Source organism: Bos taurus, chromosome 16, assembly GCF_002263795.3.
Source record: "Bos taurus isolate L1 Dominette 01449 registration number 42190680 breed Hereford chromosome 16, ARS-UCD2.0, whole genome shotgun sequence".
NCBI lineage: Eukaryota > Metazoa > Chordata > Mammalia > Artiodactyla > Bovidae > Bos > Bos taurus.
The window spans coordinates 5,004,544-5,123,908 of record NC_037343.1 but is presented as its reverse complement, the minus strand read 5'-3'; the positions used below and the strand labels follow the sequence as shown (position 1 = coordinate 5,123,908).

The 119,365-nt window shown below is 39.5% G+C and overlaps 2 protein-coding genes across 2 annotated transcripts; both read right to left on the bottom strand.

The window, feature by feature from the left end:
• Positions 1-25,197: 25,197 nt before the first annotated feature.
• On the bottom strand, positions 25,198-36,402 carry LOC510860 (C4b-binding protein alpha-like). The gene is made up of 4 exons (NM_001075473.2): positions 36,207-36,402; positions 27,580-27,750; positions 26,131-26,306; positions 25,198-25,612 (listed from the first exon to the last, which is right to left on the bottom strand). Exons 1-4 carry the CDS (start codon positions 36,289-36,291, stop codon positions 25,454-25,456), a joined length of 591 nt encoding a protein of 196 aa, NP_001068941.1. The 5' UTR covers positions 36,292-36,402; the 3' UTR covers positions 25,198-25,453.
• A 20,061-nt stretch (positions 36,403-56,463) lies between these two features.
• Positions 56,464-118,942, bottom strand: LOC506707 (zona pellucida sperm-binding protein 3 receptor). The gene is made up of 12 exons (XM_002693872.7): positions 118,756-118,942; positions 104,257-104,423; positions 102,966-103,145; positions 101,797-101,896; positions 92,505-92,590; positions 92,143-92,337; positions 89,075-89,257; positions 87,509-87,706; positions 77,845-78,027; positions 73,939-74,136; positions 70,725-70,907; positions 56,464-58,204 (listed from the first exon to the last, which is right to left on the bottom strand). Exons 2-12 carry the CDS (start codon positions 104,396-104,398, stop codon positions 57,930-57,932), a joined length of 1,923 nt encoding a protein of 640 aa, XP_002693918.1. The 5' UTR covers positions 104,399-104,423; positions 118,756-118,942; the 3' UTR covers positions 56,464-57,929.
• Between the last annotated feature and the right edge of the window lie 423 nt (positions 118,943-119,365).

Below are 119,365 nucleotides of genomic sequence, written 5' to 3'. Positions count from 1 at the left end.
GGCTGGGAAGAAAGTCTCCAGGAGTAACAGTGGAGAAATGCATGGAATTAAAACAACATCTGACATGTATGAGCATTAAGAAATAGATTGCTAGACCATGACAGAGCTTTTGGCGCATGTAGCAAGAAGCAACAATAGAAATGTAGAAAACTAAACAAACAAACAAATCAAGATAAATTATTAATGCCATAAAAATTAAATCATTGTAAACAAATATTTAAGCTCATTAAATAATTATTTACAACTGAGCTTGCCTTGGCTTAGCAAAGATCAAGATTTGCTTAATCAAAATAGTGTTCATACTGAATACTAATTTAACCAAAGGAGTAAGATTCCTGCACTGTGAGGAAAGATACTACTACAAATAATGTAAAGGATAACACTCTAAACTCTATTCTCTCTTAATAGTAAGTCAATACATGATGTTTAAAAATAATAAATGTAAGTATAATAAGAATATTTTTGGAAACATGTAGTGAAATATCATAAGACAGAGCTAAAGGAGTTGAAAGTGATTATTTTGGGTGAATGAGACCAAAGGGTGGGATTGAGTGGATCAAAATTTTAGGGTTTTTATTGAAATGTTTTCTGGATTACTTATTATTTGCTTGTACTAGTTTGATTAAAGAGTAAATTATCAAAACTAAAAGTTACATAAATAATAGAGGTTTAAATATGTTATTTAGAGTCTTAAAGAAAATTAATCACTAAAAATACATAAAATTAAATGAGACTTACCAATGGAGAAAGAGAGGAGAGGGAAAATGGGAGCTAGATTGATAAATTTTATAGCAGGAAATCAAAATATATGCTTAGAGATAAAAATTCATATGATATAATGAGTGTATTCTTTCTTCAGAGTGACTAAGTTAATCAGAAAAGCTCACAACAGAGTAACACTGAGATAGAAAAGGAAATAACCTGACTTTTTATAAATCTTTTTGCAAGGTTGAATTCTTATTTTCCTTCTGTTGCTTCTATAGTTATAATTATGTGTAATTAATTTAGAACTAACAAATGAAAAGATTGTGGCATAATTCACATAAGTGAAAAGGTCCTCACAGTGCCCTGAGTAGAGACAGCAGGGGAGACAGAGGAGCCTCAGGCTTCAGAGATGCCTCTGAGTCTTCTCAATAGCTTGGCTCCCAGACTTGGAATGGATAGACCTTTGATTATTTGAGTACATTCATGGATTTTTGGATATGAACTCCCTGAAACTAGGGAAAGACAGATTGCTAAAATGCTTTTCTTAATAAAGTAAAGAGAAGTGGGGTTCTGGAGCAGTGAGAACAAGAACGCATGAAATGCGAGAAGGAGTGATTTGAAGAGGAAAGCATTAGACCAGAAAAGCCTGGGGGCTGGCAGAGTCATGCAGAGTCAACCAGAAGAGGTTCCTGGTGGCAGGGGAAGGCAACAGTTTTTTAAGATCACAGTTATGTAATATTCAATATGAAAGTCCAGTCTATGTAGCCATACAGACATCCCTCTGTTAATTCTAAAATGTTAGTAAAAGTCTGCTATGCAACTTTCTTATGTGACTGGTATTTTGAAGAAATCAAAAAAAGAGACATGTTCTCTATAATTGATCAAGATGCAGTAGCGAACCAGAGGCTAGTCATAGTAGCTAAGTATGAGTGAGAATGACATTTGGGGAGGCAAAAATTGGAAGAAGAGGTGACCATCAGATATTATACGGCTTCCAAGAATAGCCAAAGCTGTAAGAGAGACATGTGTGGGATAAGCATTGAAAGTTCCACCCAGGCCCTCAGACCCTTTGCCCATTTCTGTATTCTCCTCTGCAGGCCTCTGTGTGCTCTGATTTCTTAGGGTCTTGCCTCCTACTCTTTGGGGAGGACTTGCCCCAGGATGCTGGCCAGTTCTGAAGTCACACAGAGAGACCTGGATGCCCTGGAGGCTTGTGTGTCCACTGAGTGTCCCTCCACCAATAACTGACTGGTACAGCAGAATGAAAGCCCAGTTCCTTTACCTGGAATTGGGACAGAATATACACAAACTTATAGTGCCAGGATTCCCTTTTGGGTTAAGGCTAAGCCATCCTCCATATGACTTTGCCTAGTCGCCCTACTAGGTGCCTTCTCTGTTCCATCCTACTTATGCTTAGTCTCTCAGTCCTGTCTGACTCGTTGCAACCCCATAGACTGTAGCCCGCCAGGCTCCTCTGTCCATGGGATTCTCCAGGCAAGAATACTGGAGTGAGTTGCAGTGCCCTCCTCCTGGGGATCTTCCCAACCCAGGGATCAGACCCAGGTCTCCTGCATCATAGGCAGATTCTTTACTGTCTGAGCCACCAAGGAAGCCCATGAATGCTGGAGTGGGTACCCTACCCCTTCTCCAAGTGATCTGCCCGACTCAAGAATCATACCCAGGCCTCCTGCATTGCAGGCAGATTCTTTACCAGCTGAGCCACAAGGGAAGCCCCTTCCATCCTGCTTACTCTACTCCTTTTCCTATTTCTCCTTGGAGAACTCGGAGAAGTTCCTTAATAAATCACTTGCACATAAATTCTTTTCTTGGGATCTGCTTCTGGAGAACCTGTCTTAAAAGAAACATTAAAGCTATTTTAACTGAAATATTAAAGAGTGATTACACTAGATTGGAAGATTTGGGCATGCCCAAGAGGAATACTTAGGTTGCATACAGACTTTCAAAAGTGTTCCAGTTAGTTATTATTGAATGCCAAGCAGAACCAAGTGTACATTAAATATAAAGAGGAACTGAGAAAAACACTGGGGATCAACAGAGAGAGAGAAAGCAGAAGACAGAGGAAGATGTGCTTTTGATCTGGGCACTGAAGAATGAGTAGGAAGTGAAAGTGTAGTATAAGTACATCTCTCATACGAGGTGCTAGTATGTAAAATAGAAAAGAATGTTAACCAGAGAAACATTAGGAAGTGATTGATGTACATCCTTAATTTCTCATTACAAGAGAATAAAAGTAAAAACGAAGACACTGGACTCTTGATAGGTGATTATTTATTTCTGCCATATGACCAAAGCCAGGGAAAACAGAAGTTTAAGATGAGAGAAAATATCAACCACCAATAGTTCCACACTATCAGTGGCATCAAAAAATATCAAAGATCTTTCAAATACAGGTATTTTTTCAGTAAATAATAGCACTGAAGGAACGGTAGAGTTGCTAATGAGAAAAATGTACCCAATTCTCTATTTTTTAAGGGAAGGGAAGGGAAAGAGAGGTACTGATTTTTAACAGGTGCTCAACTTCAACTCTGTACATCCAGTCCTTCAATCTCCAGAGACAGTTTATATACCTCCAGGGTCATTTTTACATCCTCAGGACTTGGGAGACACTGCATGAGTTTCCTGCCTGTGAGCACTTGCTCACAGCCCATGCAAACTTCCTGAAAGAGATAAAGGATGGTTTGAGAGGTTTCTTTCCAAACTGAAAGTATGTTTCTTTCAGGATGCCTACCAATAACAGTAAAGTTGGAATATCAAGACCTTCCATAGCACTGATGCAAAAAATCAAAAGATACTTTGTACATCTCAGCAAAGTATTCATCTTAAGATCTGACCAGCACTGCTCTTAAAACAGCAGTGAAATGATCTAAACAGAGAAGAAACAGCACTGCCAAAGATACCTAGGGAACTTCTTCAGGATCAGCTGAAGGGATGGATCTGATGTCTATGCAAAATCATAACATTTGTGGTAGAAATACCTGTATCTATGGAACCCTCCTATCTAGGGGCTTGGTCCATCTTGCTATAAAATAAGGGAATTAGAATTTGCCTTAAGAGCTCAACATGTACTTTGAGAGTAAAAGTGCTGATGCTGAAATTGATTTAAACAGCTCAGAAATGAGTCCTAATACAAGTCAAACCTCATCAGTGTCAGCTGGGACAGTGCTCTGGAGCAGGTTACCATTTATAGAATGTGATAGAACACCTGAGGTGTGCCACTTACCCACTCACACTTGGGCACTTCTGGGTACCACGTTCCATTCTCTGAGCAGATGATATTTGGAGAGCCGACCGTACAAAAGCCAGAGTCACATGGACAGTGACGTTTTCAGGCTCAACATACTGATCCTTGTCCACAGAAAAAGTTCCATCTTCTACCTCTGGATTCAGACAGAAAGCTGTAATAGAAAGACAAATATGATCATTTTGTGATTCTCAGAATAAGATCATACAGTAGTAAAGAATATTGGCGGAGTGAGAAACACTAATAATAAATTATGCCTGCATGCTGAGAGTTGTCCTTTAACTGCGGGTATTGTATTATTATAATAATAAAATTAATAATGATAATATTAATGTTATTGTATACATATCATTGCTGGAGAGAAAAATTAAGTAAGTGCTGGCTCTGGCTGAGTGGAAACCATACTGTCAGAATATACATGATGGTCCTACTGTCTTAGCAAGGGCCATCAGTAAAGTGGAGTTACCTTTACACTGAGGCCCTGGAGATGACCAATGTGAATTTCTTCAGGTGATTTTTTTCTTCTGCAACCAAAATATATCCTTCATCACGTTTATCCTGCATCACAGTAGTAAAGGATAAAAATGAACTCACATCTTCATAGGATCCATGTGCGATACTAAGAAACATTCTGCAGTCTTGAATGGGGAAAGAGAAGGGTAGATAAGAATGAGCTAGTTTAACCAGCTATTCAGAGGGAGGGACTCTTCCCATTTTAGAGAACAAGGTCATTAAATTATATTACTGAGGTATGTTTCACGTCCTTAAGAAAATCACTATGTCCGTGCTAAGTCACTTCAGTTGTGTCTGACTCTTTGTGACACTGTGGAAAGTAGCCTACCAGGCTCCTCTGTCCATGGAATTCTCCAGGCAAGAACACTAGAGTGGGTTTCCATGCCCTCCTCCAGGGGATCTTCTCAATCCAGGTATTAAACTATGTCTCTGGCGGCTTCTGCATGGCAGGTGGATTCTTTACTGCTGAGCTGCTGGGGAAGCCCCCCAAAAAATCACTAGAAATGATTGAAACCAACATTAGAGCAAAGGAAACACAACCTTCAGTTCAGTTCAGTCATTCAGTCGTGTCCAGCTCTTTGAGATCCCATGGACTGCAGAACACAAGGCTTCCTTGTCCATCACCACCTCTCAGAGTTTACTCCAATTCACATCCATTGAGTCAGTGATGCCATCCAACCATCTCATCCTCTGTCGTCCCCTTCTCCTCCCACCTTCAATCTTTCCCAACATCAGGGTCTTTTCCAATGAGTCAGTTCTTCGCATCAAGTGGTCAAAGTATTGGAGTTTCAGCTTCAGCATCAGTCCTTAGACTGATTTCCTTTAGGATGGACTGGTTGGATCTTCTTGCTGTCCAAGAGACTCTAAAGAGTCATCTCCAATGCCACAGTTCAAAAGCATCAATTCTTCGGAGTTCAGCTTTCTTTATAGTCCAACTCTCACATCCATACATGACTACTGGAAAAACCATAGCTCTGACTAGACTGAACTTTATTGGCAAAGTAATGTCTCTGCTTTTTAACATGCTGCCTGGGTTGGTCATAACTTTTCCTCCAAGGAGCAAGTGTCTTAATTTCATGGCTGCAGTCACCACCTGCAGTGATTTTGGAGCTCCCCAAAATAAAGTCTCTCACTGTTTCCATTGTTTCCCGACCTATTTGTCATGAACTGATGGGATCAGATGCCATGATCTTAGTTTTCCGAATCTTGAGTTTTCAGCCAACTTTTTCACTCTCCTCTTTCACTTTCATCAAGAGGCTCTTTAGTTCTTTTTTGCTTTCTGCCATAAGAGTGGTGTCATCTGCGTATCTGAGGTTATTGATATTTCTCCTGGCAATCTTAATTCCAGCTTGTGCTTCTTCCAGCCCAGCGTTTCTCATGATGTACTCTGCATAGAAGTTAAATAAGCAGGGTGACAATATACAGCCTTGACGTACTCCTTTTCCTATTTGGAACCAGTCTGTTGTTCCATGTCCAGTTCTAACAGTTGCTCCCTGGCCTGCATATAGGTTTCTCAAGAAGCAGGTCAGATGGTCTTGTATTCCCATTTCTTTCAGAATTTTCCACAGTTTATTGTGATCCACACAGTCAAAGGCTTTGGCACAGTCAATAAAGCAGAAATAGATGTTTTTCTGGAACTCTCTTGCTTTTTCTATGATACAGTGGATGTTGTCAATTTGATCTCTGGTTCCTCTGCCTTTCCTAAAACCAGCTTGAACATCTGGAAGTTCATGGTTCACATATTGCTGAAGCCTGGCTTGGAGAATTTTGAGCATTACTTTATGGGTGTTGGCATGTAAAGCAGTGCCAGGGTCCAGCCCCAGTGGATCCAGGGAATTCGAAGGGAAGACGGCTTCGGCAATCAGGATACGATAGAATTTAAGATATAAAGAGTGGTTAAATAGGGGTAGCTCAGTGAAGAAATTTAGTGAAGAAAAGAGGCTGAATAACTTGGTTTACGTGGAAAGCCAATAAAACGCCAAGACAAGGAGTTTGCGTCACCTACATAGGCCGCAGGCATCCTCCCATTCTCCAGAAGGAGAGGAGACACTAAGGCCTCCCTGGTCAGATCTTAGAAGCTCAGGCAAAATTAGTAGACTTGACGAGCCTCCACACTCCAGATGGGAATTCAGCCATAAGGTGAGAGAAAGAACGACATGGGGAGACCAAGCTTCGGTGAACAAGGCCTGCACTTTATGTTCCAAAGTAGTTTTTATACCTTAAGTTGTACATAGAGGATAATGGGGGAAGGGGTAGAGTCAGCAGTAAGCCAGGCTTTCTTCCTGCAAACTTATCATATGCAAAAGTTTAGGTGATTTACATCATCTTCTGGCCAGGAGGCCTGTTAACATTTTATGACCCTTTTCTTCAGAAAACTTATTTTTCTCTAAAGGTGATTATTCTAAAGTCAGGTGCCACCCTCCAAAAGCATTAGATAAAGTTGCATTTCTATAGGGCAAAAGTGTGCCTATTCAGGCAGGCTAGAAAACTTCCAAAGGAGTTTCTGAACTAAAACACTCTTGTCATGCCCAGGAACTTTATTAACTAGAGCTCTAAGTTAATTCCTTCTCCGAGAGAGGTGGTGGGGGACAGCCCCCCATAAAGTCAGAGGTGTAGGTGAGAGCACAAAGCAGTAAAGTAGACAGACTCTGGTTTTGGGGGTAGATGCTCAAGAATTTCCAGGGGGACTCCTGAGGCTCGATCCCGCCTTTGCATATGCTCAGCCTCCTTCCTCATGACCTTTGCCACGGGCGGAGTTCCTCACGCTGACTCCCAGGCAAAGCAGAACAACATAAATTGTGTCCTTTGACCAGAGTAACCAAATCCTCATCTAGACCTTCTAAAAAGGTGCAGTTAAGCAAGAATCATTTTGGTGATTAGAGAATGATTCAGGTGTCAAGCCTGAATATTGCAAAAAGTCCCCCTGCCCCCCACAATCTCCCATAATAGCCTGGATCTATTCATTCAATCCTTGCTTGCATTGTTGAATCATTGTCCACTTTATGGTTTTTGAAGAAAGTGCTGGGAGAGGTTTGAGCAATTTTCAAGCTATTTCCTTCAGTACAAATCTCTGGACTATGTGATTCAAAGTCCATTAAGGGGCATTTCCACACTGCTTTCTATATTCATTCCCTTGCTTTGCTTTCAGAAACTAACAGCTGTATTAGTTTATATCTATCTGAAACCCCAGACTTGTAGGCCTGGATGGTTAATTCAAATTCTTTAGTAAATCCCAAAGGATCCTGACTTGGACTGGGAAATTCCTTGGCTAAGGCCTTAAATTCTGTTCGAGTCCAAGGTGTATAGATTAGAACCGAGGATGATACATTTCTCCCTTCAATAGTTTCCCTGCAAGGAAGCTATAATCAGTTCTGCCTTTTTGTATTTAATCCTCCTTTGCTGGGGAAAAGGGAGCAGCAGGAGGCAGAAGAGTTGGAAGAGAAAAAGGCATCTGGGCCAGGCAGTTCAGATAGGAGAGGATTCACAGAAGGAGCAGAGGGAGAGGCAGTGTCAGGGCTAGCCACCTGTTTTAGTTCTGACACAGTTTCAAGCAATTTCTAGTTGGAATCCTGCAAAGAAGTTACATTATTGTTTCCTCTTTTAGAAGCTTCTAGATGCCAAAGTAAACATTCCATTCAGTCTGCTTGATTTTACAACCGGCTTTTTCTAACTGGCACCGTCAAAATAACAATTTTGGAATATCAAAAGTCCTCCAGTTTGGGCATTTTAGATAAAGATCTCCTTTAGTGTAATTTCCCCAATTTGGTATGTAGTTTCAAGTACAAGTCTTGTAGCACTAGATGGAGTGTTAGAGTCTGCTTTCTCACGTTCCTTGTTTCTGTTTGACAGGCTCTATTTCCCATTTTTAGTTGAATTTGTCATAGATGAAATTCACTAGTGAGATTGTGTGGTAGGCCAGTGTGCTCTTTGTGAGCTTAACTCCTCTTGGAGTCACCCCAGAGCCGCTTCAGCCCTCTTACGTGTCTCAGTACCTCCATTCAGCAGTTCAAGACCACCACAGGTTCTCAGGTCACCAAATGACCAATTCTTTTTTTTTTTTTTTTTACTTAATTTCTATTTATTTATTTATTTTAATTGGAGGCTAATTACTTTACAATATTGTGGTTGTTTCTGCCATACATCAACATTAATCAGCATTAGGTATACATATGTCCCCTCCCTCTTGAACCACCCCACTCCCCCACCACCACCACCTCCTTCCCGATCCTACTCTTCTAGGTTGTCCCAGAACTTTGGTTTCCTGTGTCACACATCAAACTCCCACTGGCTATCTATTTTACACATGGTAATGTATATGTTTCAATGCTATTTTCCCAAATCATCCCACCCTCTCCTTCCCACACTGTGTTCAAAATGTCTGTGTCTCCTTTGCTGCCCTGCAGCCATGAAATTAGAAGACGTTTACTCCTTGGAAGGAAAGTTATGACCAACTTAGATAGCATATTCAAAAGCAGAGACATTACTTTGCCAACAAAGGTCCATCTAGTCAAGGCTATGGTTTTTCCTGTGGTCATGTATGGATATGAGAGTTGGACTGTGAAGACAGCTGAGCACTGAAGAATTGATGCTTTTGAACTGTGGTGTTGGAGAAGACTCTTGAGAGTCCCTTGGACTGCAAGGAGATCCAACCAGTCCATTCTGAAGGACATAAGCCCTGGAATTTCTTTGGAAGGAATGATACTAAAGCTGAAACTCCAGTACTTTGGTGACCTCATGCGAAGAGTTGACTCATTGGAAAAGACTGTGATGCTGGGAGGGATTGGGGGCAGGAGGAGAAGGGGACGACAGAGGATGAGATGGCTGGATGGCATCACTGACTCGATGGACGTGAGTCTCAGTGAACTCCGGGAGTTGGTGATGGACAGGGAGGCCTGGCGTGCTGCGATTCATGGGGTTGCAAAGAGTCAGACATGACTGAGCAACTGAACTGAACTGAATGAAGTAGGATCATCAGTACTATCTTTCTAGATTCCATATATATGTATTAATATACAACATTTGTCTTTTTCTTTCTAACTTGCTTCACTCTGTATAATAGGCTGTAGGTCATTTGAACTGACTCAGATGTGTTCCCTTTTTATAGCTGAGTAATATTCCATTGCCTGGAGAAGGCATGGCAACCCACTCCAGTATTCTGGCCTGGAGAATCCTATGGACAGAAGAGCCTGGTGTGTTATGGTCCATAATGTCACAAAGAGCTGGACATGACTGAAGTGAGTTGGTGGCAACAGCAATATTCCACTGTGTATGTGTACAACAACTTCATTATCTGAATGGCCAATTCTTATCTGTGACCCTGGATAGCAAGTGTTTTCATTAATGAGTGGGTTTCCCTGTAGGAGCACTGCATGATATGATGACTTGGCCTCCACCACTCCCGTAAATTTCTCAGTCACCTGAGAAAACCATAACTGGCTAGGAAGAGTCTTGTTCCTTTTCTTCAGAGCAAAGCTCTCATTAATATCTTCACCTTTATCCCATAAAACTTTATTAAGGCAGCTGGATTGAGAAAAATCATCAGATCAGGTATGTACTACTCAGCACATACCACTCAGTCTTCTATGACTGAGCAACCTTGATATCTTTCAACTGAACCCTGGATATTCCTCATTATCTTTCAACCAGACCTCCCTGGTATCTTTCAGCCAGCTCCCCATCCAAGTATCTTTCAATTGGGTGGTAATTCCTCTGTATTTTCAACTGAGCCCCATTCAATGTCTAGGCCATAAGTGGGTATGCCCTAGTATATTTCAACTGCCACCCTCCAGTATCTTTCAACTGGGAGGGGGCAGGCAACCTTCTCCACTGCCAAATAAAACTCAGGATCATCAACAAATATGCTATATCTGAGAACCAGGAGAGACTTACCAAATTCATCTGGACTCTCTGAGGAGATGGATGGGTACCAGGGGCTGCTTCTGGAACCAAAGCTCCAGATACTCATAGAGTTCAGGTCACTTCATCAGTCATTATAACTGTTGACTTTGAAAATATGCACAATATGAGAGTAGTGAATTAAGCTTTCTTTGGGGCAATATGAGGACTGCAGCCTGGGAGACAGAACCTCCAACAGCTCTGAGAAACTGTTGCACAGAGGTAGGAGGGAAGGACAGTATATATGTGATTTTGGTAAAGGGGGAGTACATGAAATCAAGCATGTTTTTTAAGAAAGTTTCTGCTTGTCTTGTGAAGCTTCTTCTAATCATGAGAAGCAGTAGTCACTATGAAGGATTTTAGTGTTATTCTAGATATGAGGAAATATAAGAATTGGACTCATAAAATTTCATGCAAAGATGGACACAATAAAGGACAGAATAAAGGTCCATACCATGGACCTGACAGAAGCAGAAGATATTAAGAAGAGGTGGCAAGAATACACAGAATAACTGTACAAAATAGATCTTCATGACCCAGATAACCACGATGGTGTAATCATTCACCTAAAGCCAGACATCCTGGAATGTGAAGTCAAGTGGGCTTAAGGGAGCATCACTACAAACAAAGCTAGTGGAGGTTATGGAATTCCAGCTGAGCTATTTCAGGTCCTAAAAGATGATGCTATAAAAGGGCTGCACTCTATATGCCAGCAAATTTGGAAAAGTCAGCAGTGGCCCCAGGACCGAAAAAGGTCAGTTTTCATTCCAATCCCAAAGAAAGGCAATGCCAAAGAATGTTCAAACTACCACACCATTGCACTCATCTCCTATCCTAGCCAAGTAATGCTCAAAATTCTCTAAGCCAGGCTACAACAGTACACAAACCATGAACTTCCAGATGTTCAAGCTGGATTTAGAAAAGGCAGAGGAACCAGAAATCAAACTGCCAACATTTGTTGGGTCATCAAAAAAAGCAAGAGAACTCCAGAAAAACATCTACTTCTGCTTTATTGACTATGCCAAAGCCTTTGACTGTGTGAATCACACACAACAAACTATGGAAAATTCTTCAAAAGATGGGAATACCAGACCACCTGACCTGCCTCCTTAGAAATCTGTATGCAGGTCAAGAGACAACAGTTAGAAATGGACATGGAACAACAAACTGGTTCCAAATCAGGAAAGGAGTACATCAAGGCTGTATATTGTCACCCTGCTTATTTAGCTTATATGCAAAGTATATCATGCAAAATGCCAGGCTGGATGAAGCAAAAGCTGGAATAAAGATTGCCCGGAGAAATATCAATAACCTCAGATGTGCAGATGACACCACCCTTATGGCAGAAAGCAAAGAAGAACTAAAGAGCCTCTTGATGAAAGTGAAAGAGGAGAGTGAAACAGTTGGCTTAAAACTCAACATTCAGAAAACTAAGATCATGGCATCTGGTCCCATCACTTCATGGCAAATAGATGGGGAAATAAGGAAAACAGTAAGACACTTTATTTGGGAGGCTCCAAAATCACTGCAGATAGTGACTGCAGCCATGAAATTAAAAGACTCTTGCTCCCTGGAAGAAAAGCCATGTCCAACCTAGGCAGCATATTAAAAAGCAGATACATTACTTTGCCAATAAAGGTCAGTCTAGTCAAAGCTATGGTTTTCCCAGGGCTGCTGCCAAGTCACTTCAGTCGTGTCTGACTCTCTGCAACCCCATAGATGGCAGCCCACCAGGCTCCCCTGTCCCTGGGATTCTCCAGGCAAGAACACTGGAGTGGGTTGCCATTTCCTTCTCCAATGCATGAAAGTGAAAAGTGAAAGTGAAGTCACTCAGTCGTATCCAACTCGTAGTGACCCCTGAACTGCAGCCTACCAGGCTCCTCTTTGCATGGCCTTTTCCAGGCAAGAGTACTAGAGTGGGATGCCATCACCTTCTCTGAGTTTTCCCAGTAGTCACGTACGGATGTGAGAGTTGGACTATAAAGAAAGCTGAGCACTGAAAATTGATGCTTTTGAACTGTGGTGTTGGAGAAGACTCTTAAGAGTCCCTTGGACAGCAAGGCAATCCAACCAATCAATCCTAAAAGAAAGCCGTCCTGAATATTCATTGAAAGGACTGATGTTGAAGCTGAAACTCCAATACTTTGGCCACCTAATGTGAAGAACTGACTCATTTGAAAAGATCCTGATGCTGAGAAAGACTGAAGGTGGGAAGAGAAGGGAACGACAGAGGATGAGATGGTGGATGGCATCACCAACTCGATGGACATGAGCTTGAGTAAGTTCTGGGATTGGTGATGGACAGGGAAGCCTGGCGTGCTGCATTCCATGGGGTCACAAGGGCTCGGACATGACTGAGCGACTGAACTGAACTGAACAAGGACTGGACTCATAAAATCAGCTCCTGAGAATATCTAACTATCTGAAGACCTGCCCTGCCAGTTTTCTGGGAGCACAGAGTGCCTCATTTCATTTCTGTTCACCACTCTGTTCTCCTTTAGAGGGGTGTTGGAAGTCAGCAACTATAGCAGCACACGATTTAATCCTGGTAGAGGTAGATGGCAAGTGCCTATGGCAAGTGCCAGCTTGTGGTTGACAAGATCGATGGAAAAGATAAAGTCAGGAATTCACTAATACAGGTATAGTTGATTGATTGTAAGGAAAAGTACCAAGGTACAGCAAGAAGAGTAGACTTCAACAAATGGTACCAGAGCAATTGGCCATTCATATGCAAAAAAAAAAAAGTTTGACTCGTAACTTTTACCATATGCAAATATTATTTCAAAATGGGTCATAGACATAAATATAAAACTAAGTTGAGAACTACTAGCTAGTATAATATGCATTCATTCCTCTCTTTACATACCAGGGTCTAATCTTTGTTATAGAATTCTATCTCTAACACATACCTGCCTGAACCACAGTCACTTAACTCCTTGCAATGAGTTAATGCTAACTCAGATTTTAATATATCATCTCAGTTTTATAAAGCAGTGGTCCCCAGCTTCCTTCCCCACACACCCCACCCACAGGTCACACAGCAGGAGGTGAGCAACCGATGACCGGCAGGCAAGCAAGGGAAGCTTCATCTGCTCCCCACTGGTCACATTACCTGAACTGTCCCTGCCTCTCATCCACCCCCCACCATAGAAAAATTGCTTTCCACAAAACTGGCCCCTGGTGCCAAAAAGGTTGGGGACTGCTGTTATAAAGGGGTGATATATTCAGCTTTTTTAAAAACTCATGAGCTGAGGTTCAAGGCATAATCTATTATGTTATTCACTGTTCTTATAAAATAACCCCAGCAATAAACTGCTTTTCTATTTTTATATCAGACCAAAAAAAGTTCTCCTATACAATAATTTTTTAACAATGATTTAAACATTTGATCCATTATATTTCCCACTTTTGCTTGATGTTGACTTTCAAAAATTCACAATATGAGAGTTGCAAATTAAGTTTTATTTGAGGGGAATGAGGACTACAGTCCAGGAAACAGCACCTTAGGTAGCTCTGAGAATCTGCTCCTAAGAGGCAGGGGAAAGGTCAGTATTTGTGTGATTTTGGTGAAGGGGGAATGCATGCAATCAAACACATATTTTCCCAGGTTTCTACTGGTCTCGTGAAGCTTTTGCTAGTCACAAGGAATAGTCATCACCATGAAGGAGTTTAATCCTTTTCTAGATATGGGGTGATACAAGAATTGGGCTCATAAAATCAGCTCCTGAAAATATCTATCTGAAGACCTGTCCTGCCAATTTTCCCAAGCACAGAGTGCCTCATTTTTGCTCTCCACCCTGAACTCCTTTCAGCGGTGTTGAAGGTCAGCAACTGTAGCAGCACATAATTTAATCCTTGGAGTACCTCTACAAGTACCCATGGCAAGTGGAAATTTGTAGCTGACACTGAAAATCAGCTCAATCAAAATTACTAAGTAAATTAAATTTTGGTAAATTTACTTCTATCTCTAATGACTTTAATTTTTCATTTTTACTGTAGCAAGCTTAAACTATGTATAGCTACTATTAATATAAACTGATATATTCCTTTTTAATTTTGAAATTATTGTTTTTACTGCATAATGTGCTTAACCTTTAAAAGAAGAAAACTACTTAAGAAAACTCCTTAGCAAGAAAAAATTTCAGTTATATAAATACACATCATTTGTTATATATGTGTTATAATGAATGATAGTTCATTTTATCTTTAAACCTAAAACTATCAGTATCAGAATGTTTATGATTTGCTTAAAATGATGGGAATACATGATTAGGAGCTATTCACATTCACTATTAGATCAGAGGAATTTTAAGGAAATCTTGCTCCTTTCGTGACCCTTTGCTTCCCTAAGGAGGCAGCAAAATGGCAGCTCAATTCAGTTTCCATTCATATAAAATGTTACATATGAAAGACTCTGATTTGTCAGCTTTCTTCTCCCAGGTTCTCTTATTAAACCTGAAGAAAGAATGGCATATACTTACAGTTTGTTTCCCTATAGTCAGAGAACAATATTCAGTGGTAGAAAATTTTTCATTGATCTTTTGTTCGGCTGTGTTAGTACCAAACTAGCATGTCATGTAACTTCATAGACTCTTTCTTCGTGACATCCATTATTCAGCACATACTATCAGCAAACCTCTAATGGAAATATAAAGATGAACTTAAGATGAACAATTCCATTTAAAACAAGGAGATGAATGCAACTGCTCTACTTTCTAGGGATGGGAGCAATCATTTCAAGGAAGAAAGAAAACAATCTTAGTGCTAAATATGGGAAAGTAATGTTGCAGTGGAAATGAGTTGAGGGGCTTAGGGAGAAGCAATAGTCTCATCTTGCTTGGTAGAAGTTCAAGTTAATAAAGAAGCCAGCAAGAGACTGGAGGATCCTTCTTGGAAGAAACTGAATGGTATCAGAGAGGATACCAATAAACACTGATGCTTGGAGAGTCTCCTGAATTATGCTATTATTATTATGGTAAAACTAAGCAGTTGAAACAAGGGTAGTAGTTCAGGCAGAACTGTATTCAGATTGGTCAGCAGCTTGTCCAAAGAGGTTATCAGGGATCAGGCCCCTTCCTCTGTTGCTCCAACATCTCCAAGCATGTTGTCCCCATGAGCATGGTGGAAGTTCATTCACCAGCACCCTGTCAGCATTTCAGCCCTCAGAGTGTGAAAGAGGAAGTGGAAAGTAAGCAGCTTCCTTCTCAGGAAAGTGAGTAGGAAGCCGCACCCAGTGGGAGATTGTTCCAAGGGAAGTTTAGCTGAGGAGCCATTTGCCCTGCTAATATTTAAAGGGGTAAGAGTAGTTCTGTTATTTACAGGAGGCAGGAAATACTACGAAACAACACCTCCATTATAGCCCCCACCAAGAAAAAAATAGCTCACTGCCTAATTTCCCCATGTACCTAGAACCTAAATCAGTTTTTGTGGGCCTCACCCTTGAAAATGAACATACAATCCAAAATTATCATCAACAGATATTTGTGATGAATAGAAATTCCAAAGAAACTGTTATTAGTATTCTCTGAACCATGTGAGTAACCCACACATATCTAAAGAACAGAATACTTTTTAAAATGCTGTGAACATTTTATAAAATCAATAAAATTATCAAAACATAACATCAAGGAAATATCCCCAAAGACTGTGGGGGAGGGATGAGTCAGAAATGATGGTATAGGAGACAGAAAGAAAATTATAGGATTGATAAAGAGGTTTGTTATCTTACTAATAGAATACCCATAAATTAAAAAAAATGGATAAGAGAAATATGAAGAAAATATACCAAATATATAGAAGCTATACAAAATGTCACTGAAAGAAAATAATACAAGTGTCCTTACAGAAGATTAGATATGAAAAAGTCCTATACAAGTAATAGTTAAAATGACTTCTGACTTTTTCATCACAGTGTTGGAAACTATCACACTTAAGAAGATCCTATCTTTAAAAGTTCTAAAATAAAATTATTTTAAATCTAGTTTTTTACATTCAGCAGAGTTATCAATCACATGTTCAAATGAAAAGACTTTAAACATGCAGGAACTCAATGCCTTACTTTATATCATTTTCCTAAGCAGCTCCTTGAGGATGGCAATAGTGGTAAAGAACCCGCCTGACAATGCAGGAGACAGAGGAGACATGAGTTCTATCCCTGGATAGGGAAGATCCCCTGGAGGAGGACATGGCAACTCATTCCAGTATTCTTGCCTGAAGAATCTCATGGACAGAAGAGCCTGGTGGGCTGTGGTCCATGGGGTCGCAAAGAGTCAGATATGACTGAAGTGACTTAGCACATATGTATCATTTCCTAAGCAGCCCCTTGAAGACGTACTCCAGGAAAATGAGGAAATAAATTAATAAAGAGGAGAACATGAAGCCAAGAAGCTTAGACAGAGTAGGGAGGCAAGTATACAGACATGAGAGTATCCACTTCTGCCGAAGAGTATAACAGACAGAGTCAAAGTCCTGTCAGTATCACCAGAGCCCTACCACTTCAGCACACTCTGAACAATTTTTAAAAGCCTGTGTATCTGCTTTGTTATGCCCAGGCTTTTTTCAGAGCCTATGAAGGCTACTCTGACAGCTTGCAAAACAGGTCAAAAGTATCAGGCAATTAGCACTTCCCAAAGGCAAACCTTAACATCTATGAGGGATGGAAGACACTGTACCAATATCTCATCCCTTGCCCTACCACTTCAGCACACTCTGAACAATTTTGAAAAGCCTGTGTATCTGCTTTGTTATGCCCAGGCTTTTTTCAGAGCCTATGAAGGCTACTCTGACAGCTTGCAAAACAGGTCAAAAGTATCAGGCAATTAGCACTTCCCAAAGGCAAACCTTAACATCTATGAGGGATGGAAGACACTGTACCAATATCTCATCCCTTGCCCTACCACTTCAGCACACTCTGAACAATTTTGAAAAGCCTGTGTATCTGCTTTGTTATGCCCAGGCTTTTTTCAGAGCCTATGAAGGCTACTCTGACAGCTTGCAAAACAGGTCAAAAGTATCAGGCAATTAGCACTTCCCAAAGGCAAACCTTAACATCTATGAGGGATGGAAGACACTGTACCAATATCTCATCCCTTGCCATTGAGAGAGATAACCCTCAGGTATATGTTTGACACACCTTTATAGCTTCCCCGTGGGTTTAGATTCCAGTCACCCACAGAGGTAGGTGGCTTAACGATGCAGCTCTTTTGGGCCACCTTCCCTTGTCTTCTCTTTATCTCACTCAGTTTCTTAAATACTCATAAGCATATTTTAAGCACCTATATAAAATCTACCAAGTATTTCTGAATATATAACACCTAACACATCAGTTATCTATCACTAGATGAGCTCACAAGTGAGTTTTTGCTGCAGAATACACTGATATGCTACAATATAAAATATTAAATGGTTTTTCATCTTCCTCTCTAAAAAGTTTATTCTGATGTAAATAAGCAATGAAATGCCTTGCTTAAGATATAAAACTAATTCAAAAGCAATTAAAAGAAAATAAGCAAGGAAGTGTTGCTTAAAAAATATTATTAATGATTAAAAAATTTTCTGACGCTTGGTAGCAAGAGAAGGGGGCTGGGAAGAAGGGTATAGTCACTCTTTTCAGTGGGAGGTGAGAATTAATGAGAGCCAGTAAGTGAAACAGTAAGTGCCTTATAATTATCTATCTCTAACCTTAAGGAACTAGTCAACACCCTCTCCTCCAAGCCATGCAGACTTAGTAAGTACATGGAAAACACCACTCAAGAAGTCACAGACATAAAATGGACATCTGTTTGAATTTCTTTTTCTCACAATTATGCTGACCCTGCTAACATATGCTGGCAATTCATTTCTTGCCTTTTTTTTTTTTCCATGTAGTAAATCTTCCCACCTCCTGATAAGGCAATAGGAATTATTTTCCATATGTTCTAAAAGTTACTTTTAATATTTTAAATTAAATTATCCAGGTTCCTTTCCTTCCCTTTCACCAACTATCAGTGAGCATCACATTGAACCCTCTGGTTAGTTCTTCTGATGAGGCTTTTCTAGGCCACTTAGTCTCACCTACATTCTAAACAGTCTCTTCCACTCTCAATTTTATGTTCAATGATAAAAGTAGAGAAATGATGTTGGAAATGCACAAAACACTTAGTGAGAGCAGAAAGATGATCAATTGGGAATCATCTGAGGCACTATGGGGACTCATCTGGTATCCTTATGCCCCAAACGAAAAAGGGAAACTCAAAGAATTGTGCAAGAGCCAGCAAAAACATGCAACGCAGAGGTCTGATAAAGGGAAGTGAGAGATTGAAAAGAGATAAAAAGTGATGAACAGGATCATCACAACATATCATATCACTTTTCTGTATGATGTCTACATAGCCATATAGAAAAGACAGCTAGCTGTACAATAGGCCATCTGTGCTCCACTCATATTCCTACCCTGGGGGTCACTGCAAACAGCCCTTTAGATATCATGCCTTCCACTGTTGGCATTTTCAGGAGGGTGCTCAGCTGGCATCCACAGTGCAAGCCAGATGTCTTGGAAGATAGTGTTGCTGGAGCAAGCCTGTTCCAATGAGGGAAGAGGGGTTGGACAAATACCTCAGGTCCATTTTTAAGTTGTTTTAATGAACCTCCATACTGTTCTCCCTAGGGGCTGTACCAATTTACATTCCCACCAACAATATATGAGTGTTTCCTTTTCTCCACACCTTTTCCAGCATTTGTTATTTATAGACTTCTTATTGATGGCCCCTCTTAGCTGCATGAGGTGATACCTCACTGTAGTTTTGATATGCATTTCTCTAATAATTAGCAGTGGTGAGCATCTTTCCATCTGACCTTTGGGCATCTGTATCTCTTCTTTGAATAAATGTCTATTGAGATTTTCTGCCTACTGAGAGAGTTTATTCTTAGGTTGGTTGATAGGAAGTCCAGCGCCCTTGAGAAGGAGGGGGCAAACATTTTTTTCTACTTTCCTTCACCTTAGTCACATAGGATGTTTTTCTTAAGCTCTGGGTTGCTATGGTAACAAACTATTTCACCTGAAATTAGCTTACTTTATGCCCAGAGCTAATGATTATTCAGCAAAACAATACATCTTACTCATGGAAATGTTTTTATTAGGCTTTATGTTAATGATTATAATTCAAACCAATATATCTTATTTGGAAACCTATTTTTCTTCAAAAACCTATGCCTTTGATTATATGGATACAAAATATCTCATCCAGAGACATCTTATCCTGAGACTGTTTCCCTTGGTTAATTTGTACTGATGTTATTGCAAGATGTATGTTGTGGGAGAGGAGCCTGGTAAAACTTTCACAGCCTCGAGGTATTTCTTTGACCTATGTTTAGCAGTCCACTAAAAGAGTATATAATGCCCCACCTAAACTAGTGATGGTGGGTACTCTTCTATCCCCTTCCAGTGCCTTTTGCTGGAAGATTTTCTTTATCCTTTCACTTTAATAAAATCTCTGCTACATAAACCTCTGAATGACTGAGGCCACATCTTTGGTCCCAGAGTGAATTCTTCTCCTTCAGAGACCACGAATCTGACACCATTCACTGTAAGCTATATTTTTTTGATTGGGTTCAGTTTCTTTTTTTTATTAAGCTGTATGCACTATTTGTATATTTTGGAGATTAATCCCCTATCATGCAAGTCATTTGCAAATATTTTCTTGCATTCTGTATGTTGTCTTTTCATTACAGTTTCCATTGCTGTGTACAGCTTTTAAGTTTAATTAGGTCCCATTTGTTTATTTTTGTTATTTCTCTTACTCTAGGAGAGGAATCCAAAAAGATACTGCTGCATTTTATGTCAAAGTTCTGCCTATGTACCCTCTAGGAGTTTTATAGTATCCAGTTTTATGTTTAGGTCTTTAATCCATTTTGAGTTTAGTTTTGTGTGTGTTGTTAGAGAATGTTCTAATTTCATTCTTTCATATATCACTATCCAGTTTTCCCAGCACCATTTCTTTAAAAGACTGTCTTTTCTCCATTGTATACTCTTGCCTCCTTTGTAGTAGATTAATTGACCATAGGTGCATGGGTTTATTTCTGAGATATCTATCCTGTTCCATTGAATGACATGTCTGTTTTTATGCCAGTACTTTTTAAATTGCTGTAAATTTGTTGCATATTCTAAAATCAGGGGGCCTCCAAGCTTCATTTTTCTTTTTCAAGATTGCTTTGGCTATTTGGGGTCTTTTGTGTTTCCATATAAATTTTAAAATGTGTTGTTCTAGTTTTATGAAAAATGACACTGGTAATTTGATGGGGATTTCATCGACTATAGAGGTTGCCTTGGGTAGTACAATCAATATTGATTCATCCAATCCAAAAATATATCTTTCCTTCAGTTTATGTCATCTTTTATTCTTTTTGGCAGTGTCTTATAGTTTTCAGAGTACAGATCTTGTCCTTCTTTAGATAGATTTATTCATAGGTGTTTTATTCTTTTAGATGCAATAATTGAGGTTGTATCCTTCATTTCTCTTTCTGATTTTTCATTGTTAATATACAGAGGCACCAGATTTTTGTGTATATAATCCTGCAATCTCACTCCTGGGCATATATCTAGAGAAAATCATAATTCAAAAAGACTAATTCATCCCAATATTCATTATTGCACTGTTCACAACATCCAAGACATGGAATCAAACTAAATATCCATTGACAGATGAATTGATAAAGATATGGTATATTTATATAATGGAATAGTACTCAGCCATAGAAAAATGAAATAGTGCCATTTGTACAACAGAGATGGACTTAGAGATTATAATACTAAGTGAAATAAGCCAGACAGAAAAAGAAAATATCATATGATATCACTTACATGGGAAATCTGAAAAAGATTTATACAAATTAACTTATAAGCAGAACAAAAAGAGACCCACAGATGTAGAAAACAAATTTATGGTTACCAAAGGATAAGGAGGGGTGAGGGATAAATTAGGAGTCTGAGATTAACATACACATACTACTATATATAACTTACACTTAAATTGAAGAAAGTAAGGAAAACCACTAGACCATTCAGGTATGACCTAAATCAAATCCCATATGATTACACAGTGGAAGTGACAAATAGATTCAAGGGACTAGATCTGATAGACAGAATGCCTGAAGAACTATGGACAGGGGTTTGTAACATTGTACAGGAGGCTGTGATCGAGACCATCCCCAAGAAAAAGAAATGCAAAAAGGCAAAACAGTTGTCTGAGGAGGCCTTATGAATGCTGAGAAAAGAAGAGAAGTAAAAGGCAAAAGAGAAAAGGAAAGATATATTCACCTGAATGCAGAGTTCCAGAGAAAAGCAAGGAGAGATAAGAAAGCCTTCCTCAGTGATCAGTGCAAAGAAATAGAGGAAAACAACAGAATGGGAAAGACTAGAGATCTCTTCAAGAAAATCAGAGATACCAAGGGAACATTTCATGCAAAGATGGACAAAATAAAAGACAGAAACAGAAGCAGAAGACATTAAGAAGAGGTTGCAAGAACACACAGAAGAACTATACGAAAAAGATCTTAATCACCCAGATAACCACGATGGTGTGATCACTCATCTAGAGCCAGACATCCTGGAATGTGAAGTCAAGTGGGCCTTAGGAAGAATCACTATGAACAAAGCTAGTGGAGGTGACAGAGAAGGCAATGGCAACCCACTCCAGTACTCTTGCCTGGAAAATCCCATGGACAGAGGAGCCTGGTAGGCTGCAGTCCATGGGGTCGCTAAGAGTCAGACACGACTGAGCGACTTCACTTTCACTTTTCACTTTCATGCATCAGAGAAGGAAATGGCAACCCACTCCAGTGTTCTTGCCTGGAGAATCCCAGGGACGGGGAGCCTGGTGGGCTGCCGTCTATGGGGTCGCACAGAGTCGGACATGACTGAAGAGACTTAGCTGCAGCAGCAGCAGCAGTGGAGGTGATGGAATTCCAGCTGAGCTATTTCAGGTCCTAACAGATGATGCTGTAAAAAGGCTGCACTCAATATGCCAGCAAATTTTGAAAACTCAGCAGTGGCCACAAGACTGGAAAAGGTCAGTTTTCATTCCAATCCCAAAGAAAGACAATGCCAAAGAATGCTCAAACACAATTGCACTCATCTCACATGCCAGCAAAGTAATGCTCAAAATTCTCCAAGAAAGGTTTCAACAGTACGTGAACTGAGAATTATCAGATGTTCAAGCAGATTTAGGAAAGACAGAGGAACCAGAGTTCAAATTGCCAACATCCATCAGATCATAGAAAAAGCAAGAGAATTCCAGAAAAACATCTACTTCTGCTTCATTGACTACGCCAAAGCCTTTGACTGTGTGGATCACAGCAACCTGGAAAATCCTTCAAAAGATGGGAATACCTTACCTGCCTTCTGAGAAATCTGCATGCAGGTCAAGAAGCAACAGTTAGAACCAGACATGGAACAACAGACTGGTTCAAAATTGGGAAAGGAGAATCTCAAAGCTATATGTTGTCACCCTGCTTATTTAACTTCTATGCAGAATATATCATGCAAAACGCCAGGCTGGATGAAGCACAAGCTGGAATCAAGATTGCCAGGAGAAATATCAATAACCTCAGATATGCAGATGCCATCACCCTTATGGGAGAAAGTAAAAAGGAACTAAATAGCCTCTTGCTGAAAGTGAAAGAGGAGTGTGAAAAAGCTGGTTTAAAGCTCAACATTCAAAAAGCTAAGATCATGGCATCTGGTCCCATCACTTCACAGCAAGTAGATGAGGGAACAATGGAAACAGTAACAGACTTTATTTTCTTGGACTCCAAAGTCACTGCAGATGGTGACTGCAACCATGAAATTAAAAGATGCTTGCTCCTTGGACGTGCGTCTGAGTGAACTCTGGGAGTTGGTGATGGACAGGGAGGCCTGGTGTGCTGCGATTCATGGGGTCGCAAAGAGTCAGACACAACTGAGCAACTTAACTGAACTGAACTGAACTGCTCCTTGGAAGAAAAGCTATAACCAACGTGGACAGCATATTAAAAAGCAGAGACACAACTTTGCAGACAAAGGTCTGTCTAGTCAAAGCTGTGGTTTTTCCAGTAGTCATGTACAGATGTGAGAGTTGGACTATAAAGAAAGCTGAGCATGAAGAATTGATGCTTTTGAACTGTGGTGTTAGAGAAGACTCTTGAGAGTCCCTTGGACAGCAAGGAAATCAAACTAGTCAATCCTAAAGGAAATCAGTCCTGAATATTCATTGGAAGGACTGATGCTGAAGCTGAAGCTCGAATACTTCAGCCACACGATGTCAAGAAGTGACTCACTGGAATAGACCCTGATGCTGGGAAAAATTGAAGGCAGGAGGAGAAGGGGATGAGAGAGAATGAGATGATTTAATGGTATCACTGACTCAATGGACGTGAGTTTGAGCAAGCTCTGGGAGTTGGTGATGGACAGGGAAGCCTGGCATGTTGCAGTCCATGGCGTTGGAAAGAGTCGGACAGGAATGAGTGACTGAACTAAACTGATATATAAAATAGAAAACCAACAAGGACATATTGTATGGCACAGGGAACTATATTCAGTATTTTTTAACAACCTATAAAAGAAAAGAAACTGATACAGAGAAATATATATCTGTATAGATAGAAACAGTATAGATAGATACATATATATATCTATATGTATAACTGAATCACTTGGCTATACACCTGAAATTAACAAAACATTGTAAACCAGCTATATTCCAACTAGATTTTTTTTTAAAAACTCCTCAAATCTCAATCATCAGGAGCAGGTTCTCAGTTTTGTTCCATACACATTTGTTCCATACACTCGGCATAGTGTAGGTCCTGTTGGCAACAACAATGATCCCGTCAAACTTGCTGCCTCTTTAGGCTGTCCTCCCTTCTCCATCTCATTACCTTTCTCTCACAGTGCTTTCCTGGATCAGAAACTAGACACTCACAGGTCTGTGACTCAGGAGAACCAAAATAAATATCAGCCAAAATAATTCCTAGTAGCAGGAGCAGGTGACAGCTTTTAAGACAATGAATAAATACCTTCTCTATTAAGTAGGTTTCTCTAAGCATTCAAGATCCTCTGTAGCATCTAAGGGTTAAGGAAAGCCTGCTATACAACTTTGCCTGATTGGAGTACACTTGGGAAAGTTAAACCAATGAGGCCAACATTCCCCATAGAGTTCTATGTACAAAATAGATGGGACAAGGAGCCAAGATATGAGTGGGAGAGAGATATCAGAGGATGCAAGAGTTGAGAAAAGTGATAAATGCAAAGAATAAAAGCCTCCAAACACCCCAAGATATAAGGGTGATTGACGCAGGGCATCTTCTCATGTACGGGGGGGGAGGGTGGTTGCTCGAGCCATTTTAACACTTCTAATAAAGAAAATGGGACCAATCATTTTGAGGATTTGGGAGCACAAATGTAGCTGCCAGGCAGGATTCCACTCACCAGGCTTTCAGAGTCTGTTCTGAGGAAAGGGTCAGGAGACCAAGACAGACAGGAATCCCCTTCCTGTAAGGCAAAAGCCAAGAGGGAGCATGACTGAGGCAGAGGCCAAGTGCATGGGGGCTCACAAAAGGACCTGACTTCCTCAAAGTGCGGACAGTGGACAACAATTTTGGGGTGTGTTGATGTTTAATCTAAATATTGAGCTCCTGAGTAACCTATATACATGGAATTGTGGAGTAAAGGCAATCCATGGAAATGTACTGCTGTGAACCCAAGTCCCTACGTCCAAGATCCCAGCAATAAAAAGTAAACGTATCAACTTCATGTATGTGTGTGTTCACAGACCTTATTTTACAAAATTAAACACAAAGACAAAATGATGTTGGATATGCTAATTTTTAATTAAAAAATGTGTATTCTGTGTCCAGAAAAGGGAAAACATGAGTCAGAAAATCATCAATAACTCCACAATCTCAAGGCACTAAATATTAACAAAATTATCCTTTCTAGATAATTATTACCACAATTGGTGGTGTAAAAGAAATGGTAGAGGTGGTTAACTCAGGTGATCCATATTGGAATGAAGGTAGCAAGAAACGTTTTCCTCTCTCTCTTGAGAAACATTACAGTGATTACCACTAAGAGGCATCCTTTGGCTTATCTATCTGAAGCTCCAGGAGTGCAATCTCCAGGGACAGCTTGTACACTTCCAAGGCCAATTTCACCTCCTCTGGCCTTGAGAGGCACTTCAAGAGTTTCCTGCCTGTGACTACTTGCTCACAGCCTTCAGGATACTCCTAAAAGAGAAACACATGGTAAGTATGCTTGAAAGACTTCTCTCCCGATTGTTAGGGGGCACAGTTCATGTAGAAACAGGCAGGGTTACAGATTCAGGACCAAGACACACCCCAGGACTGGTGGGGGAGCAGGAAAACCAGAAACACCTTGCTTCCCACCATCATCTTCCTGAGAGGAATATAACTCTGCTCTGAGACAGCCTCCCAGAAAGCTTCTGTGGGAACAGACACTACTTCTGACCATCCAGAAATGGGACAAGAGTATATCAAATCCTCTAGAAAAGTTGGGAGTCACTACTACCAGCTCTGAGACCCTCCACTCCAAAGGGGCTCAGTTTTCTTTGATCACAAGTGAGAGCAGGAAAACTTTGCATCTCCTATCAGACCAGAAGGCTCCAAAGCGAAAATGAGAGTTCCTTTGAATGAATGAATCTTGACAAGTCAGGTACCACCTTTGCTGGCAGGACAGTGCTTTGGGGTTTAATAAAACAAAAATTACCTCAAATTGTGTGACTTACCCACTCACACTTGGGCACCTCCGGGTACCAGGTTCTGTCCTCTGAGCAAGTGATATTTTCAGAACCAACCACACTAAAGCCAGACTCACACTGGATAGTAATTCTTTCAGGTTCAACATATCTAACCTTCTCCACAGATAACCTTCCATATTCTATCTCTGGTTTCAGACACAATGCTGCAATGGAAACATAACTTTAAGCAATACACAGATCTAAGAAAAAACATGCAAGCCTAGGGTACTAAGAATGAACTGTATTTAAGTGTTGCTAATTGTTTTACCTTTTTTTTAATCTTGAGAAGAAAAATAATATTCGTTAGCATATTTATTGAGCATTGGGATAGTACTTTATCAGACTTTGGGGTAGATCTTTATGTGATCGTCTTATTTAAATCTCACTATTTTATCTAAGAGAAAGTGACATACAGAGAGGTTAAGTGACTTGCTGAAGGACATATAACTATTTTAAATAGCCTAACAATATAAAAAGGGCTGCTGCTGCTAAGTTGCTTCAGTCATGTCCGACTCTGTGCGACCCCATAGACAGCAGCCCACCAGGCTTCCCCGTCCCTGGGATTCTCCAGGCAAGAACACTGGAGTGGGTTGCCATTTCCTTCTCCAATGTATGAAAGTGAAAAGTGAAAGTGAAGTCGCTCAGTCGTGCCCAACTCTTAGCGACCCCATGGACTTCAGCCCACCAGGCTCCTCTGTCCATGGGATTTTCCAGGCAAGAGTACTGGAGTGGGTTGCCATTGCCTTCTCCAATAAAAAGGGCATGTGACCCCAAATCTTCAACTATCAAATCAGCTGTCTCTTGTATCTTGATTCCTGTAAGACAATAGAGGAAAAATTTTCCCTCTTGCTTATTATTCTCCTGTGTGCGAAGGAGACGATGGTGGCAAATCATCCCCAAAGTTGTTGATGATGAAATGATATTAAACCTCTGTGCATGCAATAATCAGACCTCATTTTGACCTCATGTCCCCATAACAGCTGGAAAATTAGGAGTCCCTCACCACACAGCTACATTGTGAGCAGCTAGTGCCCTGCACTGGCACTGATAGAAATACTTGTGATTTCACAATGCTTGGCATTAGTCCACTAGGGCTTACATTCTAGACCAACTTTTCATGAAAATTTTCCTGCAAGCCACAGCTACATGCAGATAGAATGTACCATCTGTAGACTATTTCTGGAATTATACAAGAAACTGACAAATGGAGATGCCTCACAAAGGCTGAATTTTGTACCTGGAAAAGAAGGGGAAATTAATGTTCTGTGTGCCCTCTGTACTTTTTGCTTTGGATACCATCAGACCATAGTAATTATTTTCAATAAATCAAATCAAATGGTTTTTTTGCTGCCTCTCACAGGAAAGAAACTGTGCTCTCAATCCTTTGATGATAGTCCCACCCCCGCCCCCTTAAAATGAAGAGGGAGCCAGAGTTACCTTTACACTGAGGGACCGCAGGTGACCAGCCTGAAGACGTGCAGGAGAGTTCTTTCGCTCCAACCAGGATGTACCCTTCATCACATTCATATACAGCTTGGTGATCAAATGTAAAGAATTTAGAGACTACTTTACGTTGTCCATGGGCAATGACAGGAGGGGATTCACAATCTTGAGGTGAGACATAAAAGTAAAAGAAGGTCAGCATGTAGAATGCATATAATAACACTTCCTAGTATCTGTGTGGTTCAAAGGAAGCTTCCATCTGTCCTTCTGTCTTCTCTACCCATCCAATCACTCAGCCAAACACAGGACTCGAGCTGCCTTCATGAAGGCCTGAGGCTGGGGAACCATAGAAAGGTTACAATGGACTGACAAGCACTTAGGATTGGCTTCATTTTTTTGAAAATTCACTAAACTTGACACTATTTAGGAGCCATTTTGACAGGAAGACGGAATTAAGTCAAAGTCACACTGTGCTGGTGTCACATTCCACTGCTTTTGTGCTAAATGCAGAGATGTATTTCTGGGAGAAACTAAAGATGCAAAATAAATCTGCAATCTCTGACTCATTTCTCCCAATAAGACCAGTCCATCTATCTTCCCAAGAATATACTCACTGTCCTCTAAAATAGTTCAGAAAGAGCTTATAGAAAGAATAAGAATGATGGCTTGCATGTTGGAACAATGGACACGACACAGTGCTGAGCACCTGTGTGAAAGAGAACAGTCAGGACCCACACACACTGCATGAGGAGTTTAAATAAAACAGGTCATTGGAAATGCCTTTCCTGGTGGTTCAGATGGTAAAGAATCTGCCTGCAGTGAGGGAGACCTGGGTTTGATCCCTGGATCAGGAAGATCCTCTGGGGAAGGGAATGGCAACCCACCCCAGTATTCTTGCCTGGAGAATCCATGGATAGAGAAGCCTGGTGGGCTGCCTGGTGGGGTTGCAGAGAGTCAGTCATGACTGAGCAACTAACACTTAACACTTTTGGAAATGTCAGTAAAATGTTAAACTGATGGACAATAGTATCTACAGTACTATCCTAAGATGCCTCCTTGAGGCATGGAAAATGTGATGCCAACAATGAGGTTCAAATGCTGGAGTTGCTGTGGCAAGTGGTAGAGAGAGTGATTAAGTGATTCAGAAGAGTGAGTATGCTGGAGTAGATGTGCCACACACATGCAGGAAACTCCACCAAGTGACTATGTTGTCTGGGAAGACCTGGAGGATACATTTACCAAGGACAGAAGGAATATCATAATGAGAGGAGCACTGTATCAGAGACCAGAGCTGATGATGGGAAGACTGTTAAAGAACAAGGTTCACTCTTAGCAGTCACAATCTGAGTGGTGCTCATAGGCTTTAGAAGCTAAGTAAATGTAATCATCATAAGGAGTGGCAAGTTAGAGATACAACCAGACTGAGATTAGGAAGATGGTTAATAGAACATGACATTCCTTAGGGTGAAAACAGATGAGCAGCCAACTAGATACTACTCAATCTGTACCATGGAAAGAAATAAAGGATGGATGATCAGGAGGCTGATGGCCTTTGGTCCATTAAAAATTACAATCTGTTGCTTAGTTTCTGGACCTGTGCTATTAATAATCTCAGGTCTGGAGATCACTAACTGAAGAAAAAAGTTTCCACGACTAAGGAGACTACAACAACTTGAGACATATGCACAGTAATGAGTTCCCCAGTCTTCCGAGAGGACCTGCGTCCATTTACATAAGCAATTATGCACAGATGAGAAGTGCATAATAATCCAAGTATTATTGGACATAGAGTTTGAGTTGACATAGATACCTGGAACCATCAAGGCTCCCTTATTAAACCACTTGGTGGGCATTTCCATTATCTTTGAAAGTGTGGGCCAGATAGACAAAATTGGTCACTGGCATAATCCCCATATTGGTCCTTGGCCTATGGGTTAAGACGGTCCTATCCAAGAAAACCAAGTAGAAGTCATTGATATGACCTATATCCTCCCCTTGGAGGCAAAGAAGATAAGTTCTTTTAAATATCATTTACCAATGTGTAGAGGAAATGGAGAAATATGTGCTACTCTTAAATAATTAAAGATGCAAGAGGGGTCATCGTATCCCCTGTATTTCATAAGTTGGTCTACTACAAAAAAATTCGGGTTCTGGAGAATTAGAGTAGACTACTAAAAACGCAACAGCATTGCAGCCACTGTACCACATGTGGTATCTTTGCTAGAGCAAATTAATATGTCTTCTGGTAGGTAAGGCCACTGATTCAGCAGAGGCCTTCTTTGCCATCCCTGTCAGAAAAGAACATCACAAGAAGTGTGCATACATATGGAAAGGTCAAGATCCTCCATCTGCATTTTTAGTCCTTGGCTGTGATAACACTTCTGTCCTTGTCATAAGAGAGTCTGAAAATATCATGGCCATGTAGGCACCCATAGAACAGCACATTGATACAGAACATCAATGGCATCATGTTAACTCTACTGAATAAGCAAGACTAGGTGGCATGATGATGTTCCAGAGTAAGGAAGGTAGAGAAGGATGAAAAGATGTAACTCTGAAAGGCAGGTTCAAATAGATTTGAGCAGGTTTTATAACGTAGTAGGTGAAGGCACATGGACCAGAAAGAAAGGAAGAAAAAAGAATAAATACCAAGAAACAAAAGGTAATAATTGAAATGTCTAGCTTATCTATTAGATGTGGACCATTTTCATTGATTCAGAAAAGGGAGGGAAACCAGCAAAGTCAAAGAATGGGAACAAATAATGGGGGATAAAGAGAAAGTTGGACTAATAAGCAGTATTTTTTAACCAACTTATCCACTTAAAAAACATTCAGTATATACATGTTTTTAACCTCAGGTGCTTTTTGTTGGTGTGTGTGTGTGTGTTGTTTCATTTTTCCAACTTAATGATGCTGCAGGAAAGGATTTTCACTGCAAGTTCATTTCCTTTGTTCAAACTGTACAAACAAAGCTAGGTAAAAAAAAAAAAAATACAACACATAAAAACATCAGATCAGACAAATCACCACTGTTACACATTTCTTAAATTCTAAACTTACATTGTAAAAGCAAATTATGAAAAAGGCATGCATGGTAGAGAATGAACAATGGTATAGTTCCTCTTTCTTGATGGAAGTCACAACAGTTACTAATATTTATCCCCCTGTGAAGTTCATTGTTCTAATTTCCATTATCCAAGGAGGAAATCTGTCCTTGAGGATATCCAAAACCCTATTATGCTATGATATTAGAAGCATCCTTGATATTGGGACAAAAGCCAAGCTTGTTCTCTGACCAAGTGATTGATCCATAAGCAGCACAATAATAGGGTCATTTCACTAGTACCAGGTGTCCTGGGAGGGTGCCCAAATGTTTCAACCAGGGGGTCCTGAGATCAACATACTCACAACTGAGCAGTGGATGGGAACTTCTAGGTTAAAAAGTGCCAAAGTAGAAATTTCTAGTATTGGAAACTTTTCTCAGTTCACACACACTTCAGAAGAACTAAGTAGATTTCCAAGAGGAGAAATCAAAGTTAAATTTAGTAATTTCATCTGCCTCTAGATTGTTCTTCTTTAGTAATGTTCCAACACTTAAACTGCAAAAATGTAAGGAGGGAAAAAATGACACTCATCTCAAGATCTGATTTTCTTTCCTTTCATTCGTTTAGCAGATAGAGACTGAAAGCTACTGGGTGCTGAGCTTTGTACCCCTCCCTATCTTTAAGAAGTCAGCAGTTGGCTTTAGTGAGAAGTCAGGAGCTATAGAATTTGTGCCAGCTTTATTCAACATTTTCTTTTTTTAAAGTGTGGATTCGGATCTGACCATATGAATGCACAGTTATAAGCATTTTTTTCTTCTGCATGAAATTGATCAGGATCCTGTGGGGCTCCTGGGCACAGAAGCCCTTCTGTCCCTGGTTTCTTGTAAGGAACACACCTTCAACCTCCATGACATTCCCTGAATTCCAAAGGGCAGATTCTAGCAAATATTAATTTGGGAAAGGAAGGGATGAAAAGACAAGGGAGGGGCACCCAAGAAACAATAGAGCCTTGAGGCAGTCTTGGTCTGCCTCAAGGATACATAACAATGTCTTTAAACTATTTAAGATGTCAGCTTCCCACTGACATCTAATAGAAGCAGAAGATATTAGGAAGAGGTGGCAAGAATACACAGAACTATACAAAAAGATCTTCAAGACCCAGATAAACAAAATACTGTGATCACTCACCTAGAACCAGATATCCTGGAATGTGAAGTCTAGTGGGTCTTAGGAAGCATTGCTGCCAATAAAGCTAGCAGAGGTGATGGAATTCCAGCAGATATTTAAAATCCTAAAAGATGATGCTATTAAAGTGCTGTACTCAATATGTCAGCAAATTTGGAAAACCTAGCAGTGGCCACAGGGCTAGAAAAGGTCAATATCATCCCACTTCCTAAGAAGGGCAGTACTAAAGAATGTTCAAACCACCAGACAATTGAACTCATCTCCCATGCTAGTAAGGTTTTACTCAAAACCCTCCACGCTAGGCTTCAGCATTTGTGAACTGAGAACTTCTAGATTTCAAGTTGGGTTTAGAAAAGGCAGAGGAAACAAAGCCAAAACCTGGTTCTTTTAAAGGATAAATAACATTGACAAACCATTAGCCAGACTCATCAAGAAACAAAGGGAGAAAAACCAAATCAATAAAATTAGAAATGAAAATGGAGAGATCACAACAGACAACACAGAAATACAAAGGATCATAAGAGACTATTATCAGAAATTATATGCCAATAAAATGGACAACGTGGAAGAAATGGACAAATTCTTAGAAAACTACAACTTTCCAAAACTGGACCAGGAAGAAATAGAAAATCTTAACAGACCCATCACAAGCACGGAAATTGAAACTGTAATCAAAAATCTTCCAGCAAACAAAAGCCCAGGTCCAGATGGCTTCACAGCTGAATTCCACCAAAAATTTAGAGAAGAGCTAACACCTATCCTTCTCAAACTCTTCCAGGAAATTGCAGAGGAAAGTAAACTTCCAAACTCATTCTAGGAGGCCACCAACACTCTAATACCAAAACCTGACAAAGATGCCACAAAAAAAGAAAACTACAGGCCCATATCACTGATGAACATAGATGCAAAAATCCTTAACAAAATTCTAGCAATCAGAATCCAACAACACATTAAAAAGATCATACACCATGACCAAGTGGGCTTTATCCCAGGGATGCAAGGATTCTTCAATATCTGCAAATCAATCAATGTGATACACCACATTAACAAATTGAAAAATAAAAGCCATATGATTATCTCAATAGATGCAGAGGAAGCCTTTGACAAAATTCAACATCCATTTATGATAAAAACTCTCCAGAAAGCAGGAATAGAAGGAACACACCTCAACATAATAAAAGCTATATATGACAAATCCACAGCAAACATTATCCTCAACGGTGAAAAATTGAAAGCATTTCCCCTAAAGTCAGGAACAAGACAAGGGTGCCCACTCTCACCACTACTATTCAACATAGTTTTGCAAGTTTTGGCCACAGCAATCAGAGCAGAAAAAGAAATAAAAGGAATCCAAATTGGAAAAGAAGAAGTAAAACTCTCACTGTTTGCAGATGACATGATCCTCTACATAGAAAACCTTAAAGACTCCACCAGAAAATTACTAGAACTAATCAATGAATATAGTAAAGTTGCAGGATATAAAATCAACACACAGAAATCCCTTGCATTCCTATACACTAATAATGAGAAAATACAAAGAGAAATTAAAGAAACAATTCCATTCACCATTGCAACGAAAAGAATAAAATACTTAGGAATATATCTACCTAAAGAAACTAAAGACCTCTAGATAGAAAACTATAAAACACTGGTCAAAGAAATCAAAGAGGACACTAATAGATGGAGAAATATACCATGTTCATGAATTGGAAGAATCAATAGAGTGAAAATGAGTATACTGCTGCTGCTGCCAAGTCACTTCAGTCGTGTCCAACTCTGTGCGACTCCATGGACTGCAGCCTACCAGGCTTCTCCATCCATGGGATTCTCCAGGCAAGAACACTGGAGTGGGTTGCAATTTCCTTCTCAAAGCAATTTATAGATTCAGTGCAATCCCTATCAAGCTACCAACGGTATTCTTCACAGAGCTAGAACAATTTCACAATTTGTATGGAAATACAAAAAACCTCGAATAGCCAAAGCAATCTTGAGAAAGAAGAATGGAACTGGAGGAATCAACCTACCTGACTTCAGGCTCTACTACAAAGCCACAGTCATCAAGACAGTATGGTACTGGCACAAAGACAGAAATATAGACCAATGGAACAAAATAGAAAGCCCAGAGATAAATCCACGCACCTATAGACACCTTATCTTTGACAAAGGAGGCAAGAATATACAATGGATTAAAGACAATCTCTTTAACAAATGGTGCTGGGAAAACTGGTCAACCACTTGTAAAAGAATGAAACTAGAACACTTTCTAACACCATACACAAAAATAAACTCAAAATGGATTAAAGATCTAAATGTAAGACCAGAAACTATAAAACTCCTAGAGAAGAACGTAAGCAAAACACTCTCCAACATACATCACAGCAGGATCCTCAATGACCCACCTCCGAGAATATGGGAAATAAAAGCAAAAATAAACAAATGGGACCTAATTAGAATTTGTGCCATCTTTATTTAACATTTCCCTTTTTTGAGCTGTGGGTTCACACCTGACCATACAATTGCACAGTTGTAAGCATTTTTTCTTCTGCATGAAATTGATCAGGATCTTGTGGGGCTTCTGGGCAGGGAAGCTTTTTTGTCCCTGGTTTCTTATAAGGAACACACCTCCAACCACCGTGACCTTCCCTGAGTTCCAAAGGGCAGATTCAAACAAGTACTAATCTGGGAAATGGCAACCCACTCCAGTATTCTTGCCAGCAGAATCCCTTGGACAGAGGAGCCTGGCAGGCTACAGTCCATGTGGTTGCAGAGAGTCAGACACCACTGAGCACAGACAGACTAATCTGGGAAGGGAACTGATACAAAGACAAGGGTTCATTTCAGTTCATTTCAGTCACTCAATCGTGTCTGACTCTTTGCGACCCCACGGACTGCAGCACATCAGGCCTCCCTGTCCATCACCAACTCTCGGAGCTTGCTCTAACTCATGCCCATCTGGTGAGTGATGCCATGCAACCATCTCATGCTCTGTCATCCACTTCTCCTCCTGACTTCAATCTTTCCCAGCATAAGGGTATTTTCCAGTGAGTCAGTTCTAAGCATCAGGTGGCCAAAGTATTGGAGCTTCAACTTCAGCATCAGTCCTGCCAATGAATATTCAGGACTGTTTTCCTTTAGGATGGATTGGTTGGAAGGGACTCTCAAAAGTCTTCTCCAACACCACAGTTCAAAACAATCAATTTTTCCACGCTCAGCTCTTTATAGTCCAACTCTCACATCCATACATGACTACTGGAAAAACCATAGCTTTGACTAGATGGACTTTTTAGGCAAAGTAATGTCTATGCTTTTTAATATGCTGTCTAGGTTGGTCATAACTTTTCTTTCAAGGAGTAAGCGTCTTTTAATTTCATGGCTGCAGTCACCTATCTGCAGTAACTTTGGAGCCCAGAAAAATAAAGTCTGTCACTGCTTCCATTGTTCCCCCATCTATTTCCCATGAAGTTATGGGACTGAATGCAATGATCTTTGTTTTTTAATGTTGAGTTTTAAGCCAAATTTTTCACTCTCCTCTTTCACTTTCATCAAGAGGAACTTCAGCTCTTCTTTACTCTCTGGAGAGTGAGGAGAAGGGAACAACAGAGGATGAGATGGTTGGGGGAATTACTGACTCAATGGATATGAGTTTGAGTAAACTCCGGGAGTTGGTGATGGACAGGGAGGCCTGGCATGCTGCAGGCTATGGGATTGCAAAAAGAGTCGGACATGACTGAGCGACTGAACTGAACTGAACTGCACCCTAGTGGGGCCTGCAAATCCTTGCAATTCCTTTCAGTGCTCATTAGTTAGGAACAATTATACCCCAGTTTGCAATGCAAGATCTTTCATTTATATAATGTTTTTAGTTTATACAGTGCTTCCTAATTTTACTCTAACAATCTCACTCATTATTTTCAATGATATAAAAGTTTACTTTCTGGATGGCAAAAATTTTCTACACAACCTTGATGAAACAGAAAAATAATGAACCTTATTTAAGAATTAATTCTTTTTTTTTCTTTTTAGAAAAATTTTATTTAATTATTACATTCTGTGAAGTACATTTTAGTCAGAGAACAGAAAATATCAGAATTCAAGTTCTGCATCCACAAGTAATAGCTAAGAATTTAGGTTTAGCCACTTTAATATAAGCACTTAATATAAAAATTAAAAGGTTTCTCTTGTGGCTATATCAGCTCCCAAGGGCTTGCAATATTTTGCTTTCTAAGTAATTATGCCCTGTATCAAAAGGACTAAAATTATTTAATTATTAATTATTTAATATTGAAATTAATATAACCTATGATTGGTTATATTTAATGAATTCTTAATAAGAAATTCTTCTCCCTACCTTAGTTTAAACTTTCCCCTCTTCCTTATCACCTCTGTACTTACCGCACAGGACAGGTGGGCAATGCAATAGAGATAGGACCCCAAGGAGACACAGTGCTGGAAAAATTCTCTGCAACTTGGGGGACATGGTAAAGAATCTCAGAAACACAGCACTAAGACTCAGTGTTCTCAGACCCTGAATCAGGCTGAAGTGAAAGCTCTAAGTCAGTGGTAAGTTGGTGCCTGACTCAAGGAACTCAGGCTAGGGAAGTCCACTGCTGTGAGTTACTAAAGGGAAGAAGCAGAATTGAGGAGACCAAGTACTGGATAGGACTTGAGGGGTGCAATTCAATAAAGCTCAAGTCTTAAGGAGAATGATAATAGTGTGTCGTGAGAGCTCTCCAGGGGTCTGTGGGTCTTTACAATCATAACCCCATGACTTTCTCACTGTTGTGGGGAGCACTTGTTGGCTTATCTACCCATAAACATCATTCCTCTTGGAAGAATCAAGAAAAACTGGGCAAATGATACAGTCTGCCAGTTTCTTTATGGAACAGGGTGAGATGCCAAAGTGTATTCTCTGCCATCCCTCAGAGGTATCAAATCTTCATTCACTAGTGTGAATTCTCAATAGGAAGATAGGATTAAAAACAGATTTATAAAGTCTCTTCTTAAATATTTCACAAGACTAATTGGAATAAAGTCTATAATTGTGAAAAGACAAAAATACAGACCAAACAACAATTAGTCCCTCAATTTTTAAGTTTCCTTGAGTATCTTTGGCACCAAATTAATCAACTTTGGGGTTACACTGGTCGAAAAGCAAAGGGAAACTTCTTAGAGTAGTTTTTTATAGCACAAATAAAGGAAAATTAAATGATAAAGAATTAAGCTTTATAAATGGGCATGACAATTTCAAGAATTTCTGCATGTCACTAGGTTTTTATTTTGGGGGACTCCAAAAATCACTGCAGATGGTGATTGAAGCCATGAAATTAGAAGACACTTACTCCTTGGAAGGAAAGTTATTACCAACTTAGCATATTCAAAAGCAGAGACATTACTTTGCCAACAAAGGTCCATCTAGTCAAGGCTATAGTTTTTCCAGCGGTTGTGTATGGATGTGAGAGTTGGACTGTGAAGAAAGCTGAGCACCGAAGAATTGATGCTTTTGAACTGTAGTGTTGGAGAAGACTCTTGAGAGTCCCTTGGACTGCAAGGAGATCCAACCAGTCCATTCTAAAGGAGATCAGTCCTGGGTGTTCTTTGGAAGGAATGATGCTAAAGCTGAAACTCCAGTACTTGGGCCACTTCATGAGAAGAGTTGACTCATTGGAAAAGACTCTGATGCTGGGAGGGATTGGGGGCAGGAGAAGAAGGGGACGACAGAGGATGAGATGGCTGGATGGCATCACCGACTCAATGCACATGAGTTTGGGTGAACTCCGGGAGTTGGATGGACAGGGAGGCCCAGCGTGCTGTGATACTGAACTGAACTTAATTGAACTGAAAGACCTTCCAGCCCAGCAATGTATCTCTGACAAATGCACTAGATGGTAAGTTGTAAAGGGCTTTTTTGTTAACCCCAGGACTAGTTAAGACTGATCCATTAAAAAAGGAGTCTGTCACTCAGATAATTTCTTTTTCCAGGATCTGCAAAGGGCATAGGTGAAGTTTTTAACCTGAATTTCATGTTGGACTTTGGACCATGTGCTTGAAGATACCTCTATATGTATGAAGATACATCGGCTTGAAAATACATGGATATTCATTCACAGAATATGGTGAACACTGGAAAATGTCCCCAAATGAACTTCACTATTCAGATGAGCTGTAAAGAGTGCAAAAAGAGTCATATAACAATCAAGCTGCTTAGCTCTCAAAAATAAAGAGGAACAGTCCCCAGAAATAAATGGGTAAGCTCCTCCAAAATATTGATGACAGCACAATTCAGTCGTCTTACAAAGAGGGACTAAATTAAATTAAGTATGCCAGATATGTCAGATAAAATAGATAATTTAAATAATTTAACAGGAGGTTGTTATTTTTCAGAAAAGTTTCTGCTTATTAATCATATTCCAAAGTTTTACATAAGTCATTGCAGTTAATTTACAGTATTAAAGCAATACTATAACACAGATGGTATAGCCACATTTTACAAATGAGGAAATTGATTCAGGAAAACTGAGTATACATCCTAAAACCTTTCTCATCAGTGGCCAAGTCAGATTCTGAACCCAAGACTAATTTAAATCCCCAGGCCTTTTCACTATGCCAAACTATTTTCTATCTAATGGAATTAGACTACAAAGTTTTCCTGCACGGAATCCAGTACCTATCATTTAGAAGACTACGTCTAGGAGCCTTCCGTTTCTACTGTGGCGGGAAAGACCCCAGACTGCCCTTCTCTCTGGAGACAAGATCCCTGTATGATCTACCAAGAATTAAGGCTCAAATAGGACTCAGTAACAGGCCTCAGGGTCTTCCCTTGTGGTTCAGCTGGTAAAGAATCTGCCTGCAATGCAGGAGACCTGGGTTAGATCCCTGGGTTGCGAAGATCCCCTGGAGAAGGGAAAGGCTACCCACTCCAGTATTCTGGCCTGGAGAATTCCATGGACTGTATAGTCTATGGAGTCACAAAGATTTGGACATGACTAGCTTTTACTTTCACTTTCAAAGACCTCGGGGGCTTCTCCGGTGCTTCAGTGGTAAAGAATTGGTCTGCAGAGCAGGAAACATGAGTTTGATCCTTGGGTTGGAAAGACGCCCTGGAGACAGAACTGGTAACCCACTCCAATTTTCTTTTTTTCTTTTTTTTTTTTTTCCGATTTTCTTGACAGGGAAACCCCATGGTCCATGGATACAAAAGAGTCAGACACAACTTAGCAACTGTATCTCTGATCCTGCTCATGACACCAATTGTCTCTCTGTATTTCACTGTGCATACTGTTCGCTGAACCCGGGGTAGGCAAGGCTCCAGCTAAGAGGCTGGAAGAAGACTGAAGGAGCCAATAGGAACTGCAGATGCGTTTATTCTCTCCTGGCAACAGCCATAGCAAAGCCTAACACAACACAACCTCTCTCCTGCTGGCACAGCGGCCGTAACAGTATTCTCTCCTGGCTGACACAGCAGCCATAGAAGTAGATTCACTGTATTCTCTCTTTTGGCGGCTGACAGTAACGCTGCCACTTTCTAGGTGGAGCTCACATATCGCTACAGCACAGAGTAGCTCCTGACCAAGAAAGTACGTCATGATGCTCACGCACAGTGTTGTAAGTGAGCTCAGCTGTTGCTGCTGCTGCTGTAAGTCGCTTCAGTCGTGTCTGACTCTGTGCGACCCCATAGACGGCAGCCCACCAGGCTTCCCCGTCCCTGGGATTCTCCAGGCAAGAGCACTAGAGTGGGTTGCCATTTCCTTCTCCAATGCATGAAAGTGAAAAGTGAAAGTCGCTCAGTCGTGTCTGACTCCTAGCGACCCCATGGACTGCAGCCTACCAGGCTCCTCTGCCCATGGGATTCTCCAGGCAGGAGTACTGGAGTGGGGTGCCATTGCCTTCTCCGAGCTCAGCTGTTCCATAGTCATTATTTACAAAACAAAGGGCAAGAGAGTCTGACCACTGCCATCTTGGCTAACTTACTCTCTCCCCATACTTCAACCCTTCAGGGTCTCTCGCCTCACATTCTATGAGCAGTTCGTCTTCTGTGATATTCCGTTGGCAAGTAACACTGACCCTTGGATTTACATCTTGCAACAGCATTAGCAACAACAATGAACAGTTACATCCCCAAAACACAGCAAAGCCCAATCACATGGAACTCATGTTGCAGTCCTCGCCCTCGTGGGGCTAGAAGAGCCACCCACTGCACGTGGAGTGCCTCTGTCTTCCATCAGATCAGATCAGATCAGTCGCTCAGTCGTGTCCGACTCTTTGCAACCCCATGAATTGCAGCACACCAGGCTTCCCTGTCCATCACCAACTCCCGGAGTTTACTGAGGCTCACGTCCATCGAGTCAGTGATGCCATCCAGCCATCTCATCCTCTGTCGTCCCCTTCTCCTCTTGCCCCAATCCCTCCCAGCATCAGAGTCTTTTCCAATGAGTCAACTCTTGGCATGAGGTGGCCAAAGTACTGGAGTTTCAGATTTAGCATCATTCCTTCCAAAGAAATCCAAGGGCTGATCTCCTTCAGAATGGATGCTTTGGATCTCCTTGCAGTCCAAGGGACTCTCAAGAGTCTTCTCCAACACCACAGTTCAAAAGCATCAATTCTTCGGTGCTCAGCTTTCTTCACAGTCCAACTCTCACATCCATACATGACCACAGGAAAATCCACAGCCTTGACTAGACGGACCTTTGTTGACAAAGTAATGTCTCTGCTTTTGAATATGCTATCTAGGTTGGTCATAACTTTCTTTCCAAGGAGTAAGCATCTTCTAATTTCATGGCTGCAGTCACCATTTGCAGTGATTTTGGAGCCCTATTCCCAATGAAGTGATGGGACCGGATGCCATGATCTTTGTTTTCTGAATGTTGAGCCTTAAACCAACTTTTTCACTCTCCACTTTCACTTTCATCAAGAGGCTTTTGAGTTCCTCTTCACTTTCTGCCATAAGGGTGATGTCATCTGCATATCTGAGGTTATTGATATTTTCCCCAGCAATCTTGATTCCAGCTTGTGTTTCTTCCAGTCCAGCGTTTCTCATGATGTACTCTGCATATAAGTTAAATAAACAGGGTGACAATATACAGCCTTGATTAACTCCTTTTTCTATTTGGAACCAGTCTGTTGTTCCATGTCCAGTTCCAACTGTTGCTTCCTGACCTGCATACAAATTTCTCAAGAGGCAGATCAGGTGGTCTGGTATTCCCATCTCTTTCAGAATTTTCCACAGTTTATTGTGATCCATACAGTCAAAGGCTTTGGCATAGTCAATAAAGCAGAAATAAATGCTTTTCTGGAACTCTCTTGCTTTTTCCATGATCCAGCGGATGTTGGCAATTTGATCTCTGGTTCCTCTGCCTTTTCTAAAACCAGCTTGAATATCAGGAAGTTCATGGTTCACATATTGCTAAAGCCTGGCTTGGAGAATTTTGAGCATTACTTTACTAGCGTGTGAGATGAGTGCAATTGTGCGGTAGTTTGAGCATTCTTTGGCATTGCCTTTTTTTGGGATTGGAATGAAAACTGACCTTTTCCAGTCCTGTGGCCACTGCTGAGTTTTCCACATTTGCTGGCATATTGAGTGCTGCACTTTCACAGCATCATCTTTCAGGATTTGGAATAGCTTAACTGGAATTCCATCACCTCCACTAGCTTTGTTCATAGTGATGCTTTCTAAGGCCCACTTGACTTCACATTCCAGGATGTCTGGCTCTAGGTCAGTGATCACATCATCGTGATTATCTGGGTTGTGAAGATCTTTTTTGTACAGTTCTTCTGTGTATTCTTGCCATCTCTTCTTAATATCTTCTGCTTCTGTTAGGTCCATACCATTTCTGTCCTTTATCGAGCCCATCTTTGCATGAAATGTTCCTTTGGTATCTCTGATTTTCTTGAAGAGATCCCTAGTTTTCCCATTCTGTTATTTTCCTCTATTTATCTGCATTGATCACTGAAGAAGGCTTTTTTATCTCTTCTTGCTATTCTTTGGAACTCTGCATTCAGATGCTTATATCTTTCCTTTTCTCCTTTGCTTTTCACATCTCTTCTTTTCACAGCCAAATCCAATCCACCATCTTGCCCTGTGAAATTGCATAAAAGCCTCAGCGGGGGCACCTCCATCCCTGCGGGATTTCTCATTAAGGATCTGCAAAACCCCCCACAGGCACCAGGCCCACCCCTTCAAGGAGGGGATTTTTGTGGCATTCACAGCCCACCCACATGATTATACTTTTCTAAATCTGAGGACACAACCTTTACAGTACACCTCTGAGCAAATCCGCCCACATGCGCAACCGCGTCACCCAGGTGGGACCCCTGCAAGTTCGGGCCCCCTTTGGGGGTCTTCACACTTTCAAAATGATATCTTGCATTCCATCCCTCTATTTCTCTCAGTTAGGATATACAAAAACCCCCACAGTTGCTGGGCCCACCCCTGCATAACAAAGTTGCAAAATCCATGCTGCCAAGGGTTCCCTGTGCATTTGCTGAAACTTCTTACCTGAGTTGACCATCCTCCTGAGTATGTGGTCGATACGTGGTGAACTCAGTCGCATTGAGGGCCCCTTGAGGATGTCCTCCCTGGGCCATAGGCTGCTCACGCTTCACTTTCTGCTGTACCATGGCCCTTGCTGCCAAGCGGGGGCCCACAGTGTCATTACGTTCATCATCACCATCACTTACCACCTCGCAGTCAGAGATGCTGGGTGCCTCAAGGCCACAAGGTTCTTGCTTTGACACCAATATGCATTGCTCTAGTTCTTCAAGAGTCTCTGCACTTTGAACACTGGTGCAGCATCGCCTATGGCGCGATCCATATTCTCCTTCAGGATAGTCAGAAAATCCACCCCACAATGCCAGCAGAGGTCCGAGACACGTTGTACAGCAATCAGGAACTCGCCGCCTGTAGCGCCTTTCCAGTGCTGTCTGGTGACCCATTCACCACTTCCCAGTTTTCCGCCAAAGCCGGGAGGGTCACCGTCACAAAGTACCACATTCCTTTTTTTTTTTTTTTTTTTTTATGTCCTGCCTCTTAGTACTTGTTTATTTTTCTACATATATTTTAGGATTAACTTATTTCTCACACCTATCATATTACTATTTTTCTTGAAATCTTATCATAATTATAGAATAATTTGGCAACAATTGATATCTGTATAAAATCTTTTCATACTCCCCAAAGTGATAACTTTCTATTTTGTCATGCATTGCATTGCATTTTTTGTAGAATTTCAGAATGCTCTTAAAATAGTTATTGCATATTTGTTCTTAAATATATTCTTAATATTTATCTGTTTCTAGCTATTATAAATGGTGTCTTCCATTATAATTGTAATTGGTTGTTAGTGTAAAGGAACACTTTTTTATATATTATTATTTTTATCCTGCTTTCTAGCTCAATTCTCTGAAAATACATCGCTCCCTCGATTTCTGAGGAAGATTTGTTCTAGGACACCACTATGTGTGATATTTGGGAACTTTTTGATATATGGAAACTATCTTCACTTTTTGTAAATCTAACATCATTCTAACATTCTTTTTAAATCTATTTTTAATACATAGAGCAGTAGAGGCAGCATTAAGTTTATTTTTTTATGATTTCCAAATTAATCTTTTTTTTATTTTTTAACTTTACTATATTGTATTGGTTTTGCCATATATCAACATGAATCCACCACAGGTATACACGTGTTCCCCATCCTGAACCTTCCTCCCTCCTGCCTCCCCGAACTATTCTTCTGAGTCCTCTCAGTGCACCAGCCCCAAGCACCCAGTATCGTTCATTGAACCTGGACTAGTGACCCGTTTCATATATGATATTATTCATGTTTCAATGCCATTCTCCCAAATCATCCCATCCTCTCCTTCTCCCACAGAGTCCAAAAGACTGTTCTATACATCAGTGTCTCTTTTGCTGTCTCATATACAGGGTTATCATTACCATCTTTCTAAATTCCATATATATGCATTAGTACACTGTATTGGTGTTTTTCTTTCTGGCTTACTTCACTCTGTATAACAGGCTCCAGTTTCATCCACCTCATTAGAACTGACTCAAATGTATTCTTTTTAATGGCTGAGTAATACTTCATTGTGTATATGTACCACAGCCTTCTTATCCATTCATCTGCTGATGGACATCTAGGTTGTTTCCGTGTCCTGGCTATTATAAACAGTGTTGCGATGAACATTGGGGTACACGTGTCTCTTTCAATTCTGGTTTCCTCAGTGTGTATGCCCAGCAGTGGGATTGCTGGGTCATAAAACAGTTCTGCTTCCAGTTTTTTAAGGAATCTCCACACTGTTCTCTATAGTGGCTGTACTAGTTTGCATTCCCACCAGCAGTGTAAGAGAGTTCCCTTTTCTCCACACCCTCTCCAGCATTTATTGCTTGTAGACTTTTGGATCACAGCCATTCTGACTGGCGTGAAATGGTACCTCATAGTGGTTTTGATTTGCATTTCTCTGATACTGAGTGATGTTGAGCATCTTTTCATGTGTTTGTTAGCCATCTGTATGTCTTCTTTGGAGAAATGTCTATTTAGTTCTTTGGCCCATTTTTTGATTGGGTCATTTATTTTTCTGGAGTTGAGCTGTAGGAGTTGCTTGTATATTTTTGAGATTAGTTGTTTGTCAGTTGCTTCATTTGCTATTATTTTCTCCCATTCTGAAGGCTGTCTTTTCACCTTGCTTAGAGTTTCCTTTGTTGTACAGAAGCTTTTAATTTTAATTAGGTCCCATTTGTTTATTTTTGCTTTTATTTCCAATATTCTGGGAGGTGGGTCATAGAGAATCCTGCTGAGATGTATGTCAGAGAGTGTTTTGCCTATGTTCTCCTCTAGGAGTTTTATAGTTTCCGGTCTTACATTTAGATCTTTAATCCATTTTGAGTTAATTTTTGTGTATGGTGTTAGAAAGTGTTCTAGTTTCATTCTTTTACAAGTGGTTGACCAGATTTCCCAGCACCACTTGTTAAAGAGATTGTCTTTAATCCATTGTATATTCTTGCCTCCTTTGTCAAAGATAAGGTGTCCATATGTGCGTGGATTTATCTCTGGGCTTTCTATTTTGTTCCATTGATCTATATTTCTGTCTTTGTGCCAGTACCATACTGTCTTGATGACTGTGGCTTTGTAGTACAGCCTGAAGTCAGGCAGGTTGATTCCTCAAGTTCTATTCTTCTTTCTCAAGATTTTTTTGGCTATTCGAGGTTTTTTGTATTTCCATACAAATTGTGAAATTATTTGTTCTAGCTCTGTGAAGATTACCGTTGGTAGCTTGATACGGATTGCATTGAATCTGTAAATTGCTTTGGGTAGTATACTCATTTTCACTATATTGATTCTTTCAATCCATGAACATGGTATATTTCTCCATCTATTAGTGTCCTCTTTGATTTCTTTGACCAGTGTTTTATAGTTTTCTATCTAGAGGTCTTTAGTTTTCTTAGGTAGATATATTCCTAAGTATTTTATTATTTTCGTTATAATGGTGAATGGAATTGTTTCCTTAATTTCTTTGTTTTCTCATTATTAGTGTATAGGAATGCAAGGGATTTCTGTGTGTTGATTTTATATCCTGCAACTTTACTATATTCATTGATTAGTTCTAGTAATTTTCTGGTGGAGTCTTTAAGGTTTTCTATGTAGAGGATCATGTTATCTGCAAACAGTGAGACTTTTACTTCTTCTTTTCCAATTAGGATTCCTTTTACTTCTTTTTCTGCTCTGATTGCTGTGGCCAAAACTTGCAAAACTATGTTGAATAGTAGTGGTGAGAGTGGGCACCCTTGTCTTGTTCCTGACTTTAGGGGAAATGCTTTCAATTTTTCACCGTTGAGGATAATGTTTGCTGTGGGTTTGTCATATATAGCTTTTATTATGTTGAGGTGTGTTCCTTCTATTCCTGCTTTCTGGAGAGTTTTTATCATAAATGGATGTTGAATTTTGTCAAAGGCTTTCTCTGCATCTATTGAGATGATCATATGGCTTTTATTTTTCAATTTGTTAATGTGGTGTATCACATTGATTGATTTGCGGATATTGAAGAATCCTTGCATCCCTGGGATAAAGCCCACTTGGTCATGGTGTATGATCTTTTTAATGTGTTGTTGGATTCTGATTGCTAGAATTTTGTTAAGGGTTTTTGCATCTATGTTCATCAGTGATATGGGCCTGTAGTTTTCTTTTTTTGTGGCATCTTTGTCAGGTTTTGGTATTAGACTGTTGGTGGCCTCCTAGAATGAGTTTGGAAGTTTACTTTCCTCTGCAATTTCCTGGAAGAGTTTGAGAAGGATAGGTGTTAGCTCTTCTCTAAATTTTTGGTAGAATTCAGCTGTGAATGCATCTGCACCTGGGCTTTTGTTTGCCGGAAGATTTCTGATTACAGTTTCAATTTCCGTGCTTGTGATGGGTCTGTTAAGATTTTCTACTTCTTCCTGGTCCAGTTTTGGAAAGTCGTACTTTTCTAAGAATTTGTCCATTTCTTCCACGTTGTCCATTTTATTGGCATATAATTTCTGATAATAGTCTCTTATGATCCTTTGTATTTCTGTGTTTTGTGTTGTGATCTCTCCATTTTCATTTCTAATTTTATTGATTTGGTTTTTCTCCCTTTGTTTCTTGATGAGTCTGGCTAATGGTTTGTCAATTTTATTTATCCTTTAGCTTTGTTGATTTTTGCTATGGTCTCTTTTGTTTCTTTTGCATTTATTTCTGCCCTAATTTTTAAGATTTCTTTCCTTCTACCAACCCTGGGGTTCTTCATTTCTTCCTTTTCTAGTTGTTTTAGGTATAGAGTTAGGTTATTTATTTGACTTTTTTCTTGTTTCTTGAGGTATGTCTGTATTTCTATGAACTTTCCCCTTAGGACTGCTTTTACAGTGTCCCACAGGTTTTGGGTTGTTGTGTTTTCATTTTCATTCTTTTCAATGCAAATTTTGATTTTTTTTTTAATTTCTTCTGTGATTTTTTGGTTATTCAGCAGCGTGTTGTTCAGCCTCCACATGTTTGAATTTTTAATAGTTTTTCTCCTGTAATTGAGATCTAATCTTACTGCATTGTGGTCAGAAAAGATGCTTGGAATGATTTCAAATTTTCTGAATTTACCAAGGCTAGATTTATGGCCCAGGATGTGATCTATCTTGGAGAAGGTTCCATGTGCGCTTGAGAAAAAAGTGAAATTCATTGTTTTGAGGTGAAATGCCCTATAGATATCAATTAGGTCTAACTGGTCTATTGTATCATTTCAAGTTTGTGTTTCCTTGTTAATTTTCTGTTTAGTTGATCTATCCATACGTGTGAGCGGGGTATTAAAGTCTCCCACTATTATTGTGTTATTGTTAATTTCCCCTTTCATACTTGTTAGCATTTGTCCTACATATTGCGGTGCTCCTATGGTAGTGCATATATATTTAAAATTGTTATATCTTCTTCTTGAATTGATCCTTTGATCATTATGTAGTGACCTTCTTTGTCTCTTTCACAGCCTTTGTTTTAAAGTCTATTTTATCTGATATGAGTATTGCTACTCCTGCTTTCTTTTGGTCTCTATTTGCATGGAAAATCTTTTTTCAGCCCTTCACTTTCAGTCTGTATGTGTCCCCTGTTTTGAGGTGGGTCTCTTGTAGACAACCTATATAGGGGTCTTGTTTTTGTATCCATTCAGCCAGTCTTTCTCTTTTGGTTGGGGCATTCAACCCATTTACGTTTAAGGTAATTACTGATAAGTATGATCCCGTTGCCATTTACTTTATTGTTTTGGGTTTGAGTTTATACACCCTTTTTGTGTTTCCTGTCTAGGGAATATCCTTTAGTATTTGTTGGAGAAGTGGTTTGGTGATGTTAAATTCTCTCAGCTTTTGCTTGTCTCTAAAGCTTTTGATTTCTCCTTCGTATTTGAATGAGATCCTTGCTGGGTACAGTAATCTGAGCTGTAGGTTATTTTCTTTCATCACTTTAAGTATGTCTTGACATTCCATCCTGGCTTGAAAAGTTTCTATTGAAAGATCAGCTGTTATCCTTATGGGAATTCCCTTGTGTGATATTTGTTGTTTTTCCCTTGCTGCTTTTAATATTTGTTCTTTGTGTCTGATCTTTGTTAATTTGACTAATATGTGTTTGGGGTGTTTCACCTTGGGTTTATCCTGTTTGAGACTCTATGGGTTTCTTGGACTTGGATGATTATTTCCTTCACCATTTTAGGGAAGTTTTCAACTATTATCTCCTCGTATTTTCTCATGGTCTTTCTTTTTGTCTTCTTCTTCTGGGACTCCTATGAGTCAAATATTGTAGCGTTTAATATAGTCCTGGAGGTCTCTGAGATTGTCCTCATTTCTTTTAATTCGTTTCTCTTTTTTCCTCTCTGATTCATTTATTTCTACCATTCTATCTTCTAATTCACTAATCCTATCTTCTGCCTCTGTAATTCTACTATTTGTTGCCTCCAGAGTGGTTTTGATCTCATTTATTGCAGATTCATTATATATTGACTCTTTTTTATTTCTTTTAGGTCCTTGTTAAGCCTTTCTTGCATCTTCTCAATCCTTGTCTGCAGGCTATTTATCTGTGATTCCATTTTGCTTTCAAGATTTTGGATCATTTTCACTATCATTATTCAGAATTCTTTATCAGGTAGATTCCCTATCTCTTCCTCTTTTGTTTGGCTTGGTGGGCATTTATCCTGTTCTTTTGCCTGCTGGATATTCCTCTGTCTCTTCATTTTGTTTATATTGCTGAGTTTGGGGTGTCCTTTCTGTATTCTGGCAGTTTGTGGAGTTCTCTTTATTGCAGAGTTTCCTCACTGTGTATGGGTTTGTACAGGTGGCTTGTCAAGGTTTCTTGGTTAGGGAAACTTGTGTCGGTGTTCTGGTGGGTGGAGCTGGATTTCTTCTCTCTGGAGTGCAATGAAGTGTCCAGTAATGAGTTATGAGATGTCTATGGTTTTGTAGTAACTTTGGGCAGCCTGTATATTGGAGTTCAGGGCTGTGTTCCTGTGTTGCTGGAGAATTTGCTTGGTATGTCTTGCTCTGGAACTTTTTGGTCCTTGGTGGTGCTTGGTTTCAGTGTAGGTATGGAGCCGTTTGATGAGTTAATGTTCCCTGGAGTCAGGAGTTCCCTGGAGTCAGGGTTTGGACTTAAGCCTCCTGCTTCCGGTTTTCAGTCTTATTTTTACAGTAGTCTCAAAACTTCCTTCTATACAACACCATTGATAAAACATCTAGGTTAAAGATGAAAAGTTTCTCCACAGTGAGGGACACACAGAGAGGTTCACAGAGTTACATGGAGAAGAGAAGAGGGAGGAGAGAGTTAGAGGTGACCCGAATGAGATGAGGTGGAATCAATAGAGGAGAAAGCAGGCTAGCTTTCTCCATAAGGAAGTAATCACTTCCTTATGTGCACTCCACAACTGGACCGCTCAGAGATGTTCACAGAGTTATACAGAGAAGAGAAGAGGGAGGAAGGAGACAGAGGTGGCCAGGAGGATAAAAGGGGGGAATGAAAAGGAGAGAGACAGATCCAGCCAGTAATCAGTTCCCTAAGTGTTCTCCACTGTCTGGAACACACAGAAATTCACAGAGAGGGGTTAGGGACAAGACACAGGTGACCTGGTGGAGAAAAAGGAGAGTCCAAAGGGGGAGAGAGCAGTCAAGCCAGTAATCTCACTCTCCAGTAAAAATGGGTACTGAAGATTGGGTTCTTAAAGGTACAAAATTGATAAAAAATACCAAAAAGCAAAAATTTAAAATCTAGAGTAATTTGGAATTTCAAGAATACAATGTTAAAGAAAAGAAGAAGAGAAAGAAAGAGAAAAAAAAACAAACAAAGTCACAAAAATATAAAGAAAATATAGGTACAAAATTGATAACAAATACCAAAAAGCAAAAATTAAAAATCTAGAGTAGAGTTTGGAATTTCCAAAATACAATGTTAAAGGAAAGAAGAAGAAAAAAAGAGAACGAGAAAAAAAAAAAAGTCACAAAAATTATAAAAAATATATATATGAAGTTTGCTTTTAAAAAAATAGGGCCCTTTTTTTTTTTTTTTTGCAAAGTAATAGTAGGTTATAAAGTGAAAATTAAAGGAGTAATAGAGGACTTAAAATTTTTTTTTAAATTTTAAAAAAATAGAAAGAATGAATGATCGTAAAAATAGTAAAAATATATCTAGGACTTTCTCTGGTGTTGTTGTGGGTATTGTGGGGTCAGTTCATTTTTGGCTAGTTCCTTGGTCCGGCTTATATTTCTCAAGATCTATAGGCCCCTTCCTATGTAGTCTGTACTAACGACAGGGTTTTAATCTATTGCACCTGTCGCTTCCAAGGTGATTCCCTCTGTTCTAGCTTCTTCTGTTTGCTGGTCTCTTCAGTGTCTGATTTCCACCCTGACACAAAGGGGACGGTGGTGGACACTTTTTTTTTTTTTTAGGCTCACTTGTTTAGTTGTGCTGTGGGGATGGAGGGATGCTGCAAACAAATAACACTGGCGTGTGTTCACAGTGCCTCAGCCACACTGGGCCTGCCCCCGCTCACGGCGCATGTACCCTTCCTGACCACGCTGCTCAGGCTCTGGGCTGCTCTGCCAGGAATCATCCAAGGCCGGCCCTGGGCTGCATGCACCTCCCAGGTCTAAGCCACTCAGGTTCAGGCACTCAGGTAGTCCTCAGAGGCGCAGGCTCAGTTGGGCCTGCGTTTTGTGACCTTCCCATGTCCGAGCAGCTCAGGTGATGAGGTGTTTGGCGAGCGTGGTCACTGTGACTTATCGCCTACCCGCTGCTCGGTTTTCTGGGTGTACAACCGTCGCACCTTCTCAGGCGGATGTTGACTGTCCAGAACCCCAAGAAGTCTTAGTTAGCAAAGAAGCCTGCTTACAGTTTTATAGATAATGTCTCTTTGGGGCTGCGATTGCCCCCTTCCACCTCTGGCTGCCTGTCACCGGAGGGGGAAGGTCTGCAGCCGGCAATCTCTGTTCAGTCCTTTGTTCCGTGCGCGGGCCTGGAGGTGTCTTAGGTTACGGCTGGCTTTTCGCGTGGTAGTTATCCCACAGTCTGGTTTGCTAGCCCAAATTATTTTGCTCAGATAGCTCTCGGGGCATTCAGGCCAGATCCTTACTCTAAGCGATGTAGCCCGCGCCTCCCTGCCCAGCCCACTCTTGCTAGTGGTGGGTATAGGTGTCTGCGCTGCTTCTCCTCTGGGGGAGTTACCGTTGGGCTCATAATCTGTGGGTTTTAATTGCTTATTTATGTTTCCTTCCTGTTATGTTGCCCTCTGTACTTCCAAGGCTCGGTACAGACTTGGCAGTGAGAGTGTTTCCTGGTGTTTGGAAACTTCTTTTAAGACTCCCTTCCTGGGACGGCGCTCCGTCCCTCCCTCTTTTGTCTCCTTTTTTGTCTTTAATATTTTTTCCTACCTCTTTTCGAAGACAATGGGCTGCTTTTCTGGGTGCCTGATGTCCTCTGCCATCATTCAGAAGTTGTTTTGTGGAATTTACTCGGTGTTTAAATGTTCTTTTGATGAATTTGTGGGGGAGAAAGTGGTCTCCCGGTCCTATTCTTCCACCATCTTAACTCCTCCCTCAGCATTAACTTTATTTGCTGATGACATAATTGTATATCTGGAGACTCCAAAGATAAGTACTCTATACAGTCACCTTTTCCTATCCATGGGTTTTGCAAGCAGAGAGCCAATGAACAAATTGCCAACAATATGATACTCAAATCCACAGATGCTCAAGTCTCTTATAAAAAGTAACATAGTATTTTAGGATTTGCATCTAAACTACACACATTCTCCCATATATTTAAATCATCTCTAGATTGCTTATACCTAATACAATGTAAATAATATGTAAATAGTGGCCAGTTCATGGAAAATTTGAATTTTGATCTTTGAAACTTTCTATAAGCTGTTTTTTGGTTTTTTTACTAAATATTTTTAATTCACAGTTCATTGACTCTCCACTCACTTTCACTTTCATTTCATAGATTTTGGGGGAGGAAGACTGCCTAGGTGGAGTGTCCTTTTCATCGCGTGATACAATCAGTATGGTTATCCCTGTTTATGTTGACCTTGACAACCTGGCTGAAGTAGTGTTTGTCAGGTTATTCCACTGCCAAGTTAGTCTTTTTCTCCCTCTCCATAGTGTTGTACTTTTTGGAAGGAAGTCACTATGACTCACTCTTCAGGAACAGGGAGTTACACTCCACCTCCCTGAGAGCAGAATTACCTATGTCAATTATCTGAAATTCTGCATGGGAAATTTGTCTATTGTCTCACATGTATTCAGTCATTTATTTATATGAGTATGGACCCATAGGTATTCATTTTATACTTTGCGGTATAATCCCAAAAGCTGAACTTAATTTATTACATTGCTCATCTTGTTATAGTTTTGGCCATTGAAAGCTCATTCCTGTCTTCTTTGACATATCCCCACTACTCTAGGGATTTTTTTTTCTTTTTATTTATTTTTTTAAATTTATTTATTTTAATTAGAGGCTAATTACTTTACAATATTGTACTGGTTTTGCCATACATCAACATGAATCCCCCACGGGTGTACACATGTTCCCAATCCTGAACCCTCCTCCCACCTCCCTCCCCATACCATCCCTCTGGGTCATCCCAGTGCACCAGCCCCAAGCATCCTGTATCCTACATCAAACCTGGACTGGCAATTTGTTTCTTATATGATATTATACATGTTTCAATGCCATTCTCCCAAATCATCCCCCTCCTCCCTCTCCCACAGAGTCCAAAAGACTGTTATATACATCTGTGTCTCTTTTGCTGTCTCACATACAGGGTTATCATTACCATCTTTCTAAATTCCATATATATGCGTTAGTATACTGTATTGGTGTTCTTTCTGGCTTACTTCGGCTCCAGTTTCAACCACATCATTAGAACTGATTCAAATGTATTCTTTTTAATGGCTGAGTAATACTCCATTGTGTATATATACCACAGCTTTCTTATCCATTTATCTGCTGATGGACATCTAGGTTGCTTCCATGTCCTGGCTATTATAAACAGTGCTGCGATGAACATTGGGGTACATGTGTCTCTTTCAATTCTGGTTTCCTCGGTGTGTATGCCCAGTAGTGGGATTGCTGGATCATATGGCAGTTCTATTCCCAGTTTTTTAAGGAATCTTCACACTGTTCTCCATAGTGGCTGTACTAGTTTGCATTCCCACCAACAGTGTAAGAGGGTTCCCTTTTCTCCACATCCTCTCCAACATTTATTGCTTGTAGATTTTTGGATCGCAGCCATTCTGACTGGCATGAAATGGTGCCTCATTGTGGTTTTGATTTGCATTTCTCTGATAATGAGTGATGTTGAGCACCTTTTCATGTGTTTGTTAGCCATCTGTATGTCTTCTTTGGAGAAATGTCTATTTAGTTCTTTGGCCCACTTTTTGATTGGGTTGTTTAACAAAGTACCACATTCTGTATGCCAGCCACTGGCTTCCTCCTTTCAGGGGAACCTCAGGCTCCCCTACCCACTGTGTATCCTGCCAACTCTTCTTCTGAGGAGCATCAGGCTCCTCTACCCGCTGGGTATCCTGCAGACCATGCCAATTGTATTGTTCTTCATCCTGTTCACAGTGCTAGTTATCTTGCTGTTCACACTGCCCGCACTATTCACTGAAACCAGGGTAGGCAAGACTCCAGCTAAGAGGTTGGAAGAAGATTGGGGGAGTTGGCAGGAACTGCAGACACGTTTATTCCCTACAGGCAACAGCCATAGCATAACCTAACACAACACAACCTCTCTCCTGCTGGCACAGCTGCCATAACAGTATTCTCTCCTGGCTGATGCAGCAGTCACAGCAGTAGACTCGCTATATTCTCCCCTCTCATGGCTGACCCAATGGACACAGCCATGACGCAGCAGTAATGCCACCACTTTCCAAGTGGAGCTCCCATATCCTTACAGCACAAAGTAGCTGTAGCGAGTGCCTCCTGACGCACACATGTGCAGTGCTATAAATGATCTCAGCTGTTACATAGTGGTTATTTACAAAAGGAGGGGCGAGACAGCCTGACCATGCCATCTTGGCTAATTTCTCTCTCCCTACAGCAACTAAACAAAAACAAACCGCAGGCCTCAGTCTCCACATATGTTTAAAGAAGGGTTTGGAAGTAGATAGTATTCCCTGCCCCACCCCCCCACCCCGCCACCCAGTGGTCATGTATGGATGTGAGAGTTGGACTGTGAAGAAAGCTGAGCGCCAAAGAATTGATGCTTTTGAACTGTGGTGTTGGAGAAGACTCTTGAGAGTCCCTTGGACTGCAAGGAGATCCAACCAGTCCATTCTGAAGGAGATCAGCCCTGGGATTGAAGGAATGATGCTAAAGCTGAAACTCCAATACTTTGGCCACCTCATACAAAGAGTTGACTCATTGGAAAAGACTCTGATGCTGGGAGGGATTGGGGGCAGGAGGAGAAGGGGACGACAGAGGATGAGATGGCTGGATGGCATCACCGACTCGATGGACGTGAGTCTGGGTGAACTTCGGGAGTTGGTGATGGACAGGGAGGCCTGGCGTGCTGCGATTCATGGGTTCACAAAGAGTCGGACACGACTGAGCGACTGAACTGAACTGAACTAGAAGTAGATGGGATCTAATATTTTCAGTTCAGAAATTCTAAGTTTATGCAAAAGAGTGAAGAAAATACGTATTAATTTTCTTAAATAAAGGGTAGGAAGGACAGGAATAGGTCTTAAAAAAAAATTTTAAGCCCAACTCTCCGTGAAAAGATCACCTCAACACCTGCTGAATAAACAAAATATATGAATGAATAAGAATTTGCTGTTTGCCTTAGTCTGACAACAAGTAGTTCTTGACACCGGAATTGAGTGCAAGAAATCTATCTGATAAGTAATTCTAGAAAGCATCATTAAAGGAACAGAGATGTAAAAATGGAAGGGAAGAAAAGGAACACAGCTTGCATTGGTGAGCAGACAGGTTCTGGCAGAGATTGAAGTAGGGAGTGGGGGGTGTAGGGAGGGATGCAATTTGGTATAGCCACTTTGGAAAACTGCTGAACAAATACATACCTACCTCTTGCTGCTGCTAAGTCACTTCAGTCGTGTCCAACTCTGTGACCGCATAAACAGCAGCCCACCAGGCTCCCCCGTCCCTGGGATTCTCCAGGCAAGAACACTGGAGTGGGTTGCCATTTCCTTCTCCAATGCATGAAAATGAAAAGTGAAAGGGAAGTCGCTCAGTCGTGTCTGACTCTTTGCGACCGTATGAACTGCAGCCTACCAGACTCCTCCATCCATGTGATTTTCCAGGCAAGAGTACTGAAGTGGGGTGCCATCGCCTTCTCCGACATACATACCTCTCATGATCCAGCAATTCCATCCTTAGGTATTTGTGCAACAAGAATACATACGTTTAGCAAAAGACACATTAAATGATGTTTATAGCCAAGAAAACTGAAAATAAATGTCCATTAAAAATAGAATAAATATGTAAATTGTGATATAATCATACAACAATGAAATACTTAATAGAAATGGAAATGAATGAACCTTAACTACATACAAGATAGATGAATCTCACACATACAATATTTAGTGGGAAAAGTCATGAAAGAAAGAATACACAATGTATTATTCCATTTCTGTAAAGTTAAATAACATAAACCAATTTGTGCTCTTAAAAGTGAGCATAGTGGAATCCTTTGCAGGGATAGAGTGGTGAGTTAGTAACTAACAAGCGAGCAATAAAGGACTTCTGCACTTTCAGCGTTGTTGTTGTTGTTGTTTCATTGCTTTGGTTTCTAGTTACATAAATGTTTTACTTTGAGAATCCAAAATGCTTTGTGCCCTATTCTGTTCATAAAGAGTAGGTAGAGTTTGGATATATTTAGATGTGGAGTAAAAGCATTCAAGCAAAAGTAACTTATAAATACCTTTGAATTTCCTGGTTTGCATTCTTTCTGAGGTACCAAAAAAAAAAAAAGAAGAAGAAGAAGAACTTAGTTGCAGCTATTTGTGGATTTTTGTACTAGAAATGTGTCATATTCTATGTGACATACTAACCAAGATGACTTGTGAACCCATGAGTAGTCATTAGTTAAATCCATTTCATCTAGTCAAGGTCATTTTTTAAATTTTATTTATTTTTAATTGAAGGATAATCACAATATTGTGTTGGTTTTTGCCATACATCAACATGAATCAGCCCTAGATATAAAGGAGGTCATTTTAATTGTTACAACAAAAGACTTGCATGTCCTCTAAGCAGCATGTAGCCAAAACAATCAGATGTTTGCCCATTGTTTTCCAGGGATGTGGAGTCAGTTGCATCTGGGTGGACCTAAGCTGGTTGACACTAGATAGGACCACTGACCCTCCAACTGGGCATGCACCAGTGTCCATTTGATGACATTTTGAACTTGCAGAGGCCCGTAGCTTAGGTATACTTGTGTAAATGACAATTACTATGCCTTTTCCCAATCACCTTCCCCATACTCCACATACTCCCTGTGCCTCATACCCTCCCAGCTTCTTCATTCTTTATTTCACAAATACCCAAGCCCTGTGCCTTCAGAGAAGTGGACTTGAGATTTGTTCTCCTTGTAAGCTTTGGTTTGCTGTGCGTGGAACAACGGACATGGCACAGTAACAACAACAGAGACAATGTGATATTTGAAAAATGCTTATTTAATCAACCAGTGCTTCAAGTCCAGAAGATTAAATATTTGAATCAGAAAAGTCTAGATAATCGAAAATTACACATTTTCAGTAGCAATCACCATAATCCCAGCTCTCCAAGCCAAGACACTTATTACAGTAAGTGATGGTGCTTAAGGAACAGCACATTTGTTGACCAGGACTCTGTACATTGATCTAAAGGCAAAAATAACCCCTTTCTTTCCTCTTTTTAAGGGAATGTCTCAGTGATGCTCTTAAACTTGACTCTCTCCTTCCAATTGTTTAAGAGGAGCTCCTATCAGGCAGCAAGTGCACATGGGGGCTGATTGTCACTAGTTTAAAGCTGCCACCTCAGAATGATTTTCAAAAAACCTTCCCTCCACCCTGAAGGCTTTGCAGGTGAGTGGGATCAGCTCTGGCTCCAGGGCCTGGAGATCTCCCGCTGCCAAAGGCCTGCAGAAGAGGGGCACACTGAGCATGGGGGGCCACGCAGCTGAGGATAGCCAAGCACCTAGAATGCTGCTGCTGTCAGGGAAAGGCCCAGTCCAGGAGGCAGTTTTTGAAGGTACGGGAGGTTGTGGGGGAGGGGGTTTAGTCGCTAAGTCGTGTCTGACTCTTGCGACCCCATGGACTGTAGCCCACCAGGCTCCTCTGTCCATGGGATTCTCCAGGCAAGAATACTGGAGTGGGTTGCCATTTCCTTCTCCAGGGGGATCTTCCTGACCCAGGGATCAAACCCGGGTCTCCTGCACTGCAGGCAGAGTCTTTACCAACCGGGCTATGAGGGAAGTAAAGGTACAGGGCATCTGCCTAATTCAAAGCCCTGACCTACACAAATGTGCATATTCTACTTAAATGGCTGGAAGAATTGGTGAGCTGGCCAGGGTATCCTTCAATAAAAAACGTCTGGTCCTTAAAGACAGTTTATACAACTCTAGGGTCGTTTTCATATCCTGCAGGCTTGGGAGACACTGCCTGAAGTGTCTGCCTGTGTGCACTTGCTCACAGACTTCCTAAAAGTGATTTAAAGAAAAGAGGAGGCAAAGGGGTCGGGAGGATTTAAGAGGCATTACTAACAAATGCAAGCTTGTCTGGTGGATGGATAGATGAGTAGAATATCAAGAAAGATTGCATCCTAGCAAAGGTGACCATTCAGGCCAAGCCCAAACCTGTTCTGAGCAGCAGCCAAGCAGAGGTGAAGCAGAAAAGATGCAGAGATGCAAAGGAGACCTAGAGCACCCCCGAAAGGATAACTGAGGAATGATTCTAATGGCCAATAAGGAATGGAGCAAGCAGCATTTATTATATAAAATGTAGAGCCAAGGGTAAGGATACCTGGGACTATGGGAACCCACCAAATCTAGCAGGGAAAGTTGCCTCTGCCAGCTCACCACAGTGCTTCAAGGTGGAAAGTGGTGGTACTTTTAGTGAGTTGTTTATACAGCTTGACAAAGTCAGATCTCACCTGTGCTGGCTGGGATAAGTGCTTTGGGGGAGGCATAATTTTTAAGGTTTGAAAGGGACATACAGGGACATACATGGGTGCAATTTACCCAGTGACATGTGGGCACGGTTGGATGCCAGGTGGTATTCTCTGAGCAAGTGATACTCTGGGGACCGACCAAACTAAACCCAGAGTTACACTGGACGGTGACATTCTCAGATGCAACATACTTTTCCTTATCCACGGACAGCTTTCCATTTTCTACCTTGGGTTTCAAACACGTAACTGTAAGGGAAACATATTTTTGAGCACACTGTTTCTCAATAAAAGGCAATATAACAGCATTTAACAATCAGAATGATGAGAAAGTCTGTTCATAAGTTACACTCAGGTCTTTCAAGTTGTTCTATATTATCTTTCATTTTCATAATACAATAGTATTATAATAGCAATAATACAAATTACAGTAGTAATAATTAACATTTGTTGAGCAAGTCCTTTTGTCAGTCATGTGCTAAATCCTTTACATGCCTTATCTCATTTAATTCCCACTACAACTCTGATCAGATACTACAAAGAAACTGTAAAATAATTTCCTCAGTGTCACATCCTTTTAGGCAGCAGAAACTTTGCTCTTAGTTGCTACACCCGCTGCCAGCCTTGATCTACATATGGTCTTAGGTATGTACTTTTCATTGTTCAGGCCTCATAATCTTTCTGAGCTAAATGAAATTGTTAGAAAAATCATGAAAATACCATGGACATAATGGATGGTATTCTACAGAAAGCATTCACAGTAAATCTCAGTTTGCCTGCCTTGGGCCTTCTCTGAAGCTGGAGAACTATAATTGGAATTGAAGAGGGGGCAGTTACTGCCCTCAGGGCAACCCTAAACTATGGGAGACAGAAAGCAGTGGATAAACACCTCAGTTTCCCACCCTTCAGACAGACAATTTTAAAAGGCATTCCTTATACTTAGCGGTCTCAAAGAACTGAGCACCTACTGTTTACGATACTTATCTTTTCCTTTTTTCCCTGTCTCCATGTCATCCTGCACGCCTGCTCCCCAAGATCCTAGTTCCCATTTTTGGAGCCGAGCGCATCCAAAATGAACCACTGGTACTCCAGTCATTTTGTCAAGCTTGGCTTTCAGAGTAACCCAAACTATGGTACCCAATAATCTCTATCGTGTTGGTGTGAAGAATCTTTCACAATGATGACATTTTGTTTCTTAACCTGATTAGAGACAGATCTTTATAGCCCTAGGTACTCATTTCTTCTGCTTTCTGGCATTTAAACTATCAGATGGATCAGCAAGGCTGAGTTAGAGCAAGAAATGTCACTAGACATCAAAGGCTCCCCTAAGTTAATTCCTCAATGTGGGAGCTTCCATTGTTACAGAAGTTTATAAATGCTTCTTGCCCTCTTGACTTATAAATACAGAGCTTTGTAGGATGGTGTCTCTCTTTACTGGAACATCGGGCACAGTGCTTACACAGTATATATGCAGGAAAAATGAGAAAATGAGACTTTGAGGGGGATTTTATCAACTCTGCTATTTTCTCTTGCAAGAAAACTTTTCTTCTAAGACTTTTTGTTTATGTTTTCCAACTGATAAACTTTGTTCTATAGCTCCTTGCATGGCACTAGTGATAGGTATGGTATCTGCAACCACTTTTGCACAATATTTCTTAAAAGAACAACCCCAAAGTCACCTGGTATTAAGTACTATGATCATTTGTGGAACCAAGTGGGACCATTTGAGAAATCCGTAGAATACTTGTGAAAAGCTCTCTCACTATTCTTAACTTTTTTACATGCTGGCATTTCAGGCTTCCGTGTGCCATCTTCTTGGCATACAGTTTTTCCATCAGGAGAAACAGGGTAATAGCCTCCATCACATGTATATGAAATATGGTCCTCATTGGTATACTCACTCCTAACAGGAAAACCTCTCTTTTCACTTGTGATTCTAACAGTCTCCATCCCTTGTGTTGAGCAGTATACCTCTGATAAATAAAAAATGATGCTCATGTCTAAGAAAATCATCAGGGAGACATGCAAACCTGTCTCAGGAACTGATAAAATTGACAAGAGGTCAGCATGGAAATGGATGCATATTTGAATAGCACCATTAGCAAATTCAAAAATTTCAAATTTGCACCCCAAAATTGCAAAATACACTTTTCAAGTACATGCTAAACATTTGCAAAAAATTACTTCATGCTTTGCAATAAAAGAAGTCTCAATAAATTTAAAGGACTGAGATCATATAGACTACTATTTTAAAACTTTAACATTATCTACTATTTATGAACATTTATACTTATGCCATAGCAGTTTCACTCTTGCATGTTTATCCAGCATACATCTGTGCACCCAAAGACATACAAGAATACTAAAAGCAGAATTATTCTTAATAACTCTAAACTGGAAACAACCCAAATGCCCATCAAGAAGAGAATGAATAACTCAGTTATATATATGTTACAAGGGAGTAATAAACAGGTATACAAAGAAACATACCAGAGCTTCAATCCAGAATATGAATATCACAAACATAATGTGATCAAAAGAAGCAAAGTACAAACACCAAACCATTCTGTTTATATAAAGCTCTAAAATATATGTTGTAAGTCAGCCGAACATTTACCTTTGGATAGGAAAGTGACTGACGACTGGCTAACGCCATGGGGATACCTCTCAGTGGTTACATGGGTGTGTTTGCTGTGCTCTCTTCTGTGTGTTACTCTTCAACAAAAATGTTGAAAACTTAGGTGCTAAAGGAAGCCTGTATAAAATTTTAATTTTCAACATTTTTTCATGAACAATAATAAATTCTTAATTCATCTTTTTGTGATCTTCCTTGGGGTTACCACATCCAGAATGATTGGAACTGCCTATTAACATATACCTCTTGGCAAGTCTTTATTGACTTATATATACCTCTCTCTCTATTCTCAAGGATGAAGAAATAAATATTTTCAGAGTTTTATATCAGCTTTAGAGGTAATACACAGGATGAAATTTAGTCATTGCCTGAGGTCAGGGTTTTTTCTTCTTTTGTTGTAAAATTGAAGAGAAAGAATACTTTAGAACCTTTATTTGGATGTCTGCTTCTGCTCAAGATGGAATAACAAGGATAGGATTCACTCTCAGCCTGGAACAATTTAAAAAGGGCAAAGGGGGAAAAGACAAACTAAGTGAAATAATGTTTTTTGACATAAAGTATCAAGCAGTAAGAAGACATTGGTCCCTAGTAGTGAGGAAGCAAATGAGAAAAGCTCTTTGATGGTCACAGTCTGAGAGTTTTCAGGCTTCAGCACAGAGAGGGGAGAACCAAGGCAGAAACTCCACCTCTCCCTGAAGGTTATTAAGAAGTTAATGAAATAGAGATGAAAGTCCAGAGAGGTCAGTGTTCACAGGGCAGAGTGACGAAGAGAAAATGTCTGGTCAGAGACAGAGCATTGCAGATCTTCAAAGGATCCCCTTCAAGTTTTCAGCTACATGTTAAGTTCCAGCTGCATGTAAGCAAATAACCAACAAAGAACCCCAAAAAGCAGAGAAAACAATATCTATATTCACTCAGGCCTGAATATAGCTCATTTTACCACCAGATAGACTGCAAAGCCTCATATTTTGTGGGGAATTGATAAAATAATCAGAATAATATTGTCTCTGCAGGGGGCTTCTCTGATCCCTCTAGACAAAGCTAAAAAGCAAGACTGAAGATAATCAGCTTCCAAATAATTTAACTGCATCCCAGACTAAATTCAAAGATATTTTCAACAAATTCAAAAATATCCAGCACCAAAACATCACATTCAAAATGTCTGGTATTCAACTTTAAAACTACTATAAATACAAAGAGGCAAAGAAAAATATAACACATAATGAAGAGAAAACTCAATCAATCAATAGAAACAAACCCTAAAGTGACATGTGATATAGTTAGAAAATAAAGATACTAAAATGGTTATTATAACTATATTTCATATATTTAAGTATATAGATGAGAGATTGAGCATGATAAGTGGAGACATTAAAAATATTTTAAGACCACCTCTATACAACCCAGCAATCCCACTGCTGGGCATACACACCGAGGAAACCAGAATTGAAAGAGACACGTGTACCCCAATGTTCATCGCAGCACTGTTTATAATAGCCAGGACATGGAAGCAACCTAGATGTCCATCAGCAGATGAATGGATAAGAAGGCTGTGGTACATATACACAATGGAGTATTACTCAGCTATTAAAAAGAATACATTTGAATCAGTTCTAATGAGGTGGATGAAACTGGAGCCAATTATACAGAGTGAAGTAAGCCAGAAAGAAAAACACCAATACAGTATACTAACACATATATATGGAATTTAGAAAGATGGTAACGACAACCCTGTATGCGAGACAGCAAAAGAGACACAGATGTATAGAACAGTCTTTTGGACTCTGTGAGAGAGGGAGGCAGGGGATGATTTGGGAGAATGGCACTAAAACATGTATAATATCATATAAGAAATGAATCGCCAGTCCAGGTTCGATGTAGGATACAGGAATCTTGGGGCTGGTGCACTGGGATGACCCAGAGGGATGGTATGAGGAGGGAGGTGGGAGGGGGGTTCAGGATGGGGAACACGTGTACACCCATGGAAGATGCATGTTGATGTATGGCAAAACCAATACAATATTGTAAAGTAAAAAAATAAATAAATAAAATAAAATAAATATTTTAAAAGACCCAACTTAAACTTATAGAAATAAAAACTTGTAGTTGAGAGGTCTCACTTAACAGATGAGTGTTTAAAAGTAAAAAAAGAAAAAAAATTTAGTCAGATTTACATTATATTAGACATACCAAAGGAAAAGATTAAGAAATTTGAACACATAACAATTATAAAAGATGAAATACCAAACATCAAAAGACTGGGGAAAAAAGAATCAGAGCTACAATCAATTGTGAAGCAATTTCAGATGGTTTCATATATGCATAAGCAGAGATCCTGAAAGAAAGAAGGGAATAGAGGTGGAAAATATTTGAGTAAATAATGGTTATAATTTATCAAGTTTTGTGAAAATTATTAACCAAAATTAAATAAACTCAATAAACTCCAGTGACAATAAACAAAAAGAAAACTGAATGAAGATACAACATATCATAATCAAATTTCCTAAAATCAAAGATAAAAAAAATTTTTTTTAATCTTTCTAATTCCAGTGGTCATGTATGGATGAGAGAGTTGGACTGTGAAGAAAGCTGAGCGCTGAAGAATTGATTCTTTTGAACTGTGGTGTTGGAGAAGACTCTTGATAGTCCCTTGGACTGCAAGGAGGTCCAACCAGTCCATCCTAAAGGAGACCAGTCCTGGGTGTTCATTGAAAGGACTGATGCTGAGTCTGAAACTCCAATACTTTGACCCCCTCATGCGAAGAGTTGATTCATTGGAAAAGACTCTGATGTTTGGAGGGATTGGAGGCAGGAGGAGAAGGGGATGACAGAGGATGAGATGGCTGGATGGCATCACTGACTCAATGGACATGAGTCTGGTTGGACTCTGGGAGTTGGTGATGGACAGGGAGGCCTGGCGTGCTGCAATTCATGGGGTTGCAAAGAGTCAGACAAGATTGAGCGGCTGAACTGAACTGAAAGAAAAAAGACACCCTAAATACAGAGGAGCAAAGAACAAGGCTGACAACAAACATCTTGTTGATTAAAAGTATTGTATGGTTTCACTTATATGCAAAACATAAAAACCAATCAAACTATATGAATAAAACAAACATGTGGATGCAGAGAACAGAGTAGTAGCTACCAGAGGAAAAGAGGTGGGGGGAGGGCAAAATTGGGAAAGAGATCAACTGTATGGTGATGAGTGTAAACTCGAATTCTGGTGGGGAGCATGCTGTAGTATACGCCAAATTTGAAATATACTATTGCATACATCAAACATAGAATGCTAAAAACCAATGATACTTCAACAAAAGTTAAAGAAAAAAAAAAGATAATAGGGACTTCCCCAGTGATCCAGTGGTTAAGAATCTGCCTTTCAATGCAGAGGACTCAGGTTCAATCCCTGTTTGGGGAACTAATATCCCACGTGCAATGGGGCAAGTAAGCTCCCCCCACACACCCCACAACTACTGAGCCTGCACACTTGGGAGCCCACATGCAATATCAGAGAGAAACCTGACCACCACAACAAAAAGATCCCACATGCCACAGCGAAGGTCCCACTTGCTGCAACTAAGACCTGATACAGCCAAATAAATAAGTATTTTTTTAAAAGAAGACAATAGAAGCAATATTTTTAAAGTAGCAAAAGAAAAAAAACAATCTAGAATTCTCTACTCAGAAAAAATATCTTCCAAATACAAAGGCAAACTAAATTTTTTTTCAAACGTTTAAACCTAAAAGAATTCATTACCAGCATGTCTAAATTATAGGAAATATTGGTGGAAGTAATTCAAGCAAGAGGAAGATGATACCAGATAGAAATCTGTATCTACACAAAGGATGAAGAGCATCAGAAATGGTAAATATGTAAATAAGTAGAAAGATTTTCCCTTGATGTGTCCTTCAGTAAGGAAATAGCTGAACATCTATGGGATATTTATACCATGGAATACTATTCAGCAATAAAAGGGAATAAATTATTGATGTACATAATCACATCTATCAATTTGAAAATAATTGTGCTGAATGAAAAAAGCCTTATAAAAAAGCATATTATTTCATCTGTATAAAATTCTAGAAAATGTGAGCCAATCTATGAACCAATGTGAGCCAATCTATGAACCAATGTGAGCCAATGTGAGCAGAGCAATGAATTTCTGGGGGCAGTGAGGGAAGGGCTTGAGGAAGAAGCATGAGAAAATTTTTCAGACAGATTGATATGTTCATTATCTTGATTGTACTGATAATTTCAAAAGTGCATACATATGTCAAATTGATAGACTTACATATTCTACATGTATGTATTTTATTGCATGTTAATAAAAAAATAAAGCTGTAAAAAAATACCTAATTTGAAATGTTCTAAAAAGCTGACATAAGGGAAATGTAATAAATATATATTTATTTTATTTTACTTTAATTGAAATGTATTTGATTTACAATGTTATGTTAGTTTCAGGTGTATAATGTAGTCAGTTATACATACACACACAGACACAAATGTACATATATTAATATGCATCAAATAAATATACTTTTTAAAGCTGTAGTAATTTTCTCTCAGATAACACTTTTCCACACTAGATTTCTTTTTAAATAATTTAGAATAAAATACTCTAGCTCTCTAATTGCAAATAAATCTAGAATTATCTCTGTATCTGTCAAACTTCTTAATTTTTCAAAATAAGCCTTAAAATGTCATAGTAATACCTGACATTTATATCAGGTTATAATTTACCCATAAATATCACCAATTACAAATATATGGATATAGCACATTTGTGACAACTTGGATATACAAATTTTCATTTTATGATTTATAGACAGTAAAAAGTTTTTTGTTTTTAACATAGCAGTCATTGAAACTTTAAACCTAACTTAGAAAACAGGTTGATTTTTAAGCATCTGTGAGCCTCTATTTATATATGAGAAACTAATATATTAGCTGTTTTTTCTATTCATTATGGTAGATTCCTCCAAAGATGCTATTTATTCACCCTCCTATTCTTCTTTAAATATGCTTTTAATTTTGTTTTTTATTAATAAAATATTCCCTATGTTCCCAATAGAATCATAGTCATATTATGAATATCATTCTTTTCAAGTGTATTTAGTTAATTCCTGATTTTGAATATTGATTTCTCAATAGGTTGATCTAAACCAGGACTGCTCATTATTTGTCTCTACATAATATGTTAAAATCTAACTGTATGGAATCCATGTAGTCTGGGTCTCCATGATGTCACTTACACAATGACAGAATTCTTGTAGTCTGAATGGAGTAATTTTCCTCATTTCCCAACATTCCCATCTAAGATCAGAAGAGCATCCACTGATCCCTCACCTCCTTGCTCACTTTTCCCAAAGGAAAAGGAGGTGGAGGAAGAGACAATGGGAGTGTCTCATCTATGAAAAAGTCTCTACATTTCTGGTCAAGGTTTTCTTCCTTCTATGGCAGGACCTAACTCCTGAGTCTATGTTCCCTAGACCAGGTAAGGAGGCCCAGATCTTGCCTAAAGGGGAATTACAATAGAAGTTGTAGTGTCCCCCAGATACTATAACACTTTCAGCAGGAACTTCATGATTTGAGCTTGAACTTTGCCTCCACTTAGCTCTTGGATTTTGCTTTTTTCCCCTACTGAATATGATGCCAAAGACACACATGGATTGAAGAGAGGATACATGTCTGTCATGTAGCCCCTTCACGGAACACAACCTTGTTCTCTTGGTGAAAAGATTTGCCTAACTCAATGAAATGATAAGCCATGCCATGTGGGGCCACCCAAAATGGGCATCTAGTGAAGAGTTCTGACAAAAAGTGGACTACTGGAGAAGGAAGTGACAATCCACTCCAGTATTCTTGCCATGAGAACTCCGGGAACAGTATGAAAAAGCAAAAAGATATGACACCAGAAGATAAGCCTTCTAGGGCAAAAGCTTTTCAGTATGTTACTAGGGAGGAGTGAAGGGCAGTTGCTAATAGCTCTAGAAAGAATGAAGTCGCTGGGCCAAGGCAGAAATGACATTCCATTGTGGATGTGTCTGGTGATGAAAGTAAAGTCCAATGCCATAAAGGACCTATTGCATAGGAACTTGGAATGTTAGGTCCATGAATCAAGGTAAACTGGATGTGGTCAAACAGGAGATGGAAGAGTGAACATCGATATCTGAGGAATCAGTGAGCTAAAATGGATGGCAATGGGCGAATTTAATTCAGAAAGTGAAAGTCAATCAGTTGTGTCCGACTCTTCACGACCCCATGGACTATACAGTCCATGAAATTCTCCAGGCCAGAATACTGGCGTGGGTAGCCTTTCCCTTCTCCAGGGGATCTTCCAAACCCAGGGAGAGGACCCAGGTCTCCCGCATTGCAAGCAGATTCTTTACCAGCTGATCCACAAGGGAAGACCTTAATTCAGATGACTACTCTATCTGCTACTGTGGGCAAGAATCTTTTAGAAGAAATGGAGTGGCCCTCATAGTCAAACAAAAGAGTATGAAATGCAGGACCTGGGTGCAATCTCAAAAGCAACAGAATGATCTCAGTTTGTTTCCAAGGCAAACCATTCAGTTTCACAGTAATCCAAATCTATGCCCCAACCACTAATGCTGAAGAAGCTGAAGCTGACTGGTTCTATGAAGACCTACAACACTTTCTAGAACTAACATCAAAAAACCCGTGGCAGATTTATGTTGATGTATGGCAAAACCAATACAATATTCTAAAGTAATTAGCCTCTAATTAAAATAAGTAAATTTAAATTTTTAAAAAAATGTTCTTTTCTTCATAGAATGCAAAAAGAGGAAGTCCAGAGATACCTGGAATAACAGGTGAGTTTGGCCTTGGAGTACAGAATGAAGTAGGGAAAAGGCTAACAAGTTTGGTCAAGAGAACACACTGGTCATAGCAAACAGCTTTTCCAGCAACCCAAAAGATGACTCTGCACATGGACATCACCTTATGGTCAATACCGAAATCAGATTGATTATATTCTTTGCACCCAAAGATGGAGAATCTCTATACAGACAGGAAAAACAAGACCTGGAGCTGACTGTGGTTCAGAGCATGAGCGCCTTGTTGTAAAATTCAGGCTTAAACTGAAGAAAGTAGGGGAAACCACTAAGTCATTCAGGTACGACCTAAATCAAACCCCTTATGATTACACAGTAAAGGTGATGAATAGATCCAAGGGGTTAGATCTGGTAGAGAGAATGCCCAAAAAACTATGCACAGAGGTTCATAACATTGTACAGGAGGCAGTGACCAAAACCATCCCAAAGAAAAATAAATGCAAAAAGGCAAAGTGGTTATCTGAGGAGGCCTTACAAACATCTGAGGGAAGAAGTGAAGTAAAATGCAAGGGAGAAAGTGAAAGACATACCCAACTGAATGCAGAGTTCCAAAGAAGAGCAAGGAGAGATAAGAAAGCTTTCTGAAATGAACAATGCAAAGAAAGCAAGGAAAGCAATAGAATGGGAAAGACGAGAGATCTCGTCAAGAAAATTGGAGATACCAAGAGAACATATGCAAGGATGGGTGTAATAAAGGACAAGAATGGTAAGGACCTAACAAAAGCAGAAGAGGTTAAGAAAAGATGGCAAAAAAACGCAGAAGAACTATACAAAAATGGTCTTAACAACCCTGATAACCATGATGGCATGGTCACTCATCTAGAGTCAGATATACTGGAGTGTGAAGTCAAGTGGGCCTTAGGTCTTAAGAAGCATTACTATGAACAAGCATTACTATGAACATTGCATGTGATGGAATCCCAACTGAGCTATTTAACATCCTAAAGATGATGCTGTTAAAGTGCTGCACTCAATATGCCAGCAAATTTGAAAAATTCAGCAGTGGCTATAGGACTGGAAAAGCTCAGTTTTCATTCTAATCCCAAAGAAGGGCAGTGCCAAAGAATGTTCAAACTACCGAACAACTGTGCTCATTTCACATGCCAGCAAGGTTATGCTCAAAATCCTTCAAGCTAGGCTTCAGAAGTATGTGAACTGGGAACCTCCAGATGTGCTGGCTGGGTTTTGAAAAGGCAAGAGGAGCCAGAAATCAAATTGACAGAATTCAGTACATCATAGAGAAAGCAAGGGAGTTCCAGAAAAACATCTACTTCTGCATCATAGTCTATGTGAAAGCCTTTGAGTGTGTGGGTCACAACAAACTGCGGAAAATTCATAAAAAGATGGGAATATCTAACCACCTCACCTGTCTCCTGAGAATCCTGTATGTGAGTCAAGAAGCAACAGTTACAACCAGACAAGGAACAATGGAATGGTTGAAAATTGGGAAAGGAGAATGACAAGGCTGTATATTGTCACCCTGTTTATTTAACTTATATGCAGAGTACATAATACAAAATGTCAGGCTAAATGAATCACAAGCTGGAATCAAAACAACCTCAGATATGCAGATGATACCACTCTAATGGCAGAAAGTAAAGAGGAACTAAAGAGCCTCTTGATGATGGTGAAAGAAGAGAGTGAAAAAGCTGACTTTAAACTCAACATTCAAAAACTAAGATCACAGCATCTGGTCCCATCACTTCATGGGCAAATAGATGGGGAAACAATGGAGACAGTGACAGACTTTATTTTCTTGGGCTCCAAAATCACTGTGGTCAGAGACTGCAGCCATGAAATTAAAAGATGCCTGCTGCTTGGAAGAAAAGCTATCACAAACCTAGACAGCATATTAAAAACCAGAGACATTGCTTTGCCAACAAAGGTCCACATAGTCAAAGCTATGGTTTTTCCAGTAGTCATATATGGGTGTGAGAGTTGGTCCATAGAGAAGGCTGTTTGCTCCTTCTATTAAAATTTTGCTGCTTTCGAATTGTGGTGCTAGAGAAGACTCGAGAGTCCCTGGGACTGCAAGGAAACCAAATGAGTCAATCCTAAAGGATCAACCCTGAATATTCATTGGAAGGGCTGTGGCTGAAGCTGAAGCTCCAATACTTTGGCCACCTATGTTAAGAGCTGGTTCATTAGAAAAGACCACGACACTAGGAAAGACTGAAGGCAAAAGGAGAATTGGGTGGCAGAGGATGAGATGGTTAGATAGCATCACTGACTGCATTTGAGCAAATTCCCAGAGATAGTAGAGGACAGAAGACCCTGGCATGCGGCAGTCCATGGGTTGCAAGCCAATGGACATGACTTAGCAATGGAACAACAACAACACGTCTGTCAATTTGCATACTTATCAAATTTTTTCACTACATATGTAAAATGTAACCTAATTCCTTGTAATGGCAGAAGGGATTGAATAAACCACAATGTAGCAGTGGCTTCCACCCCTAACTAACTCAGCTTGTGCTGGTAACTTACTCATTTCTTTTCCCATCATTAAAACGGAATTTTAAAATTTTAAAAAGAGGTAGTAACTACCTCTTAGGATCATGTGTGTGTGTCTAGTCAATCAGTTGTGTCCGACTCTGAAATCCTTTGGACTGTACCCACCAGGCTTCCCTGTCCTTGGGATTTTTCAAGCAAGAATACTGGAGTCAGTTGCCATTTCCTCCTCCAATGATCTTCCTAACCCGAGACTGAATATGCAGTAAATATTAAGTAATTGAATTAATTGAAAGTTATATATTTAGAGCAGTTCTTGATATAAAGTGTTTTATGAATGTTAACAATAAGTATCATTATATATGATGACCTATCTGTATGTATTTACAACTTCAAGGTATCAAGGCCAACATCAGCCCATAGAGCATCTATGTGCAAACTTTAAAAAGAAAAATCTTGAAGCAATTTTACCTTCATCTTTCAAAAAATTTTCAGGATATGTTTATTTCATGAGGATGAGACACTTCACTAGTGTCTACTGAAATATTTTTGTTAGGAATTAATAAATCTGCAATATCTATGATGTCACTTGTCAAAATCATGTTATAGGTACACAAAATCCTCAGACAGATAACATGAAGAAATTACTAGCAGAAAAAAATAATAAATTAAACCTTTCTCCTGACATGAGAAAATTAGAAAAAAGTACTAATTTAATGTAAAATGACTCAGATTAAAGTGGGCTTGTGCCTGTGAGCATGCTATACTCATATTTCTGGATAACTTTAGATGCCAATTATGAAAATCCCTTTGGTGCATACTCACTGAGTTCACAAGTGGGAGGAGAAGGATGCCACTCGTCATCAACACCACAATGGATTAAATTGCTGCCATTGAGGATATAGCCTTTCTCGCAACTGAACAGAACAGAGTCGTTGAAATTATACATGGGTCCAAATCCAGAGAGAATGTTTCCATTTGGAACTTGAGGTGGATGACAGACAATATCTAAAGAAGCATAAAAAGAACATCTCAGTTATAAAAGAGAAATGGTGATAATGATGTGACTACTATTGACATATGGGTCTCCGGGAGACCTGATACAAGCCTACATCAAGAACACACAAAGAAAATTTTTTAAAGTTGTATGTATATCCTTTTAGTGGGCTTCCCAAGTGGCTCAGTGGTAAAGAAACCACCTGCCAATGAAGGAGACAGGGATTTAACCCCAGGGTCTGGAAGATCCCCTGGAGAAGGAAATAACAACCCATGCCAGTATTCTTGTTTGGGAAATCCCATGGACAGAGGAGTCTGGCAGGCTATGGACCAAAGGGTCGCAAAGGGTCAGAAACGACTTAGCAACTAGGAATGGATGATATCCTTCTAGTTTCTAGTTCCTCGGTGAAATGAGGTCCCATCATGTTATTCAGTGTGGAAAAAAATTGAAAAAACAATTTCTTAGTTCCAGATAATAGGTTGGTGGTTGCCAGAGGTGGGGATGCAGAGTGGACAAAAGGAATGAAGGGTCAAAAGGTACAAAATTCCAGTTATAAATAAATCATGGGGATGTAGTGTACAGCATGGTGCCTGAAGTTAATACCTCTGTAATATATGTTTGAAAGTTGTTTGGAGAATGAACTTAAAACATTTCATCATAAGAAAAATTATTTTGTAACTTTGTATGGTGATAGATGTTCACTAAAGTTATTATGATCTTTTCACTGTATTTACGTAAATATCAAATCACTGATGTACACCTGAAATTAGTATTATAAGTCAATTATATCTAAAAAAAAAAAAAAAAAAAACCCTTAGCAATATCTAAAGCCTGAAATCCACATTCCAAAGACCCCAAATCTTCCTCTTCTAATGGCCTACGCTCCTGGATGATTGTGGTGGTGGGTCAGTGGCCAAAAGTGTTGATGTGATGGTTGTGATGTAGAGGCAGCCAGGGCATCCCAGATCACAAGCACAGAATGAACCCCAACTCCCCCGACACCCCACAGCCGTCAGTCTTCCAGTCCTGTCAGTCCTGCTGCTGCTGCTGCTAAGTTGCTTCAGTCGTGTCCGACTCTGTGCAACCCCATAGATGGCAGCCCACCAGGCTCCCCCGTCCCTGGGATTCTCCAGGCAAGAACATTGGAGTGGGTTGCCATTTCCTTCTCCAATGCATGAAAGTGAAAAGTGAAAGTGAAGTTGCTCAGTCGTGTCCGACTTGTAGCGACCCCTTGGACTGCAGCCTACCAGGTTCCTCCGCCCACAGGATTTTCCAGGCAAGAGTACTGGAGTGGGGTGCCATTGCCTTCTCCTGCCACTTTTAATTCCTTCAGGATTTCTCAACTTCTCTTCAGGCCAACTGCCATTGCCTCAGCTGAAACCAGCCTTACTACTTGGCTGGATAGCTGCAGCAGATGTCTATGGGTTAAGTTCTGTCCCACTTCGAACTGTTGCTCACTCCACAGCCAGACTTCTGTTTCTAAAATGCAGCACATTTACTCCTCTGGTTAAAGCCTTTCAATGTCTGCCCTTCACATAAATTCTTAACTCCTGAAGACACACACAGTCCTTCATAACCTAGCCCTGCAAACTTTCCAGCCTCAGGTCCTGTCAATTCCAGCTTTTGCAAGCTAGAAGAAGATACATGAGAGTCCCTTGGACCGCAAGGAGATCAAACCAGTCAATCCTGAAGGAAATCAACCCTGAATATTCACTGGAAGGACTGATGCTGAAGCTGAAGCTCCAATACTTTGGCCACCTGATGGGAAGAACCAACTCATTGGAAAAGACTCTGGTGCTGAGAAAGATTGAGGTTAAGAGAAGGGGATGACAAAGGATGAGATAGTTGGGTGGCATCACTGACTCAATGGACATGAGTTTGAGTAGACTCAGGGACATAGTGAAGAACAGGGAAGCCCCAAAAGCTATACTCTATGGGGTCCCAAAGAGTCACACATGACTTAGTGACTGAACAACAACAATGCTCTCTTGCCTCAGCATTGTACTGAATCAAAACAGTAAATGACACTGCATTTTTAACTGCTGTAAAAGATATGTATTAGACCAGGAAGCCGAGTCATTACTGAATCTGACATAACATCCCCTCTTGGCTTTTCCAGAGAAGAAGGTGAACATGATATCTCTGCTTGCCTTTTACTATTGACCTACAAATGTTGGAATGATTTTATTTTCATCCTATAGGCCTGCTGACATCACTAGTGTGGATCCACCGATATTTTCAGTTGCTTCAGAAGAAGCAGAATACTATATTTTTTATTTCTTTTTCACTAGGCAGCAACAAGGTATTCTGTGTGTGTGTGTGTGTGTGCGTGCGCGTGTGTGCTAAGTGGTTTCAGTTGTGTGCCTTTATGACCCTATGGACACACCTCATGAAATCCACCAGGCTCCTCTGTCCATGGGATTCTCCAGACAAGAACACTGAAGTGGGTTGTCATGCCCTCCTCCAGGGATCTTCCACTCCCTGTCATTGAACCCACATCTCTTATATCTCCTGCATTGGCAGATGGATTCTTTACCACTAGCACCTTCTGGGAAGCCCCAACAAGGGACCAGACTAGCCAAAAGGCTTTAATGAAAAGTAAGATATATCATTTCCAGGTCAAAGATTTTTCATTCCTTGTTCATTTTGCCTGCAAAACTGACCACTGAGGTTTTACACTGGAGTTGTTACAGATCTAAACAATCTGGATTACCACATAAATGACAGCTGCCCTTTATCACCAATTACAAAGGTGATACTCATATTTGATACCCAAGTTGATTTTTCATTTGATGCTGAATTCAAAGGGGCAGAGTATGAAGGACATGATTTTTCAGCTCTCCCAGTCTTCAGGATGACCTTTAAAATAGTTCCTCTACTAATTTTCAAAGATCCAATACATTAACTCTAGAAATATTTCAAAGCATACATTTTAAGAAATCAATTGTAACCAGTAAAGTACAAAATCCGAGCACATGCTCAACATTTTCAATGGAAAAGAAGATACCACAAATAAGAGTACATAAAACAAAATTTACTTACATTCACATCCTTTAGATGTTGTCCATGTGAAATTGTTCTGACAAGTCAAAGTCAGAGGTTCATCTAGAATATGTCTGTAGCCAAATTTGCATTGATATTTCAACTCGGTCCCAACTTCAAATACTTCTTGATTGCTTAACATGTTGTCTCTTCCATCCCAGATAGCATGAGGAACGTCTGGTAACCCAATACAACTATCTGATCATGAAAAAAGTGCAAGAATGAAAGAAAGCTGTTTTGGGGGTTGGCAGTCAGATGCAATGAACTCTGCACACCCTGTCTCCCCATTGCCAGAACAAGTGTAACTCATATTAGTTGAGAAAGAAACAGATGGCAAAGGCTAATTGGGAATTCCAGGAAGAGACATGGAAGGATCAATCTCTGATTATTGCCAAGCAGTCATTGCACACTCAAGACCATCCCCAAGAAAAAGTAATGCAAAGGGCAAAACGGTTGTCTGAGGAGGTCTTTAAAATAGCTGAAAAAAGAAGAGAAGCAAAAGGCAAAGGAGGAAAGGAAAGATATGCCCATTTGAATGCAGAGTTCCAAAGAATAGCAAGGAGAGATAAGAAAGCCTTCCTCAGTGATCAGTGCAAAGAAATAGAGGAACACAATAGAATGGGAAAGACTAGAGGTCTCTTCAAGAACATTAGAGATACCAAGGGAACACTTCATGCAAAGATGGGCACAGTAAAGGACAGAAATGGTATGGACCTAACAGAAGCAGAAGATATTAAAAAGAATACACAGAAGAACTGTACAAAAAAGATTTTCATGACCCATATAACCCCAATGGTGTGATCTCTCACCTAGAAGCAGACATCCTGGAATATTAAGTCAAGTGGGCCTTAAGAAACATCACTACAAAGCTAGTGGAGGTGATGGAATTCCAGCTGAGCTATTTCAAATCCTAAAAGATGATATTGTGAAAGTGATGCTCTCAATATGCCAGCAAATTTGGAAAACTCAGCAGTGGGCATAAGACTGGAAAAGGTCAGTTTTCATCCCAATTCCAAAGAAAGTGAAAGTGAAGTGAAAATCACTCAGTCAGGTCCAACTCTTTGGGACTCCATGGACTTTACAGTCCATGGAATTCTCTAGGCCAGATCACTGGAGTGGTAGCCTTTCCCTTCTCCTGGGGATCTTCCCAAAGCAGGGATAGAACCCAGGTCTGCCCCATTGCAGGCAGATTCTTTACCAGCTGAGCCACAAGGGAAGCCCAAGAATACTGGAGTGGGTATCTTATCCCGTCTCCAACAGATCTTCATGACTCAGGAATCAAACCAGTGTCTCCTGCATTACAGGTGGATTCTTTACCAACTGAGATATCAGGGAAGCCCCAATCACAAAGAAAGGCAATTCCAAAGAAAGCTCAAACTATCACACAATTGCACTCATCTCACACGCTAGCAAAGTAAAGCTCAAAATTCTCCAAACCAGGCTTCAACAGTACATGAACCATGAACTTCCAGATAGTCAAGCTGGATTTAGAAAAGGCAGAGAAACCAGAGATCAAATAGCCAATATCCACTGGATCATTGAAAAAGCAAGTGAGTTCCAGAAATGCATCTACTTCTGCTTTATTGACTATGACAAAGCTTTTGCCTGTGTGGATCACAGGAAACTAAGGAAAATTTTTAAAGAGATGGGAAAATCAGACCACCTGACCTGCCTCCTGAGAAATCTGTATGCAGCTCAAGAAGCAACAGGCTGGTTCCAAACTGGGAAAGAAGTTCGTCAAGTCTGTATATTGCCACCCAGCTTATTTAACTTACATGCCAGTACATCATGCGAAATGCCGGGCTGAATGAAACACAAGCTGGAATCAAGATTGACAGGAGAAATATCAATAACCTCAGATATTCAGATGACACCACCCTTATGGCAGAAAATGAAGTTTAGTTCTCTTAAGCTTCTTGATGAAAGTGAAAGAGGAGAGTGAAAAAGTTGGCTTAAAACTCAACATTCAAACAATGAGGTCATGACATCTGGTCCTATCACTTCATGGCAAACAGACAGGGAAACAGTGGACATAGTGAGAGACTTTATTTTCCTGGGCTCCAAAATCACTGCAGATGTTGACTGCAGCCATGAAATTAAAAGACACCTGCTCCTTGGAAGAAAGGCTATGACCAACCTAGACAGCATATTAAAAACCTGAGACATTACTTTGCAAGCAAAGGTCTCTATAGTCAAAGCTATGGTTTTTCCAGTAGTCATGTATGGATGTGAAAGTTGGACTATAAAGAAAGCTGAGCACCAAAGAATTGATGCTTTTGATCTGCAGTGTTGGAGAAGACTCTTGAGAGTCCCTTGGACTGAAAGGAGAAACAACCAGAAATCAGTCCTGAGTATTCATGGAAGGTCTGATGCTGAAGCTGAAACTCCAATACTTTGGCCACCTGATGAGAAGAACTGACTCATTGGAAAAGACCCTGATGCTGGGAAAGATCGAAAGCAGGAGGAGAAGCAGACACAGAGGATGAGATGGTTGGATGGCATCACCAACTGGATGGACATGAGTTTGTGCAAGTTTCAAGAGTTGGTGACGGACAGGGAAGCCTAGCGTGCTGCAGCCCATGGGATCAACATGACGGAGTGACTGAACGGATTGACACTGACAATGCACACAGCAATCCAGAGGATATTATTGAGGTAACACACTGTGGTGCAGAAAAGGGCAATATCTAGGGTACTGGGTCAACCTCCAGGGACTTAGTTGCCCTTCCATGTCAAAGCACTTCAGCATGGGAAATATCAGAGATCATTGAGGATACACAGCACAAATTTGCTGCTAAATAAACCAAATGTCCCCCTGGTTCTCCTTGCCTAAAGTGGAATTACAATAGGAATTGTAGTGTTTCCCAGATACTATAACACTGTTACCAAAGAACTTCTGATTTGAGCTTAAACCTTGTTCCACATAATATTGGATTCTTTATTCCCTACTGGATATGTTGTCAAAGGTACATAGGGATTGAAAAAGGGATACAGGTCTGTCATATTGCATGTTTATCAAATTTCGTCACTACATATGTAAGTCATCACCTAACTTCTCATGATGGCAGAAGGGAATGAATAAATTACAATATAGCCATGGCTTCTATCACCAAACAACTATGTGAGCTTGTGCTAGTTACTTAATCACTCTGTTTTGTTATCATTAAAATGGGGAGGGATGAGGGAGGAGGGTTCAGGATGAGGAACACATGTATACCTGTGGCGGATTCATTTTGATATTTGGCAAAACTAATACAATTATGTAAAGTTTAAAAATAAAATAAAATTAAATTTAAAAAATGTGATTTTTTAAAAAGTAATATCTACCTATTAGGATCATGGTAAATACTAAATGAATTAATTGATGTCATATACTTAGAACAATGCTTGATACAACATGCTTAATAATTCTTAGCAATAAGTATCATTAATCTTATGACTGATCTGTGTGTATTTACAACTTAAAAGTATCAAGGCCAACATTAGCCCATAGAGTATCTTTGTGCAAATTTTAAAATGGAATATCTTGAAGGAATTTTACCTCCATCTTTCAAAAAATTCTCAGAATATGTTTATTTTGTTAGGATGAGACAATTTACTAGTGTCTACTGAAATATTTTGTAAGGAATAAATAAATCTGCCATGTCTGTGATGTCACTGGGCTCAAAACTGTTTGATGTATATGTATAGAAAACCCTCAGATAACACAAAGAGATTACTAGCAGGAAAAGGAAAAAAAGAAAGGAAAAAACCTTTCTCCCAAGATGAGAAAACTAGAGAAATGTACTAATTTAATGTAAAATGACTCTTGGGATTTAAGTGGGCTTGTGCCTGTGAGCATGCTATACCCATATTCCTGGATAACTTTAGATGCCAATTATGAAAATCCCTTTGGTGCATACTCACTGAGTTCACAAGTGGGAGGAGAAGGATGCCACTCGTCATCAGCACCACAATGGATTAAATTGTTGCCGTTGAGGATATAGCCTTTCTTGCAGCTGAACAGAACAGAGTCTTTGTAGTGATAGATGGGTCCAAATCCAGACAGAATGATTCCATTTTGAACTTGTGGTCCATGACAGACTATATCTAACGAAGCATAAAAAAGACATCTGAGTTATAAAAGAAATGGTGATAATGATGTGACTACTATTGATATATGGGTCTCCGGGAGACCTGATACAAGCCTACATCAAGTAAATATAAAGAAAACATTTTAAAGCTTTATGTATATCCTTTTAGTGGATTTCCCAAGTGGCTCAGTGGTAAAGAAATTGCCTGCCAATAAAGGAGATGGGCGTTCAACTCAGGGTCTGAAAAGTCCCCTGGAGAAGGAAATAACAACCCATTCCAGTATTTGTGCTTGGGAAATCCCACGGACAGAGAAGTCCGGTGGACTACAGACCACAAAGTCTCAACAAATCAGATATGACTTAGCAACTAAGCATGCACGATACCCTTTTAGTTCCTAGGAACCTGAGTGAAGTGAGGTCTGGTCATGTTACTTGAGGTGGATAAAGTCCCATATATTTTTCATTAAAAAATTGAAAAGCAATTTCTCAGTTACAGATAGTAGCTTTGTGGTTGCCAGAGGTGGGAATGCAAAGTGGACAAATGAATGAAGTGGATCAAAAGGTACAAACTTTCAGTTATAAATAAATTATGGGGATATAATGTACAGCACAGTGTCTATAGTTAATACACTGTAATATATATATATATTTGAAAGTTGCTTAGAGTATATGACTTTAAAGTTCTCATCATAGGAAAAATTATTTTGTAACTATGTATGGTGATAGATGTTCACTAGGTTTATTACAATCATTTAACTATACTCACAAATATCAAATCAGTATAAGGTACGCCTAAAATAATATTATATGTCAATAATATCACAAAACACCCTTCAGTTCAGTTCAGTTCAGTCGCTCAGTCGTTTCTGGCTTTTTACGACCCCGTGGACCACAGCACGCCAGGCCTCCCTGTCCATCACCAACTCCCGGAGTTTACCCAAACTCATACCCATTGAGTCAGTGATGCCATCCAACCATCTCATCCTCTGTAGTCCCCTTCTCCTTCTGCCTTCAATCTTTCCCATATCAGGGTCTTTTCTGAATGAATCAGTTCTTCGCATCAGGTGGCCAAAGTATTGGAGTTTCAGCTTCAGCATCAGTCCTTCCAATTAATATTCAGGACTGATTTCCTTTAGGATGGACTGGGTGGATCTCCTTGCAGTCCAAGGGATTCTCAAGAGTCTTCTACAACACCACAGTTCAAAAGCATCAATTCTTTGGTGCTCAGGTTTCTTTATAGCCCAACTTTCACATCCATACCTGACTACTGGAAAAACCATAGCTTTGACTAGACAGACCTTTGTTGGAAAAGTAATGTCTTTCCTTTTTAATATGCTATGTAGGTTAGTCATAAATTTTTCTTCCAAGGAGCAGGTGTCTTTTAATTTCATGGCTGCAGTCACCATCTGCTGTGATTTTGGAGCTCAAAAAAATAAACTCTGCCACTGTTTCCACTGTTTCCCCATCTATTTGTCATGAAGTGATGGGACCAGATGCCATAATCTTTGTTTTCTGAATGTTGAATTTTAAGCCAACTTTTTCACTTTCCTCTTTCACTTTCATCAGGAGGCTCTTAAGTTCTTCGCTTTCTGCCATAAGGGTGATGTCATCTTCATATCTGAGGTTATTGATATTTCTCCCGTCAATCTTGATTCCAGCTTGTGCTTCATCCAGCCCAGCATTTCCCATGATGTACTCTGCATATAAATTAAATAAGCAGGGTGACAGTATACAGCCCTGAGGTACTCCTTTCTCGGTTTGAAACCAGTCTGTTGCTCCATGTCCAGTTCTAACTGTTGCTTCTTCTTGTTTTTTTTTTTTATTTTTTTAATTATTATTATTTTTTTTTTACTTTACAATATTGTATTGGTTTTGTTTTTTTTTTTTTTTTTTTTTTTTTTTTTGCTTCTTGACCTGCATTTAGATTTCTCAAGAGGCAGGTCAGGTTGTCTGGTATTCCCAGCTCTTTAAGAATTTTCCACAGTTTGTTGTGGTCCATACAGTCAAAGGCTTTGGCATAGTCAATAAAACAGAAGTAGATGTTTTTCTGGAACTCTTTTGCTTTTTTTGATGATCCAATGAATGTTGGCAGTTTGATCTCTGGTTCCTCTGCCTTTTCTAAATCCAGCTTGAACATTTAGAAGTTCACAGTTCACATACTGTTGAAGCCTGGCTTAGAGAATTTTGAGTATTACTTTGCTAGCATGTGAGATGAGTGTAGTTGTGTGCTAGTCTGAGAATTCTTGGGCATTACATTTCTTTGGGATTGGAATGAAAACTAACATTTTCCAGTCCTGTCACCACTGCTGCGTTTTCCAAATTTGCTGGCATATTGAGTGCAGCACTTTCACAGCATTGTCTTTTAGGGTTTGAAATAGCTCAACTGGAATTTTATCACCTCCACTAGCTTTGTTTGTAGTGATGCTTCCTAAGGCCCACTTGACTTCACATTCCAGGATGTCTGGCTCTAGGTGAGTAATCACACCACCAGGGTTATCTGGGTCATGAAGATCTCTTTTTCCTTCTGTGTATTCTTGCCACCTCTTCTTTATATCCTCTGCTTCTGTTAGATCCATACCATTTCTGTCCTTTATTGTGCCTATCTTTGCATGAAAATTTCCCTTGGGTATCTCTGATTTTCTTGAAGAGACCTCTAGTTTTTCCCATTCTATTGTGTTCTTCTATTTCTTTGCACTGATCACTGAGCAAGGCTTTCTTATCTCTCCTTGCTATTCTTTGGAACTCTGTATTCAAATGCGTATATCTTTTTCTTTTCTCCTTTGCCTTTCACTTCTCTTACTTTCTTCACTTTCCTTTCCTTTATCATTTGGGGCTTCCCTGGTGGCTCAGAGGTTAAAGCATCTGCCTGCAATGCAGGAGACCTGGGTTCAATTCCTGGGTCAGGAAGATCCCCTGGAGAAGGAAATGGCAACGCACTCCAGTATTCTTGCCTGGAGAATCCCATGGACAGAGGAGCTTGGTGGGCTACAGTCCATGGGGTCGCAAAGAGTCAGACACGACTGAGTGATTTCACTTTCCTTTCCTTTTCTCTTATTGTCATAGCTGTTTGTAAGGCCTCCTCAGACAACCATTTTGCCTTGTTGCATTTCTTTTTCCTGAGGATGGTCTTGATCATTGCCTCCTGTACAAAATGATGAACCCCTGTCCATAGTTGTTCAGGCATTCTGTCTATCAGATCTAATCCCTTGAATCTATTTCTCACTTCCACTGTATAGTCTTTAGGGATTTGATTTAGGTCATACCTGAATGGTCTAGTGGTTTTCCCCACTTTCTTCATTTTAAATCTGAATTTGGCAATAAGGAGTTCATGATATAAGCTACAGTCATGCCTCCTGGGCTTGTTTCTGCTGACTGTATAGAGCTTCTCCATCTTTGGCTGCAAAGAATATAATCAGTCTGATTTTGGTATTGACCATCTGGTGATGTGCATGTGTGGAATCTTCTCTTGTGTTGTGGAAGAGGGTGTTTGCTATGACCAGTTCATTCTCTTGGCAAAACTCTGTTAGCCTTTGCCCTGCTTCATTCTGTACTCCAAGGCCAAATTTGCCCATTACTCCCAGTATTTCTTGACTTCCTACTTTTGCATTTCAATCCCCTCTAGTGAAAAGGACATCTTTTTGGGGTGTTAGTTCTAGAAGGTCTTGTAGGTCTTCATAGGACTGTCAGGTAGTTAGAATAGGAGACAGGAGTCCAGAATGGCAGTGGCTAAAAGACAAGGAAGGGAAAAGCCCGCGAAAATAGAACAAAATAAGGTCAAAAGAAGGTCCAAGGACCAGAGTGAGGCCTTCAGGTAAACAAACAGCACTCCTGGCTAGCCCAATTTGCATAGGGCAGGCCCAGGGGGAGGGAAAAACATATAAAAAGAGGAGCCAGTGGGCTCTCTCTCTCTGTCTCTCTGTCTCCAGCACGCTGGTGCACTCCTCCACTCTTTTCTCTTCGCGTCTTTGGGTTGGCATGCCCTCACGCTTTGAGGGTGGATCCTGATATCTTCTAAGTAAAATAGAGCTGTAACCCTGATTTGTCTTAGAGCTATAACACAGTCTGTTTGAGACCTGAGAGCTGTAACATGGTCTGTCCAAGACCTGAGAGCTGTGGCACGCCAAGGGCTTTAATGTCCATCACTCCAAATCTTTGTTGTGACGAGACAGAACCAAGGAGCATACACTTGCCTGACAGAACCATTCAGCTTCAGCTTCTTCAGCATTACTGGTTGTGGCATAGGCTTGGATTACTGTGATACTTAATGGTTTGCCTTGGAAACGAACAGAGATCATTCTGTCATTTTTGAGATTGCACCCAAGTACTGCATTTTGGAATCTTTTGTTGACTGTGTTGGCTGCTCCATTTCTTTTAAGGGATTCTTGCCCACAGTAGTAGATATAATGGTCATCTGAGTTAAATTCCCCCATTCCAGCCCATTTGGGTTCGCTGATCCCTAAAATATCAATGTTCACTATTGCCCTCTGCTGCTGCTAAGTCACGTCAGTCGTGTCCAACTCTGTGCGACCCTATAGACAGCAGCCCACCAGGCTCCCCCATCCCTGGGATTCTCCAGGCAAGAACACTAGAGTGGGTTGCCATTTCCTTCTCCAGTGCATGAAAGTGAAAGTGAAGTCGCTCAGTCATGTCCGACCCTAGGCGACCCCATGGACTCCAGGCTCTTCCGTCCATGGGATTTTCCAGGCAAGAGTACTGGAGTGGGGTGCCATTGCCTTCTCTGCTCTTGCCCTCTACTGTGTGACAACTTTCAATGTGCCTTGATTCACCGACCTAACATTTCAGGTTCCTATGCAATATTGCTCTTTATAGCATCAGACTTTACTTTTATCACCAGTCACATCCATAAATGGTTGTTGTTTTTGCTTTGACTCCATCTCTTCACTCTTTCTGGAGTTATTTCTCTACTGATCTCCAGCAGAATAATGGGCACCTACCGACCTGGGGAGTTCATCTTTCAGTGTCCTATCTTTTTGCCTTTCGTACTGTTCATGAGCTTCTCAAGGTAGGAATACTGAAGTGGTTTGCATTTCTCCAGTGGACCATGTTTTGTCAGAACTCTCCATCATGAACCGTCCATTGGGTGGCCCTACAAGGCATGGCTCATAGTTTTACTGAGTTAGACAAGGCTGTGGTCCATGTGATAAGATTGCTTAGTTTTCTGTGATTGTGGTTTTCAGTTTGTCTGCCCTCTGATGGAGAAGGATAAGAGGCTTATGGAAGCTTCCTGATGGGAGAGACTGACTGAGGGAGAAACTGGGTCTTATTCTGATGGGCAGGGCCATGCTCAGTATCTTTAACCCAATTTTCTGTTGAAGGGTGGGGCTGTGTTCCCTCCCTGTCATTTGACCTGAGGCCAAATATGGTGGCAGTAATGAAGATAAGAGGTGGGTCAGTTCAGTTCAGTTCAGTCACTCAGTAGTGTCCGACCTTGCGACCCTATGAATCGCAGCACACCAGGCCTCTCTGTTCATCACCAATTCCCGGAGTTCACTCAGACTCACGTCCATCGAGTCAGTGATGCCATCAAGCCATCTCATCCTCTGTCGTCCCCTTCTCCTCCTGCCCCCAATCCCTCCCAGCATCAGTCTTCTCCAAAGAGTCAACTCTTCAAATGAGGTGGCCAAAGTACTGGAGTTTCAGCTTTAGCATCATTCCCTCCAAAGAAATCCCAGGGCTGATCTCCTTCAGAATGGACTGGTTGGATCTCCTTGCAGTCCAAGGAATCTCAAGAGTCTTCTCCAACACCATAGTTCAAAAGCATCAATTCTTCAGCACTCAGCTTTCTTCACAGTCCAACTCTCACATTCATGCATGACCACTGGAAAAACCATAGCCTTGACTAGAAGGACCTTTGTTGGCAAAGTAATGTCTCTGCTTTTCAATATGCTATCTAGGTTGGTCATAACTTTCCTTCCAAGAAGTAAGCGTCTTTTAATTTCATGGCTGCAGTCACCATCTGCAGTGATTTTGGAGCCCAGAAAAATGAAGTCTGACACTGTTTCCACCGTTGTCCCATCTATTTCCCGTGAAGTGATGGGACCGGATGCCGTGATCTTCATTTTCTGAATGTTGAGCTTTAAGCCAACTTTTTCACTCTCCACTTTCACTTTCATCAAGAGGCTTTTGAGTTCCTCTTCATTTTCTGCCATAAGGGTGGTGTCATCTGCATATCTGATGACATGACATGACATGACATGACATGACATTTCTCCCAGCAATCTTGATTCCAGCTTGTGCTTCTTCCAGCCCAGCATTTCTCATGATGTACTCTGCATATAAGTTAAATATGGGTGACAATATACACCTTGACGTACTCCTTTTCCTATTTGGAACCAGTCTGTTGTTCCATGTCCAGTTCTAACTGTTGCTTCCTGGCCTGCATATAGGTTTCTAAAGAGGCAGATCAGGTGCTCTGGTATTCCCGTCTCTTTCAGAATTTTCCACAGTTTATTGTGATCCACACAATCAAAGGCTTTTGCATAGTCAATAAAGCAGAAATAGATGTTTTTCTGGAACTCTCTTGCTTTTTCCATGATCCAGTGGATGTTGGCAATTTGATCTCTGGTTCCTCTGCCTTTTCTAAAACCAGCTTGAGCATCTGGAAGTTCATGGTTCACGTATTGCTGAAGCCTGGCTTCGAGAATTTTGAGCATTACTTTACTAGCATGTGAGATGAGTGCAATTGTGTGGTAGTTTGAGCATTCTTTGGAATTGCCTTTCTTTGGAATTGGAAAGAAAACTGACCTTTTCCAGTCCTGTGGCCACTGCTGAGTTTTCCACATTTGCTGGCATAATGAGTGCAGCACTTTCACAGCATCATCTTTCAGGATTTGAAATAGCTCCACTGGAATTCCATCACCTCCACTAGCTTTGTTCATAGTGATGCTTTCTAAGGCCCATTTAACTTCACATTCCAGGATGTCTGGCTCTAGGTGAGTGATCACACCATCGTGATATCTTGATTGTGAAGATCTTTTTTGTACAGTTCTTCTGTGTATTCTTGCCACCTCTTCTTAATATCTTCGGCTTCTGTTAGGTCCAAACCATTTCTGTCCTTAATCGAGCCCATCTTTGCATGAACTGTTCCCTTGGTATCTCTAATTTTCTTGAAGAGATCTCTAGTCTTTCCCATTCTGTTGTTTTCCTCTATTTCTTTGCATTGATCGCTGAGGAAGGCTTTCTTATCTCTCCTTGCTATTCTGTGGAACTCTGCATTCAGATGTTTATATCTTTACTTTTCTTTCTTTTCACTTCTCTTCTTTTCACAGCTATTTCTAAGGCCTTCCCAGACAGCCATTTTGCTTTTTTGCATTTCTTTTCCATGGGAATGGTCTTGATCCCTGTCTCCTGTACAATGTCAAGAACCTCTGTCCATAGTTCATCAGGCACTCTATCTATCAGATCTAGTCCCTTAAATCTATTTCTCACTTCCACTGTATAATCATAAGGGATTTGATTTAGGTCATACCTGAATGGTCTAGTGGTTTTCCTACTTTCTTCAATTTAAGTCTGAATTTGGCAATAAGGAGTTCATGGTCTGAGCCACAGTCAGCTCTTGGTCTTGTTTCTGTTGTGGTGGGTCAGTGGCCAATAATAATGACATGAGGGTTGTGATGTAGAGGCATCAGGGATCACAAGCAAAGAACAAACCTCCCCCTCCCCTGCTACCCCACAGCTGGTCAGTCATCTAGATCTGTCAGTCCTGCCACTTTAATTCCTTCAGCATTTCTCAACTTCTCTTCAGGCCTATTGCCATTGCCTCAGCTGAAACCAGCCTCACTACTTGGCTGGATAGCTGCAGCAGAAGTCTATGGGTTAAGTTCTGTTCCACTTCAAATTGTTGCCCACCTATAGCCATACTTCTCTTTCTACGATGCAGCACATTTACTCCCCTGGCTAAAGACTTTCACTGTCTCCCCTTCATCTTCATACTGAACTCCTGAGAGTCATACACAGGTTCCTTCATAACCTAATTCTGCTAACTTTCCAGTCTCAGGTCCTGTCCATTTCAGCACTTGCAGGCTAGAAAAGACATATGAGAGTCCCTTGGACAGCAAAGAGATCAAACCAGTCAATCCTAAAGGAAATCAACCCTGAATACTCATGGAAGGACTGATGCTGAAGCTGAAGCTCCAATACTTTGACCACCTGATGAGAAAAGCCAACTCATTGGAAAAGACCCTGGTGCTGGGAAAGATTGTGGGCAAAAGGAGAAGTGGGTGACAAAGGATGAGATGGTTGGATGGCCTCACTGACTTGATGGACATGAATTTGAGTAAACTCAGGGAGATAGTGAAGGACAGGGAAGCCTGGCCTGCTACATTCTGTGGGGTCCCAAAGAGTCAGACACAGCTTAGTGACTAAAAAACAAAAATGCTCTCTTGGCCTGGCATTGTACTGAATGAAGATGTAAATGACACTGTGATGTTAATTGCTGTAAAGATAAGTTTTAGACCAGGAAGCCAAGTCATCACTGAAATTTACATAACCTCCCTTCTGATTTTTCCAGAGAAGATTGTGAACATGGTTTCTCTGCTTGCCTTTTACTACTGATCTACTAATGTCAGTATGATTTTTCCTTTTTTTTTTTTTTTTTTGTCCTGTAGGCCCGTTGACATCATTAGTGTGATGTCCATTGATGTTTTCAGTTGCTTCAGAAGAAGCAGAATACTATATTTTTTATTTATTTTTCACTAGGCAGCGATAGGGTATTCTTTCTGTGTGTGTGCACACGGGTGTGTGTGTGTGTGTGTGTGAGCTAAGTGGTTTCAGTTGTGTGCCTTTGTGCCCCTATGGACACATCCCATGAAGTCCATCAGGCTCCTCTGTCCATGGGATTCTCCAGACAAGAACACTGAAGTGGGTTGTCATGCCCTCCTCCAGGGGATCTTCCCCACCCTGTGGTTGAACCCACATCTCTTATATCTCCTGCATTGGCAGATGGATTCTTTACCACTAGCACCTTCTGGGAAGCCCCAAAAAGGGACCAGACTAACCAAAAAGCTTTAATGAAAAGTAAGATATACCATTTCCAGGTCAAAGATTTTTGATTCCTTGTTCATTTTGCCTGCAAAACTGACCACTGAGGTTTTACACTGGAGTTGTTACAGATCTAAACAATCTGGATTACCATATAAATGACAGCTGCCCTAGAGGGTTACCAATTATAAAGGTGATACCCATATTTGATACCCAAGTTGATTTTTCATTTGATGCTGAATTCGAAGGGGCAGAGGCCCTTCGAAAAATCATGAAGGACATGATTTTTTAGCTCTCCCAGTCTTCAGAATGACCTTTAAAATAGCTCCTCTACTAATTTGCAAAGATCCAATAAATTAACTCTGGAAGTATTTCAAAGCATACATTTTAAGAAAGCAATTGTAACCAGTAAAGTACAAAATCCGAGCACATGCTCAACATTTTCAGTGGAAAAGAAGATACCACAAATTAGAGTACACAAAACAAAGTTTACTTACATTCACACCCTTTGGATGGTGTCCACGTGAAATTTTTCTGACAAGTAAAAGTCAGAGGTTCATCTGGAATAGGTCTGTAGCCAAACTTGCATTGATATTTCAACTCAGTCCCAACTTCAAATACCTCTTGATTTTTTAGCTTGTTGTCTTTTCCATCCCAGACAGCATGAGGAATGTCTGGTAACCCAATACAACTATCTGATCATGAAAAAAATGCAAGGATGAAAGAAACCTGTTTTGGGGGTTGGCAGACTGACCCAATAAGCCTGGCACACACCCGCCCCTATCCCCAGAAAAGGTAGCTCATATTAACTGAGGGAGAAACAGATGGCAAAGGTTAGATGGGAATTCTAGGAACAGACTTGACAGCATCAACCTCTGATAGACTATTGCCAAGCACTCAAAGCACACAGCAATCCAGAGGATGTTATTGAGGCAACACACCATGGTGCAGAAAGGGGCAATATCTAGATTACTGGGTCAACCTCCAGGAGCTTAGTTCTCCTTCCATGTCAAAGTACTTCAGCATGGGAGCATCAGAGATCACTGAGGATACACAGCACAAGTTTGCTGCTAAATAAACGAAGTGTTTGCCTGATTCTCCTTGCCTAAAAGGGAATTAGAATAAGAGTTGTGTGTTTCCCAGATACTATACAGATACTATAACACTGTCACCAGGAACTTCTGATTTGAGCTTAAACCTTGCTTCACATAACATTGGATTCTGCTTTTATTCCCTAATGGATATGATGCCAAAGGTATATATGGATTGAAGAAAGGGTACAGATCTTTTAAATCACATATTTATTAAATTTTGTCACTACATATGTAAATCATCACCTATTTCTCCTAATGGCAGAAAGAAATGAATATATCACAATGTAGCAGTGGCTTCCATTGCCAAATAACTATATAAGCTTGTGCTAGTTACTTAATCACTCTGTTCTGTCATCATTAAAATGTGATTTTTAAAAAAGTAATATCCACCTCTTAGGATCATGGTAAATACTAAATGAATTAATTGATGTCATGTACTTAAAACAATGCTTGATATAAAGTACTTAATAATTCTTAGCAATAAGTATCATTAACCTTATGACTGAGCTGTATGTATTTAAAACTTCAAGGTATCAAGGCCAACATTAGCCCATACAGCATCTCTGTGCAAATTTTAAAATGGAACATCTTGAAGGAATTTTACCTCCATCTTTCAAAAAATTCTCAGAATATGTTTATTTTGTTAGGATGAGACAATTTACTAGTGTCTACTGAAATATTTTGTAAGGAATAAATAAATCTGCCATGTCTGTGATGTCACTGGGCTCAAAACTGTTTGATGTATATGTATAGAAAACCCTCAGATAACACAAAGAGATTACTAGCAGGAAAAGGAAAAAAAGAAAGGAAAAAACCTTTCTCCCGACATGAGAAAACTAGAGAAAAGTACTAATTTAATGTAAAATGACTCTTGGGATTTAAGTGGGCTTGTGCCTGTGAGCATGCTACACCCATATTCCTGGATAACTTTAGATGCCAATTATGAAAATCCCTTTGGTGTATACTCACTGAGTTCACAAGTGGGAGGAGAAGGATGCCACTCATTATTAGCATCACAATGGATTAAATTGTTTCCATTGAGGATATAACCTTTCTTGCAGCTGAACAGAATAGAGTCTTTGTAGTGATAGATGGGTCCAAATCCAGACAGAATGATTCCATTTCGAACTCGTGGTCTGTGACAGACTATATCTAACGAAGCATAAAAAGGACATATGAGTTATAAAAGAGAAATGGCAATAATGATGTGATTACTATTGATATATAGTTCTCAGGGAGACTTGATACAAGCCTACATCAAGTACATACAAAGAAAATATTTTAAAGCTTTATGTATGTGTTTTTAATTCTTAGGAATCTCAGCAAAATGAGGTCCTGTCATATTAGTCCATGTGGATAAAGTCCTAATATTTCTCATCAAAGAAGAAAGTATTTGAAAAACCCATTTCATCATTACAAAGAATAGATTGGTGGTTGCCAGAGGGGGAAATGTGCAATGGGAATGAGTGATGTGGGTTAAAAGGTACAAACTTCCAGATATATAAATGAGTCATGGGGATGTGATGTACAGCCTGGTGCCTATAGTTAATAACACTGCAATACATATTTGAGAGTTGCAAAGAGAGTAGAGTCTTAATAGTCTCATCACAAGAGAAATTATTTTGTAACTATGTGTGGTGAAAGATGTCAACTAGACTTATTATGATCAATTCCACTGTATATACACAAATATCATACCACTATGATTACATATGAAATTAATATTATGTGTCAATATCTCAAAAAACCCCTAATCAATATCTAAAACCCAAACTCCAAAGACCCCAAAATCTTCCTCTTCTAATGGCTTACACTCCTGGATGATTTTGGTGGTGGGTCAGTGGCCAGTTGGGAAAGGCTACCCACTCCAGTATTCTGGCCTGGAGAATTCCATGGACTATACAGTCCATGGGGTTGCAAAGAGTCAGACACAGCTGAGCAGCTTTCACTTTCATGTTCAGTGGCCAATAGTATTGATGTGATGGTTGTGATGTAGAGCAGCCAGGGCATCCCAGATCACAAGCACAGAACAAATCCCCCCTCCCCCGCCACCCCACAGCCATCAGTCATCAAGACCTGTCAGTCCTGCCACTTTTAATTCCTTCAGCATTTCTCAACTTCTCTCCAGGCCAACTGCCATTGCCTCGGCTGAAACCAGCCTCACTACTTGGCTGGATAGCTGCAGCAGATGTCTATGGGTTAAGTTCTGTCCCACTTCAAACTGTTGCTCACTCTATAGCCAGACTTCTCCTTCTAAAATGCAGCACGTTTACTCCCCTGGTTAAAGCCTGTCAATGTCTGCCCTTCACAGACATTCTGTCTGTTCTGAACTTCTGAAGACACACAAGGTCCTTCATAACCTAGCCCTGCAAACTTTCCAGCCTCAGGTCCTGTCAATTCCAGCTCTTGCAGTGAGACTGTAGGCATTTTGAACTCTTTACAATTATCTCTTTAGCCCCAGCATTGTACTAAATCAAAACAGTAAATGACACTGTGTTGTTAAAGTCCATTAAATGCCACAATTAGAGGTGTTTTATACCAGTAAGATGAGTCACTCCTGATCCTGGCATGGCTTTTAGAAATGAAAGGTAAAATATCTTCTATGCTTATCTTTTACTTTTGATCTGCTAACGTTGGTATGACTTTGTGTGCCCTGTATACATACGTGGTTAACATTACAAGTGTGGTGTCCACCCATATTTCTAGTTGTTCCAGGGAAACAGAAAACTATATTTCCTATTTCATTTATACTAGGCAGAAACAAGGGACTAGTTTGGCCAAAATTTTTAATGAAAAGCAAGATATTTTACTTCCAAGTCAAAGAACATATGAGCCCAGGACTGTCTACTTGTTCACATCCCCTGATGAACTGATTGTGGAAGTTTTGTGGTTTTCCTTAACTTATTTGTTGGCGTATAATTGCTTTACAATGTTGTGCTATTTTCTGCAGCCAAAAAATAGAAGAACAAAATTGGGTCATTTGTAGTGCTGTGGATGAACCTAAAGTCTGTCATACAGAGTGAAATAAGTTAGAAAGAGAAAAACAAAAATATTGTATATTAATGCATATGTACCCATTTTCCAGTACTCTTGCCTGGAAAATCCCATGGATGGAAGAGCCTGGTGGGCTACAGTCCATGGGGTTGCTAAGAGTCAGACACGACTGAGCAACTTCACTTTCACTTTTCTCTTTCATGCATTGGAGAATGAAATGGCAACCCACTCCAATGTTCTTGCCTGGAGAATCCCAGGGACGGGGGAGCCTGGTGGGCTGCCGTGTATGGGGTCGCACAAAGTCGGACACGACTGAAGCAACTTAGCAGCAGCAGCAGAATCAAGAAAGATGGTACAGGTGAGCCTGTTTGCAGAACAGGAATTTAGATGCAGATGTACAGAACAGACGAGATTTTGGATGTTTTGTGAGGGAGTTGTCAGAAGATATAAACAATCTGGATTACCATGTAAATGACTGCCCTCTAGAGGATTTCCCAAGTGAGCTGTGCACTAACAAGGAGCCTAAAAAAAAATTAAAATGTGTATATATGTATACATTTACATTGGAGAAGGAAATGGCAACCCACTCCAGTACTCTTGCCTGGAGTACTCCCATGGACGGAGGAGCCTAGTAGGCTACATACAGTCCATGGGGCCACAAAGAGACGGACGTGACTGAGTAACTTCACTTTCACTTTCATACATTTACATGTTGGTGATGGACATGGAGGCCTGGCATGCTGCAGTCCATGGGGTTGCAAAGAGTCAGACACGACTGAGTGATTGAACTGACTGACTGATATATGTGTATATATATATATATATGTATACACACACACAAACAAAAACCAAACAAAAAACAAAGTTTTTACTGTTAAAAAAATCTGGGGATTTGGTATTGATTATTATTGCAGTATAGCCTATGCTTTCTGACTAATAATAGCATATGAGTAGCTGAACAAGTGAATTAATTTAACTTTGCCTTGATTAGTTTGTCTTTGAATCATTCCATTTCTTTTAATACATTCAGTATTGTCACTTACTTTTACAAGTAGGAGGGCTTGGATACCAGACACCTATTGTTTTATTTTCCACTCTGCAAGAAATGGAGGCTTTGCCTAACATTGAGAAGTCAGGGTCACAGCTGTAGGTGACAGAAGAGCCATATGTGTAGAAATCTTCATCTCCACCATTGTGCTTCCCATTGCTGATGGTTGGAGGAGGCTTGCACTTGACAACTGAGATGAATGAAGAGGAAGAAATAATGAGGGAAGGCATACTTACAAATCTAACACTCATGATGCAAATTCTAATGGAGTGTACAATAAGCAACAAAGAGGCACAGGTGTTTTATTACCTAACATGGTTTAGGTTTATAGTCAAGTCATAAGGAGTCTTTACTTACTTATACATTGAGGGAGAGGATCACTCCAGTCAACTCCTTTATCTTGGATCTCACAATGACTAGTAGGTGAGCCAATCAAGAAATATCTGAATAAGACAGGCCAGAGATTTTAGTGGAATTTGTCTTATTCTAAGTGTAAATTTCCAGTTAATAAGGTCTGGATGAAAAGAAATTTTATTCAACATTTAAAAATGAAAAAATAATGATCTCTTGATTACTAATTACCATTTAGGCCAATGTGGAGTTAAATTTCATCATATCAAGGAGAAAGCCTTGTTTTTCCATTTTTCTTTTACTTACTTATTTTTTAAACCATGTTACTAAGCTTTTTCTACAGGGCATATATTCATCATAAAAAAAAAAGTAAATGTCAAGGTTTGCATTCAGAATCTTAGAACTCCACTTAAACTCTTTATCTAACAAGCTACAAATAAAGCAATACAAAAGAGTAAAAATATACTTGAGTTTCCTATATTGTTTCATTTGAATAGAAGATCCAGATAAATTGCTGATTAACAAAACAATTTTGACCTCTAATTTGAATCATTCTTCTGGCACTAGAGTTTGGCTTACTCTCATAAATCACTAACTTCCTGATTATCATCTTGTTATTCTTGCCTTTGAAACAAGTCTCAGTAATTCTTCCAGAACTTGTTACTTTAAAAAAAAAATTATATATCATCTTGTTATTCTTGCCCTTGAAACAAGTCTCAGTAATTCTTCCAGAACTTGTTACTTAAAAAAAAAAAAAAATTATATATCAATATATCCTGAATATCAATAACAAGTTCCTGAATAAAATAAACAAAATTTAAAAACACTTCAAAAGAGAAACATACCATAATCAAATAGGTTTATACAAAAAATGAAAGAAATCTTCAAAATTAGGAAACATATCAATATACAATATATTGTTATGAACTGAATATATGTGTCCTCCCAAAATTCATATATTGACACCCTCAACCCCAGTATGGCTGTATCTGGAGTAAGGAAGTAATTAAGGCTAAATTAAGTGATAAAGGAGGGGCCCTGATTCACTAGCATTAGAGTTCTTATAAGAAGAGACATCACAGAGCTCACTCTCTCTCAACCTCATGCATGTGCAGAGGGAAGGCCATGTGACTGAATGCTATCAGACCTAAATCTAGGACTTCCAGGCTTCAGAACTGTAAAAATAAATTTCTATTGCTGTGACAGCCTGATCAGATTAATACATACATGAATAAATCTAAGAAGAAAATGACATTTGAAAAAAATCAAGCATTCTTAGCAAAAATGTCCAATATAATGGGAAACAGTGGAGACAGAGCCCTACCAAACTTAGGCGGGAAATATTAGAGTTGTTTCTGCTAAAGTCAAGAAGAAGAAAGCAAAGGCCAGTATAAGTATTTTATTTGAGATAAAATTGCTAGCATAATAATGAGAAAAAGGATGCTGAGTCTAAGAGCAAACAGTAGTACCTAACCCTCATCCACTGACTGCCAACTTCTGTGTTCAGTTCCAGTCTAACCATGAAAAACATCAGACTAATTCCAACAGAGGGGCATCCTCAAAGTACCAGTAGTCCTGAAAACTGACAAGGTCACCCAAAACAACGAAACACTCAGAACTTATCACAGCCAAGAGTACAAGGGAATGTGACAACTAAAAGTAACATGTTATCCTGGATAGAATCCTGAAACTGAAAAGCAGTACTAATAGGAGGGCAAAGACTAATAGACTTTTGCCAAGAAAATGCACTGGTCATAGCAAACACCTTCTTCCAACAACACAAGAGAAGACTCTACACATGGACATCACCAGATGGTCAACACTGAAATCAGACTGATTATGTTCTTTGCAGCCAAAGATGGAGAAGCTCCATAAAGACGACAAAAACAAGACCAGGAGCTGACTGTGGCTCAGATCATGAACTCCTTACTACCAAATTCAGACTTAAATTAAAGAAAGTAGGGAAAACCACTAGACCATTCCGGTATGACCTAAATCAAATCCCTTATGATTATACAGTGGAAATGAGAAATAGATTTAAGGGCCTAGATCTGATAGATAGACTGCCTGATGAACTATGGACTGAGGTTCGTGACATTGTACAGGAGACAGGGATCAAGACCATCCCCATGGAAGAGAAATGCAAAAAAGCAAAATGGCTGTCTGGGGAGGCCTTAAAAATAGCTGTGAAAAGAAGAGAAGCAAAAAGCAAAGGAGAAAAGGAAAGATATAAGCATCTGAATGCAGAGTTCCAAAGAATAGCAAGGAGAGATAAGAAAGCCTTCCTCAGCGATCAATGCAAAGAAGTAGAAGAAAACAACAGAATGGGCAAGACTAGAGGTCTCTTCAAGAAAATTAGAGATACCAAGGGAACATTTCATGCAAAGATGGACTCGATAAAGGACAGAAATTGTATGGACCTAACAGAAGCAGAAGATATTAAGAAGTGGTGGCAAGAATACACAGAAGAACTGTACAAAAAAAATCTTCATGACCCAAATAATCACGATGGTGTGATCACTGACCTAGAGCCAGACATCCTGGAATGTGAAGTCAAGTGGGCCTTAGAAAGCATCACTACAAACAAAGCTAGTGGAGGTGATGGAATTCCAGTTGAGCGATTTCAAATCCTGAAAGATGATGCTGTGAAAGTGCTGCACTCATTATGCCAGCAAATTTGGAAAACTCAGCAGTGGCCACAGGACTGGAAAAGGTCAGTTTTCATTCCAATCCCAAAGAAAGGCAATGCCAAAGAATGCTCAAACTACCACACAATTGCACTCATCTCACATGCTGGTAAGATAATGCTCAAAATTCTCCAAGCCAGGCTTCAGCAATACGTGAACCGTGAACTTCCTGATGTTCAAGTTGGTTTTAGAAAAGACTGAGGAACCAGAGATCAAATTGCCAACATCCGTGGATCATGGAAAAAGCAAGAGAGTTCCAGAAAAACATCTATTTATGCTTTATTGACTATGCCAAAGCCTTTGACTGTGTGGATCACAATAAACTGTGGAAAATTCTGAAAGAAATGGGAATACCAGACCACCTGACCTGCCTCTTGAGAAATCTGTATGTAGATCAGGAAGCAACAGTTAGAACTGGACATGGAACAACAGACTGGTTCCAAATAGGAAAAGGAGTACGTCAAGGCTGTATATTGTTACCCTGCTTATTTAACTTATATGCAGAGTACATCATGGGAAACGCTGGACTGGAAGAAACACAAGCTGGAATCCAGATTTCTGGGAGAAATATCAATCACCTCAGATATGCAGATGACACCACCCTTATGGCAGAAAGTGAAGAGGAACTAAAAAGCCTCTTGATGAAAGTGAAAGTGGAGAGTGAAAAAGTTGGCTTAAAGCTCAACATTCAGAAAATGAAGATCATGGCATCCGGTCCCATCACTTCATGGGGAATAGATGGAGAAACAGTGAAAACAGTGTCAGACTTTATTTTGGGGGGCTCCAAAATCACTGCAGATGGTGAATGCAGCCATGAAATTAAAAGACACCCGCTCCTTGGAAGGAAAGTTATGACCAACCTAGATAGCATATTCAAAAGCAGAGACATTACTTTGCCAACAAAGGTCCATCTAGTCAAGGCTAAGGGTTTTTCCTGTGGTCATGTATAGATGTGAGAGTTGGACTGTGAAGAAGGATGAGTGGCAAAGAATTGATGCTTTTGAACTGTGGTGTTGGAGAAGACTCTAGAGAGTCCTTGGACTGCAAGGAGATCCAACCAGTCCATTCTAAAGGAGATCAGCCCTGGGATTTCTTTGGAAGGAATGATGCTAAAGCTGAAACTCCAGTACTTTGGCCACCTCATGCGAAGAGTTGACTCATTGGAAAAGACTCTGATGTGGGGAGGGATTGGAGGCAGGAGGAGAAGGGGATGACAGAGGATGAGATGGCTGGATGGCATCACTGACTCGATGGACGTGAGTCTGAGTGAACTTCGGGAGTTGGTGTTGGACAGGGAGGCCTGGCGTGCTACGATTTGTGGGGTCGCAGAGAGTCGGACATGACTGAGTGACTGAACTGAATTGAACTGAATGAAATCTGAATAAAGGCCAGACTTCAGCTAATGATTATGTCTCAATACTGCTTCAAGAGTTGTAACAAGGGTGTCACACTGATGTTAAATGTTAACACTAGAGGAAACTTGGTATAGGGCATATGGGAGGTAGCTGCACTATCCTCATAATTTCTCTGTAAATCTAAAACAGATCAAAAAATATATATGGTTTAAAAATGCTGAAAAAAATTAGAAAGGAAAAATAATAGTATCATTATTTTCAGATGACATTTCCTTCTCCAGAGGATCTTCCCAACCCAGGGATTGAATCCCAGTCTCCAAGACGCTTTACCATCTGAGCCACCAGGGAAGCCAACCAGAGAATTAATCATGGACTTTAATAAATGGTGGCAAGACAATATGAAATCCACCTAAGGAAAGATAAAATTGGCTAGTGCCTCTGAACTCTGAATTAAAACATTAAACCATAAAAGTAGTTGAATAATTGTGGATAATTACAATCTTCAAGCAAGGAAGGCCTTTTGACTATAACTCAAATCCAAAAGCCTTTAAAAAAAAAAAAAAAAGATTGATAAGTTCAACATATATGGCACATACATTTTGCTTGGCAAGAAAGAGGAAGGAAAGTGAAAGGAAAGGATGACAAGTCAAAGGAAAGATGACACAGTGAGAAAAAAATACTGTAATTCATTGACATTTAAAAAGAAAAAATATAGATATCTTTTTGTTGTAGTTCAGTAGCCAAGTTGTGTCCAACTCTTCACAACTCCATGGACTGTAGTACGCCAGGTTTCCCTGTCCCTCCCCATCTCCGAGAGTTTGCCCAAGTTCATATCCATTGAATCGGTGATGCCATGCAACCATTTCATCCGCTGTCGCCCTCTTTTCCTTATGCCATCAATCTTTCCCAACATCAGGGTCTTTTCCAATGTGTCATTTGTTCTCATCACATGGTCAAAGTGCTGGAGCTTCAGCTTCAGCATCAGCTGAACATCTTTCAGATATATGAAATATGCTCAACATCACTTGTAAATAGAAAAGTGCACATTAAGACTACAGTGAAACCATTCAACAGCAGCAGAATACACATTTTCCCAAGCACCCAGAGAAATTCATCAGGAAAAATTATATCCTGGACCATGAAATAAATCTCAGCAGACATATAAAAATTTAAATCATGCAATGTATATTTTCTGACTGTAATGGAATTAAACTAGAGACAAATAACAGAAAGACAAGAGAAAAATCTCAAAACAATTGAAAATTAAATAGCACAGTTCTAAATAATCCGTGGTCAAAGGGAAATCTCAAAGGAAATTAAATACACAGAATAAAAATGAAACTATAACATAAGAGAATGTGTAGAACACAGATAAATCAGTGCTGAAATGGAGTTTCACAGCAATAAATGCTTACATTGGAAAATAGAAAAGTTCTCAAATCAGGAATCGAAATTCCTACTTCAAGAAACATGAAAAAAGAAGAAGCCATAAACCCAAAGCAAGGAGGGAAAAGGAAACAAAAGCAGAAATCAGTAAGTTTAAAACAGGAAAACAATAAGAAAATAATTAAACAAAAAGCTGACTCTTAAAAAAAATGATAAAATTGGTAAATCTCTTATAAGATTGATAAAGGTAGAAGACAGAAGTCAGCAATATCATGAAATGAAACAGAGAATTTCACTACAGATCCTGAAGCCATTGAAGGAAGAATAAAGGAATGAACAATTTTATTCTCATAAATTCAACATCTTAAAAGAAAAAGAATAATTCTTTGAAAAGAAAAAAAGACAACAAAGTCAAAATAAACAATTTGAGTAATCCTAGAACTATTAAAGAAATTGACTTCATAATTAAGAGTACAGAAAAAGAAATATATAAGCCCAGATAGTTTTATAGGAGAATTCTGTCAGATATTTTAAAAAAAATTATTTTCCACAATATCTCCTGGAAAACTGAGGAGAAAAGAACACTTCTTAACTCACTTTATAATGCTTATAATTACTCATATATCAAATTCAGACATAGTACAAAAAAAAGAATATAGACCAATTTATTTCTCTTAAAAGTATCCACAAAAATCCTCAACAAAATATTAGAAAATCAACCCAAGAATTTGTAAAAACAATGATGCATCATGTCCAAATGAAACTTATTTGAGGTAAACAGTTTTAAAACTTGAAAACTAGTCAATGTAGCCCATCATACCAACAGAATAAAAAAAAGAAAGAAAGAAAAATTATGTGATCATATGCACAGTGATGAATAACAAACATTTTTTAAAAATCCATAACCTTTCATGATAAAATCTCTCAGTAAACTAAGAATAGAGGAGCACTTCTCAATAAAGAGCATCTATTAAAAAAGAAAAAAAAAAGAGCCTGTACTAACATACTTAATGGTGGAAGATTGAAGCTTTTCTCCAAGATTGGGAATAAGGCAAGGGTGTCCACAGTCACCGTGGTTGTTCAACATAGAATTAGAAGTTCTAGCTAGCACAATAAGGAAAGAAAAATAAATAAAAGACATACACATTGTGAAGGCAGAAAAAAAAAGTTTCTATTTATAGATGACATTAATGTTTAAGTAGAAAATCACAAGCAACCTACAAAAACAAAACAAAAATCTTTCAGAACTAGTTTAGTGGGTTCAGTAAGACAGCAGGACAAAGATCAACACACAGGATCAATCATATTACTATATACCAAGAACAGATATGAGAAAATCAAACTTTAAGAGACAATGCCATTTACCATTGCTGCAAAGAAAATGATACAAATATAGATATAAATATAATAAAATGTGTATATAAAACATGCACTAAAATTTTGAAAAAGAAATTTTAAAAGACTGAAATAAATGGAAAAGAGCATTGTGTTCATGAATTGGGAGACTAGACATTTTAAAGATGTCCAATTCTATACAGAATGCAAGACTTACCAAAATTCTAGCAAAGTTTGGTGTGGACATAGAGAAGTTTATTCTAAAAGCTATATGGAAATACACAGAACCTAGAATACCTAAAACAATTTTGAGAAACAAAAAGGGGGTGAAAGGAATTTCTCTACCCAACGTTGACTTCCTATGTAGCTATAGTAATTAAGACAGTGTGGTGTTGGCAGAAAGATAGACCCAGTGGAACAAAATGAAAACCCAGAAATAGATCCACACAAGCACACAGTGTCAAAGACTAAATGATAAATTCTTAGACTTAACACCAATAAAATGATGCCTAAAAGAAAATTGAAAAGTTGCACCTCACCAAAATTAAAAACCTTAACTCTGTGAAAGGATAAAAAATCAAACTACAAACTAGAGGAAAACATTAGCAAATCATATATCCAACAAAGGACGAGTATACAGAATATATTTTTTTAAAAATCTGAAAACTCAATGGTAAAAAGCTAAATAATCCAGTTAGAAAATGGGCAAAAGATATGAACAGATATAGAAAGGGACAACAGAGGATCAGATGGTTGCATGGCATCACTGACTCAATGGACATAAGTTTAAGCAAACTCCCACAGATGGTGAAGGACAGGGAAGCCTGGTGTGCTGCAGTCCATGGGGTCGCAGAGTCAGACACAACTGAATGACTGAGCAACAATCACGGAGGAGGATACAAATGGCAAATAAGCACATAAAAAGAAGTTCAACATCAATGTCTATGACAGAAATACAAACTAAAACCACAGTGAGATATCACCACACCTATCGAAGTGTCTAAAATAATTGGCAACATCAAATGCTGATGTGGATGGTACAGATTAGTCTGACATTGCTGATGGGAACATAAAATGGTTCGACATCTCTGGAAAACAGGCAATTTCCTTTAAAAATTAAATCTATGACTATTATATGACCCACCTATGTATCTACCCCAGAAAAAAATGAAGACGTAAGTTCACATTTACACACACACAAAACCTATATGCAAATGTTTTCAACAGGTGAATGGCTAAACAAATTTCATACCATGAAATATAGTCTCAGCAATAAAGTCCCACACACACGGAGAGAGAAATGAAACCTGAATAAGGTTAATGAATTATATCAGTGTCAATTTCTTGATTGTGATACTGTACTACAGTCATGGAAGACAGTACCACTGGGACAAACTGAAACAATAATGTATAGAATCTCTCTCTGCTGTTTCTTGTGACTGCATATCAACCTACACATCTCAAATTAATAAGTTTTTTAAAACTACAAGGAAGTTTTATTTTCTAATCTGAATGGGCAATCCTCAATTGAAGAGATGGTGGGAAAATAGATGTTTGTTTGCATTACAAAATTGTACAAAGTCTGTGAAGAGAAATTTAGCAATATTTATCAATATTTTAAAGTATCATTTCTGTGATCCTGTAATCCTACTTCTGGGAATTTTTCCTACAGACATAACTGCATGCATGCAAAATATCATGTACAGAAAATTATGCATCAGGGCATTGTAGGTAATAACACAAGAATAGAAACTCACAAATTCTATCAATAGGAACCATTAAATAAACTATGATAAGCTATGATTCATCCACTGAAAAACTATACAGCTGTAAACATATATGCACAGAATGAGGAAACAGCACATGAATATCAGAGATCTCCAGTACATATGTATCTTAGTCCAAGGTGCTATAATGGAATATCATAGATTGATGGTTTAAACAACAGAAATTTATTTCTCACAGTTCTGGAAGTTGGAGATCAGGACACCAGCATGATCATGTTGCAGCAAGAACCCTCTTCCTGGATTGTAAGTGGCAGTCATCTTGCTGTGTCCTCACATGGTGCAAACAGAAAGGAAACTAGCTCTGCGTTTCATCTTATATTGGGCCTAATCCCATCATGCGGGCTCCACTCTTATGACTTCATTAACTTCCAAAGGCCTTATCTCCAAATACTATCACACTGAAAATCAGGGTTCAACATACAAATTTGGGAAGGATACAAACATTCAATCCATGGCAATATTGTTAAGTGAACAAAATAAAAGCAAGGTTTAAACTAACATGGGTAGTCAGCTGTCTTCTGTGTAATAAAGTACTCATTTGTATTTACACATGTAAAAACTAAGAAAATAAATCAGAAACTAAAGTCACTGCCTGTCAGTGGGCAGAGAGGAATGAGATGGACGGGAAGTAAGAATTCTGGATGATACTTTTCCATATCATTTTATTTTTGAAATATGTGAATGCATTATCTACATATAAAAAATTAATTGCAAGGAAAAGTATTGCTTTGGATTGCCTTATACTTACCCCTCTGAGCAGCTAAATTCTACAGTTGAACCAAAAAGAAAATCTGTCTTAACTTCTATTTTCCCATTTGGTAAGTCTCCTAGGTTTCTGCATTGCTTCTCTAGAAGGAAAATGAAATTAATGACTGATTACAATTACTGAATAGCAGTAATGGGGGCGGGGGGGGAGTCTGATTGATTGGCTTTAACTGCTACTTCCACATAAACACAGAAAATTTTTTCAAAACTTATTTCTTTGTTAAATTTTTTTTATATAAATGTATTTATTTTAATTGGAGGTTAATTACTTTACAATATTGTATTGGTTTTGCCATATATCACCCTGACTTACTGAACTTTATATTTTGAGGAAAAATAAAAGTAAACATTTATCCCATTTTTCGAATATTTTAAAAAATTTTAAAAGAAGAAAAAATATGCTTATATTTGATGGCTTAGTTAGATCATTGTGATAATAAAGGATGGACAAGTTATCCATGTAAAGTATGTTCTAAAAATATCTGTCCTTGGTCACAAGGAAACAAAAGAAAGGAAAATATTCTTTATTTTTACTGTTAGCAAAATATCTGTGTATATTTCCAACAGACTGGCTCCAAATACTGGCTTCAATTACTATAGGTAATGTTAATTTTAAAGACTACTTTCATCAAAGTAGTCTTTGAATTAAAGAATTTATTAAGTTCTTAAGAGAACTCCACCCCCTCCCCCCCCAAAAAAAAAAGTACAGTGGATATACAGCTTGGACTATAAAAAAAGCTGAGAGCCAAAGAATTGATGCTTTTGAACTGTGGTGTTGGAGAAGACTCTTGAGAGTCCCTTGGACTGCAAGGAGATCCAACCAGTCAATCCTAAAGGAAATCAGTCCTGAATATTCATTGGAAAGACTGATGCTAAAGCTGAAAATCCAATACTCTGGCCACCTGATGGAAGAACTGACTCACTGGAAAAGACCCTGATGCTGGGAAAGGTTGAAGGCAGGAGGAGAAGGGGATGACAGAGAACTAGATGATTAGATGGCATCACCGACTCGATGGACGTGAGTTTGAGCACGCTCTGAGCATTGATGTTGGAAAGGGAAGCCTGGGGTTCTGCAGTCCATGGGGTCGCAAAGAGTCAGACATGACTGAGCAACTGAACTGACAGGTGAGAAAAATAAACTTTGATACCTACTAGCACAAAAAACACGATAGTCCCATGAGCCTCTATCATTACAAGTAACTGAACTTGGTTTGATTCTGCTATAACCAGGAAGGCAGGTGTACTTCAGTGTAGTTCCAGTTTTGAAGTCTTTGTTATTCAACTTGTTGTCTGGAGAAGCAAACTGTAAATCAGGTGGAGGACCACAATCTCCTGGATACCAAAATGACAAGGAGAATCAAGTTATAGATTAGGACATAGCACCTCAATTATTCAGTAATAGGACTTTTAGAGCAGAGATCATGCTCCTCTTTATCATGACTCCTATTACTCTGCTGTTCAATGAAAACATAGTAAACAATCCATAAAGCATGTTTGTTGTTTGATAACAATGACAATAATGGGAAAAGGCAGAAAAAATTCATCCTTCCTCTCCCGTATATGTGATAATTTGTCAGAAAATGGAAAAACAGACCTGAATTTCATCATTATATTAGATTCCCCAATCTACATATTCAGAACACTGGCATTTATACCTTGCCATGTAATCCTATCTTCTTGTCTGAGAAATAATATATATTTTAGCAATAATAGCATTATATAAGATTAGTTGGCTCAGGAGTCAGAAATGAGGAGACATTTCCTTATGTCCTTTAGGACCCTTGGGATTTTTTTTTTCTTTTTTTCCCTCTACTAGTTCTTTTTTAAACTTGTTTTTTAATTGGAGGAAAATTGTTCACAGTGTTGTGTTGGTTTCTGCCATACAACAATGTGATCAGCCATAGTTATGTATGTATCCCTTCCCCTCATTCCACCCTTCCAGGTCATCACAGAATGCCAGGTTTGGCTCCCTGGGTTATGTAGCAACTTCTCACCAGCTATCTATTTTACACATGGTTTTAAATAGACTATATATCTGAAAATAAAATGTTTTTCAAAAAGCATCACAAGGTAGAGATTAATTAAATACTTAAAAAGTAAAGCCTTAATTCTACCTCCCTTGGAATAATTAAATAAAGGGATGGGAGCCCCAGCATAATTACACCAATTCACTACTTTCTAAAGAACCACACAGGCAATGAAGGTTAGATCTTTTGAAGAGTCCCTGGAGAGAAAGCTCTAAAAAGGAGTATTAAAAGTGACCATAATAAACCTTTAGCGCTGGGGGAAGGCAGGGGGTTATAATAAATTTCCCTAAATTTCAAGTGGCCAAATACTCTCCACAGTGTTAAGGATGGGTATCTTTTAGACAACTGTTAAAATAGGATGTGCTGATGAACTCAGTTGTATGGTGACAATCTGACCTCATTTTCCCATTACTCACCAAGAACAGAAGCCAACAGACCAGCGACCAAGGTCATTTGTAACAGAGTTGGATCAGAGACTTTCCACAGCCCAGAGAAGGCCCTGGCTGCTATTTTCCTTTTTGTATCAAGGACCCCATGTGGAACTCTTGGAGGATGCATGATCTGATGTTTCCTCAATATCTCTCTGTTGGAAGAACTCATGTTAATAAATAGTTATTGAATTTCCCCATGTAAAGTGCTACAAAAAATCTCATGGGAACCATCCCTTCAAGGAGATTACAACTGAGTGTAGAAGATAAAACATTAAGCACAAATATTTGCAATAAAAGATAGCATATATCTGTTTCAGGAGCATGCTCAGGAGAACAGTTAATTCCAGGTAAAGAAATGGGAGTGGGCTTTATGGACATGGATACATCTGAGGTGGCAGACACTGTTATGAAATTGGAGCATTGGATGCAAGACATTTTATGTTAAAAATGAAGATATACAAACCCACACACAGCGAGGAAACGCCACAATGAAGAGAACTCCACAAACTGCCAGAATACAGAAAGGACACCCCAAAATCAGCAATTTAAACAAGATGAAGAGACAGAGGAATAGCCAGCAGATAAAGGAACAGGATAAATGCCCACCAAACCAAACAAAAGAGGAAGAGATAGGGAATCTACCTGATAAAGAATTCCGAATAGTGATAGTGAAATTGATCCAAAATCTTGAAATTAAAATGGAATCACAGATAAATAGCTTGGAGACAAGGATTGAGAAGATGCAAGAAAGGTTTAACAAGGACCTAGAAGAAATAAAAAAGAGTCAATATATAATGAATAATGCAATAAATGAAATTAAAAACACTCTGGAGGCAACAAATAGTAGAATAACAGAGGCAGAAGATAGGATTAGTGAATTAGAAGATAGAATGGTAGAAATAAATGAATCAGAGAGGATAAAAGAAAAACGAATTAAAAGAAATGAGGACAATCTCAGAGACCTCCAGGACAATATTAAACGCTACAACATTCGAATCATAGGGGTCCCAGAAGAAGAAGACAAAAAGAAAGACCATGAGAAAATACTTGAGGAGATAATCATTGAAAACTTCCCTAAAATGAGGAAGGAAATAATCACCCAAGTCCAAGAAACCCAGAGAGTTCCAAACAGAATAAACCCAGGGTGAAACACCCCAAGACACACATTAATCAAGTTAACAAAGATCAAACACAAAGAACAAACATTAAAAGCAGCAAGGGAAAAACAACAAATAACACACAAGGGAATTCCCATAAGGCTAACAGCTGATCTCTCAATAGAAACTCTTCAAGCCAGGAGGGAATGGCAAGACATACTTAAAATGATGAAAGAATATAACCTACAGCCCAGATTACTGTACCCAGCAAGGATCTCATTCAAATATGAAGGAGAAATCAAAAGCTTTTCAGACAAGTAAAAGCCGAGAGAATTCTGCACCACCAACCCAGCTCTCCAACAAATACTAAAGGACATTCTCTGGACAGGAAACACAAAAACGATGTATAAATTCGAACCCAAAACAATAAAGTAAATGGCAACGGGATCATACTTATCAGTAATTACCTTAAATGTAAACGGGTTGAATGCCCCAACCAAAAGACAAAGACTGGTTGAATGGATACAAAAACAAGATCCCTACATATGTTGTCTACAAGAGACCCACGTCAAAACAGGGGACACATACAAACTGAAAGTGAAGGGCTGGAAAAAGATTTTCCGTGCAAATAGGGACCAAAAGAAAGCAGGAGTAGCAATACTCATATCAGATAAAATAGACTTTAAAACAAAGGCTGTGAAAAGAGACAAAGATGGTCACTACATAATGATCAAAGGATCAATCCAAGAAGAAGATATAACAATTATAAATATATATGCACCCAACACGGGAGCGCCGCAATATGTTAAGACAAATGCTAACAAGTATGAAAGGAGAAATTAACAATAACACAATAACAGTGGCAGACTTTAATACCCCACTCACATCTATGGATAGATCAACTAAACAGAAAATTAACAAGGAAACACAAACTTTAAACCATACAATAGACCAGTTAGACCTAATTGATATCTATAGGACATTTCATCCCAAAACAATGAATTTCACCTTTTTCTCAAGTGCACATGGAACCTTCTCTGGGATAGATCACATCCTGGGCCATAAAGCTAGCCTTGGTAAATTCAAAAACTAGAAATCATTCCAAGTATCTTTTCTGACCACAATGCAGTAAGATTAGATCTCAATTACAGGAGAAAAACTATTTAAAATTCCAACATATGGAGGCTGAACAACACGCTGCTGAATAACCAACAAATCACAGAAGAAATCAAGAAAGAAATCAAAATTTGCATAGAAATGAATGAAAATGAAAACACAACAACCCAAAACCTGTGGGACACTGTAAAAGCAGTCCTAAGGGGAAAGTTCATAGCAATACAGGCACACCTCAAGAAACAAGAAAAAAGTCAAATAAATAACCTAACTCTACACCTAAAACAACTAGAAAAGGAAGAAATGAAGAACCCCAGGGTTAGTAGAAGTAAAGAAATCTTAAAAATTAGGGCATAAATAAATGCAAAAGAAACAAAAGAGACCACAGCAAAAATCAACAAAGCCAAAAGCTGGTTCTTTGAAAGGATAAATGAAATTGACAAACCATTAGCCAGACTCATCAAGAAACAAAGGGAGAAAAATCAAATCAATAAAATTAGAAATGAAAATGGAGAGATCACAACAGACAACACAGAAATACAAAGGATCATAAGAGACTACTATCAACAATTATATGCCAATAAAATGGACAATGTGGAAGAAATGGACAAATTCTTAGAAAAGTACAACTTTCCAAAACTGGACCAGGAAGAAATAGAAAATCTTAATAGACCCATCACAAGCACGGAAATTGAAACTGTAATCAAAAATCTTCCAGCAAACAAAAGCCCAGGTCCAGATGGCTTCACAGCTGAATTCTACCAAAAATTTAGAGAAGAGCTAACACCTATCATGCTCAAACTCTTCCAGAAAACTGCAGAGGAAGGTAAACTTCCAAACTCATTCTAGGAGGCCACCATCACCCTAATACCAAAACCTGACAAAGATCCCACAAAAAAAGAAAACTACAGGCCCATATCACTGATGAACATAGATGCAAAAATCCTTAACAAAATTCTAGCAATCAGAATCCAACAACACATTAAAAAGATCATACACCATGACCAAGTGGGCTTTATCCCAGGGATGCAAGGATTCTTCAATATCCACAAATCAATCAATGTGATACACCACATTAACAAATTGAAAAATAAAAACCATACAATTATCTCAATAGATGCAGAGAAAGCCTTTGACAAAATTCAACATCCATTTATGATAAAAACTCTCCAGAAAGCAGGAATAGAAGGAACATACCTCAACATAATAAAAGCTATATATGACAAACCCACAGCAAACATTATCCTCAATGGTGAAAAATTGAAAGCATTTCCTCTAAAGTCAGGAATAAGACAAGGGTGCCCACTCTCACCATTACTATTCAACACAGTTTTGGAAGTTCTGGCCACAGCAATCAGAGCAGAAAAAGAAAAGGAATCCAAATTGGAAAAGAAGTAAAACTCTCACTATTTGCAGATGACATGATCCTCTACATAGAAAACCCTAAAGACTCCACCAGAAAATTACTAGAGCTAATCAGTGATTATAGTAAGGTTGCAGGATATAAAATCAACACACAGAAATCCCTTGCATGCCTATACACTAATAATGAGAAAACAAAGAAATTAAGGAAACAATTCCGTTCACCATTACAATGAAAAGAATAAAATACTTAGGAATATATCTACCTAAAGAAACTAAAGACCTATATATAGAAAACTATAAAACAGTGGTGAAAGAAATCAAAGAGGACACTAATAGATGGAGAAAAATACCATGTTCATGGATTGGAAGAATCAATATAGTGAAAATGAGTATCCTACCCAAAGCAATTTATAGAATCAATGCAATCCCTATCAAGCTACCAATGGTATTCTTCACAGAGCTAGAACAAATAATTTCACAATTTGTATGGAAATACAAAAAAAAACTCGAATAGCCAAAGCTATCTTGAGAAAGAAGAATGGAACTGGAGGAATCAACCTACCTGACTTCAGGCTCTACTACAAAGCCACAGTTATCAAGACAGTATGGTACTGGCACAAAGACAGAAATATAGATCACTGGAACAAAATAGAAAGCCCAGAGATAAATCCACACACATATGGACACCTTATCTTTGACAAAGGAGGCAAGAATATACAATGGATTAAAGACAATCTCTTTAACAAGTGGTGCTGGGAAAACTGGTCAACCACTTGTAAAAGAATGAAACTAGAACACTTTCTAACACCATACACAAAAATTAACTCAAAATGGATTAAAGATCTCAACGTAAGACCAGAAACTATAAAACTCCTAGAGGAGAACATAGGCAAAACACTCTCCGACATACATCACAGCAGGATCCTCTATGACCCACCTCCCAGAATACTGGAAATAAAAGCAAAAATAAACAAATGGGACCTAATTAAACTTAAAAGCTTCTGCACAACAAAGGAAACTACTAGCAAGGTGAAAAGGCAGCCTTCAGAATGGGAGAAAATAATAGCAAATGAAGCAACTGACAAACAACTAATCTCAAAAATATACAAGCAACTTCTACAGCTCAATTCCAGAAAAATAAATGACCCAATCAAAAAATGGGCCAAAGAACTAAATAGACATTTCTCCAAAGAAGACATACAGATGGCTAACAAACACATGAAAAGATGCTCAACATCACTCATGATCAGAGAAATGCAAATCAAAACCACTATGAGGTACCATTTCACACCAGTCAGAATGGCTGCCATCCAAAAGTCTACAAGCAATAAATGCTGGAGAGGGTGTGGAGAAAAGGGAACCCTCTTACACTGCTGGTGGGAATGCAAACTAGTACAGCCACTATGGAGAACAGTGTGGAGAGTCCTTAAAAAACTGGAAATAGAATTATGATTGCTTATGATCCAGCAATCCCACTGCTGGGCATACACACTGAGGAAACCAGAAGGGAAAGAGACATGTGTACCCCAATGTTCACCGCAGCACTGTTTATAATAGCCAGGACATGGAAGCAACCTAGATGTCCATCAGCAGATGAATGGATAAGAAAGCTGTGATACATATACACAATGGAGTATTACTCAACCATTAAAAGGATTCATTTGAATCAGTTCTAATGAGGTGGATGAAACTGGAGCCTATTATACAGAGTGAAGTAAGCCAGAAAGAAAAACACCAATACAGTATACTAATGCCTATATATGGAATTTAGAAAGATGGTAACAATAACCCTGTGTACGAGACAGCAAAAGAGACACTGATGTATAGAACAGTCTTATGGACTCTGTGGGAGAGGGAGAGGGTGGGAAGATTTGGGAGAATGGCATTGAAACAGGTATAATATCATGTATGAAATGAGTCGCCAGTCCAGGTTCGAACTATGATACTGGATGCTTGGGGCTGGTGCACTGGGACGACCCAGAGGGATGGTATGGGGAGCAAGGAGGGAAGAGGGTTCAGGATAGGGAACACATGTATACCTGTGGTGGATTCATTTTGATATTTGGCAAAACTAATACAATATTTTAAAGTTTAAAAATAAAATAAAATTTAAAAAATAAAACAAAAATGAAGATATAGAAAAACATAACAGTGAGGTATATAAGGTAAAGATTATTTCTGGGCAACAGTAATTAGTGCTTCCATTTTTTTGGCAGGTAAGGAATGTGTGATAGAGACAAATGGTGAAAGATAGGACTGATTAGAACTGGGATTTATTGAGTTTTCAGTGCCAAGGTTAGGAGTTTGGTTAGGAAATGGACAGCCACTGATTTAAGTGACATGATTTGCTTTGCTTTGGGGATCACTATGACAGCTGTGAACAAGATAGACTGAAAGAGGCAGAGAGAGAGGACAGGGAGATTAAGAAAATTATTGCAATTGGCCAGATAAACCAATGGAAATGCTCTGAACAAGGAAATGGCACAGGAATTAGGTAAGTAGAAGCAAATGAAAGAAAAGTGAGAAATGATGAGACAGAGGAAAGGAGTTACACCTATTGATCTATCTATTATTTACCAACTTATATATCTATCTGTAGCTATGTACGTTTCTTATGGCAGCTATCAACAAGAACAGTAATCCTTTGGGTCAATTCAAACTTTTAAAAGCATCGGTTTTGCCACCAAAAAGAAAGGAAAGAGAGAGAGAGGGAAAGAGAGGAGTGGGGGAGAAAGGAAGGAAGGAGGAAAGGGGAGAGGCATTCCTGGTGTTTTTCTTGGTTCTGGTCTTTCATTAATCAGAGACGTCTTTAATGGCCTGCCCTATTGGGCCATTTTTACCCCGTAATTGGGGGATAAAACCTCAAATACTCTTAGTTTACTTAAGAAATAGTCCTTTTATCTAAAGCGATATATAAAATTGTTGTTGTTTAATCGCTAAGTCACCTCCAACTCTTTGCAATCACATGGACTGTAGCCTGCCAGGCTTCTCTGTCAGTGGCATTTCCCAGGCAAGAATACTGGAGTGGGTTACCATTTCCTTCTCTAGAGGATCTTCCCAACCTAGGGACTGAACCTGCATCTCCTACTTGTTTATCACTCTTTACCACTGAGTCACCTGGGAAGCCTGATATATGAAATTAAGTTTCAGTAAAATCCAAAATTTCACTTTTTACTCTAAAAACTGACATAGATTGAGATGGTTTCATATTACCATTGACCCTTAATTATACTAATTGCCAGCAGATGCCCACTTAAGTCAAAGCAGTTTTCTCTCTATTTTCCCCAAAGCTGTCACTGTGCTCCTTGCTACGGGGGGAAGCTTATGGTACCTCTCACATTGTACACAGCAGCTTAACTCTCTTTTTTTCCAAATGTATACACACTTTGTTATGGGATAAAGTAGCTTTTCAAGTAAGGGTAGAAAGATGAATTTTTACAATGAATAGTGTTGACCTAATTGGGGGAAATAGCTGGATTTCTACCTCACAGTATTTCAAACAAATTCCAAATGGAATTATATGCACATGAAAAATGAAACTATCTGAGATGTTGTTCCTAAGAAATCTTTGCCCATTCTTTCAAAAATATACTAGGAGAAAAATGTCATGAGATCCTGAATCCATAAAAGAAAAGATTGCTGCTAAATATGATTTCCTCCCTCCTCTGAACATTTTGTTTAGGTGTGTTTTGTATGCAATAAACCTATGTATGAATGTGCAGTCTGGTAGTTTAACCCATGTGGCACCTGTGAAGCCACTTCTACACCTTCATCAACCACAGTCTTCCCCTCATCATCCAGCCCTCCAGCCTCTTCCTATTCCCTCTGCACCCTTCCCCAGCAACCTCTGGCCTGCTGTCTGTCACTGAAGGATAGTTTGCATTTTCTAGAAAGCTGTGTGACCAGAAACATACAGGTATACTCTTATTTGTCTGGTTTCTCGCTCTCATAGAATTATTATGAGATATATGCATATTGTTGTGTGTATTTGTGCTATATTGGCTGCTTCCTTTGTATTCCTGGATAATACTATATGACTGCATCAGAATGTGCTCATCCATTCATCCATCAATAGGCATTTGGGTCTTTTTCCACGTGGTGTTGAAACTAGAGCTACTGTGCTCATGGTGTGCAAGTCATTGTGAGGACAGGTGTTTGCAGTTCTTCTAGAGGATGCCTAGGAATGGAATGGCTAGGTCATGTGGTAAGTTGTTTGACTTCTGAAGGGAACTGCCCAAGTGTTCTCCATGTCAGCTACACCATGTCACATTCCCACCAGCAGCTTGGGGGATTCCAATTTCTCTCCATCCTCACCAAGACCTGTCACTGTTGGTCTATCTGATGACAGTCATCCTCATGGATGTGCAGTGGGATCTCACTGTGGTTTTGATTTGTGTCCCCATGTGATTAATTATGCTATACAACTTTTCATGTGCTCATTGGCCATCTGTATCTCATCACTATGAACAAAGCTAGTGGAGGTGATAGAATTCCAGTTGAGCTATTCCAAATCCTGAAAGATGGTGCTGTGAAAGTGCTGCACTCAATATGCCAGCAAATGTGGAAAACTCAGCAGTGGCCACAGGACTGGAAAAGGTCAGTTTTCATTCCAATCCCAAAGAAAGGCAATGCCAAAGAATGCTCAAACTACCACACAATTGCACTCATCTCACACGCTAGTAAAGTAATGTTCAAAATTCTCCAAGCCAGGCTTCAGCAATACATGAACTGTGAACTTCCTGATGTTCAAGCTGATTTTAGAAAAGACAGAGGAACCAGAGATCAAATTGCCAACATCTGCTGGATCATGGAAAAAGCAAGAGAGTTCCAGAAAAACATCTATTTCTGCTTTATTGACTATGCAAAAGCCTTTGACTGTATGGATCACAATAAACTGTGGAAAATTCTGAAAGAGATGGGAATACCAGACCACCTGATTTGCCTCTTGAGAAATCTGTATGCAGGTCAGGAACCAACAGTTAGAACTGGACATGGAACAACAGACTGATTCCAAATAGGAAAAGGAGTACGTCAAGGCTGTATATTGTCACCCTGTTTATTTAACTTATATGCAGAGTACATCATGAGAAACGCTGGACTGGAAGAAGCACAAGCTGGAATCAAGATTGCCGGGAGAAATATCAATAACCTCAGATATGCAGATGACACCACCCTTATGGCAGAAAGTGAAGAGGAACTCAAAAGCCTCTTGATGAAAGTGAAAGTGGAGAGTGAAAAAGTTGGCTTAAAGCTCAACATTCAGAAAACGAAGATCATGGCATCTGGTCCCATCACTTCATGGGAAATAGATGGAGAAACAGTGGAAACAGTGTCAGACTTTATTTTTCTGGGCTCCAAAATCACTGCAGATGGTGAATGCAGCCATGAAATTAAAAGGCACCTGCTCCTTGGAAGGAAAGTTATGACCAACCTAGATAGCATATTCAAAAGCAGAGACATTACTTTGCCAACAAAGGTTCATCTAGTCAAGGATATGGTTTTTCCTGTGGTCATGTATGGATGTGAGAGTTGGACTGTGAAGAAGGCTGAGCGCCAAAGAATTGATGCTTTTGAACTGTGGTGTTGGAGAAGACTCTTGAGAGTCCCTTGGACTGCAAGGAGATCCAACCAGTCCATTCTGAAGGAGATCAGCCCTGGGATTTCTTTGGAAGGAATGATGCTAAAGCTGAAACTCCAGTACTTTGGCCACCTCATGCCAAGAGTTGACTCACTGGAAAAGACTCTGATGCTGGGAGGGGTTGGGGGCAAGAGGAGAAGGGGACGACAGAGGATGAGATGGCTGGATGGCATCACTGACTCAATGGATGTGAGTCTGAGTGAACTCCAGGAGTTCGTGATGGACAGGGAGGCCTGGCCTGCTGCGATTCATGGGGTCGCAAAGAGTCGGACACGACTGAGCAACTGATCTGATCTGATCTGATCTGATCTCTTCCTTGGTGAAATATCTATTCACATGCTTTGCTCAGTTTTTAAATCTTTAATTGGAGGATAGTTGCTTTACAACATTGTGTTGGTTTCTGCCATGCAACATCATGAATCAGCCATAAGTATACATAGCCCCCTCCCTCTTGAACAGCCCATCCCATTCATCTAGGTTGTCACAGAGCACCAGGTTGAGCCACCAGTGATACAGAGCAACTTTCCACTAGCTGTCTATTTTAGCAGCGGCTTAGCTCTTTGATTGAGTGAAGACTCAAATCACACTAACTTTCTAAATCTTGCAATCACACCACTCCTCCAAACTTATCTCCTGCATGTGTACCCAATCCTCCTGCCTCATTCCACATGCTCTATTCATGACTTCAATTCTGCCAAAAATTCAGTCAACATAATAGCAAATTTGTCTATAACAAGTAATGTTGAGTATATATGGAATGAGTCAGCATGTTCTGCAAGCATGCAGAAATAGAAATCTAAGTCTCTGAGGCATTCACACCATCCCACTTCTGCGACACAGGGTCACCATCTGTTTGCTTGAGACTGAGGGGGTCTTCTAGGATGTGAGGCTTTCCATACTAAAACTGGGACAGCCCCAGGAGAGGCGGGACCACTGACCACCTTTGTCCAGTCGCCATCTGGGATGTCTCCTTACCACCTTCCTCTAAGGCAGAGGGAGCTGTCACAAGACAATTTGTACATGATGAAAACCAAACAACTCCAAGCTCACAGAACTATTCAAAAATATTTAAATCTTCCCAAAGAAAAAGAAAAAACTGTAGTTTGTCAGTAAGCCAGTAATTTGCTAGCTATGGTAAACTGGTCATTTAATGAAAGGAATAAAAAATCTTAAAATACTAAAATGTTGGCAAAGAAGTAAATGGCTTTAAATTTTTGTAATGACACTTTAAAATGAAAATTTCCTCTAAATAACTCCATATTTGTACTTAAGTTTATAAGGAAAATATATGCATTGAATACACTCGTTGTAAATAATAGACTCTAACAACACTAGCTCTGACACGTGATCAGTGCATTGGACAGTCTTAAAATGATGTTAAGTATATTCTCATGACTATCTTCAATTGAAATTATTTGTATTCTTCAATATATTCTGAAATTTTCAAACACTTTTCCACTGTCTTACTAGTTCACATCTTACCTGTCTACATCATCTGCTCTTTCACCCTTTCCTCCATTAAATCCCACCCATTTTCCAGACACATCTCAAACACTGGTCCTATCCAAAATTCCAGCTTCCATATTCCAGTTACAATTTCAGTTCAGTTCAGTTCAGTCGCTCAGTCGTGTCCAACTCTTTGTGACCCCATGAATCGCAGCACACCAGGCCTCCCTGTCCATCACCAACTCCCAGAGTTCACCCAGACTCACGTCCATCGAGTCAGTGATGCCATCCAGCCATCTCATCCTCTGTCGTCCCCTTTTCCTCTTGCCCCCAACCCCTCCCAGCATCAGAGTCTTTTCCAATGAGTCAACTCTTGGCATGAGGTGGCCAAAGTACTGGAGTTTCAGCTTTAGCATCATTCCTTCCAAAGAAATCCCAGGGCTGATCTCCTTCAGAATGGACTGGTTGGATCTCCTTGCAGCCCAAGGGACTCTCAAGAGTCTTCTCCAACACCACAGTTCTAAAGCATCAGTTCTTCAGCGCTCAGTGCTCATAATTCTATTTTAATTGCAACTTGGATTACAGCTAATGTCAAAAGTCTGTCTTTCAGCTAAACCATAAACTCCTTGAAGTGAGAGGGTGAAAACCCTCATTTATGACCGCCTTGCACAGAAAAGGTGCTGAACAAATATTTCTAAATTTATGACAAAATATGCTTTAAAGAGGAAAAAATGCTTCATGTCCATTTCTATCTGTGTGTGTGTGTGTGTGTGGTCAGATTGTATTTATCTTAAAGATGTTGTTTAGTCACTAAGTTGTGTTCAACTCTTTTGCTACCCCATGGACAGATGGGATTTCCTAGGCAAGAATGGGTTGCCATTTCCTTCTCCAGGAGCTCTCCCTAACCAAGGGATTGAATCAGCATCTCTTTATTTTAGTAAGATACTACCAGGTGATTTCATTGTAGGTTCCAAGGTTCCCCTTCCCCATCTTTAACCTGAGTCAATGTCATCAACCAGTTAATGGAGAGCAATGGCATAAGACCAGTAAAAGGAGAGTGAGAGAGAGTAATAAAAAATGTTTCTCCTTTCTCTGCAGCTCACAGCCAAGTTAGGCAATGATGGCAAATGGAAAATGATGGGAAATGATTTCACTCCTTTTATCTCAACGTATCAAGGCCACAGCCAAAGTGTTATCTACAGAGGAGGACAGTGTGTGGCCAGTACACATGTGTGAGCTCTGGAATCAGGCCCAGGCCATGTGGATTTTACTCCTGGTTCTACCACATGCGAAATGTGTTCCCATGGCAAGATACTCAGCTAAGCCCAAATTTCCTCTATAAAAACTACACAATTCTCTGACAATTGTTGAGAAAATTAAATAAGAATATTTTCTGTAAAGGGCTTGGCATAGTCACTGAAACTGCCATGGTGCTGGCAGTTGTTAAACCTAGGGAAGACAGGGACAGAACTGGAATTAGCATGTGACTCTGCTGGAAGGTGAACTCCTAGAAGACAAAACATCATCACAATAATGATCTAAACTTATAATGACTGGTGGCTACAATTCCAGGAGTTTTTAACTCAGCCCTGGTGCAGAGGAAGGCACGCTGGATTTCAGCCAGAAGCCTTGGTCTGGCCTTCACTATGGCTCATGGTAATAGAGAAACCCAGTGCCATACCCAGACCATGGGGCATCCATAGAGCTCTATTCTGGGCTGCTTCTTCCCTCACCTTAACTGTCTTCCTGGGAGGAGCTCATCAGCTTCCTGACTCTGACCATCATCCATGAATCATTCACGGATCTCTGCGCCCAGCTATCTCTGGTTTTTATGGGGCATGTATGTTAATAAAAATCTTATAAAATAAAAACCTTATTCTACCCTCTTTCATCCCACATGTAATCATTTTATAAAAAGATTTACTAAGAAATAATTCACAAACCACAAATTTCACCTACTTCAAGCATAAAATTCACAGCTTTCAGTACATTCACAGAGTTGTATAACCATTACCACCATCTGATTTTTGAATATTTTTATCACTCCCAAAGAAGTGCTATATCCATTAGCAGTCACCCCCCAATGTCTATCTCCCTCCCAGGCCCTGGCAACCACTAACTTACCTTCCATCTCTGTGGATCTGTCTATTCTAGACTTTTCATATAAATAGAATCATATAGTGTATGGGATTTTGTGATTGGCTTCCTTCACTTAGTATAATGTTTTAGGGTTCATTGATATCATAACTTTAGTACTTCATTCCTTTTTATAACTGAATAGTATTCTGCTCTATGACTATTCCACCTCTTGTTTTTCCATCCTTTAGCTGATGGACATTTGGGTTGTTTCCACTTTTGAGCTATTAGGAATAATTCTGCTATGAACATTCATGTACATTTTTGTGCATATACACTTGTTTTCATTTTTTTATTGGGTGTATTCCCTTTTTTCTAGGACTAGAATTGCTGGATCATACAGTGACTCTAGGTTTAATATACTGATGAACTGCCAAATAATTTTCCAAAGTGACTGCATCATTTTACATTCCCAGCAGCAGTGAATGAGGGCTCCAGTTTCTCTGCATTATCCCTCAGCACTTGAAATTGGTTGTCTTTTTTAATTTAGCCACCTTAGTATGTATGAAGTGGTACCTCATTGTGGGTTTGATTTACATTTCTCTAATGTCTAATGATGTTGAATATTTTTATGTGCTAATTATTATATGGATATCTTCTTTAAAGAAATCTCTATTAAAAATCATTTGCTCATTTCTAATTGGGTTAATTGTCTTTTTGTTTCTAAGTTGTATGAGGTCTTTATATATTCTGGATACAAGCCACTTGTCATCCTGTGGGATTTCTACTTATTATTGATAGTATCTTTTGAAGCACAAATGTTTTTAATTTAGGTGAATTTTTAATTTATTTTTTAATTTTGTTGCTTATGTATTGAAGAAACCATTGCCTAACTCAATGTGAAGATTTTATTCCTATAATTTCTTCTAAGTGTTTCACAGTTTTAGTTCTGCTTGTCTGAGATCCATTCTGAGTTTTGGTGTTTTGTTTTGTTTTGTTTTAATGCTTCTGCTTATTCTAGCTACTTTACTTTCACTCTCCTTTTACTACCAGTTTAAGTCAGAACAGATGCAGCCAAGGTAAGTAGTGGGTGAAATGAATGAATTCGCAACCAAAATGCAAGTATGCCATGCTCAACCAAGGTAGAAGAGAATTTCAAGGCAGAAGAGAACAATGCCAATTACGGAAAGTGAGGAGAGAAAAGAGGTGAGGAAGACTATGATTTCATGCTTAAAAGACTGAATAGAGGGTTACCAGTATCCACTTATTATCTACAAATCTTTGCTTTCAAAGACTGATGACAGGTAGATGAAATCTCCAAAGAGAAACCTAACACATTTGCTGAATGCAGGCTCTGAAAACCAGACCTTCTATGTCCTACTTTCTCACTGGACCCCTCTTGTCTTTCCAGCAAATCTGAGTTACTTCCAGCTTCTTCTCCCAGACGTGAGACATAGGCAGAAAACCAACAAACACACATATTTTAGAATCAGTAAAAATAGCATCTTACACTCCTGATTTACTTTCCAATTTATTTCATTGGTAGGCAAGTCTTCAAAAAAATTTAAATACTTTTCAAGTCCCACAAACCGTTTTATTTCTACCACAAAACATAGGAATCCTGAAAGGATTTCTGATGAACAGACACTTGATTATTTCTCTCTGCCTTATCCTTTGAAGCCTTCACTCCTCAGACAAAAACATCAGTCTCTTCCTTAAGGTAATCTGAGTGCTTAGTAAATTACTTACCTGTAGGTTTCTGAACAAGAAACAGACTCCACAGTGTTGCCTTGATTTCTTTCTCTCAGAATGAGTTACCTTTGATCTCAGATATTCTTAACCCTCTCTACAACAGAATTTATCACAACATCCTTGCCTTTCAAGCAAGTGCTCAGCTGAAAATCCTCTGAGTTCCAGCAATGTGATTGGTGGCTGTCTGGTCAGGTAAAAATGAGCAGTTGGCATAGATAAGAAGTAACCGTTAATTGTCCTTGCAAATGATTAACTGCAGAGAAAAGTGTCAGTAGATATTTAATTTCCTCCTTCCCCTTAACCAGTCTTCAAATTGATAACATGTCATAATAGTTCATTGTTCCCTTTGCTTACCTTGCCCATGAGGGATAATTAGAAGGATGATTCCCATGACCTAACCAAAAAAAGAACAGTGTTCACTGGGGAAAAAAATGTAGAACTGGAGGCTAGGAAAGCTGGATCTATGATATCTTCCTGTCCTGGGGTCTGGATTTTATTTGCTGAAAAATGAAAGCATTAAAACCTGCTACTCCTAACTCAGAGTGTTAGATGAAGAACTAGCTCCTATAATTGTTTAAACAATGCATAAATAAAATCCACCTTAAAG

Bases quoted from the DNA above. Each gene is read 5' to 3' on its own strand.
- LOC506707 (XM_002693872.7), bottom strand. From the start codon at position 104,398: ATGCATCCTCCAAGAGTTCCACATGGGGTCCTTGATACAAAAAGGAAA. The intron at 89,258-92,142 runs GTAAGTGACAAT...ATGCTTCGTTAG, and splicing joins AAGCCCTCCTACTTGTAAAA to ATATAGTCTGTCACAGACCA. The intron at 78,028-87,508 runs GTAAGTAAACTT...ATGCTTCGTTAG, and splicing joins ACCATCCAAAGGGTGTGAAT to ATATAGTCTGTCATGGACCA.
- LOC510860 (NM_001075473.2), bottom strand. From the start codon at position 36,291: ATGTCCCCCAAGTTGCAGAGAATTTTTCCAGCACTGTGTCTCCTTGGG. The intron at 27,751-36,206 runs GTAAGTACAGAG...TCTCACCTCAAG, and splicing joins TTGCCCACCTGTCCTGTGCG to ATTGTGAATCCCCTCCTGTC. The intron at 26,307-27,579 runs GTAACTCTGGCT...TTTCCATTGCAG, and splicing joins TGCGGTCCCTCAGTGTAAAG to CATTGTGTCTGAAACCAGAG.